At 46.5% G+C, this 130,415-nt stretch overlaps 2 protein-coding genes across 2 annotated transcripts in view; one reads left to right on the top strand and one right to left on the bottom strand.

Annotated features, from left to right (window-relative positions):
* The window catches only part of tmem178b (transmembrane protein 178B), a 198,820-nt gene extending 183,263 nt beyond the window's left edge, over nt 1-15,557 (top strand). The window contains exon 5 of the mRNA XM_045700178.1: nt 13,591-15,557. Coding sequence (XP_045556134.1) covers nt 13,591-13,841 — 251 coding nt within the window. The 3' untranslated portion in view covers nt 13,842-15,557. The remainder of the gene's footprint in view (nt 1-13,590) is intronic.
* A 27,835-nt stretch (nt 15,558-43,392) lies between these two features.
* Nucleotides 43,393-102,359, bottom strand: LOC106609840 (CCR4-NOT transcription complex subunit 4). Its single transcript, XM_045698662.1, has 14 exons — nt 102,301-102,359; nt 102,122-102,204; nt 91,259-91,479; nt 85,338-85,535; nt 79,112-79,198; nt 78,813-78,914; nt 76,959-77,084; nt 76,554-76,675; nt 75,411-75,626; nt 70,981-71,056; nt 70,074-70,344; nt 69,019-69,624; nt 55,258-55,533; nt 43,393-43,776 (listed from the first exon to the last, which is right to left on the bottom strand). Exons 1-14 carry the CDS (start codon nt 102,357-102,359, stop codon nt 43,439-43,441), a joined length of 2,781 nt encoding a protein of 926 aa, XP_045554618.1. The 3' UTR covers nt 43,393-43,438.
* Nucleotides 102,360-130,415: the final 28,056 nt, after the last annotated feature.

Below are 130,415 nucleotides of genomic sequence, written 5' to 3'. Positions count from 1 at the left end.
AGTTCAGGGTACTGGGGGAGACTAGTAACAGTGACTATAGTTCAGGGTACTGGGGGAGACTAGTAACAGTGACTATAGTTCAGGGTACTGGGGGAGACTAGTAACAGTGACTATAGTTCAGGGTACTGGGGGAGACTAGTAACAGTGACTATAGTTCAGGGTACTGGGGGAGACTAGTAACAGTGACTATAGTTCAGGGTACTGGGGGAGACTAGTAACAGTGACTATAGTTCAGGGTACTGGGGGAGACTAGTAACAGTGACTATAGTTCAGGGTACTGGGGGAGACTAGTAACAGTGACTATAGTTCAGGGTACTGGGGGAGACTAGTAACAGTGACTATAGTTCAGGGTACTGGGGGAGACTAGTAACAGTGACTATAGTTCAGGGGTACTGGGGGAGACTAGTAACAGTGACTATAGTTCAGGGTACTGGGGGAGACTAGTAACAGTGACTATAGTTCAGGGTACTGGGGGAGACTAGTAACAGTGACTATAGTTCAGGGGTACTGGGGGAGACTAGTAACAGTGACTATAGTTCAGGGTACTGGGGGAGACTAGTAACAGTGACTATAGTTCAGGGGTACTGGGGGAGACTAGTAACAGTGACTATAGTTCAGGGTACTGGGGGAGACTAGTAACAGTGACTATAGTTCAGGGTACTGGGGGAGACTAGTAACAGTGACTATAGTTCAGGGTACTGGGGGAGACTAGTAACAGTGACTATAGTTCAGGGTACTGGGGGAGACTAGTAACAGTGACTATAGTTCAGGGTACTGGGGGAGACTAGTAACAGTGACTATAGTTCAGGGTACTGGGGGGAGACTAGTAACAGTGACTATAGTTCAGGGTACTGGGGGAGACTAGTAACAGTGACTATAGTTCAGGGTACTGGGGGAGACTAGTAACAGTGACTATAGTTCAGGGTACTGGGGGAGACTAGTAACAGTGACTATAGTTCAGGGTACTGGGGGAGACTAGTAACAGTGACTATAGTTCAGGGTACTGGGGGAGACTAGTAACAGTGACTATAGTTCAGGGTACTGGGGGAGACTAGTAACAGTGACTATAGTTCAGGGCGTACTGGGGGGAGACTAGTAACAGTGACTATAGTTCAGGGTACTGGGGGAGACTAGTAACAGTGACTATAGTTCAGGGTACTGGGGGAGACTAGTAACAGTGACTATAGTTCAGGGTACTGGGGGAGACTAGTAACAGTGACTATAGTTCAGGGTACTGGGGGAGACTAGTAACAGTGACTATAGTTCAGGGTACTGGGGGAGACTAGTAACAGTGACTATAGTTCAGGGTACTGGGGGAGACTAGTAACAGTGACTATAGTTCAGGGTACTGGGGGAGACTAGTAACAGTGACTATAGTTCAGGGTACTGGGGGAGACTAGTAACAGTGACTATAGTTCAGGGTACTGGGGGAGACTAGTAACAGTGACTATAGTTCAGGGTACTGGGGGAGACTAGTAACAGTGACTATAGTTCAGGGTACTGGGGGAGACTAGTAACAGTGACTATAGTTCAGGGTACTGGGGGAGACTAGTAACAGTGACTATAGTTCAGGGGTACTGGGGGAGACTAGTAACAGTGACTATAGTTCAGGGTACTGGGGGAGACTAGTAACAGTGACTATAGTTCAGGGTACTGGGGGAGACTAGTAACAGTGACTATAGTTCAGGGTACTGGGGGAGACTAGTAACAGTGACTATAGTTCAGGGCGGTACTGGGGGAGACTAGTAACAGTGACTATAGTTCAGGGCAGGGTACTGGGGGAGACTAGTAACAGTGACTATAGTTCAGGGGTACTGGGGGAGACTAGTAACAGTGACTATAGTTCAGGGTACTGGGGGAGACTAGTAACAGTGACTATAGTTCAGGGTACTGGGGGAGACTAGTAACAGTGACTATAGTTCAGGGTACTGGGGGAGACTAGTAACAGTGACTATAGTTCAGGGTACTGGGGGAGACTAGTAACAGTGACTATAGTTCAGGGTACTGGGGGAGACTAGTAACAGTGACTATAGTTCAGGGTACTGGGGGAGACTAGTAACAGTGACTATAGTTCAGGGTACTGGGGGAGACTAGTAACAGTGACTATAGTTCAGGGTACTGGGGGAGACTAGTAACAGTGACTATAGTTCAGGGTACTGGGGGAGACTAGTAACAGTGACTATAGTTCAGGGTACTGGGGGAGACTAGTAACAGTGACTATAGTTCAGGGTACTGGGGGAGACTAGTAACAGTGACTATAGTTCAGGGTACTGGGGGAGACTAGTAACAGTGACTATAGTTCAGGGTACTGGGGGAGACTAGTAACAGTGACTATAGTTCAGGGTACTGGGGGGAGACTAGTAACAGTGACTATAGTTCAGGGTACTGGGGGAGACTAGTAACAGTGACTATAGTTCAGGGTACTGGGGGAGACTAGTAACAGTGACTATAGTTCAGGGTACTGGGGGAGACTAGTAACAGTGACTATAGTTCAGGGTACTGGGGGAGACTAGTAACAGTGACTATAGTTCAGGGTACTGGGGGAGACTAGTAACAGTGACTATAGTTCAGGGTACTGGGGGAGACTAGTAACAGTGACTATAGTTCAGGGTACTGGGGGAGACTAGTAACAGTGACTATAGTTCAGGGTACTGGGGGAGACTAGTAACAGTGACTATAGTTCAGGGTACTGGGGGGAGACTAGTAACAGTGACTATAGTTCAGGGTACTGGGGGAGACTAGTAACAGTGACTATAGTTCAGGGTACTGGGGGAGACTAGTAACAGTGACTATAGTTCAGGGTACTGGGGGAGACTAGTAACAGTGACTATAGTTCAGGGTACTGGGGGAGACTAGTAACAGTGACTATAGTTCAGGGTACTGGGGGAGACTAGTAACAGTGACTATAGTTCAGGGTACTGGGGGAGACTAGTAACAGTGACTATAGTTCAGGGTACTGGGGGAGACTAGTAACAGTGACTATAGTTCAGGGCAGTACTGGGGGAGACTAGTAACAGTGACTATAGTTCAGGGTACTGGGGGAGACTAGTAACAGTGACTATAGTTCAGGGTACTGGGGGAGACTAGTAACAGTGACTATAGTTCAGGGTACTGGGGGAGACTAGTAACAGTGACTATAGTTCAGGGTACTGGGGGAGACTAGTAACAGTGACTATAGTTCAGGGTACTGGGGGAGACTAGTAACAGTGACTATAGTTCAGGGTACTGGGGGAGACTAGTAACAGTGACTATAGTTCAGGGTACTGGGGGAGACTAGTAACAGTGACTATAGTTCAGGGTACTGGGGGAGACTAGTAACAGTGACTATAGTTCAGGGTACTGGGGGAGACTAGTAACAGTGACTATAGTTCAGGGTACTGGGGGAGACTAGTAACAGTGACTATAGTTCAGGGTACTGGGGGAGACTAGTAACAGTGACTATAGTTCAGGGTACTGGGGGAGACTAGTAACAGTGACTATAGTTCAGGGGTACTGGGGGAGACTAGTAACAGTGACTATAGTTCAGGGAGAGTACTGGGGGAGACTAGTAACAGTGACTATAGTTCAGGGTACTGGGGGAGACTAGTAACAGTGACTATAGTTCAGGGGTACTGGGGGAGACTAGTAACAGTGACTATAGTTCAGGGTACTGGGGGAGACTAGTAACAGTGACTATAGTTCAGGGCAGGGTACTGGGGGAGACTAGTAACAGTGACTATAGTTCAGGGTACTGGGGGAGACTAGTAACAGTGACTATAGTTCAGGGTACTGGGGAGAGACTAGTAACAGTGACTATAGTTCAGGGTACTGGGGGAGACTAGTAACAGTGACTATAGTTCAGGGTACTGGGGGAGACTAGTAACAGTGACTATAGTTCAGGGTACTGGGGGAGACTAGTAACAGTGACTATAGTTCAGGGTACTGGGGGAGACTAGTAACAGTGACTATAGTTCAGGGTACTGGGGGAGACTAGTAACAGTGACTATAGTTCAGGGTACTGGGGGAGACTAGTAACAGTGACTATAGTTCAGGGTACTGGGGGGAGACTAGTAACAGTGACTATAGTTCAGGGCAGGGTACTGGGGGAGACTAGTAACAGTGACTATAGTTCAGGGTACTGGGGGGAGACTAGTAACAGTGACTATAGTTCAGGGTACTGGGGAGAGACTAGTAACAGTGACTATAGTTCAGGGTACTGGGGGGAGACTAGTAACAGTGGCTATAGTTCGGGGTACTGGGTGGAGACTAGTAACAGTTACTATAGTTCAGGGTACTGGGGGGAGACTAGTAACAGTGACTATAGTTCAGGGTACTGGGGGAGACTAGTAACAGTGACTATAGTTCAGGGTACTGGGGGAGACTAGTAACAGTGACTATATTTCAGGGTACTGGGGGAGACTAGTAACAGTGACTATCGTTCAGGGTACTGGGGGAGGCTAGTAACAGTGACTATAGTTCAGGGTACTGGGGGAGACTAGTAACAGTGACTATAGTTCAGGGTACTGGGGGGAGACTAGTAACAGCGACTATAGTTCAGGGTACTGGGGGAGACTAGTAACAGTGACTATAGTTCAGGGTACTGGGTGGAGACTAGTAACAGTGACTATATTTCAGGGTACTGGGGGAGACTAGTAACAGTGACTATCGTTCAGGGTACTGGGGGAGGCTAGTAACAGTGACTATAGTTCAGGGTACTGGGGGGAGACTAGTAACAGTGACTATAGTTCAGGGTACTGGGGGAGACTAGTAACAGTGACTATAGTTCAGGGCAGGGTACTGGGGGAGACTAGTAACAGTGACTATAGTTCAGGGCAGGGTACTACGGGGAGACTAGTAACAGTGACTATAGTTCAGGGTACTGGGGGAGACTAGTAACAGTGACTATAGTTCAGGCAGGGTACTGGGGGAGACTAGTAACAGTGACTATAGTTCAGGGTACTGGGGGAGACTAGTAACAGTGACTATAGTTCAGGGTACTGGGGGAGACTAGTAACAGTGACTATAGTTCAGGGTACTGGGGGAGACTAGTAACAGTGACTATAGTTCAGGGTACTGGGGGAGAATAGTAACAGTGACTATAGTTCAGGGTACTGGGGGAGACTAGTAACAGTGACTATAGTTCAGGGTACTGGGGGAGACTAGTAACAGTGACTATAGTTCAGGGTACTGGGGGAGACTAGTAACAGTGACTATAGTTCAGGGAAGGGGACTGGGGGAGACTAGTAAGAGTGACTATAGTTCAGGGTACTGGGGGTAGACTAGTAACAGTGACTATAGTTCAGGGTACTGGGGGAGACTAGTAACAGTGACTATAGTTCAGGGCAGGGTACTGGGGGAGACTAGAAACAGTGACTAAAGTTCAGGGTACTGGGGGAGACTAGTAACAGTGACTATAGTTCAGGGTACTGGGGGAGACTAGTAACAGTGACTATAGTTCAGGGCAGGGTACTGGGGGAGACTAGCAACAGTGACTATAGTTCAGGGCAGGGTACTGGGGGAGGCTAGTAACAGTGACTATAGTTCAGGGTACTGGGGGAGACTGGTAACAGTGACTATAGTTCAGGGTACTGGGGGGAGACTAGTAACAGTGACTATAGTTCAGGGTACTGGGGGAGACTAGTAACAGTGACTATAGTTCAGGGTACTGGGGGGAGACTAGTAACAGTGACTATAGTTCAGGGTTCTGGGGGGAGGCTAGTAACAGTGACTATAGTTCAGGTTACTGGGGGAGACTAGTAACAGTGACTATAGTTCAGGGTACTGGGGGGAGACTAGTAACAGTTACTATAGTTCATGGTACTGGGGGGAGACTAGTAACAGTGACAATAGTTCAGGGCAGGGTACTGGGGGGAGACTAGTAACAGTGACTATAGTTCAGGGTACTGGGGGGAGACTAGTAACAGTGACTATAGTTCAGGGCAGGGTACTGGGGGAGACTAGTAACAGTGACTACAGTTCAGGGTACTGGGGGGAGACTAGTAGCAGTGACTATAGTTCAGGGTACTGGGGGAGACTAGTAACAGTGACTTTAGATCAGGGCAGGGTACTGGGGGAGACTAGTAACAGTGACTATAGTTCAGGGTACTGGGGGAGACTGGTAACAGTGACTATAGTTCAGGGTACTGGGGGAGACTAGTAACAGTGACTATAGTTCAGGGCAGGGTACTGGGGGGAGACTAGTAACAGTGACTATAGTTCAGGGTACTGGGGGAGACTAGTAACAGTGACTATAGTTCAGGGCATTGTACTGGGGGGAGACTAGTAACAGTGACTATAGTTCAGGGCAGGGTACTGGGGGAGACTAGTAACAGTGACTATAGTTCAGGGTACTGGGGGAGACTAGTAACAGTGACTATAGTTCAGGGTACTGGGGGAGACTAGTAACAGTGACTATAATTCAGGGTACTGGGGGAGACTAGTAACAGTGACTATAGTTCAGGGCAGGGTACTGGGGGAGACTAGTAACAGTGACTACAGTTCAGAGTACTGGGGGAGACTAGTAACAGTGACTATAGTTCAGGGTACTGGGGGAGACTAGTAACAGTGACTATAGTTCAGGGTACTGGGGGAGACTAGTAACAGTGACTATAGTTCAGGGTACTGGGGGAGACTAGTAACAGTGACTATAGTTCAGGGCAGGGTACTGGGGGAGACTAGTAACAGTGACTATAGTTCAGGGCAGGGTACTGGGGGAGACTAGTAACAGTGACTATAGTGCAGGGTACTGGGGGAGACTAGTAACAGTGACTACAGTTCAGGGTACTGGGGGAGACTAGTAACAGTGACTATAGTTCAGGGTACTGGGGGAGACTAGTAACAGTGACTATAGTTCAGGGTACTGGGGGAGACTAGTAACAGTGACTATAGTTCAGGGTACTGGGGAGACTAGTAACAGTGACTATAGTTCAGGGTACTGGGGGGAGACTAGTAACAGCGACTATAGTTCAGGGTACTGGGGGAGACTAGTAACAGTGACTATAGTTCAGGGTACTGGGTGGAGACTAGTAACAGTGACTATATTTCAGGGTACTGGGGGAGACTAGTAACAGTGACTATCGTTCAGGGTACTGGGGGAGGCTAGTAACAGTGACTATAGTTCAGGGTACTGGGGGAGACTAGTAACAGTGACTATAGTTCAGGGTACTGGGGGAGACTAGTAACAGTGACTATAGTTCAGGGCAGGGTACTGGGGGAGACTAGTAACAGTGACTATAGTTCAGGGCAGGGTACTACGGGGAGACTAGTAACAGTGACTATAGTTCAGGGTACTGGGGGAGACTAGTAACAGTGACTATAGTTCAGGCAGGGTACTGGGGGAGACTAGTAACAGTGACTATAGTTCAGGGTACTGGGGGGAGACTAGTAACAGTGACTTTAGATCAGGGCAGGGTACTGGGGGAGACTAGTAACAGTGACTATAGTTCAGGGTACTGGGGGAGACTGGTAACAGTGACTATAGTTCAGGGTACTGGGGGAGACTAGTAACAGTGACTATAGTTCAGGGTACTGGGGGAGACTAGTAACAGTGACTATAGTTCAGGGAAGGGGACTGGGGGAGACTAGTAAGAGTGACTATAGTTCAGGGTACTGGGGGTAGACTAGTAACAGTGACTATAGTTCAGGGTACTGGGGGAGACTAGTAACAGTGACTATAGTGCAGGGCAGGGTACTGGGGGAGACTAGAAACAGTGACTAAAGTTCAGGGTACTGGGGGAGACTAGTAACAGTGACTATAGTTCAGGGTACTGGGGGAGACTAGTAACAGTGACTATAGTTCAGGGGGTACTGGGGAGACTAGCAACAGTGACTATAGTTCAGGGCAGGGTACTGGGGGAGACTAGCAACAGTGACTATAGTTCAGGGGTACTGGGGGAGACTGGTAACAGTGACTATAGTTCAGGGTACTGGGGGAGACTAGTAACAGTGACTATAGTTCAGGGTACTGGGGGAGACTAGTAACAGTGACTATAGTTCAGGGTACTGGGGGAGACTAGTAACAGTGACTATAGTTCAGGGTTCTGGGGGAGGCTAGTAACAGTGACTATAGTTCAGGTTACTGGGGGAGACTAGTAACAGTGACTATAGTTCAGGGTACTGGGGGAGACTAGTAACAGTTACTATAGTTCATGGTACTGGGGGAGACTAGTAACAGTGACAATAGTTCAGGGCAGGGTACTGGGGGAGACTAGTAACAGTGACTATAGTTCAGGGTACTGGGGGAGACTAGTAACAGTGACTATAGTTCAGGGTACTGGGGGAGACTAGTAACAGTGACTATAGTTCAGGGTACTGGGGGAGACTAGTAACAGTGACTACAGTTCAGGGTACTGGGGGAGACTAGTAGCAGTGACTATAGTTCAGGGTACTGGGGGAGACTAGTAACAGTGACTTTAGATCAGGGCAGGGTACTGGGGGAGACTAGTAACAGTGACTATAGTTCAGGGTACTGGGGGAGACTGGTAACAGTGACTATAGTTCAGGGTACTGGGGGAGACTAGTAACAGTGACTATAGTTCAGGGCAGGGTACTGGGGGGAGACTAGTAACAGTGACTATAGTTCAGGGTACTGGGGAGACTAGTAACAGTGACTATAGTTCAGGGCATTGTACTGGGGGGAGACTAGTAACAGTGACTATAGTTCAGGGCAGGGTACTGGGGGAGACTAGTAACAGTGACTATAGTTCAGGGTACTGGGGGGAGACTAGTAACAGTGACTATAGTTCAGGGTACTGGGGGAGACTAGTAACAGTGACTATAATTCAGGGTACTGGGGGAGACTAGTAACAGTGACTATAGTTCAGGGCAGGGTACTGGGGGGAGACTAGTAACAGTGACTACAGTTCAGAGTACTGGGGGGAGACTAGTAACAGTGACTATAGTTCAGGGTACTGGGGGAGACTAGTAACAGTGACTATAGTTCAGGGTACTGGGGGAGACTAGTAACAGTGACTATAGTTCAGGGTACTGGGGAGACTAGTAACAGTGACTATAGTTCAGGGCAGGGTACTGGGGGAGACTAGTAACAGTGACTATAGTTCAGGGCAGGGTACTGGGGGAGACTAGTAACAGTGACTATAGTGCAGGGTACTGGGGGGAGACTAGTAACAGTGACTACAGTTCAGGGTACTGGGGGAGACTAGTAACAGTGACTATAGTTCAGGGTACTGGGGGAGACTAGTAACAGTGACTATAGTTCAGGGTACTGGGGGAGACTAGTAACAGTGACTATAGTTCAGGGTACTGGGGAGACTAGTAACAGTGACTATAGTTCAGGGTACTGGGGGAGACTAGTAACAGTGACTATAGTTCAGGGTACTGGGGGAGACTAGTAACAGTGACTATAGTTCAGGGTACTGCGGGGAGACTAGTAACAGTGACTATAGTTCAGGGTACTGGGGGAGACTTGTAACAGTGACTATAGTTCAGGGTACTGGGGGGAGACTAGTAACAGTGACTATAGTTCAGGGTACTGGGGGAGACTAGTAACAGTGACTATAGTTCAGGGTACTGGGGGGAGACTAGTAACAGTGACTATAGTTCAGGGTACTGGGGGAGACTAGTAACAGTGACTATAGTTCAGGGCAGGGTACTGGGGGAGACTAGTAACAGTGACTATAGTTCAGGGTACTGGGGGAGACTGGTAACAGTGACTATAGTTCAGGGTACTGGGGGGAGACTAGTAACAGTGACTATAGTTCAGGGTTTTGGGGGAGACTAGTAACAGTGACTATAGTTCAGGGTACTGGGGGAGACTAGTAACAGTGACTATAGTTCAGGGCAGGGTACTGGGGGAGACTAGTAACAGTGACTATAGTTCAGGGTACTGGGGGAGACTAGTAACAGTGACTATAGTTCAGGGTACTGGGGGAGACTAGTAACAGTGACTATAGTTCAGGGTACTGGGGGGAGACTAGTAACAGTGACTATAGTTCAGGGTACTGGGGGAGACTAGTAACAGTGACTATAGTTCAGGGCAGGGTACTGGGGGAGACGAGTAACAGTGACTATAGTTCAGGGTACTGGGGGAGACTAGTAACAGTGACTATAGTTCAGGGTACTGGGGGAGACTAGTAACAGTGACTATAGTTCAGGGAAGGGTACTGGGGGAGACTAGTAACAGTGACTATAGTTCAGGGCAGAGTACTGGGGGAGACTAGTTACAATGACTATAGTTCAGGGTACTGGGGGAGACTAGTAACAGTGACTATAGTTCAGGGGTACTGGGGGAGACTAGTAACAGTGACTATAGTTCAGGGCAGGGTACTGGGGGAGACTAGTAACAGTGACTATAGTTCAGGGTACTGGGGGAGACTAGTAACAGTGACTATAGTTCAGGGTACTGGGGAGAGACTAGTAACAGTGACTATAGTTCAGGGTACTGGGGGGAGACTAGTAACAGTGACTATAGTTCAGGGTACTGGGGGAGACTAGTAACAGTGACTATAGTTCAGGGTACTGGGGGAGGCTAGTTACAGTGACTATAGTTCAGGGTACTGAGGGAGACTAGTAACAGTGACTATAGTTCAGGGTACTGGGGGGAGACTAGTAACAGTGACTATAGTTCAGGGTACTGGGGGAGACTAGTAACAGTGACTATAGTTCAGGGTACTGGGGGGAGACTAGTAACAGTGACTATAGTTCAGGGCAGGGTACTGGGGGAGACTAGTAACAGTGACTATAGTTCAGGGTACTGGGGGGAGACTAGTAACAGTGACTATAGTTCAGGGTACTGGGGAGAGACTAGTAACAGTGACTATAGTTCAGGGTACTGGGGGGAGACTAGTAACAGTGACTATAGTTCGGGGTACTGGGGGGAGACTAGTAACAGTGACTATAGTTCAGGGTACTGGGGGAGACTAGTAACAGTGACTATAGTTCAGGGCAGGGTACTGGGGGAGACTAGTAACAGTGACTATAGTTCAGGGTACTGGGGAGACTGGTAACAGTGACTATAGTTCAGGGTACTGGGGGAGACTAGTAACAGTGACTATAGTTCAGGGTACTGGGGGGAGACTAGTAACAGTGACTATAGTTCAGGGTACTGGGGGAGACTAGTAACAGTGACTATAGTTCAGGGCAGGGTACTGGGGGGAGGCCGGCTAGTGGTGACTATTTAACAGTCTGATGGCCTGTTTTTCAGTCTCTCGGTCCCAGCTTTGATGGACATGTCTCAGGACACGCCGTTACTCGGGTGGCTGAGGTCCTTGATGATCTTCTTGGTCTTCCTGTAACACCTGTAGATATCCTGGAGGGCAGGCAGTGTGCCCCCAGTGATGCGTTGGGCTGACCGCACCACCCTCTGAAGCTCTGAGGTTGTTGATGGTGCAGTTGCCGTACCAGGCTGTGATACAGCCCGACAGGATGCTTTCAATGGTGCATCTGTCGATGTCCGTGAGGGTCATAGTCATAGGGGGCCAAGCCAAATTTCTTCTGCCTCCTGAGGTTGAAGAGGTGCTGTTGCTCCTTCTTCACCGTGCTGTCAGTGTGAAGAGACCATTTCAGGGTGTCAGTGATGTGCACGCCGAGGAACACAAAGCTTTTGACCCCCTCCCCTGTCGATGTGGACGGGGGCGGCCCTGTAGATGTGGACGGGGCGGCCCTGTAGATGTGGACGGGGGGCGGCCCTGTCGATGTGGACGGGGGGCGGCCCTGTAGATGTGGACGGGGGGCGGCCCTGTAGATGTGGACGGGGGGCGGCCCTGTCGATGTGGACGGGGGGCGGCCCTGTAGATGTGGACGGGGGGCGGCCCTGTAGATGTGGACGGGGCGGCCCTGTAGATGTGGGACGGGGCGGCCCTGTAGATGTGGACGGGGGCGGCCCTGTAGATGTGGACGGGGCGGCCCTGTCGATGTGGACGGGGCGGCCCTGTAGATGTGGACGGGGGCGGCCCTGTAGATGTGGACGGGGGGCGGCCCTGTAGATGTGGACGGGGGGCGGCCCTGTAGATGTGGACGGGGGCGGCCCTGTAGATGTGGACGGGGGGCGGCCCTGTAGATGTGGATGGGGGGCGGCCCTGTAGATGTGGACGGGGGGCGGCCCTGTAGATGTGGACGGGGGGCGGCCCTGTAGATGTGGACGGGGGGCGGCCCTGTAGATGTGGACGGGGGAGTGCTCTCTCTGCTGTCTCCTGTAGTCCACGATCAGCTCCTTCGTTTTGTTGACGTTGAGGTTATTTTTCTGGCACCACTCCGCCGGGGTTCTCACCTCGTCATTGCTGGTATTCAGGCCTATAACTGTTGTGTCTTCAGAAAACGTAATAATTGAGTTGGAGACGTACATGGCCGGTGCAGTCATGTGTGAACAGGGAGTACAGGAGGGGACTAAGCACACATCCCTGAGGGACTCCCCGTGTTGTGGATCAGCGTGGCGGAGGTGTTGTTGCCTACTCTCACCATCTGGGGGTAGTGGCCCGTCAGGACGTCCAGGATCCAGTTGCACAGGGAGGGGTTCAGACCCAGGGCCCAGAGCTTAGTAATGAGCTTGGAGGGTATTATGGTCTTGAAGGCTGAGCTGTAGTCGATGAACAGCATTCTCATTCTTGTCCAGGTGGTATATGGCAGGGTGAAGTGCGATGGTAATTGCGTCGTCTGTGGATCTATTGTGTGTCGGCTAAGGTAGAGGTGATATGATCCTTGACTAGTCTCTCAAAGCACTGATAACGGAAGTGAGTAAATGACTATCGCCCGTAGTACTCACTTCCGTTATCAGTGCTTTGAGAGACTAGTCAAGGATCATATCACCTCTACCTTAGCCGACACACAATAGATCCACAGACGACGCATCTTGAAGCAAGTGGGGACAGCAGACTGGGATCGGCAGAGATTGAATATGTCCAACCAGCTAGTCTGCACATACCCATTGGGTCCTGGTCAGAGGTAGTGTCCTATACAGGGTTGTTGGGTGCCATTGGGTCCTGGTCAGAAATAGTGTCCTGTACAGGGTTGTTGGGTGCCATTGGGGACGCAGCTAAACAGCCCAGAGGTGTCACACACCCAGCTCACAGAGTCAGGATGGAATTACACCCTCAATCTACACACACAAAAGAGAGGAACCTATGAAAAAAGTCCAAAGTAATGTATTTTAATGCTGTACAATGGACAGTTTTCTGTTTGTACAAAATGTTCACAGTCTGAATGTGTTAGAAATTGGTTCTCCAAAATAATGATGATAGCAATGCATTGGATGTTGTATTATATTACTGATAAACGGTTTCACACTCAAACACCAAATGAACACCATCGTTCTCATTGCATCAGTGTAACTGTCTCTCTCTCTCTCTCTCTCTCTCTCTGTCCCTACCTCTTCTCTCTCTCTCTCTCTCCCCCCACCTCTTCTCTCTCTCTCTTCCTCCCTCGGTCTCTACCTCTCTCTCTCCCTATCCCCACCTTCTCCCTCCCTCCTTCTCTCCCTCCCCCCCATCTCCCCTCTCTCTACCCCTCCCCTCTCCTTTATCTTCCCCTACTCTCTCCCTCTACACCTCCCCTCTCTCTCTCCCTCGCTACCCTTACCCTCTCCCCCCTCCCCCCTCTCTCTCCCTTTCCCCTACCTTCCCTCTCTCCCTCTCTCTCCTCTCTCTCTTTCCTCCCCAGGCACCTTCTGTATAATCTCTCTCTGTACCTGCGTGGCGGGGATCAACTTTGAGCTCTCCCGTTACCCTCGCTATCTGTACGGCCTGCCAGACGACATCGGCCATGGCTACGGCTGGTCCATGTTCTGCGCCTGGGGAGGTCTGGGGCTCACTCTCATCGCTGGTTTCTTCTGCACCCTGGCTCCCTCCGTCCAGCCCCTCCCTCGATCCACCTGCCCCAAGTCGAGGCAGGAGAACGGGACGGTCTGCTAGAGGGACTGGGATGGAGGATAGAGGACTGGAGGTCCAGTGTTAGATAGATAGCTAACTACACCTTTAACCACACAGGACAGCCATAAGAAAAGAGAATTTAACAAACAAAATGGGACAATGAGTTGACAAATCCATGCATTCGTTTAATTAATTCATCGACTATCTGTCTTTTCCTGGCCACTTAAAGACAATGTTTTGTTTGTTCTCTGTTTAAAGTATGTTTCTGTGTGTATAAATATGTTTAAAGTGTGTGTGTGTGTATAAACATGATCTGGTTTCTTGAAAAACAGATTAAAAAAACACAACGAACTGACAGAAAAATCGAATCAGCGGTCTGAAGTTGTGCTGGGGGGGGTTTGTAGTCGGGGAGTGGATGTTGTGATGCTTGAAATGGATGTACCATGAAACGGCCTTCTCTACTGGGGGGGAACGAGAGGAACCTTTCGGTAATGAACGATGACAGACAGATGGACAACAAGGGATGGGAGTTATAACAACGGGGGGGGGGGACGTATTGGACATTACACTTTTCAGCAGGAACATTAAGTCTGAACCTCAGAGGAACTCATCATGGTGACCAGCCTCTAACCCATCCACAACAAGGAGAAGAACTCAAACTATATTGTTACTAAGGGGCAGTGAAGGCTGCTGAGGGGAGGACGGCTCATCAGAATGGCTGGAACGGCGCAAATGGAACGGAAACCGTGTATTTGATACCATTTCACCTATTTCCTCTCAAGCCATTTCCCACGAGCCCGTCCTCCCCAATTAAGGTGCCACCAACCTCCTGTGTCGAAGGGGTTAATCAACACTAACTGAGAGGGGTCAAAGGTTGGAGTATTATAAACAGCACATCCTGTTCTAAAGAGACACCTCAGCTTGTTGGAGACTTCCGATTGGACTAGCTGTGTGTTCCTCAGATCTACTCTGGGTCATTGGACTAGCTGTGTGTTCCTCAGATCCACTCTGGGTCATTGGACTAGCTGTGTGTTCCTCAGATCCACTCTGGGTCATTGGACTAGCTGTGTGTTCCTCAGATCCACTCTGGGTCATTGGACTAGCTGTGTGTTCCTCAGATCCACTCTGGGTCATTGGACTAGCTGTGTGTTCCTCAGATCTACTCTGGGTCATTGGACTAGCTGTGTGTTCCTCAGATCCACTCTGGGTCATTGGACTAGCTGTGTGTTCCTCAGATCCACTCTGGGTCATTGGACTAGCTGTGTGTTCCTCAGATCCACTCTGGGTCATTGGACTAGCTGTGAGTTCCTCAGATCCACTCTGGGTCATTGGACTAGCTGTGTGTTCCTCAGATCCACTCTGGGTCATTGGACTAGCTGTGTGTTCCTCAGATCTACTCTGGGTCATTGGACTAGCTGTGTGTTCCTCAGATCTACTCTGGGTCATTGGACTAGCAGTGGGAGAAGGATAGCACATCACACGATACAGGCTCTCTACCATATCTCTACTATTGTACAAAACTACAGAATAATCATTCCAGAGAAATTACAGCCAGGAAATTCCATGTTGGAGCATCGTCATTCCCACCAGGGCGTCCTAGTTTGCATCCCAAATGGCTCCCGATTCCCTCTGGGCTCTAGTCAACAGTAGTACAGTCGTGGCCAACATTTTAGAGAATGACACAAATATTAATTTCCACAAAGTTTACCGCTTCAGTGTCTTTAAATATTTTTGTCAGATGTTACAATGGAATACTGAAGTATAATTACAACCATTTCATAAGTGTCAAAGGCTTTTATTGACAATTACATGAAGTTGATGCAAAGAGTCTTTTTCAAGACCTCTGCAATCCGCCCTGGCATGCTGTCAATTAACTTCTGGGCCACATCCTGACTGATGGCAGCCCATTCTTGCATAATCAATGCTTGGAGTTTGTCAGAATTTGTGGGTTTTTGTTTGTCCTCCCGCTTCTTGAGGATTGACCACAAGTTCTCAATGTGATTAATGTCTGGGGAGTTTCCTGGCCATGGACCCAAAAATCAATGTTTTGTTCCCCGAGCCACTTGATTATCACTTTTCCTTATGGCAAGGTGCTCCATTATGCTGGAAATGGCATTGTTTGTCACCAAACTGTTCCTGGATGGTTGGGAGAAGTTGCTTTCGGAGGATGTGTTGGTACCATTCTTTATTCATGGCTGTGTTCTTAGGCAAAATTGTGAGTGAGCCCACTCCCTTGGCTGAGAAGCAACCCCAGACATGAATGGTCTCATGCTACTGTTGGCATGACACAGGACTGATGGTAGCGCTCACCTTGTCTTCTCCGGACAAGCTTTTTTCCGGATGCCCCAAACAATCAGAAAGGGGATTCATCAGAGAAATTGAATTTACCCCAGTCCTCAGCAGTCCAATCCCTGTACCTTATGCAGAATATCAGTCTGTCTCTGATGTTTTTCCTGGAGAGAATTGGCTTCTTTGCTGCCCTTCTTGACACCAGGCCATCCTCCAAAAGTCTTCGCCTCACTGTGCGTGCAGATGCACTCACACCTGCCTGCTGCCATTCCTGAGCAAGCTCTGTACTGGTGGTGCCCCGATCCCACAGCTGAATCAACTTTAGGAGACGGTCCTGGCGCTCGCTGGACTTTCTTCACAACAATTGAACCGCTCTCCTTGAAGTTCTTGATGATCCGATAAATGGTTGATTTAGGTGCAATCTTACTGGCAGCAATATCCTTGCCTCTGAAGCCTTTTTTGTGCAAAGCAATGATGACGGCACGTGTTTTCTTGCAGGTAACTATGGTTGACAGAGGAAGAACAATGATTCCAAGCACCACCCTCCTTTTGAAGCTTCCAGTCTGTTATTCGAACTCAATCAGCATGACTGAGTGATCTCCAGCCTTGTCAACACTCACACCTGTGTTAATGAGATGTCAGCTGGTCCTTTTATGGCAGGGCTGAAATGCAGTGGAATTTTTGGGGGGGATTCAGTTCATTTGCATGGCAAAGAGAGCCTTTGCAATTATTTGCAATTCATCTGATCACTCTTCATAACATTCTGGAGTGTATGCAAATTGCCATCATACAAACTGAGGCAGCAGACTTTGTGAAAATTAATATTTGTGTCATTCTCAAAACTTTTCGCCACGACTGTACACTGGATAGGGAATAGGGTGCCAATCGTCCCAAACGGCTCCCTTTTCCCTCTGGTCTCTAGTCAACAGTAGTGCACTGGACAGGGAATAGGGTGCCAGTGGAGACACATACCTATTTCTTCAAGCCCTGTCTATCCTCTGTCATCTAACATTTTATACATTAATTCCTTTTTCTTTGTATTGTACTGAAACCCATCCTGAATGAAGGAACTGTGTGTTGTACTGAAACCCATTCTGAATGAAGGAACTGTGTTACTGAAACCCATTCTGAATGAAGGAACTGTGTGTGTGTGTGTGTGTGTGTGTGTGTGTGTGTGTGTGTGTGTGTGTGTGTGTGTGTGTGTGTGTGTGTGTGTGTGTGTGTGTGTGTGTGTGTGTGTGTGTGTTTTTTCAGTCTATAGAATTAAAAACATACAACAGTTGTAGAAATGATGAACAGAGACTAGTAGAAAGATGCACTCTCCTGTTTAAACAATATTACCCTGGTTCTGTCCTGTCATCTGTTTAAATAATATTACCCTGGTTCTGTCCTGTCATCTGTTTAAATAATATTACCCTAGTTCTGTCCTGTCATCTGTTTAAATAATATTACCCTGGTTCTGTCCTGTCATCTGTTTAAATAATATTACCCTAGTTCTGTCCTGTCATCTGTTTGGGAGGACAATATTACCCTGGTTCTGTCCTGTCATCTGTTTAAATAATATTACCCTGGTTCTGTCCTGTCATCTGTTTGGGAGGACAATATTACACTGGTTCTGTCCTGTCATCTGTTTGGGAGGACAATATTACCCTGGTTCTGTCCTGTCATCTGTTTGGGAGGACAATATTACCCTGGTTCTGTCCTGTCATCTGTTTGGGAGGACAATATTACCCTAGTTCTGTCCTGTCATCTGTTTGGGAGGACAATATTACCCTGGTTCTGTCCTGTCATTGGTTTGGGAGGACAATATTACCCTAGTTCTGTCCTGTCATCTGTTTGGGAGGACAATATTACCCTAGTTCTGTCCTGTCATCTGTTTGGGAGGACAATATTACCCTGGTTCTGTCCTGTCATCTTTTGAAACAATATTACCCTGGTTCTGTCCTGTCATCTTTTGAAACAATATTACCCTGGTTCTGTCCTGTCATCTTTTGAAACAATATTACCCTGGTTCTGTCCTGTCATCTTTTGAAACAATATTACCCTGGTTCTGTCCTGTCATCTTTTGAAACAATATTACCCTGGTTCTGTCCTGTCATCTTTTGAAACAATATTACCCTGGTTCTGTCCTGTCATCTTTTGAAACAATATTACCCTAGTTCTGTCCTGTCATCTCTTTTGGAAGGACGAGGACTTTCAAAATTCTATTGTGGCTCTCTGCCTTGGGGTTTTACTACGGAGCTGTCCAGATTATATTTACAGCTAGAGGACAACCAGTAAAGATGTAGTGAGGAGAGGTGTCACAGCTTCAGTTAAAACCACAAGCTTCTAAGATGGAGGACAAAGGCTCAGCGTATCAAAGGTTGGGAATCTCAGCAATTCCCTTTCTGTAAAGATTGCCAAAACATCATATCACTTTTGATCAGGAAGTACAGTATTATTCATAAACAATTACAGTACAGAAAACTTAAATGTAAAAAATGTCCAATCCCAGTGGTGTAAAGTACTTAAGTAAAAATACTTTCAAGTACGACTTAAGTATTTTTGGGGGGTATCTGTACTTTACTATTTATATTGTTTATAACTTTTACTTCACTACATTCCTAAAGAAAATAATGTGCTTTTTACTCCATATATTTTCCCTGACACCCAAAAGTACTCGTTACATTATGAATGCTTAGCAGCGCTTATCAAGACAACATCCCTGGTCATCCCTACTGCCTCTGATCTGGAGGACTCACTAAACAGAGAACATCCCTGGTCATCCCTACTGCCTCTGATCTGGAGGACTCATTAAACAGAGAACATCCCTGGTCATCCCTACTGCCTCTGATCTGGAGGACTCACTAAACAGAGAACATCCCTGGTCATCCCTACTGTCTCTGATCTGGAGGACTCACTAAACAGAGAACATCCCTGGTCATCCCTACTGCCTCTGATCTGGAGGACTCACTAAACAGAGAACATCCCTGGTCATCACTACTGCCTCTGATCTGGAGGACTCACTAAACAGAGAACATCCCTGGTCATCCCTACTGCCTCTGATCTGGAGGACTCACTAAACAGAGAACATCCCTGGTCATCCCTACTGCCTCTGATCTGGAGGACTCACTAAACAGAGAACATCCCAGGTCATCCCTACTGCCTCTGATCTGGAGGACTCACCAACCACAAATGCATTGTTGGTAAAGTGTTAGAGCGTGCCCCTGGCTATCCGTAAATGTAAAAAAGAGAAGAAAATGGTGCCGTCTTTACTTAATATAACAAATTTGAAATTATTTATACTTTTACTTTTACTGTTAAAACGTAAGTATATTTTAGCACGTATGTTTACTTTTAATACTTAAGTACATTTAAAACCAAATACTTTTAGACTTTTACTCATGTAGTATTTTACTGGGTGACTTTCACTTTTACTTGAGTCATTTTCTATTAAGGCATCTTTACTTTTACTACAGTATGACAATTGGGTACATTTTCCACCACTGTCATAGTACTCATTCAGTGCTGGAGTCAATCCATATCGTGGAAGTATCGTGGAATATCCGTGTTAAAAAATGTAAAGGTCATTTCCTGATTGAGCTGACATATGCGGCGTTTACCGTGAATGCCGTCTCTGCTAACGAGGGAACATTTCTTTTTAAATGTCAATCTGGCTATAACGCGGATCCTCCGTGATACTGTTGGGAACAGAATCCAGCCCTTAAAGCTACAATCAGCAGTTAAAACATTAAGTAACCTTCCCAGCCCCCTGTTTCAGTAAAAAAATGAAAATTACGACGGGGCTACAGAAATGTAACACTTTCAGATTCAAAGACAGAGCTATGGATGCAAGGACTGACCATCCATGATATCAACAGGATAGTTTGAACCATGTTTTGAGGCTATACAGTGTTTGTTTACATTTCCTTTGTTTACTAACATTGGCGTTAAAACAAGCTTATATTCGGGCTTCTGACGGGGTACGACAGTTGAACTAAGCTAAGGAGTGCGACTATGATTGACCTGCACCCTGCTCTTAAAAACAAAAATGAATTACCAGTTTAATATGCAAAATGGCAGCCAACATGTTTCTGAAGAAAATATAGAATATTCGATTTTGATGATCTGAGACCTCAGGGCCTACGCTTTAAATGGCAGCTTGTTCCCAATAGTGCACTACTCTGGTCAAAAGTAGTGCACTACTCTGGTCAAAAGTAGTGCACTACTCTGGTCAAAAGTAGTGCACTGCTCTGGTCAAAAGTAGTGCACTACTCTGGTCAAAAGTAGTGCACTACTCTGGTCAAAAGTAGTGCACTGCTCTGGTCAAAAGTAGTGCACTGCTCTGGTCAAAAGTAGTGCACTGCTCTGGTCAAAAGTAGTGCACTACTCTGGTCAAAAGTAGTGCACTACTCTGGTCAAAAGTAGTGCACTACTCTGGTCAAAAGTAGTGCACTACTCTGGTCAAAAGTAGTGCACTACTCTGGTCAAAAGTAGTGCACTACTCTGGTCAAAAGTAGTGCACTGCTCTGGTCAAAAGTAGTGCACTGCTCTGGTCAAAAGTAGTGCACTGCTCTGGTCAAAAGTAGTGCACTACTCTGGTCAAAAGTAGTGCACTACTCTGGTCAAAAGTAGTGCACTACTCTGGTCAAAAGTAGTGCACTACTCTGGTCAAAAGTAGTGCACTACTCTGGTCAAAAGTAGTGCACTACTCTGGTCAAAAGTAGTGCACTACTCTGGTCAAAAGTAGTGCACTACTCTGGTCAAAAGTAGTGCATTGTAAAGAGAATAGGGTTGGGACTTAACCAGAAAGTAGAGACCTTGTCTGACCCTTTACGAAGCACACTAGGATTGTTGTAGGAATGGCAGCTCACACACTGATCAATGAGGCCGTAATCTTGTATACCTTTTAAATGAGCTCTGAATCTATACGTCGATAATTAGGTTGGACCTATAGCTAATGAAGCTTGGCGTGAAAGGTCTCCTCGATCAATCAACATCCTCAGAGAAGATCACTCGGGGGCTCCCGAGTGGCGCAGCGCTCTAAGGCACTGCATCTCAGTGCAAGAGGCGTCACTACAGACACCCTGGTTCAGCGCTCTAAGGCACTGCATCTCAGTGCAAGAGGCGTCACTACAGACACCCTGGTTCAGCGTTCTAAGGCACTGCATCTCAGTGCAAGAGGCGTCACTACAGACACCCTGGTTCAGCGCTCTAAGGCACTGCATCTCAGTGCAAGAGGCGTCACTACAGACACCCTGGTTTGAATCCAGGCTGTGTCACAACCCGGCCGTGATTGGGAGTCCCATAGGGCGGCGCACAATTGGTCCAGCATCATCCGAGTTTGGCCGGTGTAGGCCGTCATTGTAAATAAGAATGTGTTCTTAACTGACTGACTGACCTACGTTCTACTGCACTGAGATGTAGTGCCTTAGACCGCTGCGCCACTCATGAGGTGCTCTACCTCAGGTGCTCTACCTCAGGCGAGCAATACCTCGAGACTTCTTTAATATTAGACATTGCGCGACCAGCTGTTATAGACACACCCCCCCAGCCCTCGTCTTCCCAGACGTAGCTGTTCTGTCCTGGCGATGCACGGAGAACCCAGCCAGCTCTATATTATCCATGTCGTCGTTCAGCCACGACGCAGTGAAACATAGGATATTACAGTTTTTAATGTCCCGTTGGTCGGATAGTCTCCAACGGAGATCATCCAGTTTATTTTCCAGCGATTGCACGTTGGCCAATAGAACTCATGGTAGACGCACGTTACCCACTCGCCGATGAATTCGCACAAGGCACGCCGATCTCTGCCCCTTGTACTTCCGTCTTTTCTTCAAGCAAATGACGGTGATTTGGGCCTGGTCTTGGCGGAAGCAGTATATCCTTCGGCATCAGACTCATTAAAGAAAAAAAATCTTTGTCCAGTTCGAGGTGAGTAATCGCTGTTCTGATATCCAGGGTGTTATTTTCGGTCATAAGAGATGGTAGCAGCAACATTATGTACAAAATTAGTTACAAACAATGTGAAAAAACAAAACAAAATAGCCCAGTTGGTTAAGAGCCGTTAAAACGGCAGCCATCCCCTCCGGCGCCATTATCCATTATGTTTTCCTGTGCTGCTAAATATTCTAAATGTAACAATGTACTTTTGGGTGTCAGGGAAAATGTATGGATTAAAAAGTACATTATTTTCTTTAGAAATGTAGTGAAGTCAAAGTAAAAGTTGTCAAAAATATAAATAGGAAAGTACAGATACTCCCAAAAAAGGAAAATACTTTAAAGAATTTTTACTTAAGTGCTTTACACCACTGTCTAGTTTAGCTTACACTGGCTCACTATACTGACCACAGAAGGCAAGGTATACTGTATTACAGTGTGTAGTTACCTGTCCATAAAAGCACACCTGAAAAGCAGTTCTACTTGATCCAGTATTGACAGAACTCTACTTTGTAAGGGCCCTTATATATATATATATATATCAGCTGTTGGCAGACTCAGGCTTGTAATACCTTACTGTAGGCTCCATAGAAATAGAACGAACGTCAGTGGTTCCAGGCCCTTCTACACATTGTGTTTCTACGGTAGGATCACACGTGAACATTCTATAGACTGTTGAACCCTAGTGAAACACACCAATCTCTTTACAGTAACAACTGACCAGACCAGGACAGATGCTTGAAATGCTTGACTAGTATGTAAGGGACTGTGGGAATGTGGGTTTGAGGTTTCAGACGGTTTGAATGGTGTAAAATAGTCAAAACAGAAATACTGCACATTTCCTTTTGGATGGATATTATTAAAAACAAAAGGATCGATCAACCTTTTACATCAGTAATGTGTCTGTTGAACAAAATAAAAAAATGAAATAAATAAAAAATGAACTCTGGAAAATGTTAAATTGTGGAATGTAAAATCATGATGAAATAAATCTCATTGGTGTGTTATCACGTTGGTAGTTCTGTTGTCATCCTGTACACTTGGAATGTCCCTCTCCTCTCCTGTGTACACTTGGAATGTCCCTCTCTCCCTCTCCTGTGTAAATGGAATGTCCCTCTCTCTCCCTCTCCTGTACACTTGGAATGTCCCTCTCCCTCTCCTGTACACTTGGAATGTCCCTCTCTCTCCCTCTCCTGTACACTTGGAATGTCCCTCTCCCTCTCCTGTGTACACTTGGAATGTCCCTCTCTCTCCCTCTCCTGTACACTTGGAATGTCCCTCTCCCTCTCCTGTACACTTGGAATGTCCTTCTCTCTGTCTCTCTCTCCCTCTCCCTCTCCTGTACACTTGGAATGTCTCTCTCCCTCTCCTGTGTACATGGAATGTCCCTCTCTCTCCCTCTCCTGTACACATGGAATGTCCCTCTCCCTCCCTCTCCTGTGTACACTTGGAATGTCCCTCTCCCTCTCCTGTGTACATGGAATGTCCCTCTCTCTCCCTCTCCTGTACACTTGGAATGTCCCTCTCCCTCTCCTGTGTACATGGAATGTCCCTCTCTCTCTCTCTCTCTCCCTCTCCTGTGTACATGGAATGTCCCTCTCTCTCCCTCCCTCTCCTGTGTACATGGAATGTCCCTCTCTCTCCCTCTCCTGTGTACATGGAATGTCCCTCTCTCTCCCTCTCCTGTGTACATGGAATGTCCCTCTCTCTCCCTCTCCTGTGTACATGGAATGTCCCTCTCTCTCCCTCTCCTGTGTACATGGAATGTCCCTCTCTCTCCCTCTCCTGTGTAAATGGAATGTCCCTCTCTCTCCCTCTCCTGTGTACATGTCATGTCCTTCTCTCTGTCTCTCTCTCCCTCTCCTGTACACTTGGAATGTCCCTCTCTCTCCCTCTCCTGTGTACATGGAATGTCCCTCTCTCTCTCTCTCTCTCCCCTCTCCTGTGTACATGGAATGTCCCTCTCTCTCCCTCTCTCTGTGTACATGTCATGTCCTTCTCTCTGTCTCTCTCTCCTCTCCCTCTCCTGTGTAAATGGAATGTCCCTCTCTCTCCCTCTCCTGTGTACATGGAATGTCACTCTCTCTGTCTCTCTCTCTCTCTCCCTCTCCTGTGTAAATGGAATGTCCCTCTCTCTCCCTCTCCTGTGTACATGGAATGTCCCTCTCTCTCCCTCTCCTGTGTACATGTCATGTCCTTCTCTCTGTCTCTCTCTCTCTCTCCCTCTCCTGTGTAAATGGAATGTCCCTCTCTCTCCCTCTCCTGTGTACTTGGAATGTCCCTCTCTCTCCCTCTCTTGTGTACATGGAATTAAGCTTTACCATTTTCTGTAGCATTAGTGTTTTCTGATCTTTCCTGTGTTGAATGATTTATTGAGTTCATTCCAAAATGTAAATGTTTTACACCAATGTGGGGTGTAGGTCTAATATTACAATGGAAAGATCAGAGCAAGAGAGCGAAGAGGAGGACAAGCAGCATGAAGAAGAGAGTGCATATTGAAACACAATGGAAACGTGTCCTGGTCTTTGTAGCTGTAAAGCCGTCCTCTGCTCCGTCTCTAGGATTAGCTGTCCGTATGAGTCAACTTCCCTCTGTGTATTTTTGGCTCCTCTTTTGTTTCCGTGTTGCCTTCGCCCCTGTTTCCGTGTTGCCTTCGCCCCTGCCAGCACTTCCACGTTCCCCTATTTTCCTCTAATCTAATACATTAGAAAGTGTTCTGAGCCTTCTTAGGCCCCGTGTCTAGCCTGTAACTGAAAAACATCAGGAGGTCTCTGCTCTACAGTAGTGCACTATATAGGGAATAGGGCTCTGGTCTATAGTAGTGCACTATATAGGGAATAGGGCTCTGGTCTATAGTAGTGCACTATATAGGGAATAGGGCTCTGGTCTATAGTAGTGCACTATATAGGGAATAGGGCTCTGGTCTATAGTAGTGCACTATATAGGGAATAGGGCTCTGGTCTATAGTAGTGCACTATATAGGGAATAGGGCTCTGGTCTATAGTAGTGCACTATATAGGGAATAGGGCTCTGGTCTATAGTAGTGCACTATATAGGGAATAGGGCTCTGGTCTATAGTAGTGCACTATATAGGGAATAGGGCTCTGGTCTATAGTAGTGCACTATATAGGGAATAGGGCTCTGGTCTATAGTAGTGTACTATATAGGGAATAGGGCTCTGGTCTATAGTAGTGCACTATATAGGGAATAGGGCTCTGGTCTATAGTAGTGCACTATATAGGGAATAGGGCTCTGGTCTATAGTAGTGCACTATATAGGGAATAGGGCTCTGGTCTATAGTAGTGTACTATATAGGGAATAGGGCTCTGGTCTATAGTAGTGCACTATATAGGGAATAGGGCTCTGGTCTATAGTAGTGCACTATATAGGGAATAGGGCTCTGGTCTATAGTAGTGCACTATATAGGGAATAGGGCTCTGGTCTATAGTAGTGCACTATATAGGGAATAGGGCTCTGGTCTATAGTAGTGCACTATATAGGGAATAGGGCTCTGGTCTATAGTAGTGTACTATATAGGGAATAGGGCTCTGGTCTATAGTAGTGCACTATATAGGGAATAGGGCTCTGGTCTATAGTAGTGCACTATATAGGGAATAGGGCTCTGGTCTATAGTAGTGTACTATATAGGGAATAGGGCTCTGGTCTATAGTAGTGCACTATATAGGGAATAGGGCTCTGGTCTATAGTAGTGCACTATATAGGGAATAGGGCTCTGGTCTATAGTAGTGCACTATATAGGGAATAGGGCTCTGGTCTATAGTAGTGCACTATATAGGGAATAGGGCTCTGGTCTATAGTAGTGTACTATATAGGGAATAGGGCTCTGGTCTATAGTAGTGCACTATATAGGGAATAGGGCTCTGGTCTATAGTAGTGCACTATATAGGGAATAGGGCTCTGGTCTATAGTAGTGCACTATATAGGGAATAGGGCTCTGGTCTATAGTAGTGCACTATATAGGGAATAGGGCTCTGGTCTATAGTAGTGCACTATATAGGGAATAGGGCTCTGGTCTATAGTAGTGCACTATATAGGGAATAGGGCTCTGGTCTATAGTAGTGCACTATATAGGGAATAGGGCTCTGGTCTATAGTAGTGCACTATATAGGGAATAGGGCTCTGGTCTATAGTAGTGCACTATATAGGGAATAGGGCTCTGGTCTATAGTAGTGCACTATATAGGGAATAGGGCTCTGGTCTATAGTAGTGCACTATATAGGGAATAGGGCTCTGGTCTATAGTAGTGCACTATATAGGGAATAGGGCTCTGGTCTATAGTAGTGCACTATATAGGGAATAGGGCTCTGGTCTATAGTAGTGCACTATATAGGGAATAGGGCTCTGGTCTATAGTAGTGCACTATATAGGGAATAGGGCTCTGGTCTATAGTAGTGCACTATATAGGGAATAGGGCTCTGGTCTATAGTAGTGCACTATATAGGGAATAGGGCTCTGGTCTATAGTAGTGCACTATATAGGGAATAGGGCTCTGGTCTATAGTAGTGCACTATATAGGGAATAGGGCTCTGGTCTATAGTAGTGCACTATATAGGGAATAGGGCTCTGGTCTATAGTAGTGCACTATATAGGGAATAGGGCTCTGGTCTATAGTAGTGTACTATATAGGGAATAGGGCTCTGGTCTATAGTAGTGCACTATATAGGGAATAGGGCTCTGGTCTATAGTAGTGCACTATATAGGGAATAGGGCTCTGGTCTATAGTAGTGCACTATATAGGGAATAGGGCTCTGGTCTATAGTAGTGCACTATATAGGGAATAGGGCTCTGGTCTATAGTAGTGCACTATATAGGGAATAGGGCTCTGGTCTATAGTAGTGCACTATATAGGGAATAGGGCTCTGGTCTATAGTAGTGCACTATATAGGGAATAGGGCTCTGGTCTATAGTAGTGCACTATATAGGGAATAGGGCTCTGGTCTATAGTAGTGCACTATATAGGGAATAGGGCTCTGGTCTATAGTAGTGCACTATATAGGGAATAGGGCTCTGGTCTATAGTAGTGCACTATATAGGGAATAGGGCTCTGGTCTATAGTAGTGCACTATATAGGGAATAGGGCTCTGGTCTATAGTAGTGCACTATATAGGGAATAGGGCTCTGGTCTATAGTAGTGCACTATATAGGGAATAGGGCTCTGGTCTAAAGTAGTGCACTATATAGGGAATAGGGCTCTGGTCTATAGTAGTGCACTATATAGGGAATAGGGCTCTGGTCTATAGTAGTGCACTATATAGGGAATAGGGCTCTGGTCTATAGTAGTGCACTATATAGGGAATAGGGCTCTGGTCTATAGTAGTGCACTATATAGGGAATAGGGCTCTGGTCTATAGTAGTGCACTATATAGGGAATAGGGCTCTGGTCTATAGTAGTGCACTATATAGGGAATAGGGCTCTGGTCTATAGTAGTGCACTATATAGGGAATAGGGCTCTGGTCTATAGTAGTGCACTATATAGGGAATAGGGCTCTGGTCTATAGTAGTGTACTATATAGGGAATAGGGCTCTGGTCTATAGTAGTGCACTATATAGGGAATAGGGCTCTGGTCTATAGTAGTGCACTATATAGGGAATAGGGCTCTGGTCTATAGTAGTGCACTATATAGGGAATAGGGCTCTGGTCTATAGTAGTGCACTATATAGGGAATAGGGCTCTGGTCTATAGTAGTGCACTATATAGGGAATAGGGCTCTGGTCTATAGTAGTGCACTATATAGGGAATAGGGCTCTGGTCTATAGTAGTGCACTATATAGGGAATAGGGCTCTGGTCTATAGTAGTGCACTATATAGGGAATAGGGCTCTGGTCTATAGTAGTGCACTATATAGGGAATAGGGCTCTGGTCTATAGTAGTGCACTATATAGGGAATAGGGCTCTGGTCTATAGTAGTGCACTATATAGGGAATAGGGCTCTGGTCTATAGTAGTGCACTATATAGGGAATAGGGCTCTGGTCTATAGTAGTGTACTATATAGGGAATAGGGCTCTGGTCTATAGTAGTGCACTATATAGGGAATAGGGCTCTGGTCTATAGTAGTGCACTATATAGGGAATAGGGCTCTGGTCTATAGTAGTGCACTATATAGGGAATAGGGCTCTGGTCTATAGTAGTGCACTATATAGGGAATAGGGCTCTGGTCTATAGTAGTGCACTATATAGGGAATAGGGCTCTGGTCTATAGTAGTGCACTATATAGGGAATAGGGCTCTGGTCTATAGTAGTGCACTATATAGGGAATAGGGCTCTGGTCTATAGTAGTGCACTATATAGGGAATAGGGCTCTGGTCTATAGTAGTGCACTATATAGGGAATAGGGCTCTGGTCTATAGTAGTGCACTATATAGGGAATAGGGCTCTGGTCTATAGTAGTGCACTATATAGGGAATAGGGCTCTGGTCTATAGTAGTGCACTATATAGGGAATAGGGCTCTGGTCTATAGTAGTGCACTATATAGGGAATAGGGCTCTGGTCTATAGTAGTGCACTATATAGGGAATAGGGCTCTGGTCTATAGTAGTGCACTATATAGGGAATAGGGCTCTGGTCTATAGTAGTGCACTATATAGGGAATAGGGCTCTGGTCTATAGTAGTGCACTATATAGGGAATAGGGCTCTGGTCTATAGTAGTGCACTATATAGGGAATAGGGCTCTGGTCTATAGTAGTGCACTATATAGGGAATAGGGCTCTGGTCTATAGTAGTGCACTATATAGGGAATAGGGCTCTGGTCTATAGTAGTGCACTATATAGGGAATAGGGCTCTGGTCTATAGTAGTGCACTATATAGGGAATAGGGCTCTGGTCTATAGTAGTGCACTATATAGGGAATAGGGCTCTGGTCTATAGTAGTGCACTATATAGGGAATAGGGCTCTGGTCTATAGTAGTGCACTATATAGGGAATAGGGCTCTGGTCTATAGTAGTGCACTATATAGGGAATAGGGCTCTGGTCTATAGTAGTGCACTATATAGGGAATAGGGCTCTGGTCTATAGTAGTGCACTATATAGGGAATAGGGCTCTGGTCTATAGTAGTGCACTATATAGGGAATAGGGCTCTGGTCTATAGTAGTGCACTATATAGGGAATAGGGCTCTGGTCTATAGTAGTGCACTATATAGGGAATAGGGCTCTGGTCTATAGTAGTGCACTATATAGGGAATAGGGCTCTGGTCTATAGTAGTGCACTATATAGGGAATAGGGCTCTGGTCTATAGTAGTGCACTATATAGGGAATAGGGCTCTGGTCTATAGTAGTGCACTATATAGGGAATAGGGCTCTGGTCTATAGTAGTGCACTATATAGGGAATAGGGCTCTGGTCTATAGTAGTGCACTATATAGGGAATAGGGCTCTGGTCTATAGTAGTGCACTATATAGGGAATAGGGCTCTGGTCTATAGTAGTGCACTATATAGGGAATAGGGCTCTGGTCTATAGTAGTGCACTATATAGGGAATAGGGCTCTGGTCTATAGTAGTGCACTATATAGGGAATAGGGCTCTGGTCTATAGTAGTGCACTATATAGGGAATAGGGCTCTGGTCTATAGTAGTGCACTATATAGGGAATAGGGCTCTGGTCTATAGTAGTGCACTATATAGGGAATAGGGCTCTGGTCTATAGTAGTGCACTATATAGGGAATAGGGCTCTGGTCTATAGTAGTGCACTATATAGGGAATAGGGCTCTGGTCTATAGTAGTGCACTATATAGGGAATAGGGCTCTGGTCTATAGTAGTGCACTATATAGGGAATAGGGCTCTGGTCTATAGTAGTGCACTATATAGGGAATAGGGCTCTGGTCTATAGTAGTGCACTATATAGGGAATAGGGCTCTGGTCTATAGTAGTGCACTATATAGGGAATAGGGCTCTGGTCTATAGTAGTGCACTATATAGGGAATAGGGCTCTGGTCTATAGTAGTGCACTATATAGGGAATAGGGCTCTGGTCTATAGTAGTGCACTATATAGGGAATAGGGCTCTGGTCTATAGTAGTGCACTATATAGGGAATAGGGCTCTGGTCTATAGTAGTGCACTATATAGGGAATAGGGCTCTGGTCTATAGTAGTGCACTATATAGGGAATAGGGCTCTGGTCTATAGTAGTGCACTATATAGGGAATAGGGCTCTGGTCTATAGTAGTGCACTATATAGGGAATAGGGCTCTGGTCTATAGTAGTGCACTATATAGGGAATAGGGCTCTGGTCTATAGTAGTGCACTATATAGGGAATAGGGCTCTGGTCTATAGTAGTGCACTATATAGGGAATAGGGCTCTGGTCTATAGTAGTGCACTATATAGGGAATAGGGCTCTGGTCTATAGTAGTGCACTATATAGGGAATAGGGCTCTGGTCTATAGTAGTGCACTATATAGGGAATAGGGCTCTGGTCTATAGTAGTGCACTATATAGGGAATAGGGCTCTGGTCTATAGTAGTGCACTATATAGGGAATAGGGCTCTGGTCTATAGTAGTGCACTATATAGGGAATAGGGCTCTGGTCTATAGTAGTGCACTATATAGGGAATAGGGCTCTGGTCTATAGTAGTGCACTATATAGGGAATAGGGCTCTGGTCTATAGTAGTGCACTATATAGGGAATAGGGCTCTGGTCTATAGTAGTGCACTATATAGGGAATAGGGCTCTGGTCTATAGTAGTGCACTATATAGGGAATAGGGCTCTGGTCTATAGTAGTGCACTATATAGGGAATAGGGCTCTGGTCTATAGTAGTGCACTATATAGGGAATAGGGCTCTGGTCTATAGTAGTGCACTATATAGGGAATAGGGCTCTGGTCTATAGTAGTGCACTATATAGGGAATAGGGCTCTGGTCTATAGTAGTGCACTATATAGGGAATAGGGCTCTGGTCTATAGTAGTGCACTATATAGGGAATAGGGCTCTGGTCTATAGTAGTGCACTATATAGGGAATAGGGCTCTGGTCTATAGTAGTGCACTATATAGGGAATAGGGCTCTGGTCTATAGTAGTGCACTATATAGGGAATAGGGCTCTGGTCTATAGTAGTGCACTATATAGGGAATAGGGCTCTGGTCTATAGTAGTGCACTATATAGGGAATAGGGCTCTGGTCTATAGTAGTGCACTATATAGGGAATAGGGCTCTGGTCTATAGTAGTGCACTATATAGGGAATAGGGCTCTGGTCTATAGTAGTGCACTATATAGGAATAGGGCTCTGGTCTATAGTAGTGCACTATATAGGGAATAGGGCTCTGGTCTATAGTAGTGCACTATATAGGGAATAGGGCTCTGGTCTATAGTAGTGCACTATATAGGGAATAGGGCTCTGGTCTATAGTAGTGCACTATATAGGGAATAGGGCTCTGGTCTATAGTAGTGCACTATATAGGGAATAGGGCTCTGGTCTATAGTAGTGCACTATATAGGGAATAGGGCTCTGGTCTATAGTAGTGCACTATATAGGGAATAGGGCTCTGGTCTATAGTAGTGCACTATATAGGGAATAGGGCTCTGGTCTATAGTAGTGCACTATATAGGGAATAGGGCTCTGGTCTATAGTAGTGCACTATATAGGAATAGGGCTCTGGTCTATAGTAGTGCACTATATAGGGAATAGGGCTCTGGTCTATAGTAGTGCACTATATAGGGAATAGGGCTCTGGTCTATAGTAGTGCACTATATAGGGAATAGGGCTCTGGTCTATAGTAGTGCACTATATAGGGAATAGGGCTCTGGTCTACAGTAGTGCACTATATAGGGAATAGGGCTCTGGTCTATAGTAGTGTACTATATAGGGAATAGGGCTCTGGTCTAAAGTAGTGCACTATATAGGGAATAGGGCCCTGGTCTACAGTAGTGTACTATATAGGGAATAGGGCTCTGGTCTACAGTAGTGCACTATATAGGGAATAGGGCTCTGGTCTAAAGTAGTACACTATATAGGGAATAGGGCTCTGGTCTAAAGTAGTGCACTATATAGGGAATAGGGCTCTGGTCTAAAGTAGTACACTATATAGGGAATATGGCTCTGGTCTATAGTAGTGCACTATATAGGGAATAGTGCTCTGGTCTATAGTAGTGTACTATATAGGGAATAGGGCTCTGGTCTAAAGTAGTGCACTATATAGGGAATAGTGCTCTGGTCTATAGTAGTGTACTATATAGGGAATAGGGCTCTGGTCTAAAGTAGTGCACTATATAGGGAATAGGGCCCTGGTCTAAAGTAGTGCACTATATAGGGAATAGGGCTCTGGTCTAAAGTAGTGCACTATATAGGGAATAGGGCTCTGGTCTATAGTAGTGCACTATATAGGGAATATGGCTCTGGTCTATAGTAGTGCACTATATAGGGAATAGGGCTCTGGTCTAAAGTAGTGTACTATATAGGGAATAGGGCTCTGGTCTATAGTAGTGCACTATATAGGGAATAGGGCTCTGGTCTATAGTAGTGTACTATATAGGGAATAGGGCTCTGGTCTATAGTAGTGCACTATATAGGGAATAGGGCTCTGGTCTATAGTAGTCACTATATAGGGAATAGGGCTCTGGTCTATAGTAGTGCACTATATAGGGAATAGGGCTCTGGTCTATAGTAGTGCACTATATAGGGAATAGGGCTCTGGTCTATAGTAGTGCACTATATAGGGAATAGGGCTCTGGTCTAAAGTAGTGCACTATATAGGGAATAGGGCCCTGGTCTATAGTAGTGTACTATATAGGGAATAGGGCTCTGGTCTAAAGTAGTGCACTATATAGGGAATAGGGCCCTGGTCTAAAGTAGTGCACTATATAGGGAATAGGGCTCTGGTCTAAAGTAGTGCACTATATAGGGAATAGGGCTCTGGTCTAAAGTAGTGAACTATACAGGGAATAGGGCTCTGGTCTAAAGTAGTGTACTATATAGGGGGTAGGGCTCTGGTCTAATGTAGTGTACTATATAGGGAATAGGGCTCTGGTCTAAAGTAGTGAACTATATAGTTGGAATAGGGCTCTGGTCTAAAGTAATGTACTATATAGGGAATAGGGCTCTGGTCTAAGGTAGTGTACTATATAGGGAATAGGGCTCTGGTCTATAGTAGTGCACTATATAGGGAATAGGGCTCTGGTCTATAGTAGTGCACTATATAGGGAATAGGGCTCTGTTCTATAGTAGTGTACTATATAGGGAATAGGGCTCTGGTCTATAGTAGTGTACTATATAGGGAATAGGACTCTGGTCTATAGTAGTACACTATATAGGGAATAGGGCTCTGGTCTATAGTAGTACACTATATAGGGAATAGGGCTCTGGTCTATAGTAGTGTACTATATGGGGAGCCATATGGTACATAAGGTCAGGATTCTAACAGGCTGACTTGTTCTATGAGGACATAGATATAACACACACACACACACACACACACACACCGAAATACAATTTTCCAAATGAGGACTGATGTAGACTATATAAAAATGTTACTTGATGTTTCCCAGCTTGGCTCAGCCAATTAGCTCGGCACAACAGTAATTTCACCCAACGAGAGCATGACAATATCCCAGAGGAGTAGAGTAGCTGCTAGATGCAAGGCATAGGGACACATCCCAAATGGCAACCTATTCCCTATTTAGTGCACTACTTTTGACCAGGGCCCTGTGAGGGCTAGTGGAACTACAAAGGGAATAGGGTACCATTTGGGATGTTAGTTCTCCAGCCAGCTAGGTTCATCAGAGTACGAGCAGCTTCGTTCTCTTGACATTATGGGATGTTAGTTCTCCAGCCAGCTAGGTTCATCAGAGTACGAGCAGCTTGGTTCTCTTGACATTATGGGATCTTAGTTCTCCAGCCAGCTAAGTTCATCAGAGTACGAGCAGCTTCGTTCTCTTGACATTATGGGATGTTAGTTCTCCACCCAGCTAGGTTCATCAGAGTACGAGCAGCTTGGTTCTCTTGACATTATGGGATGTTAGTTCTCCACCCAGCTAGGTTCATCAGAGTACGAGCAGCTTCGTTCTCTTGACATTATGGGATGTTAGTTCTCCACCCAGCTAGGTTCATCAGAGTACGAGCAGCTTGGTTCTCTTGACATTATGGGATGTTAGTTCTCCAGCCAGCTAGGTTCATCAGAGTACGAGCAGCTTCGTTCTCTTGACATTATGGGATGTTAGTTCTCCACCCAGCTAGGTTCATCAGAGTACGAGCAGCTTCGTTCTCTTGACATTATGGGATGTTAGTTCTCCAGCCAGCTAGGTTCATCAGAGTACGAGCAGCTTGGTTCTCTTGACATTATGGGATGTTAGTTCTCCAGCCAGCTAGGTTCATCAGAGTACGAGCAGCTTGGTTCTCTTGACATTATGGGATGTTAGTTCTCCAGCCAGCTAGGTTCATCAGAGTACGAGCAGCTTGGTTCTCTTGACATTATGGGATGTTAGTTCTCCAGCCAGCTAGGTTCATCAGAGTACGAGCAGCTTGGTTCTCTTGACATTATGGGATGTTAGTTCTCCAGCCAGCTAGGTTCATCAGAGTAAGAGCAGCTTAATTTTCTTGACATTATCTTAGAGGCGCTGCCTCTTCTCGCTAGATAAAGTTAATTGGCCCACATGAAAAGGCATTTGAAGTCCGTCCTTTCAAAGGAACACTTCTTCCTTAGGAGGTTGGTGGTGTAGTCGACAGCCACTATACTGCAGCGGGTTCACCAAATCATCTTCTGGAGGTAATGAGCTGTGGTGTGAACTGAACTCTCTTTCTCTCTCTCCTGAACTGAACTCTCTCTCTCTCTCTCTCTCTCCTGAACTGAACTCTCTCTCCTGAACTGAAATCTCTACCTCCTGATGAGATGTTGGTTTAGTTCTGACAGGGTGCATGAGAACATGTCTCGTCATATCAGGTTCTTATGCAAATGAAAGGAAGTGTTTGCAGAGAGAGAGATAGAGGGACAGAGAGGGACAGAGAGAGAGAGAGAGAGAGAGGGAGAGGGAGAGGGAGAGAGAGACAGACAGACAGAGAGAGAGACAGAGAGAGAGAGAAAAAGGGACAGAGAGAGAGACAGAGAGAGAGAGGGACAGAGAGAGAGAGGGAGAGAGAGAGAGACAGGGGAGAGAGACAGAGAGCGAGAGAGAGAGAGAGAGAGAGTTTCTCAAATGACACCTCTATGAACAGTTGCTTTGAGATAACTTGAGAACAGGAGGTGATGTTTGTAGTTCTAATGTATTATCATATCAAGACTGCACACCTTGCAGGTTACATCCTACACCTCAACACCTTGCAGGTTACATCCTACACCTCATCACCTGGCAGGTTACATCCTACACCTCCACACCTTGCAGGTTACATCCTACACCTCATCACCTGGCAGGTTACATCCTACACCTCATCACCTGGCAGGTTACATCCTACACCTCAACACCTGGCAGGTTACATCCTACACCTCAACACCTGGCAGGTTACATCCTACACCTCTACACCTGGCAGGTTACATCCTACACCTCTACACCTGGCAGGTTACATCCTACATCTCAACACCTGGCAGGTTACATCTCACAGCTCCACACCTGACAGGTTACATCCTACATCTCAACACCTGGCAGGTTACATCCTACACCTCTACACCTGGCAGGTTACATCCTACAGCTCAACACCTGGCAGGTTACATCCTACACCTCAACACCTGGCAGGTTACATCTCACAGCTCCACACCTGGCAGGTTACATCCTACACCTCAACACCTGGCAGGTTACATCTCACATCTCAACACCTGGCAGGTTACATCCTACACCTCAACACCTGGCAGGTTACATTTCACATCTCAACACCTGGCAGGTTACATCCTACACCTCAACACCTGGCAGGTTACATTTCACATCTCAACACCTGGCAGGTTACATCCTACACCTCAACACCTGGCAGGTTACATTTCACATCTCAACACCTGGCAGGTTCCATCCTACACCTCAACACCTGGCAGGTTCCATCCTACACCTCAACACCTGGCAGGTTCCATTCTACACCTCAACACCTGGCAGGTTACATTCTACACCACAACACCTGGCAGGTTACATCCTACACCACACACCTGGCAGGTTACATCCTACACCTTAACACCTGGCAGGTTACATCCTACACCTCAACACCTGGTTTGGTTACATCCTACACCTCAACACCTGGTTTGGTTACATCCTACACCTCAACACCTGGCAGGTTACATCCTACACCTTAACACCTGGCAGGTTACATCCTACACCTCCACACCTGGCAGGTTACATCCTACACCTCAACACCTGGCAGGTTACATCCTACACCTCTACACCTGGCAGGTTACATCCTACACCTCAACACCTGGCAGGTTACATCCTACACCTCAACACCTGGCAGGTTACATCCTACACCTCAACACCTGGCAGGTTACATCCTACACCTCTACACCTGGCAGGTTACATCCTACACCTCTACACCTGGCAGGTTACATCCTACATCTCAACACCTGGCAGGTTACATCTCACAGCTCCACACCTGGCAGGTTACATCCTACACCTCAACACCTGGCAGGTTACATCCTACACCTCAACACCTGGCAGGTTACATCCTACACCTCAACACCTGGCAGGTTACATCCTACACCTCAAAACCTGGCAGGTTACATCCTACACCTCAACACCTGGCAGGTTACATCCTACACCTCAACACCTGGCAGGTTACATCCTACACCTCAACACCTGGCAGGTTACATCCTACACCTCTACACCTGGCAGGTTACATCCTACACCTCAACACCTGGCAGGTTACATCCTACACCTCAACACCTGGCAGGTTACATCCTACACCTCTACACCTGGCAGGTTACATCCTACAGCTCTACACCTGGCAGGTTACATCCTACATCTCAACACCTGGCAGGTTACATCTCACAGCTCCCACCTGGCAGGTTATATCCTACATCTCAACACCTGGCAGGTTACATTTCACATCTCTTATTGTAAATACCTTGTAAATGTTTAGTTGTTGTAATTTTTGGGGGGAGCCAACATGGACAGATAACATGAGAACTGAGTGTCTGGTGTTGTTCTGCAGTACCTTCAGAAACTATTGACATCCCTTGACTTTCATCCACATGTTGTTGTGTTACAGCTGGAATTTAAAATGGATTAAAATGGAGAAACATTATCACTGGCCTACACACAATACCCCGTAATGTCAAAGTGGAATTAAAAATTAAAAGCTGAAATGTCTTGAGTTAATAAGTATTCAACCCCTTTGTTATGGCAAGGCTAAATTTGTTCAGGATTAAAAATGTGCTTAACAAGTCACATAATAAAGTTGCATGGACTCACTCTGTGTTCAATAATAGTGTTTAACGTGATTTATGAATGACTACCTCATCTCTGTACTCCACACATACAATTATCTGTAAGGTCCCTCAGTCGACGATTCAACCACAAAGACCAGGGAGGTTTTCCAATACCTCGCAAAGAAGGGCACCGAGTGGCAGATGTTTTTTTGTTTTTTGAAAGCAGACATTGAATATCCCTTTGAGCATGGTGAAGTTATTAATTACACTTTGGATGGAGTATCAATACACCCAGTCACTACAAAGATACAGGCTTCCTTCCTAACTCAGTTGCCAAAGAGAAAGGAAACCTCTCAGGGATTTCACTATGAGGCCAATGGTAACTTTAAAACAGTTACCATTGGGGGGCCAGTACGAAAAAAATAATAATTATGAAATGAAACGTATGCATTCACTACTGTAAGTCGCTCTGGATAAGAGCGTCTGCTAAGTGACTAAAATGTCAAATGTAATGGCTGTGATATGAAAACTGAGGATGGATCAACAACATTGTACTCAACAATACTATCCTAATTGACAGAGTGAAAAGAAGGAAGCCTGTACAGAATAAAAATATTCCAAAACATGCATCCTGTTTGCAACAAGGCACTAAAGTAATACTGTAAAAAACAAACACTGCTATCTCAGCACACTACGTCATTAATGAATCAAACAATTAACTTTTTCAATTCGTTTCCTGATTTCGAGTTTTAAAATCTAGACATGATACACTAAGAATACCACAGCAGCTAAGATACGATGCTTTCTCTCCCTGTGCTAGCATTAACAATCAGAGGGCAGAGTGTAAACTGGTCCCTATCCCTCCCTGGGTTAGCATTAACAATCAGAGGGCAGAGTGTAAACTGGTCCCTATCCCTCCCTGGGTTAGCATTAACAATCAGAGGGCAGAGTGTAAACTGGTCCCTATCCCTCCCTGGGTTAGCATTAACAATCAGAGGGCAGAGTGTAAACTGGTCCCTATCTCTCCCTGTGCTAGCATTAACAATCAGAGGGCAGAGTGTAAACTGGTCCCTATCCCTCCCTGGGTTAGCATTAACAATCAGAGGGCAGAGTGTAAACTGGTCCCTATCCCTCCCTGGGTTAGCATTAACAATCAGAGGGCAGAGTGTAAACTGGTCCCTATCCCTCCCTGGGTTAGCATTAACAATCAGAGGGCAGAGTGTAAACTGGTCCCTATCCCTCCCTGTGCTAGCATTCACAATCAAAGGGCAGAGTGTAAACTGGTCCCAATCTATTTCAGCTATTTTGCTAATTCTTTATTACACCAGATTAAACATGACAATTCCATCAGGAGTTGTCAAGAGATCAGAACCAGACTGGCACCAGGCTACATGTTGGGTCCAACAAGCTGAACTCCATCTGTTTCATAGGGTCAGTCATTCACCCTGTTCTGTTCTCAACTCTACCCGTCAGAGACTCCTCTTTTATGGCATTGGAACTGACTTGGATTATTTCCTGTATAATAGTACGCTTGCGTCCTTACCTTGTTTTTCCCCTAGTAATAAAATGCTATTGATTATTGCATTGCTGTGTTTTTGAGTTAGCAAGAAAGGCATTTCACTGTACTTGTGCATGTGACATTAAAAACGTCTCTCTAAATCAAGAGGACTCAAGTGGAGCGTGTCCTGATGGGTGAGTAAATTTGTGGTGCTGTGCCACGCTCCAGTTTTCCACTAGGGACCTGTAGTCTGTGTAACCGTTAAGACATGGCTACCAGGTGGAAACTGACAGAGGGAAGTTACAGTACAACAAGAACCACATAGTGACACCCAGTCTCCTTCCTGTCCCAACCTGTGCTGTTCTGAGAGGGTCACAGGTCCATGATAAAATCATTTATATGTTTAAAGAAAATGATTAAATAATGTACCATATTAGTAACTAGTTGTTTATGTAGCATGTATAATAAATAATTAAAGTATTAAACATAAGTCCAACTAGGTTGGACTGGGAGGGAGATAAACGTGTGTATGTGTGTTTCTAAGAAAATACCGAGAACAATTACCCGACCTGGCTAGAACTCTGAGAAACCTATGATAGGACAGGGAGTACTTCTCAAGGTTTCTCTAATCTCGGGGGAATGGAACAGACAGCGCTGGGTAGTGATAAACAGTGGTGACAACTCTGGAGAAGCACACAACTCACCTACTGTTTGTGTCGATGTATGTGCGTAGGATATCTACTGTTTGTGTGGATGTATGTGCGTAGGTAGGAAGTGAACTATAAAATGGATGTCTTTGTATAATGAACTTCAGAGTACCCTAGTGAATAAACATTGACTATTGTAAGCTGGGACTCTCGTCTGTTTCATTCAACCAGAATCTTACAAACTCTGGGTTGCAGACTGAGTAGATTAATTTAAGTTTATGAACATTGATAACGAAATTCACATTAACAGTCCATCTCCATGCTCCCTTCGAGGTAGAGGTGGTCGCCCCCTTCTGGTCTGGCATGGAGTTGCTCCATCCTCATTGACGGTCAGCTTGCAGCCAGGCCTGGCAAGGGTTGTCTCAAATGACACCCTATTCCCTATATAGTGCACTACTTTTGACCAGAGCCCTAGACTACTGCACTATAAAGGGGTTAGGGCGCTTTTTGGGAGGACTCTATTTGCGAGTCCTCCCAACCCCTATCCCTTTCACAGGGAGGCCTGAAACCAGAGACCTATTTATGGATGTGAGAAACTCTGAATGTTAGATTTAAATACACCTGCAGTGAGGCTTAGCTTTCACTACACCTGCAGAGTGAGAGGCTTAGCTTTCACTACACCTGCAGTGAGGCTTAGCTTTCACTACACCTGCAGAGTGAGAGGCTTAGCTTTCACTACACCTGCAGAGTGAGAGGCTTAGCTTTCACTACACCTGCAGAGTGAGAGGCTTAGCTTTCACTACACCTGCAGAGTGAGAGGCTTAGCTTTCACTACACCTGCAGAGTGAGCGGCTTAGCTTTCACTACACCTGCAGTGAGGCTTAGCTTTCACTACACCTGCAGAGTGAGAGGCTTAGCTTTCACTACACCTGCAGAGTGAGAGGCTTAGCTTTCACTACACCTGCAGAGTGAGAGGCTTAGCTTTCACTACACCTGCAGTGAGGCTTAGCTTTCACTACACCTGCAGAGTGAGAGGCTTAGCTTTCACTACACCTGCAGAGTGAGAGGCTTAGCTTTCACTACACCTGCAGAGTGAGAGGCTTAGCTTTCACTACACCTGCAGAGTGAGAGGCTTAGCTTTCACTACACCTGCAGAGTGAGAGGCTTAGCTTTCACTACACCTGCAGTGAGAGGCTTAGCTTTCACTACACCTGCAGGTGAGAGGCTTAGCTTTCACTACACCTGCAGAGTGAGAGGCTTAGCTTTCACTACACCTGCAGTAAGAGGCTTAGCTTTCACTACACCTGCAGAGTGAGAGGCTTAGCTTTCACTACACCTGCAGTAAGAGGCTTAGCTTTCACTACACCTGCAGTGAGAGGCTTAGCTTTCACTACACCTGCAGTAAGAGGCTTAGCTTTCACTACACCTGCAGAGTGAGGCTTAGCTTTCACTACACCTGCAGTGAGAGGCTTAGCTTTCACTACACCTGCAGAGTGAGCGGCTTAGCTTTCACTACACCTGCAGTAAGAGGCTTAGCTTTCACTACACCTGCAGTAAGAGGCTTAGCTTTCACTACGCCTGCAGAGTGAGGCTTAGCTTTCACTACACCTGCAGTAAGAGGCTTAGCTTTCACTACACCTGCAGAGTGAGAGGCTTAGCTTTCACTACACCTGCAGAGTAAGAGGCTTAGCGTTATTTAGTTTAATCTATCCATATACCTTTTTTAGCTTTGATCTGGACAACTTGATGCCAGGCACCACAGGCATAGTGACATTTTTGCATGTAATTATCAATTTTGATAGCTCACGAGTGGTCTAAGGCACTGCATCTCAGTACAAGAGGCATCACTACAGTACCTGGTTCGAATCCAGGCTGAATCCCATCCTGCCGTGATTGGGAGTCCTATAGGGAGGTTCACAATTGGTCCCAGCGTCGTCCGGGTTTGGCCTGGGGTAGGCCGTCATTGTAAATAAGAATTTGTTCTTAACTGGCTTGTCTTGTTAAATAATACCACTGTCATAAAAATGCCATGAATGGTAACCACTGTTAAATGGACATCCATCATTTAAAAACCAACTGAATAGAGAATGTAACAAACTGGACTATATTTAGTAACTTCATTTGAAGAGATTGTGATTGGGTCTAAATACAGTACCAGTCAAACGTTTAGACACACCTACTCATTCAAGGGTTGAGAGAACGCCAAGAGTGTGCAAAGCTGTCATCAAGACAAAACAAAAGTGGCTACTTTGAAGAATCTCAAATATAAAATATATTTTGATGTGTTTAACACTGTTTTGGTCACGACATGATTCCTCATATATGTTATTTCATAGTTTTAATGTCTTCACTATTATTTTACAATGTAGAAAACAGTAAAAAATAAATAAAAGAAAAACCCTTGAATGACAAGATGTGTCCAAACTTTTGACTGGTACTGTGTTTGGCAGTGTAAATGTTGTGTACTTGTCTAACTGCCATTTCCCGACAGTCAAACTTATTTTCCTCATCCTCAGAAGCATCAGCGTTCACCAAATTGTGTGTGGTTATCCTTAGACGTATTTTCCCGGACTTATACATATGGAATTGTTGACATGTCAAATTTTTATTCTAGATTACATTTTCTTCTGAAAGAAAAATGCATTTTAGTATTTTAAAGATAGAAAGATGTAAAAAGTATTCATTCACAATCTGCTATGTATAAATCCAGCCCTGGAGTGTCTTAACAAAATGAAATACAAATATTTAGGGCTGACTTAAACCGATGTCCACAAAAATGTATTTGCTTGATATGCAAATATGTGCATTTTTATCGAAATATCACCTAATTTGCATATGTCAATAGAATATTTCCAGGAGAAAATTATATTAAAAAGTATTATATTTGTGTCCACTTTCAACCGGTAAAAGTTGACTGTGATATGATTAAGGGTGTGGTGCCTGGCCTTCCATAGAGCAAAAGGAAGCACTACCCACTGGATCAAAGTAATCATTGTTCTGCCAAAACCAAGTGTGATGTACCCGATTTCTAGCGAATCAGAAGCGTACATCTCGGGGTCTGGCAGGAAGCTGCGTATAAACAGATGGAGGTGAAGGATGCATCCCAAACGGCACTCAAAACCTATGTAGGGCACTGCTTTAGACCAGAGCCCCATGGGTCTAGGAAGTAGTGAACTATATAGGTAACAGGGTCCCCGTTTGAGATAGATCTGATTTGTAGCTTTGAAGGAACTCATTTCAGTCAACCAAACAACTCACTACCGTAGCATCCATCCTGTCAAACATGGTTTTATTTCCCCTACGTTCAGTTATATTTGTGATATAACACAATATTTTAATATCTGGATCATTCACCAATATCTTGGTTTTGACATCTTCAAATGCCTCTTAACTTGCTGTCGTCAAATCCCGATGGTGCTGTCCCTGATGCTGCCATAGAAACAGACAGACAGACGGAGACAGACAGGAGGGAGACAGAAGGAGGGAGACAGAAGGAGGGAGACAGAAGGAGGGAGACAGAAGGAGGGAGACAGACAGGGCCAGGTAGACAGAAGGAGGGAGACAGAAGGAGGGAGACAGACATGGAGACAGAAGGAGGGAGACAGACATGGAGACAGACATGGAGACAGACATGGAGACAGACATGGAGACAGACAGGAGACAGACAGGAGACAGACAGGAGACAGACAGGAGACAGACAGACAGGGCCAGGTAGACAGACAGGAGACAGAAGGAGACAGACAGGAGACAGAAGGAGACAGACAGGAGACAGGGCCAGGTAGACAGTGTAGCTAGGATAGTAGTTTGCGTCTATAGACCAACTGAAACAACTCAACATAACCAAGAGGGAACACACAAGATCAGAAAACCAGCTCACCAGGAAGAAGAATATATCTTATTGTTTTCTTGTTAATTAGATCTGATTTGGTTTTTATTTGTGTTTCTGTGGGGGGTTTAAAGACGGGAATCAGAAGTCCACTTCACAGCATCGCTCCCTAGTGGCGGTCCACGCCGGCGCTCAGTAGCAGCTCTGTGGGTGTCTGAGCCGGGGATCTGAAAGCAGTCTGGAAGCCTGGAGGTGGAGAGTGGAATTGACTGGCTGGGTGGGGGTGGTGAGAGGCTGTGGATGGGGGTGGGTAGGGAGCCCAGCTGGGTCTGTGGTGAGGGCGGACCTGGCCGCTGTGTGAGTTGGGCTGCTGGGGGTTTGGGTTAGCAGTGGAGCTGGGGAGAGACGCAGCATCCATCTCTGTAAGGACCTGAAGGGACTTGAGCCAGTGGGGAGGGTTGTCATCCTGGAGGGAGTCCAAACTGTTGCCTGCTGACGATGGGAAACCTGGAGAGAGAGAGAGAGTGAGCGAGAGAGAGAGAGAGAGAGAGAGAGACAGAAGAGTTAATGAGAACCACAGTACAGAACAAGTCTGAAGTCCAACTGACAAAACTCAGGGAGGAAAATAACTCCTAGGCTAGGATGTCAACACTGACAGACCCAGGATCCTCTTCACTAACCAGGCTGCCTGCCTCCGACAGGACAGATACAGATAGGAGAGCTGGGCCTGGCTGGCTGACAAGAGAGCTTGCTATTAAAACCACACAGAGACAGACAGCCACAATGATTGGCCACCATTACATTATTAGCCGTTAGAGAGGAGAAATCCTCTGTGGAGAGGACCTGTCTGTCTGGAGCCATGACTTACTAATACGACAAAAACCCTTTAGGCCTAACAGCAAGCATTAGCCACTTCCTGTCTGGGAAGTTCTGCACTACTATAGACCGGGGCCCTATGTAGAACACTACTATAGACCAGGGCCCTATATACAACACTACTATAGACCAGGGCCCTATATAGAACACTACTATAGACCGGGGCCCTATATAGAACACTACTATAGACCGGGGCCCTATGTAGAACACTACTATAGACCAGGGCCCTATATAGAACACTACTATAGACCAGGGCCCTATATAGAACACTACTATAGACCAGGGCCCTATATAGAACACTACTATAGACCAGGGCCCTATATAGAACACTACTATAGACCAGGGCCCTATATAGAACACTACTATAGACCGGGGCCCTATATAGAACACTACTATAGACCAGGGCCCTATATAGAACACTACTATAGACCAGGGCCCTATATAGAACACTACTATAGACCAGGGCCCTATATAGAACACTACTATAGACCAGGGCCCTATATAGAACACTACTATAGACCAGGGCCCTATATAGAACACTACTATAGACCAGGGCCCTATATAGAACACTACTATAGACCGGGGCTCTATATAGAACTCTACTATAGACCAAGGCCCTATATAGAACACTACTATAGACCAGGGCCCTATATAGAACACTACTATAGACCAGGGCTCTATATAGAACTCTACCATAGACCAGGACCCTATATAGAACACTACTATAGACCAGGGCCCTATATAGAACACTACTATAGACCAGGGCCCTATATAGAACACTACTATAGACCAGGGCTCTATATAGAACTCTACCATAGACCAGGACCCTATATAGAACACTACTATAGACCAGGGCTCAGAGGGAAAAGGGTGCCATTTGGACCACGATAACCGTTTCTTATCGGATTGATGCTGTCTTCTGCCCGCTTGTGATTGGATGTTATCTTAGACGAAGCAAATTGATTGGATGGGACTCTAGATGAAGTGCATTGATTGGTCGATGTCCAATTGGCAATAACCCTGTTTTACTTCCATTGATTCAGCATTGTTTCCAGGCTGTTATGGACTACAGGGGTGAAGAGAACAGCCCTATTGGACAATCTAATTCCCATGGTCTTTTACTGAGACCATTGGTTTGACACCAGACCAGACATTATGGTAGTATAGAGAGAGCTTCAGTCAGGACACACTATCCACACAGTCAAAAAATACAGGTCTCTGATAATGTCTGTGCTTTTATGCACATCAGGAATAGACGTTCTAAACAGAACAGTATCTAACAGTGGATGGAAGGAGGGAAACAGTATCTAACAGTGGATGGAAGGAGGGAGGAAGGAGGGAACAGTATCTAACAGTGGATGGAAGGAGGGAGGAAGGAGGGAACAGTATCTAACAGTGGATGGAAGGAGGGAGGAAGGAGGGAACAGTATCTAACAGTGGATGGAAGGAGGGAGGAAGGAGGGAACAGTATCTAACAGTGGATGGAAGGAAGGAGGAAGGAGGGAACAGTATCTAACAGTGGATGGAAGGAGGGAGGAAGGAGGGAACAGTATCTAACAGTGGATGGAAGGTGGGAACAGTATCTAACAGTGGATGGAAGGAAGGAGGAAGGAGGGAACAGTATCTAACAGTGGATGGAAGGAGGGAGGAAGGAGGGAACAGTATCTAACAGTGGATGGAAGGAGGGAGGAAGGAGGGAACAGTATCTAACAGTGGATGGAAGGAGGGAGGAAGGAGGGAACAGTATCTAACAGTGGATGGAAGGAGGGAACAGTATCTAACAGTAGATGGAAGGAAGGAGGAAGGAGGGAACAGTATCTAACAGTGGATGGAAGGAGGGAGGAAGGAGGGAACAGTATCTAACAGTGGATGGAAGGAGGGAGGAAGGAGGGAAACAGTATCTAACAGTGGATGGAAGGAGGGAGGAAGGAGGGACGAACAGTATCTAACAGTGGATGGAAGGAGGGAGGAAGGAAGGAACAGTATCTAACAGTGGATGGAAGGAGGGAGGAAGGAAGGAGGGAACAGTATCTAACAGTGGATGGAAGGAGGGAGGAAGGAAGGAGGGAACAGTATCTAACAGTGGATGGAAGGAGGGAGGAAGGAAGGAGGGAACAGTATCTAACAGTGGATGGAAGGAGGGAGGAAGGAAGGAGGGAACAGTATCTAACAGTGGATGGAAGGAGGGAGGAAGGAAGGAGGGAACAGTATCTAACAGTGGATGGAAGGAGGGAGGAAGGAAGGAACAGTATCTAACAGTGGATGGAAGGAGGGAGGAAGGAAGGAGGGAACAGTATCTAACAGTGGATGGAAGGAGGGAGGAAGGAGGGAACAGTATCTAACAGTGGATGGAAGGAGGGAGGAAGGAGGGAACAGTATCTAACAGTGGATGGAAGGAGGGAGGAAGGAGGGAACAGTATCTAACAGTGGATGGAAGGAGGGAGGAAGGAGGAAACAGTATCTAACAGTGGATGGAAGGAGGGAGGAAGGAAGGAGGGAACAGTATCTAACAGTGGATGGAAGGAGGGAGGAAGGAGGGAACAGTATCTAACAGTGGATGGAAGGAAGGAGGAAGGAGGGAACAGTATCTAACAGTGGATGGAAGGAGGGAGGAAGGAGGGAACAGTATCTAACAGTGGATGGAAGGAGGGAGGAAGGAGGGAACAGTATCTAACAGTGGATGGAAGGAGGGAGGAAGGAGGGAACAGTATCTAACAGTGGATGGAAGGAGGGAGGAAGGAGGGAGGGAACAGTATCTAACAGTGGATGGAAGGAGGGAGGAAGGAGGGAACAGTATCTAACAGTGGATGGAAGGAGGGAGGAAGGAAGGAACAGTATCTAACAGTGGATGGAAGGAGGGAGGAAGGAAGGAGGGAACAGTATCTAACAGTGGATGGAAGAAGGGAGGAAGGAAGGAGGGAACAGTATCTAACAGTGGATGGAAGGAGGGAGGAAGGAAGGAGGTAACAGTATCTAACAGTGGATGGAAGGAGGGAGGAAGGAAGGAGGGAACAGTATCTAACAGTGGATGGAAGGAGGGAGGAAGGAGGGAACAGTATCTAACAGTGGATGGAAGGAGGGAGGAAGGAGGGAACAGTATCTAACAGTGGATGGAAGGAGGGAGGAAGGAGGGAACAGTATCTAACAGTGGATGGAAGGAGGGAGGAAGGAAAGGGAACAGTATCTAACAGTGGATGGAAGGAGGGAGGAAGGAGGGAACAGTATCTAACAGTGGATGGAAGGAGGGAGGAAGGAGGGAACAGTATCTAACAGTGGATGGAAGGAGGGAGGAAGGAGGGAACAGTATCTAACAGTGGATGGAAGGAGGGAACAGTATCTAACAGTGGATGGAAGGAAGGAGGAAGGAGGGAACAGTATCTAACAGTGGATGGAAGGAGGGAGGAAGGAGGGAACAGTATCTAACAGTGGATGGAAGGAGGGAGGAAGGAGGGAGACAGTATCTAACAGTGGATGGAAGGAGGGAGGAAGGAGGGAACAGTATCTAACAGTGGATGGAAGGAGGGAGGAAGGAGGGAACAGTATCTAACAGTGGATGGAAGGAGGGAGGAAGGAAGGAGGGAACAGTATCTAACAGTGGATGGAAGGAGGGAGGAAGGAAGGAGGGAACAGTATCTAACAGTGGATGGAAGGAGGAAGGAAGGAGGGAACAGTATCTAACAGTGGATGGAAGGAGGGAGGAAGGAAGGAGGGAACAGTATCTAACAGTGGATGGAAGGAGGGAGGAAGGAAGGAGGGAACAGTATCTAACAGTGGATGGAAGGAGGGAGGAAGGAGGGAACAGTATCTAACAGTGGATGGAAGGAGGGAGGAAGGAGGGAACAGTATCTAACAGTGGATGGAAGGAGGGAGGAAGGAGGGAACAGTATCTAACAGTGGATGGAAGGAGGGAGGAAGGAGGAAACAGTATCTAACAGTGGATGGAAGGAGGGAGGAAGGAAGGAGGGAACAGTATCTAACAGTGGATGGAAGGAGGGAGGAAGGAGGGAACAGTATCTAACAGTGGATGGAAGGAGGGAGGAAGGAGGGAACAGTATCTAACAGTGGATGGAAGGAGGGAGGAAGGAGGGAACAGTATCTAACAGTGGATGGAAGGAGGGAGGAAGGAGGGAACAGTATCTAACAGTGGATGGAAGGAGGGAGGAAGGAGGGAAACAGTATCTAACAGTGGATGGAAGGAGGGAGGAAGGAGGGAACAGTATCTAACAGTGGATGGAAGGAGGGAGGAAGGAAGGAACAGTATCTAACAGTGGATGGAAGGAGGGAGGAAGGAAGGAGGGAACAGTATCTAACAGTGGATGGAAGAAGGGAGGAAGGAAGGAGGGAACAGTATCTAACAGTGGATGGAAGGAGGGAGGAAGGAAGGAGGTAACAGTATCTAACAGTGGATGGAAGGAGGGAGGAAGGAAGGAGGAACAGTATCTAACAGTGGATGGAAGGAGGGAGGAAGGATGGAACAGTATCTAACAGTGGATGGAAGGAGGGAGGAAGGAGGGAACAGTATCTAACAGTGGATGGAAGGAGGGAGGAAGGAAGGAGGGAACAGTATCTAACAGTGGATGGAAGGAGGGAGGAAGGAGGGAACAGTATCTAACAGTGGATGGAAGGAGGGAGGAAGGAGGGAACAGTATCTAACAGTGGATGGAAGGAGGGAGGAAGGAGGGAACAGTATCTAACAGTGGATGGAAGGAGGGAGGAAGGAGGGAACAGTATCTAACAGTGGATGGAAGGAGGGAGGAAGGAGGGAACAGTATCTAACAGTGGATGGAATGAGGGAGGAAGGAAGGAGGGAACAGTATCTAACAGTGGATGGAAGGAGGGAGGAAGGAAGGAGGGAACAGTATCTAACAGTGGATGGAAGGAGGGAGGAAGGAGGGAACAGTATCTAACAGTGGATGGAAGGAGGGAAGGAAGGAGGGAACAGTATCTAACAGTGGATGGAAGGAGGGAGGAAGGAGGGAACAGTATCTAACAGTGGATGGAAGGAGGGAGGAAGGAGGGAACAGTATCTAACAGTGGATGGAAGGAGGGAGGAAGGAGGGAACAGTATCTAACAGTGGATGGAAGGAGGGAGGAAGGAGGGGACAGTATCTAACAGTGGATGGAAGGAGGGAGGAAGGAAGGAGGGAACAGTATCTAACAGTGGATGGAAGGAGGGAGGGAACAGTATCTAACAGTGGATGGAAGGAGGGAGGAAGTAGGGAGGGAACAGTATCTAACAGTGGATGGAAGGAGGGAGGAAGGAGGGAACAGTATCTAACAGTGGATGGAAGGAGGGAGGAAGGAAGGAGGGAACAGTATCTAACAGTGGATGGAAGGAGGGAGGAAGGAGGGAACAGTATCTAACAGTGGATGGAAGGAGGGAGGAAGGAGGGAACAGTATCTAACAGTGGATGGAAGGAGGGAGGGAGGAAGGAGGGAACAGTATCTAACAGTGGATGGAAGGAGGGAGGAAGGAGGGAACAGTATCTAACAGTGGATGGAAGGAGGGAGGCAGGAGGGAACAGTATCTAACAGTGGATGGAAGGAGGGAGGAAGGAGGGAACAGTATCTAACAGTGGATGGAAGGAGGGAGGAAGGAGGGAACAGTATCTAACAGTGGATGGAAGGAGGGAGGAAGGAGGGAACAGTATCTAACAGTGGATGGAAGGAGGGAGGAAGGAGGGAACAGTATCTAACAGTGGATGGAAGGAGGGAGGAAGGAGGGAACAGTATCTAACAGTGGATGGAAGGAGGGAGGAAGGAGGGAACAGTATCTAACAGTGGATGGAAGGAGGGAGGAAGGAGGGAACAGTATCTAACAGTGGATGGAAGGAGGAAGGAAGGAGGGAACAGTATCTAACAGTGGATGGAAGGAGGAAGGAAGGAGGGAACAGTATCTAACAGTGGATGGAAGGAGGGAGGAAGGAGGGAACAGTATCTAACAGTGGATGGAAGGAGGGAGGAAGGAGGGAACAGTATCTAACAGTGGATGGAAGGAGGGAGGAAGGAGGGAACAGTATCTAACAGTGGATGGAAGGAGGGAGGAAGGAAGGAGGGAACAGTATCTAACAGTGGATGGAAGGAGGGAGGAAGGAGGGAACAGTATCTAACAGTGGATGGAAGGAGGGAGGAAGGAGGGAACAGTATCTAACAGTGGATGGAAGGAGGGAGGAAGGAGGGAACAGTATCTAACAGTGGATGGAAGGAGGGAGGAAGGAGGGAACAGTATCTAACAGTGGATGGAAGGAGGGAGGAAGGAGGGAACAGTATCTAACAGTGGATGGAAGGAGGGAGGAAGGAGGGAACAGTATCTAACAGTGGATGGAAGGAGGGAGGAAGGAGGGAACAGTATCTAACAGTGGATGGAAGGAGGGAGGAAGGAAGGAGGGAACAGTATCTAACAGTGGATGGAAGGAGGGAGGAAGGAGGGAACAGTATCTAACAGTGGATGGAAGGAGGGAGGAAGGAGGGAACAGTATCTAACAGTGGATGGAAGGAGGGAGGAAGGAGGGAACAGTATCTAACAGTGGATGGAAGGAGGGAGGAAGGAGGGAACAGTATCTAACAGTGGATGGAAGGAGGGAGGAAGGAGGGAACAGTATCTAACAGTGGATGGAAGGAGGGAGGAAGGAAGGAGGGAACAGTATCTAACAGTGGATGGAAGGAGGGAGAGGAAGGAGGGAACAGTATCTAACAGTGGATGGAAGGAGGGAGGAAGGAAGGAGGAACAGTATCTAACAGTGGATGGAAGGAGGGAGGAAGGAAGGAGGGAACAGTATCTAACAGTGGATGGAAGGAGGGAGGAAGGAGGGAACAGTATCTAACAGTGGATGGAAGGAGGGAGGAAGGAGGGAACAGTATCTAACAGTGGATGGAAGGAGGGAGGAAGGAGGGAACAGTATCTAACAGTGGATGGAAGGAGGGAGGAAGGAGGGAACAGTATCTAACAGTGGATGGAAGGAGGGAGGAAGGAGGGAACAGTATCTAACAGTGGATGGAAGGAGGGAGGAAGGAGGGAACAGTATCTAACAGTGGATGGAAGGAGGGAGGAAGGAGGGAACAGTATCTAACAGTGGATGGAAGGAGGAAGGAAGGAGGGAACAGTATCTAACAGTGGATGGAAGGAGGGAGGAAGGAGGGAACAGTATCTAACAGTGGATGGAAGGAGGGAGGAAGGAGGGAACAGTATCTAACAGTGGATGGAAGGAGGGAGGAAGGAGGGAACAGTATCTAACAGTGGATGGAAGGAGGGAGGAAGGAGGGAACAGTATCTAACAGTGGATGGAAGGAGGGAGGAAGGAGGGAACAGTATCTAACAGTGGATGGAAGGAGGGAGGAAGGAGGGAACAGTATCTAACAGTGGATGGAAGGAGGGAGGAAGGAGGGAACAGTATCTAACAGTGGATGGAAGGAGGGAGGGAGGAAGGAGGGAGGGAACAGTATCTAACAGTGGATGGAAGGAGGGAGGAAGGAGGGAACAGTATCTAACAGTGGATGGAAGGAGGGAGGAAGGAGGGAATAGTATCTAACAGTGGATGGAATGAGGGAGGAAGGAGGGAACAGTATCTAACAGTGGATGGAAGGAGGAAGGAAGGAGGGAACAGTATCTAACAGTGGATGGAAGGAGGGAAAGGAAGGAGGGAACAGTATCTAACAGTGGATGGAAGGAGGGAGGAAGGAAGGAGGGAACAGTATCTAACAGTGGATGGAAGGAGGAAGGAAGGAGGGAACAGTATCTAACAGTGGATGGAAGGAGGAGGAAGGAGGGAGGAAACAGTATCTAACAGTGGATGGAAGGAGGGAGGAAGGAAGGAGGGAACAGTATCTAACAGTGGATGGAAGGAGGAAGGAAGGAAGGAGGACAGTATCTAACAGTGGATGGAAGGAGGGAGGAAGGAAGGAGGAACAGTATCTAACAGTGGATGGAAGGAGGGAGGAAGGAAGGAGGGAACAGTATCTAACAGTGGATGGAAGGAGGGAGGAAGGAGGGAACAGTATCTAACAGTGGATGGAAGGAAGGAGGAAGGAGGGAACAGTATCTAACAGTGGATGGAAGGAGGGAGGAAGGAGGGAACAGTATCTAACAGTGGATGGAAGGAGGAAGGAAGGAGGAAACAGTATCTAACAGTGGATGGAAGGAGGGAGGAAGGAAGGAGGGAACAGTATCTAACAGTGGATGGAAGGAGGGAGGAAGGAAGGGAACAGTATCTAACAGTGGATGGAAGGAGGGAGGAAGGAGGGAACAGTATCTAACAGTGGATGGAAGGAGGGAGGAAGGAGGGAACAGTATCTAACAGTGGATGGAAGGAGGGAGGAAGGAAGGAGGGAACAGTATCTAACAGTGGATGGAAGGAGGGAGGAAGGAGGGAACAGTATCTAACAGTGGATGGAAGGAGGAAGGAGGGAGGGAACAGTATCTAACAGTGGATGGAAGGAGGGAGGAAGGAGGGAACAGTATCTAACAGTGGATGGAAGGAGGGAGGAAGGAGGGAACAGTATCTAACAGTGGATGGAAGGAGGGAGGAAGGAGGGAACAGTATCTAACAGTGGATGGAAGGAGGGAGGAAGGAGGGAACAGTATCTAACAGTGGATGGAAGGAGGGAGGAAGGAGGGAACAGTATCTAACAGTGGATGGAAGGAGGGAGGAAGGAGGTTACAGTATCTAACAGTGGATGGAAGGAGGGAGGAAGGAGGGAACAGTATCTAACAGTGGATGGAAGGAGGGAGGAAGGAAGGAGAAAAAGACAGTCTCTTGGCATATTCACCCATTTAGAAGATAGAAAGACATCATTACATAAACTAACAGAGAGAGAGAGAGAAAGACAGAGAGAGAGCGGGCGATAGAGACAGAAATGAAATCCGTGGAAAGAGCTGAAGAAGAGACGTGTAGCTGTAAGGAGACGTGTGTTAGGACCACCATTGTCTCCCCTAGGGGATGTAGAATGCTCCATGCCAGGGAGGAGACCAGACGTTACACTCCCCTGATCTGAACCCCCAGACGATAGATGATGTCTGGGGTAGATGCTGAGCACACTCAGGGTGTGTCCCAAATTGGCACCATATTCCCCATGTAGCGCACTACTTTTGACCAGAGCTGGTGCACTACACAGGTAGCCATTTGGGACATACTTCCGATGCAAGGAGCAACACACCATGCAAGGCAGGCAGGGAGTCCAGCTGGATGTAGAGCATAACGTAATGCCATAAGGAAATGATCTTTTCTTTATGGCATTTGTGTTCTATCATTTGTACTAACTCTGCACTCTAAATAGAAATAACACCAGATGTAAAATGGTATATTTCCCTTCTTTTCCATTCCATACACAGCCTCTCATAATAACGGATACCAATTAAGAATAGACCTACATATTCTGACATGGCAATATGCTGGGATTACGTGTCAGAATACATTTAATCTCAGATTGGTGGTTGTTTCTGACAAAGCCAAATCCTGGACCTACATCTGCCAAGCAAGCCCTGGCTTGACTATCTCTGCCCTGCCCAAAACACTACATACAGTGCAATCGAAAAGTATTCAGACCCCTTGACTTTTTCCACATTTTGTTATGTTACAGCCTTATTCTAAAATGGATTAAATAATTTTTTCTCATCAATCTACACACAATACCCCATAACGACATCACAATACCCCATAACGACATCACAATACCCCATAACGACATCACAATACCCCATAACGACATCACAATACCCCATAACGACATCACAATACCCCATAATGACATCACAATACCCCATAATGACAAAGCGAACAGGATTTTTTTGCAAATTAATAAAAAAAAATAAAAAACATTTACATAAGGATTCAGACCCTTTGCTATGAGACTAAATTGAGTTCAGGTGCATCCTGTTTCCATTGATCATCCTTGAGATGTTTCTACAGCTTGATTGGAGTCCACCTGTGGTAAATTCAATTGACCGGCCAAACTGAGCAATCGGGGGGAGAAGGGCCTTCGTCAGGGAGGTGACCAAGAACCCGATGGTCACTCTGACAGAGCTCTAGAGTTCCTCTGTGGAGATGGGAGAACCTTCCAGAAGGACAACCATCTCTGCAGCACTCCACTAATCAGGCCTTAATGGTAGAGTGGCCCGACGGAAGCCATTCCTCAGTAAAAGGCAGTAAATGACAGCCCACTTGGAGTTTGCAAAAGGCACCTAAAGGACTCAGACCATGAGAAACAAGATTCTCTGGTCTGATGAAACCAAGATTGAACTCTTTGACCTGAATGCCAAACTTCACGCCTGGAGGAAACCTGGCACCATCCCTATGGTGAAGCATGGTGGTGGCAGCATCATGCTGTGGGGATGTTTTTCAGCGGGCAGTGACTGGGAGACTAGTCAGGATGGAGGCAAAGATGAATGTAGCAAAGTACACAGCTTGACCTCAGCTAACACACTAATAAAGACGTGTTTAGGACCGGTGCCACACAGCAGACAAAGCCAGAGTTTTATGTTAGTCCTGCCTGCGGTTAGTCTTTCCCACCAACATTAACACATTACATGAGCAATATGACGCTCAATCTGATCCTGCACTGTGTTAGTGGTAAAATTCCAACTGCCAATTAGTGAGCCACTTCCACCAACAGCAAACAACACAATTATTTAAAGAGCCATTGGAATTTGGAAGTAAAGGAATGCAAATGTCCCTCTACCCAATTAGCAAAGAGTTGACATCAATCCAACACTTCAAACCATAGACACACCACACCAAGTCCCAACTACACTTGAGCGACATTAGTGGTTAGTTTCTAGTGGTTACAGGCTACAGATCATACTACAGGCCTATTGGTTTCTAACTAGTGCCTGGCTACAATATACACAGGCCTATTGGTTTCTAACTGTGCCTGGCTACAGATCATACTACAGGCCTATTGGTTTCTAACTAGTGCCTGGCTACAGATCATACTACAGGCCTATTGGTTTCTAACTAGTGCCTGGCTACAGATCATACTACAGGCCTATTGGTTTCTAACTAGTGCCTGGCTACAGATCATACTACAGGCCTATTGGTTTCTAACTAGTGCCTGGCTACAGATCATACTACAGGCCTATTGGTTTCTAACTAGTGCCTGGCTACAGGCTCCAGTTACCTGTGATGATGGCTGGATCCATCCAGCTGGTCGTGCCCGTCCCATAGCTCCCGTCCCAGCTAAGGCTATGTGACATGCCCCCCGGACCACCAGACCTTGGTCCCGAAACTGACCTGGCCCCCGGCCCAAAGCCCAGCGGTGGCCCCATGTGGTGAACACTGGACGAAGAGGAGGAGGAGTTGATGTTTGGCAGTAGGGCTTTAAGGGCGTCCTGGCTCTCTTTAATGTTTCTATGCTGTTCTAGTGAATCCCTGACAACACCACTGCTGCTTTCTGCTGCACACAAACACACAGAACACAGAGATACAAGCAGCTCAGACCACAGCGGGCGGGAGAGTCAAAGATGACGCTTCTCAAAACTCTATCGAGGTCAATTCAATTCAACATGCACTCCTTGGACCCCAGGAAGAGTAGCTGCTGCTTTTGCAACAGCTAATGGGGATCCTAATAAAATAGAGACAGGAGACAGGGGTGAGGAGACAGGAGACAGGGGTGAGGAGACAGGAGACAGGGAGGGAGGAGACGTTGAACATATTTCACAAAAAGTTAATGAGGCTTTATCCTCATGCCAGAGGCCATCTCAGGGAAGCAGAGAGCCAGACAGACCATCAGACAGGCCATCAGACAGACCATCAGACAGACCATCAGACAGACCATCAGACAGACCATCAGACAGACCATCAGACAGACCATCAGACAGACCATCAGACAGGCCATCAGACAGGCCATCAGACAGACCATCAGACAGACCATCAGACAGGCCATCAGACAGGCCATCAGACAGACCATCAGACAGGCCATCAGACAGGCCATCAGACAGGCCATCAGACAGACCATCAGACAGACCATCAGACAGACCATCAGACAGGCCATCAGACAGACCATCAGACAGACCATCAGACAGACCATCAGACAGGCCATCAGACAGACCATCAGACAGGCCATCAGACAGGCCATCAGACAGGCCATCAGACAGACCATCAGACAGACCATCAGACAGACCATCAGACAGACCATCAGACAGACCATCAGACAGACCATCAGACAGACCATCAGACAGACCATCAGACAGGCCATCAGACAGGCCATCAGACAGACCATCAGACAGACCATCAGACAGGCCATCAGACAGACCATCAGACAGGCCATCAGACAGACCATCAGACAGGCCATCAGACAGACCATCAGACAGGCCATCAGACAGACCATCAGACAGGCCATCAGACAGGCCATCAGACAGACCATCAGACAGACCATCAGACAGACCATCAGACAGACCATCAGACAGACCATCAGACAGGCCATCAGACAGGCCATCAGACAGGCCATCAGACAGACCATCAGACAGACCATCAGACAGACCATCAGACAGGCCATCAGACAGGCCATCAGACAGACCATCAGACAGGCCATCAGACAGGCCATCAGACAGGCCATCAGACAGACCATCAGACAGACCATCAGACAGACCATCAGACAGACCATCAGACAGGCCATCAGACAGGCCATCAGACAGACCATCAGACAGACCATCAGACAGACCATCAGACAGACCATCAGACAGGCCATCAGACAGGCCATCAGACAGACCATCAGACAGACCATCAGACAGACCATCAGACAGACCATCAGACAGACCATCAGACAGACCATCAGACAGACCATCAGACAGGCCATCAGACAGGCCATCAGACAGGCCATCAGACAGACCATCAGACAGACCATCAGACAGGCCATCAGACAGACCATCAGACAGACCATCAGACAGACCATCAGACAGGCCATCTCAGGGAACACCTCAGAGTGGAGCGAGGCAGACAGCATCCAGGAGAAAGACGCCAAGAAGGTGTCATAGAACTCTCTGTCTGTAGCAAACACAACACAGAGGACAGAGAGAGAACTGACCCCTTATAAACATTCATCTACAATAATGCTGTTGTAAAATGGGCTGGGGGGATTTGGGGAGTTGGGAGGGAGGGTAGTAATGTCTGCCAAAAAGCTCAGTGGCTCGCTGTGAACTATGACTTGATAGTCAGAGCACACGCAACATACAACACTGCACACCAACTACCACAACAATGAGATACTGTCAATCCAAAAGCACCTGCCTTCAAAATGGAGACTGTTGGAGGGATGGAGGGATGGGCTGTACAGATGGAGGGATGGAGGATGGGCTGTACAGATGGAGGGATGGAGGATGGGCTGTACAGATGGAGGGATGGACGATGGGCAGTACAGATGGAGGGATGGACGATGGGCAGTACAGATGGAGGATGGGCAGTACAGATGGAGGGATGGAGGATGGGCAGTACAGATGGAGGGATGGAGGATGGGCAGTACAGATGGAGGATGGGAGATGGAGGGATGGAGTGTACAGATGGAGGGATGGAGAGTACAGATGGAGGGATGGAGAGTACAGATGGAGGGATGGAGAGTACAGATGGAGGGATGGGCAGTACAGATGGAGGGATGGAGGATGGGCTGTACAGATGGAGGGGTGGAGGATGGGCAGTACAGATGGAGGGATGGAGGATGGGCTGTACAGATGGAGGGATGGACAGTACAGATGGAGGGATGGAGGATGGGCTGTACAGATGGAGGGATAGAGGATGGGCTGTACAGATGGAGGGATGGAGGATGGGCTGTACAGATGGAGGGATGGAGGATGGGCTGTACAGATGGAGGGATGGAGGATGGGCTGTACAGATGGAGGGATGGAGGATAGGCAGTAAAGATGGAGGGATGGAGGATGGGCAGTACAGATGGAGGATGGGCAGTACAGATGGAGGGATGGAGGATGGGCTGTACAGATGGAGGAATGGGCAGTACAGATGGAGGATGGGCAGTACAGATGGAGGGATGGAGGATGGGCTGTACAGATGGAGGGATGGAGGATGGGCTGTACAGATGGAGGGATGGAGGATAGGCTGTACAGATGGAGGGATGGAGGATGGGCAGTACAGATGGAGGATGGGATGGAGGATGGGCAGTACAGATGGAGGGATGGAGGATGGGCTGTAGAGATGGACGATGGGCTGTACAGATGGAGGGATGGACGATGGGCTGTACAGATGGAGGATGGACGATGGGCTGTACAGATGGAGGGATGGACGATGGGCTGTACAGATGGAGGGATGGACGATGGGCTGTACAGATGGAGGGATGGACGATGGGCTGTACAGATGGAGGGATGGACGATGGGCTGTACAGATGTAGGGATGGACGATGGGCTGTACAGATGGAGGATGGGCTGTACAGATGGAGGGATGGAGGATGGGTTGTACAGATGGAGGGATGGAGGATGGGCTGTACAGATGGAGGGATGGAGGATGGGCTGTACAGATGGAGGGATGGAGAGTACAGATGGAGGGATGGAGATGGGTACAGATGGAGGATGGGCAGTACAGATGGAGGGATGGGGATGGGCTGTACAGATGGAGGGATGGAGGATGGGCTGTACAGATGGAAGGGTGGAGGATGGGCTGTACAGATGGAGGGATGGAGGATGGGCTGTACAGATGGAGGGATGGAGAGTACAGATGGAGGGATGGAGAGGATGGGCTGTACAGATGGAGGGATGGAGAGATGGGCAGTACAGATAGAGGGATGGAGGATGAGCTGTAGAGATGGAGGGATGGAGGATGAGCTGTAGAGATGGAGGATGTGCTGTACAGATGGAGGGATGGAGGATGGGCAGTACAGATGGAGGGATGGAGGATGGGCAGTACAGATGGAGGATGGGCAGTACAGATGGAGGGATGGAGGATGGGCTGTACAGATGGAGGGATGGAGGATGGGCTGTACAGATGGAGGGATGGAGAGTACAGATGGAGGGATGGGCAGTACAGATGGAGGGATGGAGAGATGGGCAGTACAGATGGAGGGATGGAGGATGAGCTGTAGAGATGGAGGGATGGAGGATGAGCTGTAGAGATGGAGGATGTGCTGTACAGATGGAGGGATGGAGGATGGGCTGTACAGATGGAAGGATGGACGATGGGCTGAACAGATGGAGGGATGGACGATGGGCTGTACAGATGTAGGGATGGAGGATGGGCTGTACAGATATGGATGGGCTGTACAGATGGAGGGATGGACGATGGGCTGTACAGATGGAGGAAATGGACGATGGGCTGTACAGATGGAGGGATGGACGATGGGCTGTACAGATGGAGGGATGGACGATGGGCTGTACAGATGGAGGGATGGACAATGGGCTGTACAGATGGAGGGATGGACGATGGGCTGTACAGATGGAGGGATGGAGGATGGGCTGTAGAGATGGAGGATGGGCTGTACAGATGGAGGGATGGACGATGGGCTGTACAGTTGGTATATTCACCTCAGTGTGGTATATTCACCTCAGTGTCTGGATGTGGTAGATTCACCTCAGTGTCTGGATGTGGTAGATTCACCTCAGTGTCTGGATGTGGTATATTCACCTCAGTGTCTGGATGTGGTATATTCACCTCAGTACATGGATGTGGTATATTCACCTCAGTGTGGTATATTCACCTCAGTGTCTGGATGTGGTATATTCACCTCAGTACATGGATGTGGTATATTCACCTCAGTGTGGTATATTCACCTCAGTGTCTGGATGTGGTATATTCACCTCAGTGTGGTATATTCACCTCAGTACCTGGATGTGGTATATTCACCTCAGTGTGGTATATTCACCTCAGTGTCTGGATGTGGTATATTCACCTCAGTGTGGTATATTCACCTCAGTGTCTGGATGTGGTATATTCACCTCAGTGTGGTATATTCACCTCAGTGTCTGGATGTGGTATATTCACCTCAGTGTCTGGATGTGGTATATTCACCTCAGTGTGGTATATTCTCCTCAGTGTGGTATATTCTCCTCAGTGTGGTATATTCTCCTCAGTGTGGTATATTCACCTCAGTGTGGTATATTCACCTCAGTGTGGTATATTCACCTCAGTGTCTGGATGTGGTATATTCACCTGAGTACATAAATATTGGCCAGTCATGTTTGACAAATATAATGAAGGATAACAATAATTTCTAAAGGCTTGATTCTGTTGACGTACTCCAGGCACCATTGGTTCAGATTAGACGGTCTCAAGACCAGAGAGTGAAGGCCAGTGCCTGGTCGCACAGAGCACGTTGCCCACCTTAAAACTGAGTAGAAGGGGTCAGCATTTTGACCATCAACTTAACTGTTTAAAACCTGGTTGACTTATAGTTTACAAAGCATGTCTTACCTTGTTTCAAAGTAGCCTAGCCAAAATATAACCATAGAAATCAGCATGATCATTACACAGGTGCACCTTATGCTGGGGACAATAAAAGGCCACTAAAATATGCAGTTTTGTCACAACGCTCCCTCAACAGAGGTCTCAAGTTGAGGGAGCGTGAAATTGGCATTCTGACTGTAGGAATGTCCACCAGAGCTGTTTCCAGAGAATTGAATGTTAATTTCTTTATCATAAGCCAACTCCAACGTTGTTTTAGAGAATTTGGCAGTACGTCCAACCGGCCTCACAACCGCAGACCACGTGTACGCCACATCCGGCTTCATGTGGGATTGTCAGAGACAAGCCACCAGGACAGCTGATGAAAGTGAGGAGTATTTCTGTCTATAATAAACCCCTTTTGTCGGGGGAAAACTGATTCTGATCAGCTAGGCCAATAAGTCCATCAACGACGTCGTCCCCACAGTGACCGTACGTACATATCCCAACCAGAAGCCATGGATTACAGGCAACATTCGCACTGAGCTAAAGGCTAGAGCTGCCGCTTGCAAGGAGTGGGACACTAATCCGGATGCTTATAAGAAATCCCGCTATGCCCTCAGACGAACCATCAAACAAGCAAAGAGTCAATAAAGGATTAAAATGGAATCCTACTACAATGGCTCTGATGCTTGTCGGATGTGGCAGGGCTTGAAAACTATTACGGACAACAAAAGGGAAACCCAGCCGCGAGCTGCCCATTGACGCAAGCCTACCAGACGAACTAAATGCCTTTTATGCTCGCTTCGAGGCAAGCAACACTGAAGCATGCATAACAGCACCAGCTGTTCTGGACGACTGTGTGATAATGCTCTCGGTAGCCGATGTGAGCAAGACCTTTAAACAGGTCAACATTCACAAAGCTGCAGGGCCAGACTGATTACCAGGACATGTACTCAAAGCATGCATGGACCAACTGGCAAGTGTCTTCACTGAAAATGTCAACCTCTCCCTGACTGAATCTGTAATACCTACATATTTCAAGCAGACCACCATAGTCCCTGTGCCCAAGGAAGTGAAGATATCCTGCCTAAATGATTACCGCCCGTAGCACTCACGTCAGTAGACCAGCCTTTCTAAGCACTTCATGGTCAAGGCTCACATCAACAGCATCCTCCCGGAAACTCTAGACCCACTCTAATTTGCATACCGTCCCAACAGATCCACAGATGATGCAATCTCAATCGCACTCCACACTGCCCTTTCCCACCTAGACAAAAGGAACACCTATGTGAGAATGCTGTTCATTGACTACAGCTCAGCGTTAAACACCATAGTGCCTATAAAGCTCATCACTAAGCTAAGGACCCTGGGACTAAACACCTCCCTCTGCAACTGGATCCTGGATTTCCTGACGGGCCACCCCCAGGTGGTAAGGGTAGGTAACAACACGTCTGCTACGCTGATTCTCAACACTGGGTCCCCTCAGGGGTGCGTGTTAGTCCCCTCCTGTTCTCCCGGGTTGAGAGTTTCAAGTTCTCTGGTGTCCACGTCACCAACAAACTATCATGGTTCAAACACATCAAGACAGTCGTGAAGAGGGCACGACGACACCTTTTCCCCCCTGAGGAGACTGAAAAGATTTGGCATGGGTCCTCAGATCCTCAAAAAGTTCTACAGCTACACCATCGAGAGCATCCTGACCGGTTGCATCACCGCCTGGTATGGCAACAGCTCAGCATCTGATCGTAAGGCTCTACATAGGGTAGTGCGTACGGCCCAGTACATCACTGGGGCCAAGCTTCCTGCCATCATGGACCTACACTACTGTTTAAAAGCTTGGGGTCACCTAGAAATGTCCTTGTTTTTGAAAGAAAAAAAATGTTGTCCATTAAAATAACATCAAACTGATCAGAAATACAGTGTAGACATTGTTAATGTAAATGACTATTGTAGCTGGAAACGGCAGATGTTTTATGGAATATCTACATAGGCGTACAAAGAAGCAATAAAACTGGCCTTCTTTATACCAGTTGAGTATCTGGCAGCTTCATTAAATAGTACCCACAAAACTGAGCAGGAGGACAAGTACATTAGTGTATAGTTTGAGAAAGCTTCATTAAATAGTACCCGCAAAACACCAGTCTCAACGTCAACAGTGAAGAGGCGACTCCGGGATGCTGGCCTTCTAGACAGAGTTGCAAAGAAAAAAGCCATATCTCAGACTGGCCAATAAAAATAAAAGATTAAGATGGGCAAAATAACACACTGGACAGAGGAACTCTGCCTAGAAGGCCAGCATCCCGGAGTCGCCTCTTCACTGTTGACGTTGAGATTGGTGTTTTGCGGTTACTATTTAATGAAGCTGCCAGTTGAGGACTTGTGAGTCGTCTGTTTCTCAAACTAGACACTCTAATGTACTTTGTCCTCTTGCTCAGTTGTCCCACTCCTCTTTCTATTCTGGTTAGAGCCAGTTTCTGCTGTTCTGTGAAGGGAGTAGTACACAGCATTGTACGAGATCTTCAGTTTCTAGGCAATTTCTCGCATGGAATAGCATTCATTTCTCAGAACAAGAATAGACTGATGAGTTTCAGAAGAAAGTTCTTTGTTTCTGGCCATTTTGAGCCTGTAATCGAACCCACAAATGCTGATGCTCCAGATATTCAACTAGTCTAAAGAAGGCCAGTTTAATTGCTTCTTTATTCAGGAAAACAGTTTTCAGCTGTGCTAACATAATTGCAAAAGGGTTTTCTAATGATCAATTAGCCTTTTAAAATGATACACTTGGATTAGCTAACAGAATGTGCCATTGGAACACAGGTGTGATGGTCGCTGATAATGGGCCTCTACGCCAAAATCTGCCGTTTCCAGCTACAATAGTCATTTACAACATTAACAATGTCTACACTGTATTTCTGATCAATTTGATGTCATTTTAAAAATGGACAAAAAAATTGATTTTCTTTCAAAAACAAGGACATTTCTAAGTGACCCCCAACTTTAGAAGGGCAGTGTATATATACTAGGCGGTGTCAAAAAATTGTCAAAGATTCCAGTCACCCAAATCATAGACTTTTCTCTGCTACCGCACGGCAAGCTGTACCGGAGCACCAAATCTAGGACCAAAAGGATCCTTAACAGCTTCTACCCCCATAACACTGCTGAACAATTAATCAAATGGCCACCGGAATATATACATTGATCTCCCTACACTGCTGCTACTCGCTGTTTATTATCTATGCAGTCACTTCACCCCTACCTACAGTTGAATTCGGACGTTTACATACACTGAGTCGCTGTAGGGAATAGCGTGCTATACGGGATACACTCTGGGTGTTTCTGAGTCGCTGTAGAGAATAGGGTGCTATATGGGATACACTCTGGGTGTTTCTGAGTCCCTGTAGGGAATAGGGTGCTATACGGGATACACTCTGGGTGTTTCTGAGTCCCTGTAGGGAATAGGGTGCTATACGGGATACACTCTGGGTGTTTCTGAGTCCCTGTAGGGAAAAGCGTGCTATATTATATGGGATACACTCTGGGTGTTTGAGTCGCTGTAGGGAATAGCGTGCTATATGGGGTACACTCAGTGTTTTTGAGGTGATGTGTCGTGTCCTGACCAAAAACATACTTTAAGATTTAGACCTCAATCTGGGCTCACATCTCTCCATCAGCGGAGGGCCAGAGAAGTCAGGGAAGGAGAGGGAGGGTGCTTGGCCTCAGTCTCCCTGACTGACGTATTTGGGAGGAGAGGAGAGGAGGGGAGAGTAGAGGAGAGATCAGAAGGGGAGGAGAGAGAGGAGAGAGTAGAAGGGAAGAGGAGCGGATCAGAAGGGAGGAGAGTGGAGAAGGGGAGAGGAGCAGAGGAGAGCAGCAGAGGAGAGCAGAGGAGCTGCAGAGGTAAACAGAAAAGCAAAGAGCAGCCACACTCACTTGTCAGCCTCACAGGATGAATGACCCAAAACCAGGGCTGACCCCAAACGACCTGGTCAGAAGTTGTTCTACACTATATAGGGAACAAGTGCTATTTGAGGCACAGCCCTAGGCTCAGTCCGGGGGGGGCGGGGTTAAGAGAGGAACTGGCCAATGACAGTTGATCATGTTTTCTGGGCAGCCATCCAGAGAGCAGAGGTGGGTCAGCAACAGCCGAATAAAGAGCTGTTGGACGAATGAGGAGCGAGAGGGGAGGTGCTCTGCTAAACGTGTTTGTTTCTGTTCTTCACACAGGAAGAGGTTGTTCAGGTCAGACAGATCTGACTGGTCCTGGGCGGATTTAGTTGTCTGTCAGTCAGAGAGAAAGATGGATTGTAAAATGGTTTGCAGTCAATGGTAGCAGCTCAACGACCTAACCATAGGCATTAGATTCTTTGATCAATTTGCGTTATTTCAAAGCTATGTACCCAAACAGTGATGCATAATCTGTACCTATGACCCTGGCAGTAACACCCTATGACGTCTTCTATACTGTTGGCTGACTGGGTCAGTCTGTTCTATTCTGATGGTAATTCCAGCCACTGCACTACACTCCACTAGGGTAACCATGTGCTGCCACCCAGTGGTTCTCTCGCTCATGTATTACCTATTACTTACCCACAATGCAATGCAATTCAATGACCTCATGGGATTGTTTGGACAAAAACAAAGAAAGAAAGAGCTGCAGGGTTGTGCTTTTTCCAGTCACAGCTACCACTGGCAGCGCTCCATGTCTCCATTATAAAATGGCTAGGTTGGATTCTGGATGCTTATTGACTAAAAGTATATATCATTACATGCATCTATACTACTGTATATTTCACACATTATCACCAAGTCCTCCTCGCTGACTATATTCTACACATTATCCCCAAGTCCTCCTCGCTGACTATATTCTACACATTATCCCCAAGTCCTCCTCGCTGACTATATTCTACACATTATCACCAAGTCCTCCTCGCTGACTATATTCCACACATTATCCCCAAGTCCTCCTCGCTGACTATATTCTACACATTATCACCAAGTCCTCCTCGCTGACTATATTTCACACATTATCCCCAAGTCCTCCTCGCTGACTATATTCTACACATTATCCCCAAGTCCTTCTCGCTGACTATATTTCACACATTATCCCCAAGTCCTTCTCGCTGACTATATTTCATACATTATCCCCAAGTCCTTCTCGCTGACTATATTTCATACATTATCCCCAAGTCCTTCTCGCTGACTATATTTCACACATTATCCCCAAGTCCTCCTCGCTGACGATATTTCACACATTATCCCCAAGTCCTTCTCGCTGACTATATTCCACACATTATCCCCAAGTCCTTCTCGCTGACTATATTCCACACATTATCCCCAAGTCCTTCTCACTTAGTCTGAACTGGGAGTCTGGACTGTATCATGTTAACTCTCCACTGGGAGTCTGGACTGTATCATGTTAGCTCTCCACTGGGAGTCTGGACTGTATCATGTTAGCTCTCCACTGGGAGTCTGGACTGTATCATGTTAACTCTCCACTGGGAGTCTGGACTGTATCATGTTAACTCTCCACTGGGAGTCTGGACTGTATCATGTTAACTCTCCACTGGGAGTCTGGACTGTATCATGTTAACTCTCCACTGGGAGTCTGGACTGTATCATGTTAGCTCTCCACTGGGAGTCTGGACTGTATCATGTTAGCTCTCCACTGGGAGTCTGGACTGTATCATGTTAACTCTCCACTGGGAGTCTGGACTGTATCATGTTAACTCTCCACTGGGAGTCTGGACTGTATCATGTTAACTCTCCACTGGGAGTCTGGACTGTATCATGTTAACTCTCCACTGGGAGTCTGGACTGTATCATGTTAGCTCTCCACTGGGAGTCTGGACTGTATCATGTTAGCTCTCCACTGGGAGTCTGGACTGTATCATGTTAGCTCTCCACTGGGAGTCTGGACTGTATCATGTTAACTCTCCACTGGGAGTCTGGACTGTATCATGTTAACTCTCCACTGGGAGTCTGGACTGTATCATGTTAACTCTCCACTGGGAGTCTGGACTGTATCATGTTAACTCTCCACTGGGAGTCTGGACTGTATCATGTTAGCTCTCCACTGGGAGTCTGGACTGTATCATGTTAACTCTCCACTGGGAGTCTGGACTGTATCATGTTAGCTCTCCACTGGGAGTCTGGACTGTATCATGTTAGCTCTCCACTGGGAGTCTGGACTGTATCATGTTAACTCTCCACTGGGAGTCTGGACTGTATCATGTTAGCTCTCCACTGGGAGTCTGGACTGTATCATGTTAGCTCTCCACTGGGAGTCTGGACTGTATCATGTTAACTCTCCACTGGGAGTCTGGACTGTATCATGTTAACTCTCCACTGGGAGTCTGGACTGTATCATGTTAACTCTCCACTGGGAGTCTGGACTGTATCATGTTAGCTCTCCACTGGGAGTCTGGACTGTATCATGTTAGCTCTCCACTGGGAGTCTGGACTGTATCATGTTAGCTCTCCACTGGGAGTCTGGACTGTATCATGTTAACTCTCCACTGGGAGTCTGGACTGTATCATGTTAGCTCTCCACTGGGAGTCTGGACTGTATCATGTTAACTCTCCACTGGGAGTCTGGACTGTATCATGTTAACTCTCCACTGGGAGTCTGGACTGTATCATGTTAACTCTCCACTGGGAGTCTGGACTGTATCATGTTAGCTCTCCACTGGGAGTCTGGACTGTATCATGTTAACTCTCCACTGGGAGTCTGGACTGTATCATGTTAGCTCTCCACTGGGAGTCTGGACTGTATCATGTTAACTCTCCACTGGGAGTCTGGACTGTATCATGTTAACTCTCCACTGGGAGTCTGGACTGTATCATGTTAACTCTCCACTGGGAGTCTGGACTGTATCATGTTAGCTCTCCACTGGGAGTCTGGACTGTATCATGTTAGCTCTCCACTGGGAGTCTGGACTGTATCATGTTAACTCTCCACTGGGAGTCTGGACTGTATCATGTTAGGTCTCCACTGGGAGTCTGGACTGTATCATGTTAACTCTCCACTGGGAGTCTGGACTGTATCATGTTAACTCTCCACTGGGAGTCTGAACTGGGAGTCTGGACTGTATCATGTTAACTCTCCACTGGGAGTCTGGACTGTATCATGTTAGGTCTCCACTGGGAGTCTGGACTGTATCATGTTAACTCTCCACTGGGAGTCTGGACTGTATCATGTTAGCTCTCCACTGGGAGTCTGGACTGTATCATGTTAACTCTCCACTGGGAGTCTGGACTGTATCATGTTAGGTCTCCACTGGGAGTCTGGACTGTATCATGTTAACTCTCCACTGGGAGTCTGGACTGTATCATGTTAACTCTCCACTGGGAGTCTGGACTGTATCATGTTAACTCTCCACTCATGATGCAATACACACACGTCTTCAGGAAGTAATCAGACCCCCTTGACTTTTTCCACATTTTGTTACGTTACAGCCTTATTCTGAAATTTATTAAATAAATACAAAATCATCAGCAATCTACACACAATACCCCATAATTACAAAGCAAAAACAGGACATTTTTGCGAATGTATTAAAAATCAAAAACAGAAATACCTTATTTACATAAGCATTAAGACCCTTGAAATTGAGGTCAGGTGCATCCTGTTTCCATTAATCATCCTTCAGATGTTTCTACAACTTGATTGGAGTCCACCTGTGGTAAATTCTATTGATTGAAGATGATTTGAATGCTCTGGCCTGAATGCCAAAGGAAACCTGGCACCATCCCTACGGTGAAGCATGGTGGTGGCAGCATTATGCTGTGGGGATGTTTTTCAGCGGCAGGGAGTGGGAGACTAGTCAGGATCGAGGGAAAGATGAACGGAGCAAAGTACAGAGAGATCCTTGATGAAAACCTGCTCCAGAGCGCTCAGGATCTCAGACTGGGGCGAAGGTTTACCTTCCAACAGGACAACGACCCTAAGCACACAGCCAAGACAATGCAGGAGTGGCTTTGGGACAAGTCTCCGAATGTCCTTGAGTGGCCCAGCCAGAGCCTAGACTTGAACCTGATCGAACATCTCTGGAGAGACCTGAAAATAGCTGTGCAGTGACGTTCCCCATCCAACCTGACAGAGCTTGAGAGGATCTGCAGAGAAGAATTGGAGAAACTCCCCAAATACAGGTGTGCCAAGATTGTAGCGTCATACCCAAGAAGACTCAAGGCTGAGTACTGAGTAAAGGGTCTGAATACTTATGGAAATGTGATACCAGTTCTCTTATTTTAAATAAATTAGATTTATTAAAAAGATTTAAGATTTCTAAAAACCTGTTTTTGCTTTATCATTATGGGGTAGTGTGATGTCATTATGGGGTATTGTGATGTCATTATGGGTTATTGTGATGTCATTATGGGGTATTGTGATGTCATTATGGGGTATTGTGATGTCATTATGGGGTATTGTGATGTCGATTGATGAGGAACATTTTTTTAAATCCATTTTAGAATAAGGCTGTAACGTAACAAAATGTGGAAAAAGTCAAGGGGTCTGAATCCTTTCTGAATGCACTGTATACATTATTATGGTATGTATTACCTGTCATGGCGATGCCTCCCAGCCCTGTACTGTGGTGATGCATACTGGGCAGCATCCGGTCCAGGAAGCTGCTGTGTTGTGACACCGTATGGTTGCCGCCGAAGTGCGTCGTGAAGTTACTGCGCGTCGGGACCAAGCCTACAGCCGTGGAGGACGTCATCCAGGGGTGACGGCTGGTCTGTGATGAAGACGAGGACGATGATGGCGGCAGCTGTCCGGGGAAGCTGAAGGAGTTATAGACAGCCCGTTGTTGAGGGTGTTGGTGGTGTTGATGCATCTGGGAGAAGCAGTGATTACTAGAGAGACCAGAGTTCAGCCCAGAGAAGAAGTGGTTATGGGGTATCAGCTCTCCAGGGGGACCAGAACCAGCTTTGGTGGGTACAGAGGAGAGGAGTGAGTGGTGGTGGGGGGGGAAGGGACCTGGGGAGATGGAGAGGGACGGGAGGCTGTCCTGAATGCTGAGCTCCTTCTCTATCAGGTCCTCCAGGGCTTTACGGGTGATGTCGAAGGGATCAAATCCCAGGTCATCTTCTGATGTCTGTTGTTTGGATGAGCCGAAGCCGAACGCTGCCTGCCAGTCTGTTGAGGACGATACTGGGATGGTATCTGGAGGAAACAGCAAGACATTAGTGATGACAAATTTAACAGAAAAAGCTTTTAAATGCCTATAATTAATACAAACAAACAAGGCCGCCTCGTCGCTGGCTGGCTAAGCTGGGCCGCCTCGTCGCTGGCTGGCTAAGCTGGGCCGCCTCGTCGCTGGCTGGCTAAGCTGGGCCGCCTCGTCGCTGGCTGGCTAAGCTGGGCCGCCTCGTCGCTGGCTGGCTAAGCTGGGCCGCCTCGTCGCTGGCTGGCTAGGCCGCCTCGTCGCTGGCTGGCTAGGCCGCCTCGTCGCTGGCTAGACATTTGGACTGTGTTGTCCACCCTGACTCTCAAACCCCCAGTAATTAAATGACATTACATGATCTAAAATAGTATAGATCTCCCATTTGTAACGTATGCAGATAAATAAACATATACTTGTCATTTATATGCAGGTAGAGTTCCCACTGTACCTGAAGTGAAGAGGCTGTGTGGTTGGGGTGCAGTGGGCCAGGTGTCGTGGTTGTTATGTGTCTCGGTGCTGGGGAACCCATGGAGGCTGCTGGGGATGGGGTTAGGATGGCGGAAGTTACTATTGTCTGAGAACAGAGACTGGGACTCGGCGGCAGCCCCCTGAAAGGGAGACCGGGTAGTCACACTGATGGGAACCACCTGGCTGGCTTTGGAGAAACCAGGAGGGCCGGAGAGGACAGGAGGGGGCGACGGAGAGTCACTGTCTGGGAGCTGGGGGAGAGAGAGAGGGAGAGAGATATGAGGGAGGAGAGAGAGAGAGATATGAGGGAGGGAGGAGAGAGAGATGAGGGAGGAGAGAGAGATGAGGGAGGAGAGAGAGAGAGATGAGGGAGGAGAGAGATGAGAGAGAGAGATGAGAGAGAGAGATGAGAGAGATGAGGGAGGAGAGAGAGAGATGAGGGAGGAGAGAGAGAGAGATGAGGGAGGAGAGAGAGAGAATGAGGGAGGAGAGAGAGAGATGAGGGAGGAGAGAGAGATATGAGGGAGGAGAGAGAGAGAGATGAGGGAGGAGAGAGAGAGAGATGAGGGAGGAGAGAAAGAGATGAGGGAGAGAGATGAGGGAGAGAGATGAGGGAGAGAGGGAGAGCAAGCGTGAGAGAGAGAGAGAGAGAGAGAGAATGGTCAGTCTTCTCAATCAAATTAGAATGAATAAACAATTAGTCAGCATCACTGATTAGTTAAAAAAGAAAAAAATGACCAATGTGTAACAGCTTTTCAATCAAGAAGTCTAGGAGTCTACAGATAGACTTGGTAGATGGGAATCTGCAGCTAAGGTCAAATAAAGACTGACCAACTTCACATAACATTTCCTAGCCCCTGAAAACTCTACAATGTTCTCCATCTTACCAGGTTGTGACGTTCTGAGGAGTCTCCATGTTGTGTGTCACTGCTCCTGATGACGTCTGGCAGAGCATCACTGGGGCTGAAAGACACAGCAGCTGGTTAGAACAGCCATGATGTGGCGAGGATGACCAGAGATAAAATGTCTCAATTACACTACATCACCAACAGTATGATGACACCTGCTCGTCCAATAATCTCATTCTAAAATCATGGGCATTAACATGGAGTTGGTTCCCCCCTTTGCTGCTATAACAGCCTCCACTATTCTGGGAAGGCTTTCCACTAGATGTTGGAACATTGCTGCTATAACAGCCTCCACTCTTCTGGGAAGGCTTTCCACTAGATGTTGGAACATTGCTGCTATAACAGCCTCCACTCTTCTGGGAAGGCTTTCCACTAGATGTTGGAACATTGCTGCTATAACAGCCTCCACTCTTCTGGGAAGGCTTTCCACTAGATGTTGGAACATTGCTGCTATAACAGCCTCCACTCTTCTGGGAAGGCTTTCCACTAGATGTTGGAACATTGCTGCTATAACAGCCTCCACTCTTCTGGGAAGGCTTTCCACTAGATGTTGGAACATTGCTGCTATAACAGCCTCCACTCTTCTGGGAAGGCTTTCCACTAGATGTTGGAACATTGCTGCTATAACAGCCTCCACTCTTCTGGGAAGGCTTTCCACTAGATGTTGGAACATTGCTGCTATAACAGCCTCCACTCTTCTGGGAAGGCTTTCCACTAGATGTTGGAACATTGCTGCTATAACAGCCTCCACTCTTCTGGGAAGGCTTTCCACTAGATGTTGGAACATTGCTGCGATAACAGCCTCCACTCTTCTGGGAAGGCTTTCCACTAGATGTTGGTACATTGCTGCTATAACAGCCTCCACTCTTCTGGGAAGGCTTTCCACTAGATGTTGGAACATTGCTGCTATAACAGCCTCCACTCTTCTGGGAAGGCTTTCCACTAGATGTTGGTACATTGCTGCTATAACAGCCTCCACTCTTCTGGGAAGGCTTTCCACTAGATGTTGGAACATTGCTGCTATAACAGCCTCCACTCTTCTGGGAAGCCTTTCCACTAGATGTTGGAACATTGCTGCAGGGGGACTTGCTTCCATTCAGCCACAAGAGCATTAGTGAGGTCGGGCACTGATGTTGGGCGAGGTTAGGGCTGGCTCGCAGTCGGTGTTCCAATTCATCCCAAAGGTGTTCGATTTGGTTGAGGTCAGGGCTCTGTGCAGGCCAGTCAAGTTCTTCCACAACGATCTCGACAAACCATTTCTGTATGGACCTCGCTTTGTGCACGGAGGCATTGTCATGCTGAAACAGGAAAGGACCTTCCTCAAACTTGCCACAAAGTTCCACAGAATTGTCTAGAATGTCATTGTATTCTGTAGCGTTAAGATTTCCCTTCACTGGAACTAAGGGGCCCAAACCATGAAAAACAGCCCCAGACCATTATTCCTCCACCAAACTTTACAGTTGGCACTATGCATTCGGTCAGGTAGTGTTCTCCTGGCATCCGGCAAACCCACATTTTCCGTCGGACTGCCAGATGGTGAAGTGTGATTCATCACTCCAGTGAACGTGTTTCCACTGCTCCAGAGTCCAATGGCAGCAAGCTTTACACCACTCCAGCTGACGCTTGGCATTGTACATGGTGATCTTAGGCTGGTGTGCGGCTGCTCGGCCATGGAAACCCATTTCATGAAGCTCCCAACGAACAGTTCTGGTGCTGATGTTACTTCCAGAGGCAGTTTGGAACTCGGTAGTGGAACTCAAGACGATTTTTTACGCGATTCAATACTCGGCGGTCCCATTTGTGAGCTCGGCAGTCCCACTCGCGGCTGAGCCGTTGTTGCTCCTAGATGTTTCCACTTCACAATAACAGCACTTACAGTAGACTGGAACAGCTTTAGCAGAGCAGAAATCTGACGAACTGACTTGTTGGAAAGTTGGCATCCTATGACGGTGCCACGTTGAAAGTCATTGAGCTCTTCAGTAAGGCCATTCTTGTTTATGTTCTTAATTGTTTTCACCCCTTTTTCCTCCCCAATATCATGAAATCCAACTTGTAGTTAATCTTCTCTTAACGCTGCAACTCCAACGGGCTCGGGAGAGGCGAAGGTCGAGCCGTGATGACCTCCGAAACTTTAACCGCCAAGCCGCGCTGCTCGCTTAATCCGGAAGCTAGCCGCACCAATGTGTCGGAGGAAACGCCGTTTAACTAACGGCCGAGGTCAGCTTGCAGGTGCCCGGCCAGCCACAAGGAGTCGCTAGAGCGCGATGAGCCAAGGAAATTTCCCCCGTCCAAACCCTGTCAACGCTGGGCCAATTGTGTGCCGCCCTATGGGGCTCCCGGTCACGTCCAGCTGTTACACAGCCTGGGATCGAACCAGAGGCTGAAGTGGAGCCTTAAACTGCTGGGAGGTCAAGTAAGGCCAATTATACTGCCAATGTTTGTCTATGGAGATTGCATGGCTGTGTACTTGATTTCATAAACCTGTCAGCAACGGGTGTGGCTGAAATAGCCAAATCCACTAATTTGAAGGGGTGTCCAGATATTATATAGCGTAGCTCGCAAACAGAGGATAACCAACACGTCTACACACAATGCAAGCAGAGGATAACCAACACAGTACACAAACAAATGGTGGTAGTGGTAGGCTATAAACACAGCAAAGCTAAACAAACAATACAGAAAAAAGCACAGCAACGCCAGTAGGCGAGAGATAACAGCAACGCCAGCAGGCGAGAGATAACAGCCACGCCAGTAGGCGAGAGATAACAGCCACGCCAGTAGAAGAGTGATAACAGCAACGCCAGTAGATGAGAGATAACAGCAACGCCAGCAGGCGAGAGATAACAGCCACGCCAGTAGAAGAGTGATAACAGCAACGCCAGTAGATGAGAGATAACAGCAACGCCAGCAGGCGAGAGATAACAGCAACGCCAGCAGGCGAGAGATAACAGCAACGCCAGCAGGCGAGAGATAACAGCAACGCCAGTAGATGAGAGATAACAGCAACACCAGCAGGCGAGAGATAACAGCAACGCCAGTAGATGAGAGATAACAGCAACACCAGCAGGCGAGAGATAACAGCAACGCCAGTAGGTGAGAGAGAACAGCGACGCCAGTCGGTGAGAGAGAACAGCGACGCCAGTCGGTGAGAGAGAACAGCGACGCCAGTAGATGAGAGATAACAGCAACGCCAGTAGATGAGAGATAACAGCAACGCCAGTAGATGAGAGATAACAGCAACGCCAGTAGATGAGAGATAACAGCAACGCCAGTAGGTGAGAGATAACAGCAACACCAGTAGGTGAGAGATAACAGCAACGCCAGTAGATGAGAGATAACAGCAACGCCAGTAGATGAGAGATAACAGCAACACCAGTAGATGAGAGATAACAGCAACGCCAGTAGATGAGAGATAACAGCAACGCCAGTAGGTGAGAGATAACAGCGACTCCAGCAGGCGAGAGATAACAGCAACACCAGTAGATGAGAGATAACAGCAACGCCAGTAGATGAGAGATAACAGCAACGCCAGTAGATGAGAGATAACAGCAACGCCAGCAGGCGACTGATAACAGCAACGCCAGTAGGTGAGAGATAACAGCAACGCCAGCAGGCGACTGATAACAGCAACGCCAGTAGGTGAGAGATAACAGCAACGCCAGCAGGCGACTGATAACAGCAACGCCAGTAGATGAGAGATAACAGCAACGCCAGTAGATGAGAGATAACAGCAACGCCAGTAGATGAGAGATAACAGCAACGCCAGCAGGCGACTGATAACAGCAACGCCAGTAGATGAGAGATAACAGCAACGCCAGTAGATGAGAGATAACAGCAACGCCAGCAGGCGACTGATAACAGCAACGCCAGTAGATGAGAGATAACAGCAACGCCAGCAGAAGTACAGCAACGCCAGTAGGTGAGAGATAACAGCAACGCCAGTAGATGAGAGATAACAGCAACGCCAGTAGATGAGAGATAACAGCAACGCCAGTAGATGAGAGATAACAGCAACGCCAGTAGATGAGAGATAACAGCAACGCCAGCAGGCGACTGATAACAGCGACGCCAGTAGATGAGAGATAACAGCAACGCCAGCAGGCGACTGATAACAGCAACGCCAGTAGAGCATCGAGGAGGTTTGAAGGAGTTGTTCTGGAACAGGATACATTTAATTCTACTTCTCTCTTGACATCTCATGTTAGTCATTTTTCTTTGTGTGAAAACATTTCAGTGGAGCCTTTAGAAAATAAGCTGTGTGTAAATGGGTTTGGGAGTTAACGTCCGTGGATGGTCGTTTAAGACTGATGCACACTTCACACAAACAGAGCGATGGATAGTATGTAGAAGCGACGTGTGAAAACAAGGCTCCGTCGCTGCGCTTGAGTGAAGTGCGTACGGCCCTTTACCTGGGGGGGTCACAGCTTGAGGAGAAGGCTGAGAGGCCAGTCACAGAGCCCAGACCAACGGCACATTCTGGCCCATCCGGTGTCATGTGTTCAGAGTCCGAGACGCCGCCGTTCGACGGAGGGCTCTTACGGTGATCCGATACGCCATTGGTTGTTTTCCCCGTGGGTTGTAACGTTGGCCACACGTCTTGTCCATGACTGTTGTTACTGTTGGATCTGGAGAGGAGAGGAGAGAGGGCGGGGGAAAGAGAGAGCGAGGGGGGGAAGAGAGAGCGAGGGGGGAAGAGAGAGCGAGGGGGGGAAGAGAGAGCGAGGGGGGGAAGAGAGAGCGAGGAAGAGAAGAGAGCGAGGGGGGAAGAGAGCGGGGGGGAAGAGAGCGGGGGGGAAGAGAGCGGGGAGAAAGAAAGAAGGAATAGTGAGTAATTGAGGGGCAGAGAAGGGAGACGAATGTACCACATGAGTGAATCTCAGCTTTTCAAAAGACATCAGTCAAGTGTCAGGTATCAAAATGGATCACAGGATAGTGTGTAACTCTAAAGAGCTTAACCTACCTCTGTAAAGAGCTGGGTTTAGAGCTCTACGCCCTACCTCTGTAAAGAGCTGGGTTTAGAGCTCTACGCCCTACCTCTGTAAAGAGCTGAGTTTAGAGCTCTTAGCCCTACCTCTGTAAAGAGCAGGGTTTAGAGCTCTTAGTCCTACCTCTGTAAAGAGCTGAGTTTAGAGCTCTTAGTCCTACCTCTGTAAAGAGCAGGGTTTAGAGCTCTTAGTCCTACCTCTGTAAAGAGCTGAGTTTAGAGCTCTTAGTCCTACCTCTGTAAAGAGCAGGGTTTAGAGCTCTTAGTCCTACCTCTGTAAAGAGCAGGGTTTAGAGCTCTTAGTCCTACCTCTGTAAAGAGCTGGGTATAGAGCTCTTAGTCCTACCTCTGTAAAGAGCAGGGTTTAGAGCTCTTAGTCCTACCTCTGTAAAGAGCTGAGTTTAGAGCTCTTAGTCCTACCTCTGTAAAGAGCAGGGTTTAGAGCTCTTAGTCCTACCTCTGTAAAGAGCTGAGTTTAGAGCTCTTAGTCCTACCTCTGTAAAGAGCAGGGTTTAGAGCTCTTAGTCCTACCTCTGTAAAGAGCAGGGTTTAGAGCTCTTAGTCCTACCTCTGTAAAGAGCAGGGTTTAGAGCTCCTGGTTGTCTCCCCTCCTGAGGTCTGGGTGGTAAAGCTGGGGTTCTGGTACAGATCCTGTAACAGCCTCTGCTCATACTCTTGATGCTTCCCTGCCTGACAGACAACACAGAGCAACACAAAGGACCAGGTTAGGAGGATAAAAACCTGCTGTGAAGTCTACACTACTACAATCTTGGGACTCCATTTCAATTCTCATAGTTCATCGCATCCCATCTATTCGTCTCCTTCTCAAGCATATTAGAGGAGGTCGTCCCAGGTCCCTCCCCTCAGACCTTCTACAATGTGTTTTGAGAAGGAGGTAGGCGATATCATGTGAGGATCGGAGGAAAGATGAATTGAGAAAGAGCCTTACTAAGTATTGAATTGGTCATCTTACCTGCATCTCCTCTTTAGTGAAGCTGGCCGCATCATCCCCCAGCTCGTGTAGATACATGCAGTCAGGTTTGGGACACCCCATGCTCTTCAGAAAGTAGCTGCAGTATTTCGTCGTCCCTAAAGAAGCCTGTTGAACACAACGACAGTTCGTTAGCTGCAGTATTTCATCGTCCCTAAAGAAGCCTGTAGAACACAACGACAGTTCGTTAGCTGCAGTATTTCATCGTCCCTAAAGAAGCCTGTAGAACACAACAACAGTTCGTTAGCTGCAGTATTTCATCGTCCCTAAAGAAGCCTGTAGAACACAACGACAGTTCGTTAGCTGCAGTATTTCATCGTCCCTAAAGAAGCCTGTAGAACACAACGACAGTTCGTTAGCTGCAGTATTTCGTCGTCCCTAAAGAAGCCTGTAGAACACAACGACAGTTCGTTAGCTGCAGTATTTCATCGTCCCTAAAGAAGCCTGTAGAACACAACGACAGTTCGTTAGCTGCAGTATTTCATCGTCCCTAAAGAAGCCTGTAGAACACAACGACAGTTCGTTAGCTGCAGTATTTCGTCGTCCCTAAAGAAGCCTGTAGAACACAACGACAGTTCGTTAGCTGCAGTATTTCGTCGTCCCTAAAGAAGCCTGTAGAACACAAACGACAGTTCGTTAGCTGCAGTATTTCATCGTCCCTAAAGAAGCCTGTAGAACACAACGACAGTTCGTTAGCTGCAGTATTTCGTCGTCCCTAAAGAAGCCTGTAGAACACAACGACAGTTCGTTAGCTGCAGTATTTCATCGTCCCTAAAGAAGCCTGTAGAACACAACGACAGTTCGTTAGCTGCAGTATTTCGTCGTCCCTAAAGAAGCCTGTAGAACACAACGACAGTTCGTTAGCTGCAGTATTTCATCGTCCCTAAAGAAGCCTGTAGAACACAACAGTTCGTTAGCTGCAGTATTTCATCGTCCCTAAAGAAGCCTGTAGAACACAACGACAGTTCGTTAGCTGCAGTATTTCATCGTCCCTAAAGAAGCCTGTAGAACACAACGACAGTTCGTTAGCTGCAGTATTTCATCGTCCCTAAAGAAGCCTGTAGAACACAACGACAGTTCGTTAGCTGCAGTATTTCGTCGTCCCTAAAGAAGCCTGTAGAACACGACAGTTCGTTAGCTGCAGTATTTCATCGTCCCTAAAGAAGCCTGTAGAACACAACGACAGTTCGTTAGCTGCAGTATTTCATCGTCCCTAAAGAAGCCTGTAGAACACAACGACAGTTCGTTAGCTGCAGTATTTCATCGTCCCTAAAGAAGCCTGTAGAACACAACGACAGTTCGTTAGCTGCAGTATTTCATCGTCCCTAAAGAAGCCTGTAGAACACAACGACAGTTCGTTAGCTGCAGTATTTCGTCGTCCCTAAAGAAGCCTGTAGAACACGACAGTTCGTTAGCTGCAGTATTTCATCGTCCCTAAAGAAGCCTGTAGAACACAACGACAGTTCGTTAGCTGCAGTATTTCGTCGTCCCTAAAGAAGCCTGTAGAACACAACGACAGTTCGTTAACTGCAGTATTTCATCGTCCCTAAAGAAGCCTGTAGAACACAACGACAGTTCGTTAGCTGCAGTATTTCAGCGTCCCTAAAGAAGCCTGTAGAACACAACGACAGTTCGTTAGCTGCAGTATTTCATCGTCCCTAAAGAAGCCTATAGAACACAACGACAGTTCGTTAGCTGCAGGTGTACCAATGTGTACAAATTCACATCAGAGAAGATGACATTTCAAATGTTAATCTGATACAGAGAGATGCTTATTGTTTTTTATCCTGTGCATAGACTAGACGTATATACCGTTGTAAATGTTCCCAAGCTTACCTTCAGTGTTCTGCCATCTACTACTAGGTTGTTGACACACTGTATTGCTCTGAGGGCGTCTTCTGACCGGATGTAAGTGACATAGGCACTGGCACTGGGACCCTTGGGGACAAGACCAAGACAATCAATGGATCAATCAATCAGTGTACTTTATGTATTTCCATTGTACTGGTGTTATGGCTTTATATGGTGTTAGTAATACATTTCTAATGCACTCCATCAACCAACCAAAATCCCATCAATTTAAACTACAACATTGCTGTCAATCATCCTCGCCCACAGGAAGTCCCCCCCCTCACCTGTGAGCCGGCGTATGAGGTGCTGTTGTTGATGACAACCTTATGGACCTTCCCAAACTTCACAAAATACTCCGGTCTCTTTAGAATCTGGGACGGACAGAGAAAACAGAGGTACTGTTAGGCAAAATATATATCCTATCTAAAACATGGTCAAACATGACCCTTATAATCATGTTACAACAGTCAATTACGCTCCAAAACAGTTACAATAAGAGGGATAAGAGGGGGGAAAAAGATACAGTAGCACTGTCAAAGCTGTACAAAAAAAGTCTGCAAACAAGCAAACACCGTCCACAAATTATGTGTTTACAACACCGCGTTGGTAGTAAAGAATCATTTGTTCGAGCGCAACTTCTGGGGTAGCTAGCTTTAGCTTGGTACCTAGCTAGCACCAATACAACCAGCCTGAAAACAATGACCAGTAGAAACTGCAGCCATTTTCATTATTCTTAGCAATGATTTAGGAATCCTTGTGAGTAAGTATTAGCTAGGAAGTCACTTGTTGTTCGCCAATTGAAATTGAACTTCAGTTCATGAAAATAAATAGCTAGCCAGCTACTTAACCCTGTTGCCCAAAGCTAACGTTATAAGCAGTCAGCTAACTTAATCTGGCTAGTGATGCTCGAACCGGACCGGGTCATGTGTTGTGAAGCTAGCCACAATAAGGATTAGCCACAATAGTGGACTTTGCGGTTAGCCTTCAAAATAAAAGTATGTAATTAACAGTGATGTAAATGAATACAAATAGTAGAATTATGCCATACTTTTATTTTTAAGGCTAACCGCAAAGTCCACTACTGTGGCAATTTTTTAAAACATTTTAGTCATTTTTAGCAGACGCTCTTATCCAGAGCAACTTACAGTAGTGAATGCATACATTTCATTTCATGCATTTTTTTTTTGTACTGCCCCCGTGGGAATCGAACCCACAACCCTGGCGTTGCACACACCATGCTGGCGTTGCAAACACCATGCTCTACCAACTGAGCCACAGGGAATCCTTATTGTGGCTAGCTTCACATAGATGGGTCCAACCAACATTAATCAAATAAGAACTGTCTTATAAATTAGGGTTATTTTAGATGATGACACCTAGCTATATAGTTAGCTGGCTAACGATAGCTACTGAAACAGATGATGTCGTTTTGCTACGTTTTTGGGGAAGAACATTGTCCGCATCCATGAGCTAGCTAGCTTTTTTTATGACCAGCACTGTAGGTGCGCTAGACAACTTTACCCGCATCATAGCAGACGTATCGATGAATCGTTGTGACATATGAAATACGAGTGGTAGTGTAATCAACGTGTAATAACTACGTTAAAAAAATGAATGAATGCATTAAATGATTATGTGACGTGCAGTCATATTCAGATCCTGATTGGTCAAAGTGTTACTCGACGTGGATCTTTTTTGACATGAAAAGACCCAAACGGCGTTCCATAGAAATCCTGGTTGAGAATGAAACGACTGAACAAATGAACAATGAAACAGCACAGCAAGTAAGTGAAAGAAATAGGTTTTGATGATGTTTTACCGGTAATGGGGACATACGTAAATGCCAACAAAATAACTTTTTGGTCAGTGGTGTGTGACCTTTATTTAACTAGACAAGTCAGTTAAGAACAAATTATTTTACAAATTCTTATTTACCCCGGCCAAACCCGGACGACGCTGGGCCACTTGTGTGCCGCTCTATGGTACTCCCAATCACGTCCGCATGTGATACAGCCTGGATTCGAACCAGGGACTGTAGTGACGCCTCTTGCACTGAGATGCAGTGCCTTAGACCGCTGCGTCCATGTGTGTGTGTGTGTGTTAACTATTTAACTGTACTAGAATGCTTAAAAAAGCTGCTAAAATTTTAAATATCGGTTATCAGTATTGTGTTTTTCTTTAAGCGAGGAAAATATTGGATACTTGGGCCTGTATTTAAACATTATTAAACCAGAATGAACATGAAACAAGTTACTGTACATCGAAGCATGTTGTTACTACTTCCTGTTGGGAGTAAATCACAGAAATACAGAACTTGAGGGGAAAAGGCAGATGCTACACATTTCAAGAAGAACTAAAAATCTGCCATGATCTGCATTGACGAGGTTTCTGATTGGTTGTGCTAGTGGTTTCTGTAGAAGGAGTCCAGGGTAGTGAGATGGGTAAATAGGGAAGTGGTTGTGTTGGTGGTTTCTGGGAGTCCATGTGAGATGGGTAAAGAGGAAGTGGTTGTGTTGGTGGTTTCTGTGGCCCGAGCCGCTGGGCGACGATGGTTTTGACATTCTGGTCACTCTCCGTCCACTTTGACCGGAGCGCAGACATTTCTTTGCAGCCTTTGTTTGACCAATGCTCCCTCCTCTCTCTCTCTCTCCCTAAAAGACTGAGTGAAACCATTGGCAGTAGCAGCTGTGTGATAATCAAACACCACTATATCAGGCCAGCCAGAATACAACCAGGACAGACATGGGGAAAATGTCGCTGGCCGTGTGCGTACAACAGCAGTACACGTGAGCAGACGAGGTTAAACCGTGAAAGAATGTGACAACAGAAAGGTATTGTCACGTCCTCTTCCAATTTCAACAGCATTGTAACTCAAGTCTCTTTCTGACACTCCATAGACACATCATTTCTTCTGTGAACAGATGAATATTGCGTCCTGTCTATTTGTGTGGAGGGGTGTTGCTATGACGACCATCCGGGACCACGGCAGAACACTCTGTTGTTGTTGTCCTGTACTTATGTTGTTGTTGTTGTTGTGGGGGAAATTAGCAAACAGAAAGGCTGATGCCTAGAAGCCAGATAGTACACCAGATTCCAGACAAACCAGTTTCCAGACAAACCAGATTCCAGACAAAACGGCCATTTTTTCCCCCTAGAGATTTTAGGTAAGGTCTGGTTTATTCTGGTGTTGGTGGGTTCACCAAAACCCTTCTGTTGTACGTCATACTACAGAGGAAATGGAAACTGTTCCAGCTTTCTGCTAATGAAGCTTTTCACACCACTGAATAAATCACCAACTAGTGTGTGTGTGTGTGTGTGTGTGTGTGTGTGTGTGTGTGTGTGTGTGTGTGTGTGTGTTTTGTATGTATGTATGTATGTATGTATGTATGTATGTATGTATATATATATATATATATATATATATATTTTACCCACAAGCTTTACTTTCAATCAAATTGTATTAGTCACATGCGCTGAATACAACAGGTGTAGACCTTACACTGAAATGTACAGAGTCAATGTGGAGGCTATATACAGGGGGTACCGGTACAGAGTCAATGTGGAGGCTATATACAGGGGGTACCGGTACCGAGTCAATGTGGAGGCTATATACAGGGTACCGGTACAGAGTCAATGTGGAGGCTATATACAGGGGGTACCGGTACAGAGTCAATGTGGAGGCTATATACAGGAGGTACCGGTACAGAGTCAATGTGGAGCCTATATACAGGGGGTACCGGTACAGAGTCAATGTGGAGGCTATATACAGGGGGTACCGGTACAGAGTCAATGTGGAGGCTATATACAGGGGGTACCGGTACAGAGTCAATGTGGAGGCTATATACAGGGGGTACCGGTACAGAGTCAATGTGGAGGCTATATACAGGGGTACCGGTACAGAGTCAATGTGGAGGCTATATACAGGGGGTACCGGTACAGAGTCAATGTGGAGGCTATATACAGGGGGTACCGGTACAGAGTCAATGTGGAGGCTATATACAGGGGGTACCGGTACAGAGTCAGTGTGGAGGCTATATACAGGGGGTACCGGTACAGAGTCAATGTGGAGGCTATATACAGGGGGTACCGGTACAGAGTCAATGTAGAGGCTATATACAGGGGGTACCGGTACAGAGTCAATGTGGAGGCTATATACAGGTACCGGTACAGTGTCAATGTGGAGGCTATATACAGGTGGTACCAGTACAGAGTCAATGTGGAGGCTATATACAGGGTGTTACGGTACAGAGTCAATGTGGAGGCTATATACAGGTGGTACCAGTACAGAGTCAATGTGGAGGCTATATACAGGGGGTACCGGTACAGAGTCAATGTGGAGGCTATATACAGGGGGTACCGGTACAGAGTCAATGTGGAGGCTATATACAGGGTGTTACGGTACAGAGTCAATGTGGAGGCTATATACAGGGGGTACCGGTACAGAGTCAATGTGGAGGCTATATACAGGTGGTACCGGTACAGAGTCAATGTGGAGGCTATATACAGGGTGTTACGGTACAGAGTCAATGTGGAGGCTATATACAGGGGTACCGGTACAGAGTCAATGTGGAGGCTATATACAGGGGGTACCGGTACAGAGTCAATGTGGAGGCTATATACAGGGGGTACCGGTACAGAGTCAATGTGGAGGCTATATACAGGTGGTACCGGTACAGAGTCAATGTGGAGGCTATATACAGGGGGTACCGGTACAGAGTCAATGTGGAGGCTATATACAGGTACCGGTACAGAGTCAATGTGGAGGCTATATACAGGTGGTACCAGTACAGAGTCAATGTGGAGGCTATATACAGGGGTTACCGGTACAGAGTCAATGTGGAGGCTATATACAGGGGGTACCGGTACAGAGTCAATGTGGAGGCTATATACAGGGGGTGCCGGTACAGAGTCAATATGGAGGCTATATACAGGGGGTACCAGTACAGAGTCAATGTAGAGGCTATATACAGGGGGTACCGGTACAGAGTCAATGTGGAGGCTATATACAGGGGGGTACCGGTACAGAGTCAATGTGGAGGCTATATACAGGGGGTACCGGTACAGAGTCAATGTGGAGGCTATATACAGGTACCGGTACAGAGTCAATGTGGAGGCTATATACAGGTGGTACCAGTACAGAGTCAATGTGGAGGCTATATACAGGGTGTTACGGTACAGAGTCAATGTGGAGGCTATATACAGGTGGTACCAGTACAGAGTCAATGTGGAGGCTATATACAGGGGGTACCGGTACAGAGTCAATGTGGAGGCTATATACAGGGTGTTACGGTACAGAGTCAATGTGGAGGCTATATACAGGTGGTACCGGTACAGAGTCAATGTGGAGGCTATATACAGGGGGTACCGGTACAGAGTCAATGTGGAGACTATATACAGGGTGTTACGGTACAGAGTCAATGTGGAGGTTATATACAGGTGGTACCGGTACAGAGTCAATGTGGAGGCTATATACAGGGGGTACCGGTACAGAGTCAATGTGGAGACTATATACAGGGTGTTACGGTACAGAGTCAATGTGGAGGCTATATACAGGGGGTACCTGTACAGAGTCAATGTGGAGGCTATATACAGGAGGTACCGGTACAGAGTCAATGTGGAGGCTATATACAGGGTGTTACGGTACAGAGTCAATGTGGAGGCTATATACAGGGTGTTACGGTACAGAGTCAATGTGGAGGCTATATACAGGGGTACCCGGTACAGAGTCAATGTGGAGGCTATATACAGGGGGTACCGGTACAGAGTCAATGTGGAGGCTATATACAGGGGGTACCGGTACAGAGTCAATGTGGAGGCTATATACAGGGTGTTACGGTACAGAGTCAATGTGGAGGCTATATACAGGAGGTACCGGTACAGAGTCAATGTGGAGGCTATATACAGGGGGTACCAGTACAGAGTCAATGTGGAGGCTATATACAGGGGGTACCTGTACAGAGTCAATGTGGAGGCTATATACAGGGGGTACCGGTACAGAGTCAATGTGGAGGCTATATACAGGGGGTACCGGTACAGAGTCAATGTGGAGGCTATATACAGGGGGTACCGGTACAGAGTCAATGTGTGGGGGCAACGGTTAGTTGAGGTAGTATGTACATGTAGGTAGAGTTATTAAAGTGACTATGCATAGATGACAACAACAGAGAGTAGCAGCGGTGTAAAGAGGGGGAGGGGCCATGTAAATAGTCTGGGTAGCCATTTAATTACTTTCCATTATAAACTAGCTTTGCCCTATAATCTCATCCTCTGCATATTATATCACACTCCACTGCCTCCCAGAGTTCCCTTCAGAGCTGACTGAGTCAACCCCTCCCTCCCTCTCCCTCTCCCTCCCTCCCTCCCTCCCTCATTAAGTGAATTTCTAGGAAGCGGGGAAGGAAAGGAAGGATAATCTCAGAGCAGTCATTGATGACGACGATAATGAACAAATATTCCCTATGATTCGTTTAGGAGTGTTATTCCCAGATCTCTGGGTGTCTGTGTTCCTACCTCAGGGTCGGCCAGTCTCTGTGACAGCCCCACTAGAAACACCAGGTTTCTCTGCACCACCCTGACGCTGGCCAGGTGCTTCCTGTTTTCTGTGGTCTTCTGTTTCTTCTCCACCTGTTTGGCCTTCTTCTCATTCTTTATCCTCTGCAGCTCCTCCGCCGACAGGGGGTTGTACACCGCTGGGTCCTCTGGGTAAGGCTGTTACAGAGACAGGAGAGAGAGAGGGGTGTGTTAGATAAAAGGACAGGGGGTTGTACACCGCTGGGTCCTCTGGTTAAGGCTGTTACAGAGACAGGAGAGAGAGAGGGGTGTGTTAGATAAAAGGACAGGGGGTGGTACACCGCTGGGTCCTCTGGGTAAGGCTGTTACAGAGACAGGAGAGAGAGAGGGGTGTGTTAGATAAAAGGACAGGGGGTTGTACACCGCTGGGTCCTCTGGGTAAGGCTGTTACAGAGACAGGAGAGAGAGAGGGGTGTGTTAGATAAAAGGACAGGGGGTTGTACACCGCTGGGTCCTCTGGGTAAGGCTGTTACAGAGACAGGAGAGAGAGAGGGGTGTGTTAGATAAAAGGACAGGGGGTTGTACACCGCTGGGTCCTCTGGGTAAGGCTGTTACAGAGACAGGAGAGAGAGAGGGGTGTGTTAGATAAAAGGACAGGGGGTTGTACACCGCTGGGTCCTCTGGGTAAGGCTGTTACAGAGACAGGAGAGAGAGAGGGGTGTGTTAGATAAAAGGACAGGGGTTGTACACCGCTGGGTCCTCTGGGTAAGGCTGTTACAGAGACAGGAGAGAGAGAGGGGTGTGTTAGATAAAAGGACAGGGGGTTGTACACCGCTGGGTCCTCTGGGTAAGGCTGTTACAGAGACAGGAGAGAGAGAGGGGTGTGTTAGATAAAAGGACAGGGGGGTTGTACACCGCTGGGTCCTCTGGGTAAGGCTGTTACAGAGACAGGAGAGAGAGAGGGGTGTGTTAGATAAAAGGACAGGGGGTTGTACACCGCTGGGTCCTCTGGGTAAGGCTGTTACAGAGACAGGAGAGAGAGAGGGGTGTGTTAGATAAAAGGACAGGGGGTTGTACACCGCTGGGTCCTCTGGGTAAGGCTGTTACAGAGACAGGAGAGAGAGAGGGGTGTGTTAGATAAAAGGACAGGGGGTTGTACACCGCTGGGTCCTCTGGGTAAGGCTGTTACAGAGACAGGAGAGAGAGAGGTGTGTTAGATAAAAGGACAGGGGGTTGTACACCGCTGGGTCCTCTGGGTAAGGCTGTTACAGAGACAGGAGAGAGAGAGGGGTGTGTTAGATAAAAGGACAGGGGGTTGTACACCGCTGGGTCCTCTGGGTAAGGCTGTTACAGAGACAGGAGAGAGAGAGGGGTGTGTTAGATAAAAGGACAGGGGGTTGTACACCGCTGGGTCCTCTGGGTAAGGCTGTTACAGAGACAGGAGAGAGAGAGGGGTGTGTTAGATAAAAGGACAGGGGGTTGTACACCGCTGGGTCCTCTGGGTAAGGCTGTTACAGAGACAGGAGAGAGAGAGGGGTGCGTTAGATAAAAGGACAGGGGGTTGTACACCGCTGGGTCCTCTGGGTAAGGCTGTTACAGAGACAGGAGAGAGAGAGGGGTGTGTTAGATAAAAGGACAGGGGGTTGTACACCTCTGGGTCCTCTGGGTAAGGCTGTTACAGAGACAGGAGAGAGAGAGGGGTGTGTTAGATAAAAGGACAGGGGGTTGTACACCGCTGGGTCCTCTGGGTAAGGCTGTTACAGAGACAGGAGAGAGAGAGGGGTGTGTTAGATAAAAGGACAGGGGGTTGTACACCGCTGGGTCCTCTGGGTAAGGCTGTTACAGAGACAGGAGAGAGAGGGGTGTGTTAGATAAAAGGACAGGGGGTTGTACACCGCTGGGTCCTCTGGGTAAGGCTGTTACAGAGACAGGAGAGAGAGAGGGGTGTGTTAGATAAAAGGACAGGGGGTTGTACACCGCTGGGTCCTCTGGGTAAGGCTGTTACAGAGACAGGAGAGAGAGAGGGGTGTGTTAGATAAAAGGACAGGGGGTTGTACACCGCTGGGTCCTCTGGGTAAGGCTGTTACAGAGACAGGAGAGAGAGGGGTGCGTTAGATAAAAGGACAGGGGGTTGTACACCGCTGGGTCCTCTGGGTAAGGCTGTTACAGAGACAGGAGAGAGAGAGGGGTGTGTTAGATAAAAGGACAGGGGGTTGTACACCGCTGGGTCCTCTGGGTAAGGCTGTTACAGAGACAGGAGAGAGAGAGGGGTGTGTTAGATAAAAGGACAGGGGGTTGTACACCGCTGGGACCTCTGGGTAAGGCTGTTACAGAGACAGGAGAGAGAGAGAGGAGGGGTGTGTTAGATTAAAGGACAGGGGTTGTACACCTCTGGGTCCTCTGGGTAAGGCTGTTACAGAGACAGGAGAGAGAGAGGGGTGTGTTAGATAAAAGGACAGGGGGTTGTACACCTCTGGGTCCTCTGGGTAAGGCTGTTACAGAGACAGGAGAGAGAGAGGGGTGTGTTAGATAAAAGGACAGGGGTTGTACACCGCTGGGACCTCTGGGTAAGGCTGTTACAGAGACAGGAGAGAGAGACAGGAGAGAGAGGGGTGTGTTAGATAAAAGGACAGGGGGTTGTACACCGCTGGGTCCTCTGGGTAAGGCTGTTACAGAGACAGGAGAGAGAGGGGTGTGTTAGATAAAAGGACAGGGGGTTGTACACCGCTGGGACCTCTGGGTAAGGCTGTTACAGAGACAGGAGAGAGAGACGGAGGGGTGTGTTAGATAAAAGGACAGGGGGTTGTACACCGCTGGGACCTCTGGGTAAGGCTGTTACAGAGACAGGAGAGAGAGAGGGGTGTGTTAGATAAAAGGACAGGGGGTTGTACACCGCTGGGTCCTCTGGGTAAGGCTGTTACAGAGACAGGAGAGAGAGACAGGAGAGAGAGGGGTGTGTTAGATTAAAGGACAGGGGGTTGTACACCTCTGGGTAAAGCTGTAGGCAGAGAGGCAGCACGTAAACACCAGTTCCCTGTTGTTACCAGAGCAGGCTATACCCCGACATCGCCTTTTTTTCTTTAAATGATTGTTTTATGTAGGATGCTACATTTTTGGCCAGTTGCAATTGTAAGTAGGCTTAATTTTCTTTTTTTTATCCCAATTCTATTTGTCTATATCTTTTTATTGTGAAAGATGCTGTGAAGTCTCATAGCCAGTTAAGTTATTTTATACAGGCCTAATATAACAAGTTAGCTTTATTTTCAGCACCAGGCGCTGTCCACCTATTGATTGCTCTGCGGTTGCAGCGTTACGTTTCAGCACCACTAAATGGTCCGCTGGCCTGCTTTATTAGCTGACTGTCTTCTGTATTCTCTCTCTCCTCATGAAGGAAGTTAAAATGTTACTTTTGCTTTATTTTAGGCAGGTTAACTTCCTTCTTAGAAAATTACATCTGTCTGAGATTTCGTTAGATTATTTTAAATTCTATATTTTTTTTTTATGAAACAAATATTAAATCATTTGGGGGCTTTGGGGGGCCAAATAATATTGCCTGCCGGTCAGATTTGGCCCGCGGGCTGCCAGGTGGGGAACCCTAGGGTAGGGGTTAGACTGGGGTTTAGGGTAGCATAGGATATGGGGTAGGGATAGACTAGGGTAGGATATGGGGTATGGTTAGACTAGGGTTTAGGGTAGGATATGGGTTCGGTGTTAGACTAGGGCAGGGTTTGGGGTAGGATATGGGGTAGGGGTTAGACTGGGGTAAGGTTTAAGGTAGGATATGGGGTAGGGGATGGACTGGGGTAAGGTTTAGGGTAGGATATGGGGTAGGGGTTAGACTGGGGTAAGGTTTAGGTTAGGATATGGGGTAGGAGTTAGACTGGGGTAAGGTTTAGGATAGGATAGGGGGTAGGGATTAGACTAGAGTAGGATAGGATATGAGGTAGGGGTTAGACTAGGGTAAGGTTTAGGGTAGGGTAGGATATGGGGTTAGACTGGGGTAAGGTTTAGGGTAGGATATGGGGTCGGGCTTAGACTAGGGTAAGGTTTAGGGTAGGATATGGGGTAGGGGTGGACTAGGGTTTAGGGTAGGGTTTAGACTAGGGTAAGATTTAGGGTAGGGTATATTATAGGGTCGGGGTTAAACTAGGGCCGGGTAAGATATGGGGGGGTAAGGGTAGGATTTAGACTAGGGCAGGGTTTGGGGTAGGGGTTAGACTAGGGTAGGGTTTAGGGTAGGATATGGGGTAGGGGTTAGACTAGGGCAGTGTTTGGGGTAGGGCTAGACTAGGGTAGGGTTTAGACTAAGGCAGGGTTTGGGGTAGGATATGGGGTCGGGGTTAGACTAGGGCAGGGTTTAGGGTATGATATGGGGTAGGTATAGACTAGGGCAGGGTTTGGAGTAGGGGTTAGACTAGGGTAAGGTGTAGGGTAGGATATGGGGTATTGGTTAGACTAGGGCAGGGTTTAGGGTAAGATATGAGGTAGGGGTAGACTAGGATTTAGGGTAGGATATGGGGTCAGGCTTAGACTAGGGCAGGGTTTAGGGTAGGATGTGAGGTAGGGAATAGACTAGGGTTGAGGGTAGGATATTGGGTAGGTTGGGGGCCGGGTTTAGGGTAAGATGAGAGTAGGGGTTAGACTAAGGTTTAGGGTAGGATATGGGGTAGGTATAGACTTGGGTAAGGTTTAGGGTAGGGTAGGAGTGGGGTATGGGTTGGACTAGGGCAGGGTTTAGGGTAGGATAGGGGGTAGTGGTTCGACTAGGGCAGGGTTTAGGGTAGGATATGGGGTAGTGGTTCGACTAGGGCAGGGTTTAGGGTAGGATATGGGGTAGTGGTTCGACCAGGGCAGAGTTTAGGGTAGGATAGGATATGAGGTAGTGGTTAGACTAGGCCAGGGTTTAGGGTAGGATATGGGGTCGGGGTTCGACTAGGGCAGGGTTTAGGGTAGAATATGGGGCAGGGTTTAGGGTAGGGTGAGATAATGGGGTAGTGGTTCGACTAGGGCAGGGTTTAGGGTAGGATATGGGGTAGTGGTTAGACTAGGGTTTAGGGTAGGATATGGGGTAGGTGTTAGACTAGGGCAGGGTTTAGGGTAGGATATGGGGTAGTGGTTAGACTAGGGCAGGGTTTAGGGTAGGATATTGGGTAGTGGTTAGACTAGGGCAGGGTTTAGGGTAGGAAATGGGGTAGTGGTTAGACTAGGGCCAGGGTTTAGGGTAGGATATGGGGTCGTGGTTAGACTAGGGCAGGGTTTAGGGTAGGATATGGGGTAGTGGTTCGACTAGGCCAGGTTTAGGGTAGGATATGGGGTAGGGGTTAGACTAGGGCAGGGTTTAGGGTAGGATATGGGGTCGTGGTTAGACTAGGCCAGGGGTTTAGGGTAGGATATGGGGTAGTGGTTAGACTAGGCCAGGGTTTAGGGTAGGATATGGGGTAGTGGTTAGACTAGGGCAGGGTTTAGGGTAGGATATGGGGTAGTGCTTAGACTAGGCCAGGGTTTAGGGTAGGATATGGGGTAGTGGTTAGACTAGACCAGGGTTTAGGGTAGGATATGGGGTAGTGGTTAGACTAGGGCAGGGTTTAGGGTAGGATATGGGGTAGTGGTTAGACTAGGCCAGGGTTTAGGGTAGGATATGGGGTAGTGGTTAGACTAGGCCAGGGTTTAGGGTAGAATATGGGGTAGGGGTTAGACTAGGCCAGGGTTTAGGGTAGGATATGGGGTAGTGGTTAGACTAGGCCAGGGTTTAGGGTAGGATAGGATATGAGGTAGTGGTTAGACTAGGGCAGGGTTTAGGGTAGGATATGGGGTAAGAGTTAGACTAGGGCAGGGTTTAGGGTAGGATATGGGGTAGTGGTTAGACTAGGCCAGGGTTTAGGGTAGGATATGGGGTAGGGGGTTAGACTACGGTAGCGTACCTTTCTGCAGGCAGGGCAGAGGCCGTTCTCGTCTGTGCGGATGCGGTGCCAACAGAAGCGGCAGATCTGGTAGCCGCAGGTGCAGGGGAAGAAGTTGGCATCGTCTATCTCCAGCGACTCCAAACACAGCGGACACTCCATAGGATCCATATCCTTCACCTCTGGACTGCAGGATGTCCAAGATGAGGAGCAGAGAGAGACGTGGCAGGGGGCAGTGCAGGCTGGAACGAGACGGTGGGGGGGAGAAAGAGATTACAATACCGAACAGAAAGTCTCACCAGTGGACAAAGCGTGTAGAATTACAGGAAATTAGCTTTGAAAGTGTCACATTTTCTTTCCGCCAAACAAGAGGGGTGTGAGTGTTAACAGGAGCTGGTTGAGTACCCCTGGTGTGAGTGTTAACAGTAGCTGGTTGAGTACCCCTGGTGTGAGTGTTAACAGTATCTGGTTGAGTACCCCTGGTGTGAGTGTTAACAGTATCTGGTTGAGTACCCCTGGTGTGAGTGTTAACAGTAGCTGGTTGAGTACCCCTGGTGTGAGTGTTAACAGTAGCTGGTTGAGTACCCCTGGTGTGAGCGTTAACAGTAGCTGGTTGAATACCCCTGGTGTGAGTGTTAACAGTATCTAGTTGAGTACCCCTGGTGTGAGTGTTAACAGTATCTGGTTGAGTGCCCCTGGTGTGAGTGTTAACAGTATCTAGTTGAGTACCCCTGGTGTGAGTATTAACAGTATCTGGTTGAGTACCCCTGGTGTGAGTGTTAACAGTATCTGGTTGAGTACCCCTGGTGTGAGTGTTAACAGTATCTGGTTGAGTACCCCTGGTGTGAGTGTTAACAGTATCTAGTTGAGTACCCCTGGTGTGAGTGTTAACAGTATCTAGTTGAGTACCCCTGGTGTGAGTGTTAACAGTATCTGGTTGAGTACCCCTGGTGTGAGTGTTAACAGTATCTGGTTGAGTACCCCTGGTGTGAGTGTTAACAGTATCTGGTTGAATACCCCTGGTGTGAGTGTTAACAGTATCTGGTTGAGTACCCCTGGTGTGAGTGTTAACAGTATCTGGTTGAGTACCCCTGGTGTGAGTGTTAACAGTATCTGGTTGAGTACCCCTGGTGTGAGTGTTAACAGTAGCTGGTTGAGTACCCCTGGTGTGAGTGTTAACAGTATCTGGTTGAGTACCCCTGGTGTGAGTGTTAACAGTATCTGGTTGAGTACCCCTGGTGTGAGTGTTAACAGTATCTGAACAGAGAACCAATGACCAACAAAACCACACTGACTCCACAGTACCGTACAGAGAAACAATGATTGGCTTAAAAGGTCTCTGGGTTGAACATGTGTCTGAGTGAGTCTTAACCAACCACTGAGAGATAGAAAGGCTTTTATGTTCAGCCGTGTGGCCTGTTTTCCCGCTCAGCCATTGGAGGAATGAAATTGATTTAGTGGTCTAGACCTCATTAGAAGTCTCATGTTCTTCCACCCAGAGAGAGATGAGAAGAGCCATTGGAGGAGAGGTTGAAACACAGGACTATGATTTAAGTCTTAAGTGGACACTACACATAATGAGTTGCCGTTTCCGGTTTTAACCGGTTAAAGCCTTCCGGCATGCTTTGGTTAGGTTGGCGCCGAGGACCTCATCTACGCCAACCGAACGAGCTCCATACTCCCTTAGAAAGACCTTCACTTGAAAAATGAGAGGGAGAAAAAACCCAGCGATAGTACTGTTTGTCCATCTTGAGACGCCGTAGCCAGTATGTTCTGACTATTCCTCAAAATAGTCAGAATTAAAACTAAGAATCTCAAGAACTCGGTCAATAATTTGGACGTGGAGATGTTAGTCGCCCCAATTTTACATCCAACACTAAGACGTGCATTATTTCTCAAGTGAAAAAAAGTTGCAAAACGGCGATTCCTCGTTGAAACAAACTTCACTTTGGCTACCGACTTAGACTTGCAGAGAGAAGAAAAAAATATGTACTGTGCACAAACAGCCGAAAGAACCCTTGCCAAAGCCCAAAAACACAATAAAATGTCCTGATATATGAAGGAATGGTTGTGAACTGTTTCAGATGGGAAGCGTACAAGAAGACATAACTGACCAGAGTCTTGTGAGGGTAGTAACAGCAGCCTAATTAAAAGTGCCATCAACAACATGCCCAATACTCTACACCCGTACTCATCAATATTCTCCGCTAAGACCAACAGATGACATCCTCTTTTATGTGATGACTGACGTCTGAATAGTTCATTATAAACTGACAGAGCAGACATCTGGTGTGACGTGAGGAGTGTTGTATGTCAGGGAAGGTGTCACTCATAACAACTATGAGCATTCAGACTACAGGTACAGTGCCTTGGGAAAGTATTCAGACCCCTTCCCTGTTTCCACCTTGTTACATTACAGCCTTATTCTAAAATGGATTAAATCATTTGTCCCTCAATCTACACACAATACCCCATAATGACATCACAGTACCCCATAATGACATCACAATACCTCATAATGACGCAACAATATCCCATAATGACATCACAATACCCTATAATGACAAAGCAAAAACAGGTTTTTAGAAATGTTAGCATAAGTATTCAGACCCTTTGCTATGAGACTCGGAATTAAGCTCGGGTGCATCCTGTTTCCATTAATCATCCTTGAGATGTTTCTACAACTTGATTGGAGTCCACCTGTGGTAAATTCTATTGATTGGACATGATTTAAAAAGGCACACACCTGTCTATGTAAGGTCCCACAGTTGACAGTGCATGTCAGACAATAACCAAGCCATGAGGTCGAAGGAATTGCCCGTAGAGCTCCGAGACAGGATTGTGGCGAGGCAAAGATCTGGGGAAGGGTACCAAAAAATGTCTGCAGCATTGAAGGTCCCAAGAACACAGTGGCCTCCATCATTCTTAAATTAAAGAAGTTTGGAACCACCAAGACTCTTCCTAGAGCTGGCTGCCCAGCCAAACTGAGCAATCAGGTGAGAAGGTCCTTGGTCAGGGAGGTGACCAAGAACCCGATGGTCACTCTGACAGAGCTCCAGAGTTCCTCTGTGGCGATGGAAGAACCTTCCAGAAAGACAACCGTCTCTGCAGCACTCCACCAATTAGGCCTCTATGGTAGACAGACAGAAGCCATTCCTCAGTAAAAAAGGCACATGACAAACACGACTTACAGTTCAATGTCCTCGAGTGGCCCAGCCAGAGCCTGGACTTGAACCCGATTGAACATCTCTGGAGAGACCTGAAAATAGCTGTCAGAGCTTGAGAGGATCTGCAGAGAACAACGGGAGAAACTTCCAAAATACAGGTGTGCCAGTCTTGTAGTGTCATACCCAAGAAGACTCGAGGCTGTAATCGCTGCCAAAGGTGCTTCAACAAAGTACTGAGTAAAAGGTCTGAATACTTGTGTAGATGTGATCTGTTTTTTTAAATAGATATATACATTTGCTAAATAACAGTTTTTGCTTTATGGGGTAGTGTGATGTCATTATGGGGTAGTGTGATGTCATTATGGGGTATTGTGATGTCATTATGGGGTAGTGTGATGTCATTATGGGGTAGTGTGATGTCATTATGGGGTAGTGTGATGTCATTATGGGGTAGTGTGATGTCATTATGGGGTAGTGTGATGTCATTATGGGCTAGTGTGTGTAGACACGTTAATCCATTTTAGAAAAAGACTAATGTAACAAAATGTGGAAAAAGTCAAGGGGTGTGAATACTTTCTGAATGCCAAGTCACTAACACACAGGGACACTGACACACACAAGAGGAAGAAGAAATGATCTCTCTCTCTCACACACACACACACACACACACACACACACACACACACACACACACACACACACACACACACACACACACTCTCTCTCTCTTCTTTTCTCTCTCTCTTTAAGAAGGATATAATGAGACCGGCTGAGTCAGAGGCACACTGGAAGACTCCCCCAGAGAGGATCATGGGTAAACAACACTCATCAAGCACTCATCAGGATGTCTCATCAGAGAGAGAGACACAGCACGCCTGTCTGTAAAAAGCTCTGAATGGATGTGCTGGACAATAACAAGGGCTTTTACAATCCATCCCCCAGATATCTGTCTTTTTAATTGGGAAAGGATCACCTAAGTGTTTTACTCTAACAGTAAGCAATACAGCACATGCACTACATCACCAACAGTATGAGGACACCTGCTCGTCCAACATCTAATTTCAAAATCATGGGTATTAATATGGAGTTGGTCCCCCTTTGCTGCTATAACAGCCTCCACTCTTCTGGGAAGGCTTTCCACTAGATGTTGGAACATTGCTGCTATAACAGCCTCCACTCTTCTGGGAAGGCTTTCCACTAGATGTTGGAACATTGCTGCTATAACAGCCTCCACTCTTCTGGGAAGGCTTTCCACTAGATGTTGGAACATTGCTGCTATAACAGCCTCCACTCTTCTGGGAAGGCTTTCCACTAGATGTTGGAACATTGCTGCAGGGGGACTTGCTTCCATTCAGCCACAAGAGCATTAGTGAGGTCGGGCACTGATGTTGGGCGATTAAGCCTGGCTCGCAGTCAGCGTTCTAATTCATCCCAAAGGTGTTCGATGGGGTTGAGGTCCGGGCTCTGTGCAGGCCAGTCAAGTTCTTCCACACCGATCTCGACAAACCATTTCTGTATGGACCTCGCTTTGTGCACGGGGGCCTTGTCATGTTGAAACAGGAAAAGGCCTTCCCCAAACTGTTGCCACAAAGGTGGAAGCACAGAATCGTCTAGAATGTCATTGTATGCTGTAGCGCTAAGATTTCCCTTCACTGGATCTAAGGGGTCCGAACCACGAAAAACAGCCCTGACCAAGGTTCTCTTCAGGCTCCATCTTATTCTGGTTCTCACAGAGAGAGAATGTCTCCTCAGGCTGCATCTTATTCTCGTTCTCACAGAGAGAGAATGTCTCTTCAGGCTGCATCTTATTCTGGTTCTCACAGAGAGAGAATGTCTCTTCAGGCTGCATTCTGTCCTGGTTCTCACAGAGAGAGAATGTCTCCTCAGGCTGCATTCTGTCCTGGTTCTCACAGAGAGAGAATGTCTCCTCAGGCTGCATCCTGTCCTGGTTCTCACAGAGAGAGAATGTCTCCTCAGGCTCCATTCTGTCCTGGTTCTCACAGAGAGAGAATGTCTCTTCAGGCTGCATCTTATTCTGGTTCTCACAGAGAGAGAATGTCTCTTCAGGCTCCATCTTATTCTGGTTCTCACAGAGAGAGAATGTCTCCTCAGGCTGCATTCTGTCCTGGTTCTCACAGAGAGAGAATGTCTCCTCAGGCTCCATCTTATTCTGGTTCTCACAGAGAGAGAATGTCTCCTCAGGCTCCATCCTATCCTGGTTCTCACAGAGAGAGAATGTCTCTTCAGGCTCCATCTTATTCTGGTTCTCACAGAGAGAGAATGTCTCCCTCAGGCTGCATCTTATTCTGGTTCTCACAGAGAGAGACTGGTCTGCTAAAACACATCCTTGTAGACATTACATACATATGCCTTTTCTCAATTGGGTTAGCACAACTCCTGCATCCTCTTCTCAGTCCTCACTTCCTTTTGACAAAGGTAGAAAATAATCAAGGAGAGGCGGCGAGGAGAGGGAAAACGGACAAAAATACCTGGGCTAGGGCCCACAGACCTGGGCTAGGGCCCACAGACCTGGGCTAGGGCCCACAGACCTGGGCTAGGGCCCACAGTCCTGGGGTTGGCAGCCAAGGACTGCTAGTATGTGAAACAACGGCATGGTATTCCTACTGTATCTCACATAGCCTGGTTGGCTTCATGTCTTTCTGTTGTTCCTTCACTATATACTGTCTATAGAATAGCCTGGTTGGCTTCATGTCTTTCTGTTGTTCCTTCACTATATACTGTCTATAGAATAGCCTGGTTGGCTTCATGTCTGTTGTTCCTTCACTATATACTGTCTATAGAATAGCCTGGTTGGCTTCATGTCTGTTGTTCCTTCACTATATACTGTCTATAGAATAGCCTGGTTGGCTTCATGTCTGTTGTTCCTTCACTATATACTGTCTATAGAATAGCCTGGTTGGCTTCATGTCTTTCTGTTGTTCCTTCACTATATACTGTCTATAGAATAGCCTGGTTGGCTTCATGTCTTTCTGTTGTTCCTTCACTATATACTGTCTATAGAATAGCCTGGTTGGCTTCATGTCTTTCTGTTGTTCCTTCACTATATACTGTCTATAGAATAGCCTGGTTGGCTTCATGTCTTTCTGTTGTTCCTTCACTATATACTGTCTATAGAATAGCCTGGTTGGCTTCATGTCTTTCTGTTGTTCCTTCACTATATACTGTCTATAGAATAGCCTGGTTGGCTTCATGTCTTTCTGTTGTTCCTTCACTATATACTGTCTATAGAATAGCCTGGTTGGCTTCATGTCTTTCTGTTGTTCCGTCACTATATACTGTCTATAGAATAGCCTGGTTGGCTTCATGTCTTTCTGTTGTTCCTTCACTATATACTGTCTATAGAATAGCCTGGTTGGCTTCATGTCTTTCTGTTGTTCCTTCACTATATACTGTCTATAGAATAGCCTGGTTGGCTTCATGTCTTTCTGTTGTTCCTTCACTATATACTGTCTATAGAATAGCCTGGTTGGCTTCATGTCTTTCTGTTGTTCCTTCACTATATACTGTCTATAGAATAGCCTGGTTGGCTTCATGTCTTTCTGTTGTTCCTTCACTATATACTGTCTATAGAATAGCCTGGTTGGCTTCATGTCTTTCTGTTCCTTGTCTATAGGAGGTAGGCCTGGGTAGTGTTCATTAGGCACCAAACTAAAGAAAACGGACCTGGGAGGGACTACCTGAAACTTATAAGAAATGCTTGTTGTCCTTTTTCCGTTGCAAAACGTTTTGCTACGGTGTGCACTAATGAATGTGACCCAGGGGTTCAGCCAGTGTAGGTGGCTGTAGTTCTGTCTCACTAGGGGCAGGGGAGAGGCCAGAGAAAGAGAGCGACACACACACACACACACACACACACACACACACACACACACACACACACACACACACTAGAGGAAGGGAGAGTCTAAAAATACCCTGTCCCATCCCTAGCATGGAGAGAGGAGGAGCCAGATCACTGGTCCTCTCTTTAAAGGGAAGTGGTGAAGGGAAGCATGGTGCTCTTCGACCCCTCTCCAGCCCCTCCCCTTCTTCTCCTGCCTGCTCTACATGTAAGGCCATCAGCCCTTCCTGGGGCCGGCCCCCGTGTTACAGCCCAAATGGAGCCCTATTCCCTTTATAGTGCACTACTTTTCACCAGGGTCCATAGGGCTCTGGTCTAAAGTAGTGCACTATATAGGGAATAGGCCTGTGGTCTAAAGTAGTGCACTATATAGGGAATAGGGCTCTGGTCTAAAGTAGTGTACTATATAGGGAATAGGGCTCTGGTCTAAAGTAGTGCACTATATAGGGAATAGGGCTCTGGTCTAAAGTAGTGCACTATATAGGGAATAGGGCTCTGGTCTAAAGTAGTGCACTATATAGGGAATAGGGCTCTGGTCTAAAGTAGTGCACTATATAGGGAATAGGGCTCTGGTCTAAAGTAGTGCACTATATAGGGAATAGGGCTCTGGTCTAAAGTAGTGCACTATATGGGAATAGGGCTCTGGTCTAAAGTAGTGCACTATATAGGGAATAGGGCTCTGGTCTAAAGTAGTGCACTATAAAAGGGAATAGGGTGCCATTTAGGGGACAGCCCCACTGGACACAGGCCAGAGGTGGGGTATCCGAGTGGGCCCTACCCTGACTGGATGGCTGACAGGCCTGTAGAGTGGAGCTCGTCTGACTCAACCTCCTGCATGTGTCTAGTATGAAATTAGAAACAGCCACGGATGTATTTTAGCCTCCCAGTTAAGTTACTGTCCAGTGTTGAGACTCGGGCTGAGGTTTCCCAGGATGCAGTCATGGTAGGATCTGTCTGTCTGGCTACGGAGGGAACCACCCACAGTGGTCGTTCCTACCAGGCGGCGTAGAGGGGAGCTGTGCCTGCACCATATACTCTCACTACTGGTGTCCCCCAGGGCTCGGTTCTAGGTCCTCTCCTCTCTATAGACCAAGTCACTCTGCTCCTCACATGGTCTCTCCGATCATTGCTGTGTTGACACTTCACTACTCTTCTATATTTAAATCAACATTTACATTTTTATAATTATTTCTCTCAAAGACTTTTGTATATTGTCCCATACAATAATCTGTACTCTTTACTTTTGTGCCAAAAAAAATAGAAAAATATTTTAGGGACCCCATTGCAGTTTCCCTGCGACAAAAGTAGGGGTCGCCACCCCACCTTTGAATACCACTGCTCTATACCATCAGTAGAGTGACATACCACTGCTCTATAACATCAGCAGAGTGACATACCACTGCTCTATAACATCAGTAGAGTGACATACCACTGCTCTATAACATCAGTAGAGTGACATACCACTGCTCTATAACATCAGTAGAGTGACATACCACTGCTCTATAACATCAGACTTTTCCTCACACAGGAAGTGGCGCAGGTCCTAACCCAGGTACTTGTCATCTCCAGTCTAGACTGCTGTAACTCTGTTGTCTGGGCTCCCCGATGAGCCATCCAAAAAAAACTTGCAACTTATCCAGAATTTTTATTTTACCTTTATTTAACTTGGCAAGTCAGTTAAGAACAAGTTCTTATTTACAATGAAGGCCTAGGAACAGTGGGTTAACTGCCTTTGTCCAGGGGCAGAACAACAGATTTTTACCTTGTCAGCTCAGGGATTCGATCCAGCAACCTTTCAGGTTACTGGCACAACACTCTAACCACTAGGCTACCTGCCACCCCACAACGAATGACACAGCCCGCCTGGTCGTTCAACATTCCTAAATTCTCCCACGTCACCTCACTCCTCAGCACACTCCACTGGCTTCCAGTCGAAATTCACATCATCTTCAAGACCATGGTGCTCGCCTACGGAGGAGCAAGGGGAACTGCCCCTCCCTACCGTCCGGCTATGCTCAAACCCTACACCCCAACCCGAGCACTCGGTCCTGCCACCCCTGGTCTCTTGAGGCCTCCCAACTAGGGCTGGGAAATATAGACTAAAAATCATATCTTGCTTCTTTCAAATTTATGGGCGATTGTGGGGGTATGCATGTCCGAGCTGTGTGCTAGTCGTTTAAAAACAGACAGCTCGGTGCTTTCAACATGTCAATAACTCTCACAAATACAAGTAGTGATGAAGTCAATCTCTCCTCTACTTTAAGCCTGGAGAGATTGACAAGCATATTATTAATGTTTGCTCTCTGTCTACATCCGAGTGCCAGCCGTGCATGCCCTGTTCTGAGCCAAATGCAATTTTCCAAACCATGGAGGATTAGGGCCTTGTAAAATACCGCCATGCAGAGAACATGGACAAAATCCAAACATGAAAACGGAATTGAACAATATTCAGTAAAGTTTATCATAAGACATGAACAGAATGCTTCAGTGATTCGTATTTCCTGCAACTTTCTAAACAGGCAACGAGATCCCCTGTGTGTGTATGTGCCTGTCTACCACTTTGTGTAGAATTTAGCAAAAATGCTAATAAAAACTGTCTCCTGGTAGATGGAAAGGCTTTCCCAAAAACTTTCTCAATTAAATGTTAACTACAAAGTAGCCTATGCTTACCTGACAATGATTATCTTTATTATTTACAAACTCTACCATCATGTGCGCTACAAAAACACTGCTAAACAACAGCCTCGCTAGGAGCACGTTAAAGGGTAACTACACCCCAAAATATCTAACTGTTTTAAAGTCACCATTGGCCTCATGGTGAATCCCTGAGCGGTTTCCTTCCTCTCCGGCAACTTAGTTAGTAAGGATGTCTGTATCTTTGTCGTGACTGGGTGTATTGATACACCATCCAAATTGAAATTAATAACTTCACCATGCTCAAAGGGATATTCAATGTCTTTTTTTTAACCATCTATCTAGCTTGCTGGTCTTTTTGGCTGAATCTGTGTTTGAAATTCACTGCTAGACTGCAGAACCTTAAAGATAATTGTATGTGTGGGGTACAGAGATGATGTAGTCGTTCAAAAATCATGTTAAACACTATTGCACACAGGGAGTTCATGCAATTTTTACTCCTTAACTCAATACCATTGTAATACATTTGGAAAGACTTCAAAAAACATATTTCCACTTTAACATTACTATACGGAGTATTGTGTGTAGGCCAGTGACAAACTCATTTTAAATTCAGGCTGTAACAACAAAATGTGATAAAACTAAAGTGGTGTGAAAAGTTTAAAGGCACTGTATTTGACAGATGCTTTACACTTTTTTTTAAAAAGCCGGTCAAAGTGACGCGAATGTAGCTAACTTGCTAGCGCTAGCGGATGAAGCTAGCAACTCTCGGTAGGCTAGCTAGACAGACAACCCAAGAATAATAAACAAAATTGAATACTTATGACATTATAAAAAAATATATATATTTTCATATTGTAAACAAGAACACTACACTACTTTCAGCGGTATAAACACGTTTCAAACGAGAAAGAAGTGTCAGGTTTGCTATCTGTTAGCTAACTTGGTTTAGCATTAGCAGAAAAGGAAAACCGTTCAACATTGACAGTGCGGCCTATCCCTTCCCGGCAAAGCCTGCGACTCTCCTACTCAGATTACCTCCAAGACCTGCAAGCATTTTTGGGCGAACCTTTTGACTTTTCCACTGCTCTTATAACATGAACTTCGAAGACAGGGGTAGGATATTTGTGAATGATGGGTTTGTACTCCATCCCCATTTACTTTTGTAATCATTTGCAAGCAATCTGGCGCTAGTTTCAGGCGAGAGTTTGAGTTACTCACCCTGTCTATTTTGCTGGGATTTCTCTCCAGGGGATATCCAGACCAAACTGGGGCAGGGATTGATTATATTTCTGAGCTGGCAACTTTATTTCAGTCAGCGTTAATATTCAATTGTAGTTGTATTTCTTGAGAAAACGCCTTTATTTTTCTTTTCAGCCTCTGTGTAATGAAAGCGGTACCTTCTCTTCTTCTTCGTGTGGTCTGACAGACTAGAGGCTTTGTTGCGTATTACTGCCATTCACAGGTCGGAGTGTGAATTGCACATTTTGTTCAAATCAAATCAAATTGTATTGGTAAACATATTTAGCAGATGTTATTGCATGTGTAGCGAAATGCTTGTGTTCCTAGCTCCAGAAGTGCAGTAGTATCCACTTCACAAAAAAGGGAAAAGGGGAATGGGATTTATTTATTTTTTAATTGCACCACAATATAACCCTACCACAGGAGGCTGGTGAGGGGAGGATGACTCATAATAATGGCTGGAACGGAGCGGACGCAGTGGCATCAAATACATGGAAACCATGGAAACCATTCCACATCAGCCGTTACCACGAGCTCGTCCTCCCCAATTAAGGTGCCACCAACCACCTGTCAACCCTACATATACTCCACTGTCCCCAACAAGCCCACCACCGCTTCCCACTACTTTGGCCCGACCAGATCCTACAACAGGGTTTCGGCCTGGGGGGCTGGAACCCCTTCTCTCAAAACCCCATGTAGTTCTTCTACACTTAAACCTCTTGACGCCCAATAACTTATCTGCTGCTGATACCACTAGATCAACCTTCTGGGATTTCCATTCCATCTGTGCGGTACAATTAATGACCATAGCAATAAAAACTCAAGAAATCATACCTTACTAAAACTCATCCACTCTGGCTCTCTCTCTCTCTTCAGGCTTACTCACTGACGGGCTCCCAGTGGAATCACTCACCCTTGGGCTATCCTCTAGTCCCTTCACTGCCTCAGCATAGGAAACTTTCTTCCCCACTCGAAACTGGCAATCTCAACCTGTTTGTCCCTCACAGGGCACTTCGCATCCCCAGCTGCAGTTAACACACAGTGCTTTTTTCTATCCCAACTCTATCCCAACTTTACACTCCCGCTGACCATGCCCTCCTGCACATCTCCCTTTTACACAGTGCTGCAACATGTCTGAATCCTTGGCACCTAAAGCACCGTAGCGGGTTCGGAACATGGGCCCTCACAGAATATCAAATATAACCTAACCTGACCTTCTCAGGTGGAAACTGAGTCAAAGCTAACAAAACAGACAGGGTATTGCCACCGGGGCTACATCTCATCAAACGGCGGGCGTCACAAATACCAGCAATATTATTTTTCCATTTGATCCACCCCACTGATCACTCCTTTGAGCCGCGCCTTGCTCCGGATTGCAAAGCACGACACAGGTTGAGCCCTGAGACGCGTGACAGAGAGCGCCTGCTGCCTCTGGGCGAAAGATGCAGAAAAACAATAAACACAATTACACTTCTCAAAACTTTGACAGATTTAACCGCAGCCAGTTTGTTTTTCAACCAGCTTGACACGACATACACTACATGACCAAAAGTATGTGGACACCTGTTCGTCCAGCATCTCATTTCAAAATCATGGGCATTAATATGGAGTTGGTCCCCACTTTACTGTTATAACAGCCTCCACTCTTCTGGGAAGGTTTTCCACTAGATGTTGGAACATTGCTGCGGGAGGACTTGCTTCCATTCAGCCACAAGAGCATTAGTGAGGTCGGGCACTGATGTTGGGCGATTAGGCCTGGCTCGCAGTCAGCGTTCCAATTCATCCTAAAGGTGTTTGATGGGGTTGAGGTCCGGGCTCTGTGCAGGCCTGTCAAGTTCTTTCACACCGATCTCGACAAACCATTTCTGTATGGACCTCACTTTGTGCATGGGGGCCTTTTCATGGTGAAACAGGAAAGGACCTTCCCCAAACTGTTTCCAGAAAGTTGGAAGCACAGAATTGTCTAGAATGTAAATGTATGCTGCTACAGCGTTAAGATTTCCCTTCACTGGAACTAAGGGGCCTAGACCGAACCATGAAAACAGCCCCAGAACTTTTTTCCTGATCCACCAAACTTTACAGTTGACACTATGCATTGGGGCAGGTAGCGTTCCAAAGCCAGATTTATCCGTCGGACTGCCAGATAGTGAAACGTGATTCATCACTCCAGAGAACACGTTTCCACTGCTCTAGAGTCCAATGGTAACGATCTTTACACCACTCCAGCTGACGCTTGGCATTGTGCATGGTGATCTTAGGCTTGTGTGCAGCTGCTTGGCCATGGAAACCCATTTCATAAAGCTCCCAAAGAATAGTTATTGTACTGACGTTGCCTCCAGAGGCAGTTTGGATCTCGGTAGTGAGTGTTGCAACCAAGGACAGATGATTTTTACGTGCTACGCGGTTCAGCACTCGGCAGTCCTGTTCTGTGGGCTTGTGTGGCCTACCACTTCGTGGCTGGGCCGTTGTTGCTCCTAGACATTTCCACTTCACAATAACAGCACTTACAGTTGACCTGAACAGCTCTAGCAGGGCAGATATTTGAAAAACTGACTTGTTGGAAAGATGGCATCCTTTAACGATGCCAAGTTGAAAGTCACTGAACTCATCAGTAAGGCCATTCTACTGCTAATGTTTGTCTATGGAGATTGCATGTCAGTGTGCTCGATTTTATACACCTGTCAGCAACGGGTGTGGCTGAAATAGCCGAATCCACTAATTTGAAGGGGTGTCCTCATACTGCTGTATATATACATTAGTGTATGTATGGGTCGGCCAAACGGCACGGATCCACTTTTCGCAAAATAAAAATCTCACTCCTAACTGTCCAAAATCATGTCTGATTTTCTCATCAGAGCAAGGCTTGGAAGTCTCCGCCACACCTGTCTCCACAGGTAGGCATACGTCATGCTGGGCAGGCTTAACTTCAGAGCAAACCACTAGTGCCATTTAGACATTCTCAAGGTTCTCAAGTACATCTAAAAGAATGTTCACTTGGATTGTACTCAGGAGATGTTTGTACTCAGGAGATGTTTGTTTGTACTCAGGAGATGTTTGTTTGTACTCAGGAGATGTTTGTTTGTACTCAGGAGATGTTTGTTTGTACTCAGGAGATGTTTGTTTGTCCTCAGGAGATGTTTGTTTGTACTCAGGAGATGTTTGTTTGTCCTCAGGAGATGTTTGTTTGTACTCAGGAGATGTTTGTTTGTACTCAGGAGATGTTTGTTTGTACTCAGGAGATGTTTGTTTGCCCTGGTCTATCATCAGAGGTAATGTATCAGCTATATCTGCAGCCAGGTCCTTTAGCACCATGCTCAGCCCTGGTCTATCATCAGAGGTAATGTATCAGCTATATCTGCAGCCAGGAACCTTTAGCACCATGCTCAGCCCTGGTCTATCATCAGAGGTAATGTATCAGCTATATCTGCAGCCAGGTCCTTTAGCACCATGCTCAGCCCTGGTCTATCATCAGAGGTAATGTATCAGCTATATCTGCAGCCAGGTCCTTTAGCACCATGCTCTTGTCTGCTGTCCTCAGCATAGCTTTCAGACTGCTCCAGAACACCTGTCTCTTCCTCTCCAAACCAGCCCCGGGCCACTCAAGGTAGCTCTGCTGCCTCAGCATTGTCCGCAGGTTCAGGAACTTCCTAGGCAGAGAGTTTGGAGGGAGATGGTTTCAAGCACAGGGCACAGCAGGTGTTTATTGTAAAGGACCACAGGAGGAGGCAGGTAGCTGGGTCCAGGGGCAGGCAGAAGGTCATACACAGGAGGAGGCAGGTAGCTGGGTCCATGGGCAGGCAGAAGGTCATACACAGGAGGAGGCAGGTAGCTGGGTCCAGGGACAGGCAGAAGGTCATACACAGGAGGAGGCAGGTAGCTGGGTCCAGGGGCAGGCAGGTGGTCATACACAGGGGGTCCACAAAGGGCAACAGTACAGACAGGGAAAAGGCTGGTAACGTAGTCCGGGAGATCAGGCTATAGGTAGATAACAGGAAATCCGATAGGCTAAAGTACAGGCAGGGAATAGGTAAAAACTATCATACACGGGAGGAATCACTCACTGTAAACCCAGCACTCTGAAAGATGTGTGTTACAAAACAAACAATAACTCACAGTGATGGGGTGCAGAGAACTGAACTAAATAATGTGTGATAATGACATACAGGTGTGTGAACAGGTGATAAGAATTCAGGTGATTGGGAGCTGGAGAGTGAGCTGCGTTCAGGGAATCTACGTGTTTGAGAGTGTGAGCTGGAAAGTGGGCTGGAGAGTGAGCTGCGTTCAGGGGATCTACGTGTTTGAGAGTGTGAGCTGGAAAGTGGGCTGGAGAGTGAGCTGCGTTCAGGGGATCTACGTGTTTGAGAGTGTGAGCTGGAAAGTGGGCTGGAGAGTGAGCTGCGTTCAGGGGATCTACGTGTTTGAGGGTGTGAGTTGGAAGCAGACGTTACAGAGATGTTCATGCCAGTCCCTGTGAACTTTAGATATGTCATCTGAGAAAGCGATAGAGAGTCAACGCTGATGTTTATCTGTGGGGTAAAAAAACAAAAAAACATGGGCTCCTTCAGCTACTTTGTTCACAATGACTGATCGACCGTTGACCAAGTGGTTCTGACTAGGGAACTGAAAACCGTCCAGAGTGTCTTCATTATAAAGTGATGTTGACAAACGGGACTTCCTGAAGTGGTGATGGTCATACATTGTTTATTTGCTTCACTGACACAGAACTGTTAATCCGAGTGTTTTTTTTTTTTAAAGGATAGAGATTTTTAACCAGACGCATCGCTTCCAAATGTCTCAAAAGGATCACATTGCAGTTATTGGGGAATAACCTAACCAACCGTTCAGTATTGTTGTCTGTGTTTCATTCAAGTCCAACAGGAAGTCCTTGAAAATGGTACGTTAAAGGGGTCATTTCCTGAAGAAACTTGAGCTTGGCGAGAGAACCAGATTCATATCTCTGCCACTCACTTCCTGTCACCCAAACCAAGTTGTTTTAAAGATATACGTTTCTCAACGGGTCAAAGTCAGTGTTGTTCACTGAAATAAGCAGTTGTGCTCCCAAGCACAAGGAATTCAAGATCGGTTAGGTTTTCAAACGTACTTGGCAGTCGATAGATGTCGTACAGGGTGGCTTGATAAAGTCCAGGATCTGGAGTTGAGGAAACGAGAGATCCAGGATGGTTGACAAGCAGTTGTTAGTTACGTTCAGAACCTTTAGCTTTGTGGTGTGAACAAATGCATTCGGGGATATATGAACCTCAGAACACAATGAGTTGTCTTCAAGAGACAAATGTGGTTTTAATCCAGTGAGCTCCTCATTCTCTAGTCTATCGATGGTGTTGTGGGAAAATGTCTAGGTATTGGGGTGTCGTCGGGCAGATTTGTTGGCACCCTGCTGAGATTTCTGATAGGATTAATTCTTTATTCTCTTGTCTTGAAGTGACACAGACAGGTCCAATCCTCTCTCTCCTCCCTCTGGAAGCATGCAGTGTCAGGAGGGATGGCAACGGGCCAAAAGAGTAAAGACATACTGGAAGAAAAGAAAAATAGTTAAATTTAATAAACTTGTCAAATAAAAATAAAAAAATGTTTTGAATGTAGCTTTAACACATGAATAGATACAGCTATCTGAGGAGAAACCAGAACACTGCTCTTGATAGTATCACTGCTCTTTAATAAGCTTTACGTATCGGCCTCAAGGACTTCGTCGGAGTACAAAAGCTTGAGGTCGATACGTAAAGCTTATTAAAGAGCAGTGATACCATCAAGAGCAGTGTGCTGGTTTCTCCTTTTTTCTCATCTTAATCAACTGTTATCATGCACCTGCAACAGAGATAGATTAGATATGCGAGTGCCTTCTTGAATTGATTAAAAATGTCATGAAAATGTGAAAAACACCAAATAAATGTAATATTAAAACTGTAAATAAAGTGTAAAAATCTAAGTGAGAATCTTAACATTTACATTTGCCTGGCCACAGCTTCTTCTGTAACGAGGTAACTAGACTGTTTCACATAGTACTTTGTCAGCTTTAAAGTTTGCTGTTCAACAGTTTACCAGTTCTACCAGTTGAGTGTGATTCTGCAGATATTTCCCATCTGTAAATATCCTCACTGTCAATCAGCTTTACTCCAGAGTTTTATGTGTTGACTTTGTGTCTGTATTCTGTTTGTACATTGTCTATTGCTGGCAGCAGCTATTCATTAAGTTACATTACAGGTAGGCCTATGTGCAAATGTACTTGTCAAATAAAGTGATTCTGATACCAGTATTTATGTGTTTCCTGATGTGGAAGAGCCTGGGGGTCATTGTTAAGATCCTCTTTTTCAACAATGATTCTTAGATTTTTACTTTGGTTGCCATTTTGTTCAAATTCCTTTTTCATGTTACACTTCTTCAATGTTGGAAAGATACATTGTCTTACGTGACGTCAGATAGTGTGACATCCGTCTGCGCTGATCAGTCTATTCTGTCGAGATACGAACTAGAAATGTTGAGATACTCTAAGTCAAAATTCGGAGTTACATAAGTAAACATTTTTAGTTTCATAAATCCGAATTTTAAGTTACATAAGTAAACAATTTGAGCTACAGAAGTATAAATTACCAGACACGTAAGTGGTACTATATTGTCAACTCTTCCCTGGTCCTTAGTGTCCAAGAGAAAGTAGTGCACTATATTGTCAACTCTTCCCCTGGTCCTTAGTGTCCAAGAGAAAGTAGTGTACTATATTGTCAACTCTTCCCCTGGTCCTTAGTGTACAAGAGAAAGTAGTGCACTATATTGTCAACTCTTCCCCTGGTCCTTAGTGTCCAAGAGAAAGTAGTGTACTATATTGTCAACTCTTCCCCTGGTCCTTAGTGTCCAAGAGAAAGTAGTGCACTATATTGTCAACTCTTCCCCTGGTCCTTAGTGTCCAAGAGAAAGTAGTGCACTATATTGTCAACTCTTCCCCTGGTCCTTAGTGTCCAAGAGAAAGTAGTGTACTATATTGTCAACTCTTCCCCTGGTCCTTAGTGTCCAAGAGAAAGTAGTGTACTATATTGTCAACTCTTCCCCTGGTCCTTAGTGTCCAAGAGAAAGTAGTGTACTATATTGTCAACTCTTCCCCTGGTCCTTAGTGTCCAAGAGAAAGTAGTGTACTATATTGTCAACTCTTCCCCTGGTCCTTAGTGTACAAGAGAAAGTAGTGCACTATATTGTCAACTCTTCCCCTGGTCCTTAGTGTACAAGAGAAAGTAGTGTACTATGTTGTCAACTCTTCCCCTGGTCCTTAGTGTCCAAGAGAAAGTAGTGCACTATATTGTCAACTCTCAAAATTACAACTGTAGAGAAACAACTAAATGGGATGTTCTGAGTCCATGTCAATGCTTAAATCACATCAGAAGACCATTTTGTGGTGTGTGTGTGTGTGTGTGTGTGTGTGTGTGTGTGTGTGTGTGTGTGTGTGTGTGTGTGTGTGTGTGTGTGTGTGTGTGTGTGTGTGTGTGTGTGTGTGTGTGTGTGTGTGTGTGTAATTCCCCTTTAAAATTGCGCATCTGGCCCTTTAATTGCTCATCTAGCGAGTGAGGAATGTGCTGTCTCATGTGTTGGTCTAGCGATGGTTCTGCGCTGCTGCGGCTCATTTCATGGCCAAGTTTATGCAAACAACAAATAATAGATACAAATTATATATAGTACTTACTCCTGATATACACTGAGTGTACAAAACATTTCCATGACATAGACTGACCAGGTGAACCCAGGTGAAAGCTATGATCCCTTATTGATGTCACTTGTTAAATCCACTTCAATCAGTGTAGAGGAAGGGGAGGAGACACAGGTGGTTAAAAAAGTAATTTTTAAGCCTTGAGACTATTGAGACATGGATTGTGTATGTGTCCCATTCAGAGGGTGAATGGAAAAGACAAATTATTTAAGTGCCTTTGAACTGGGGTATGTTAGTAGGCACCAGGCGCACTGGTTTGTGTGTCATGAACTGCAACGCTGCTGGGTTTTTCACGCTCAACAGTTTCCCGTGTGTATCAAGAATGATCCTCCACCCAAAGGACATCCAGCCAACTTGACACAACTGTGGGAAGCATTGGAGTCAACATGGACCAGCATCCCTGTGGAACGATTTCCACACCTTGTAGAGTCCATGACCCGACTAATCGAGGCTGTTCTGAGGGCTAAAGGGGGGGTGTACTCAGCGTACCTGTACCAGGTAAGTCTACTCTGAGGTTAACATTTAATTGAGAAGGTTTTGGTGAAAGCTTTTCTGTTAACCCCAGAAGAATGTTATCAACTGGTTACACACAGAGTGATAGACACACACACACCACACAGAGTGATAGACACACACACACACAGAGTGATAGACACACACACACACAGAGTGATAGACACACACACACACACACACAGAGTGATAGAAACACACACTACACAGAGTGATAGACACACACACACCACACAGAGTGATAGACACACACACACACACAGAGTGATAGAAACACACACCACACAGAGTGATAGACACACACACACACACAGAGTGATAGACACACACACACCACACAGAGTGATAGACACACACACACACACAGAGTGATAGAAACACACACCACACAGAGTGATAGACACACACACAGAGTGATAGACACACACACACACACACACACAGAGTGATAGAAACACACACCACACAGAGTGATAGACACACACACAGAGTGATAGACACACACACACACACACACACAGAGTGATAGACACACACACAGAGTGATAGACACACACACACACACACACACAGAGTGATAGAAACACACACCACACAGAGTGATAGACACACACAGCACACAGAGTGATAGACACACACACACACACACACACACAGACACACACACACAGAGTGATAGACACACACACCACACAGAGTGATAGACACACACACACACACACACCACACAGAGTGATAGACACACACACACACACACACCACACAGAGTGATAGACACACACACACACACACACACACCACACAGAGTGATAGACACACACACACACCACACACCACACAGAGTGATAGACACACACACACAGACAGGGACCAATATTGCTGTAGATCATCTATCCAAATAAAGTGACCCTCCTTTTCTTTCAAAAACACTCTGAGCGTGCTGTCTCTGACCAACGTTTTCACTGTCTCCCTAAGAACTATCTTCTTGACCCAACCTGTCATGCTTCAAAACGGGTCACTCAACCAAGACTGCTCTTTTCTGTGTCCTGGAGGCGCTCCCACTGCCAAAGCTGACTCTCTCTCTCTGCTCTGTTCTCATCGTCCGACATCTATCCGCAGCCTTTGACACTGTGAACCATCAGATCGTCTTCTCCACCCTCTCAGGGCTGGGCGTCTCAGGCTCTGAAACACTCTTGGATTGCATCCTACCTGTCAGGCTGCTCTGACCAGGTGATGTGGAGAGGATCTGTGTCTGCACCCCATACTCTCCCTCCAGGCTCTTGTCATCTCCCATCTGGACTACTGCAACTCTCTGTTAGCTGGTCTCCCTGCTTGTGCCATCAAACCCCTACAATTTATACAGAACGCAGCAGCCCGCCTGGTTTTCAACCTTCCCAACTTCTCTCATGTCTCGCCGCTCCTCCACACACTCCACTGGTTTCCATTCAAAGCTCGCATCCACTACAAGACTCTGGTACTTCCCTACGGCGCAGCAAGAGAGAACCAGATCCATATCTCTGTCGCTCACTGAAATAGCATTTACGCTTCCGAGTGCAAAGACTTGAAGGTGTGTTAGGTTTTCAATGGTACTTGGCAATAGATGACTGTCATCCAGGTAGCTTGATAAAGTCCAGGATATGGAGTTGAGGCAACGACAGATCCAGGATGGTTGACAAGTCCAGGATATGGAGTTGGGGCATTGACAGATCCAGGATGGTTGACAAGTCCAGGATATGGAGTTGAGGCATTGACAGATCCAGGATGGTTGATAAAGTCCAGGATATGGAGTTGAGGCATTGACAGATCCAGGATGGTTGATAAAGTCCAGGATATGGAGTTGAGGCATTGACAGATCCAGCATGGTTGATAAAGAGTTGTGAGATACATTTAGGACCTCGAGCCTGACAGTGTGAGCCAACGCATGGGGTTAGTCCAGTAAGGTCCTCATAATCTAATCTATCGATGTTGTTGTGTGAGAAGTCTACAAATTGGGTGTCGTCGGGCAGATTTGGTGGAACGCTGCTGGTACAGTAACATATAAGGTTGAATAAGACAGGTAGGTACAGTAAAATATAAGGTTGATTAAGACAGGTAGGTACAGTAAAATATAAGGTTGATTAAGACAGGTAGGTACAGTAAAATATAAGGTTGAATAAGACAGGTAGGTACAGTAAAATATAAGGTTGAATAAGACAGGTAGGTACAGTAAAATATAAGGTTGATTAAGACAGGTAGGTACAGTAAAATATAAGGTTGAATAAGACAGGTAGGTACAGTAAAATATAAGGTTGATTAAGACAGATAGGTACAGTAAAATATAAGGTTGATTAAGACAGGTAGGTACAGTAAAATATAAGGTTGATTAAGACAGGTAGGTACAGTAAAATATAAGGTTGATTAAGACAGGTAGGTACAGTAAAATATAAGGTTGAATAAGACAGGTAGGTACAGTAAAATATAAGGTTGAATAAGACAGGTAGGTACAGTAAAATATAAGGTTGATTAAGACAGGTAGGTACAGTAAAATATAAGGTTGATTAAGACAGGTAGGTAGGGTAAAATATAAGGTTGATACAGCAAATGAAAGGATTTAAATATATACAGTTATCAATATATATGTATTTATCAAACTATTGTTGACATTAATTCATAAGTGGAATGAAAACTAAACAATAATCACACTGTAGAGATCTAAAACCAATGGGGGAAATCCAAATATTCCCCTTTACCTGGTCGTAGTTTCTTTAGGATCTACCTAGACTGGTTCACGTTGTGAGTCCTCAGCTCCAATGGGGGAAATCAAAATATTCCCCTTTACCTGGTCATAGTTTCTTTAGGATCTACCTAGACTGGTTCACGTTGTGAGTCCTCAGCTCCAATGGGGGAAATCCAAACATTCCCCTTTACCTGGTCGTAGTTTCTTTAGGATCTACCTAGACTGGTTCACGTTGTGAGTCCTCAGCTCCAATAGTCTGTGAGTGGGACGTTTCTGAACTATACGTGTGTATTGTGTTAACTAAAAGAAGAGCCTAGACGTTCAGTTATCTTATTACATAACACTTCTCCAATCTTGCCAAGACAAGAGGATACTTCCTGTTGCCAGCTACAACACAAATCGTTGAGTTTGGTGGTCCTGACATATTATCTGCTTTTATCAAGGATTTAGTCAATTATCTTTGAAATCTTTGTCAGTGTTGAGTTGACACCATTTTATAATGCATGTATTTACAGAATATAATATATATAACAAAGTTGCTTTTGCAGTAAAACCCCAATAAATTATTCAAAGTAGAATCAAGGTCATTTTCTTTTTTTAAATTTAATTTTATTGATAAAATGTGAACATTTTTGATCTTCTGGGGAAATTCCACTTATATTTTGCCCAAAACAAGATAATATCTTAAGGTATCCAGAGATGTTTATCGAATTTTCTGACCACTAAGCCCATAACGAAGTAATATCCTAAGAGGAACTGACCCCTAAGAAGATTTAATACAAAACAGCATCACACATTATATTAACAATTCATATTTTAACATCAACGTTTTAGTACATTTGAGTTCACTCTAGTACAGTAAACCATTGACCATGAAAATAATTTCATTTTATTAGAAAATTCAAATGAGAAAATGTGCATTTCCTGCACATCAGTAAAATGCGCAATAACAATAACAACAACAGAATCAGTAGAAAAGGTCAAGGTTCATGATCGGTTGTGTTGGTTTAGGGTGTCATCTCCGTCTGCTATCACTCAGGGTCTGGAAGAACTTGCTTTCTGCAAACGACAAGACAAAACACATCGTCTGGTTTATTTCATTTTTAATAAACAACACATTTGTCATAAAAACCTATGAATGACACGTCCAAATCGACAACATTATGGAGGAGTTGTAGCCTGGTTACCTGTCCTCTGTGAGATCCCCTTGAGGTTACACTTTCCAAGGTCCACGTCACAGGTGTACAGTCCCAGGCATCCTGCACAGTTACCATGAGCACTGCAGCTTCTTGCCTGAATACCACTGCAGCCGTGCTACAAAGACATTACAGGTCAATTGGTCACTCACTTAAGTAAGATATTATTCCAACATTTCTGCTGAATGTGACGTCCTTGGTGGGATAGACGTCACATTATGCAGTGATGTTGATGACGAGTTCATGTTGTGTTTACAATATGAAGGTAGAAAAAAAAAAATGTCGCTTAAAGATCATTGATGACGTGAAACGTTTTTATGAGTTATTGAAATCAACAACACTCACCGTGTCAGAGTTGAATTGACCAGAGTTGAATTGGCCAAAGCGTGTCTGGTCTCTGTCCCTGCGATTTCTGTTCAACTGTTTTGGCTGAGAAAACGAACCAAATCCCACAAAACCTCGGTTCAGGCGGTCCTCATCGATTCGATCGATTACCCTGCCATGGAACGTGGAATATTGGTCACGGTGTCTCTCTTCGGGGAGAACGGAGGCTTGCTGTCGTCTCGGTGAAATCAAGCCAGTACTCTCCCCGTTACCGATATTACCTGACCAACTCAACTGACCACCTCTCTTTCCCCGTCTTGGGTTGGACAAACCTGTCTCTGCTAAACTCAACGCTTGTGTTAAAATCAACAGGAGAAGACACACATACTTCTCAAGAGAAAACATGTTGTCCATTAGAACTCTGACAACAACCTAGAAGCTTAGCCTGGTTAAAACATTCTGTATCTATCTCAGGCCTGGGTTCCATTTATAAAGGCCATCCTAGCCCTAGAACCCCTCCTCTTTAACACATCTATGACGTCTCTACACCTCATAGATGCCCACTTAACGTTTGAAAAGAAAAGTAACGGCCCCGGGGGCTACAAATGTTTAACTAACCGTTTAGTAAGCTTGATGAGCAAATTGTAGTGACGTGATGATTAGTCTACTATTATGAGCTGTCTGCCAATCGCCTACTGCTTTGTCTGAAAGATAATAAGGTGAACTTTTAATGAGTATTTACCTAGTGCTCTGTGTCCTGAAGAGCCATGCTTTTTGGGACATATTAGAGAGACATAGAATCTCTCTCTCTCTAGTTATTCAACGATGGTGCTTTTGATTCTGTTTTTTGTTTTGTATCTCAAATGGCACCCTATTCCCTGTATAGTGCACTACACTCTTAGAAAAAAAAGTGGTAAGTAGAACCATAGAGGGTTCTTTGGTTTGTCCCCACAGGTTGAACCCTATTTTGGTGCTAGGTAGAATCGTTTGCAGAGGGTCCTGCCTAGAACTCTTCGTGTAAGGTTCTTCATAGAACTCTCTGTATATGGTTCAACCTAGAACCCTCTATGAAGGGTTCTAACAATAACCATTTTATAATATAAACGTTCTTTCTAGAAGCCTCTATGAACGGTTCCACCAGCCTTATTAGCCTTTAAACTGTAATTATTTATGAGAATACATTATATATATCATAAGGTCTTTCTTTGAGGGTCTAATTATACCCTAACACAATGGTGTATGGAAACTCCTGGTTTACAGGCCACATCAGGCCTGCAAGTCACATTAATCTGGCTTGCAAAGGGATGTTTAATTCCTATTGGAATCTAGTCAGAGTTAGGATATCCAACAAGTGGAATTGTTTACCACCCGCAACCTGCATTCAGAATAACTGCCAGGGTAGGGGAGATTGAATACTGAGACTACCTCAACCTTTAAACTGGAACATCCATCTCAGTAACGGGTCCAACTACTAACAGATTGGATTAGTTTAGAAAAATGTATGCTATTTATCTTTGTGTAGCATTAAATGAATCAATGAATCAATGTACATTCAAAAACACAGATATTAAAACAAAATAAATCATAAAATCACCATGCAACACAGCATGCTGGGAAATATGATATATGGTTCTATGTAGAACCCTTCCTGCGTTCCAATGAACCCTTATTGCATACCAAAGAATCATCAAAGAACCATTTGTCTTCCAAAAAGGGTTCTTAAGATCAAAACGGTTCCTGGTAGAACCCTCATCCCTTCGCAAAGAACCCTTTTGGAACCCTTTTTTCTGTACTTTTAACCTGAGTCCTATGGGTCCTGGTCAAAAGTAGTGCAGTACAAAAGGTAGTAGGGTGCCAGTTAGGACTCAGGCTTTTTTTACTGGGCCTCCAGGCAACTCCTAGCCAAAACACGTCTGCAAAACAGACTCGGTGACGACTGTTGCTGACGTCCAAATTAGTGAGCCATCACTCAGAGAGTAATGAAGCTTTGCATCTCTTTTGGAGGGAACCCAGAGTTATTCTGCCACACAGTAAGATGGTATTTGGTCACCGTGTCAAAGCAATTCCTCCATAGGATTCTCATTTGATCTTATATGTACAACTGTATAATGGTATTCTGTCTGAAAGAAATTCCTCCATAGATTTTGGGTCAGAAGCCATTGAATGTCCATTCCAGGTCTGATATTGGAACCACACCTGTGGCACTTACACCTGTGATTATCCAGTTTCCAGGGGTGGCAGTGTGTGTTTGGTCTCCAAGCAATGCTCTGTGGAGTCTAATCTCTCCTCTTATTAACGGGCCAATTCAGGTGAGGGTGATGACAGGTGATGGACAGGGAGTGCCACAGGGATCAATGTTGGGGTCAATTCTGTTCTCGGTTCAGTCAAGAACTTATTTTGACTGAATTATAAAACTGAAGTGACTCAGACTCAGTGATAGCAAGTTGTTTGCTTCTCCAAAATGGTCCTGTTGGTGTTTATAATGGGGCTTGTTTATAGACCTCTTTCTGAAACACTACAGGTGAGAGAGTATTTTCCTTCTCTCTCTCTCTCTCTTTGTCTTTTGTTTTCTGTTCTGTTCTGCACTGAGACCTTATAATGAAGACAAATCAACCATCCATTTAAACCTAATGAACCACTCCTGTCCCTGGCAGGATAAAGCTGTTTATAAAACATATTTGGGTTGCTGTCTGCTGCACTGCACAGGCTGTCTCCACCAACACGCCTCTTCTTCTGTCCTTGTTTGCTGCTCAAAAGCAGTACAACATATAGGGAATAGGGTGCCATTTGGGACACAACTTCTGACCTTTTGCCAGGATTCTCATTCCTTTACGATGCAGGATTGTCATTCCTTTACGATGCAGGATTCTCATTCCTTTACAATGCAGGATTCTCATTCCTTTACGATGCAGGATTCTTGTTCCTTTACGATGTAGGATTCTCATTCCTTTACGATGCAGGATTCTCATTCCTTTACGATGTAGGATTCTCATTCCTTTACGATGCAGGATTCTCATTCCTTTACGATGCAGGATTCTTGTTCCTTTACGATGCAGGATTCTCATTCCTTTACGATGCAGGATTCTCATTCCTTTACGATGCAGGATTCTTGTTCCTTTACGATGTAGGATTCTCATTCCTTTACGAAGCACATATTCAGAAGCACTGCACTGTGGGATGAATCACAAAGCAACTGAGATGAGTGTGACAAACACTCCAAAATGTTTTCCTAAACATCAACTATGTTTCTGTTACCCCTCCTGCTATCAGTAGAGGTGCGTGGGTAAAATCCCTGGGGAAGCCAAGCCAGTAAAAAAGCCATATTTCAACCAATGTTGTTGTGATAATTGCGTTGTTTGCTCTATAACCCATTAGTTGATATGCCACCGTGATATACAATAAGGCCCGTGACAACAAAAAGACAACAGTCACACAGTGGAGGAATACATTCAACTACACATACGTTTGTTTCATCACAAAACCGGAGAGCAACATCTGTCCAGTGAAGTCCACAAAGCAAATATTGCATGTAACAAACAGTTATATGACCTGCAGCATGGTCAAATGTTTTATTTTATTTAACTAGGCAAATTAGTTTAGATCAAATTATTATTTACAATGACGGCCTACACCGGCCAAACCCGGATGACGCTGGGCCAATTGAGCCCTATGGAACTCCCAATCACGGCCGGTTGTGATACAGCCTGGATTCAAACCAGGGTGTCTGTAGTGACACCTCTAGCACTGAGATGCAGTGTCTTAGACCGCTGCGCCACTCTGGAGCCCCTCAAGCAAGTTAATGTTTTCAACAGTTTACTAAACAACTAGTGATTTGGAACCACAAGTTACCACAAGTCAGCACAAAGACAACAGGAGCCCTGCCTCTGTTATCCCAGCACCCTTTAAAAATCATCCAATCCACAAGGCTATATACGCTTAGTTTAATACGCTTAAAACAAACGTAAAGATACCAAAAAAAAACAATTTAGTCTAATCGGTGTTGTTAATTATCATGTGTCTGTCCATGGTACGTGCGCATGCTAGTAATACAAATGAAGTTGACTCACCCTAATAGCAGACTAGTTGATTCACCAATGCCATCCTCCTCTCTTTCATGTTGGCAAAACCGTCTATGTCTCTGTCATACAGTACACTTTTAGTTTTTGTTTTATAGGCTAACTAGCTAAAATGCTTGCTAGACTGACTTCCTCACATGGGCAACAATGAACCAGCTAAGTTAGCTAGCTAGTTAACGTCAGCCTACTAGGCTACAACTAGGCTACATATTAAACTTCAATCTTCTCAGGCCAGTGGCACGACATAATCATTTATGATCAGAATCACTGTCATAAACATTGGTTTGTACATAGAATTAAGTCAAAACCACAAGTCTCCATCCATGGCTTAGGAAAGGGCTGATTTAGCAAGTTAGCTACAGCAGGACATCAACACAAGCAGACCACAATCAAACACGTTTTTCTGACAATGATGACGTTTTGCTTAGGATGTGATTTGATTGGTTTGAAGCCAAATCCAAACTGGCTTCCCTTGGGGGGGAGTTTTGCTGCGCCAGGATAACCCACAGTTGAGCTTAATTCAACGCTGATTGGCTAATTCTTTTTTACATTTCTTTATCAAGGGAGGCCAAATGCTTCCTGGCGTCAACCAATCAAACGCTACGGTGTCAACACGTCATACTCCTTTGTTTCAGACTGTCACGTCCTGACCCTTGTAAGATGTCATTTTCTATAGTAGAGTGGTCAGGGTGTGACAGGGGGTGTTTTTGGGTGGTTTTCTTGTTATCTGTTTCTATGTGGGTTTTCTAGGTTTCTATTTCTATGTTTCGGGTTGTTGGGATGATCTCCAATTAGAGGCAGCCGGTCCTCGTTGTCTCTAAATGGAGATCATATTTAAGTAGGGGGTTTTTCCACTTGTGTTTGTGTTTGTGGGAACTACAACCATTCTGCGCTTTGGTCCGATCCTTTAAACAGCCGTGACACAGACAGCATCAGATACATGGTCTACACGTTTCCTTAGTTTCAGACAGCATCAGATACATGGTCTACACGTTTCCTTAGTTTCAGACAGCATCAGATACATGGGCTACACGTTTCCTTAGTTTCAGACAGCATCAGATACATGGTCTACACGTTTCCTTAGTTTCAGACAGCATCATATACATGGGCTACACGTTTCCTTAGTTTCAGACAGCATCAGATACATGGTCTACACGTTTCCTTAGTTTCAGACAGCATCAGATACATGGTCTACACGTTTCCTTAGTTTCAGACAGCATCAGATACATGGTCTACACGTTTCCTTAGTTTCAGACAGCATCAGATACATGGGCTACACGTTTCCCTCGCACGGATGATTTCTCCTGGGAGATTCAGCCACTTGCGAATTTACCAAAAATGATGAAAACACTGAGAGACGAAGAGAACTTTATTTCATAATTGTTCTTTTTTTTTTATTGGTCCAAATTTGGGGGAAGCCTGGCTTCCTTTAACCTCCACTGCTTGCTATTCCCCATCCGTTTCCATCAATAACACTGTCGTAAGTCTACACAGTTACCTTTGATTGGTTGATGTCCGTTGCTTAGATCCCCTAGAGTCAATAAATACAGAAATAGCTAAACAGTAAAGGATTAAAGGGTTTTAAGCGGAGTAAAGAGGAACAGAAACGCTGCCTCTTGTGATCTCCACAAATCTTCCATCTATAACACTCTCTATCTCCTCCAGTGATGTCATATCAAGCGGGTTTGTTTGAACGCTTCAATACGTTTCCATTTTGTAAAATGAGCCTGTGTTTTGAGTGGGTGACATCAAAAACATTGTGTGTAGTATTGTACACGCTTTCATCACTTCCCTCTCCTCAAACACTAGCTGTTCCGTGTTCCAGCCCGGTATCCATAGCGACAGCACATCCTTGTTTACCATGTGTTTCTCACAGAGGAGTTTGCATAAATGTGCTCATGTCACAAAGACATCTGCTACACAACCACACACACAACCACACACACACACACACACACACACACACACACACACACACACACACACACACACACACACACACACACACACACACACACACACACACACACACACACTGAACATGGAAACACATGGTTTACAGTATAGGATGTCTCTCCAAGGTGAGTGAGCCTTCAGGATCAGTGGTCTTGTATGAGGGTGACTAGAGTTGCTGACAGACGTGTCAATGTACAGAGGTCTGTGAGAATGTCTCAAAGCTGTAAGCGTTACAGAATCATGTTTGCCACGACCTTCATCAAAGGACTGTTAAGGGGTGCAGCTGATTGGGGATTTATAAAGCCTTTGCTTTAGCTAATGATCTGTTCGTCTCCGGAGGTCTGCTTATGTCGCTATTCAACAACATCCAATCAACACCTGTCGACGCGCTGAGGCGTTAGAGTTCAGAAAGTGTAGATCGTGGAAAATGTCAAGACAATTCCCAGCACCCACGAGCAGAAAGCATCGCCGTGATCTCCTGTGTCGTCTACCTCCTACCTACCTGACCTCTCACCTGTACCCCGAAGGACAGCTTTGTCGTGGTAACCAAAACGCTAAACAACAGCAAAGTGTTGAAAACTGAAGATCACTGCTGTGACAAAGGACTTTCCTCTAACTAATTCTCCCTAACTTATTTTTCTGTCATGCTCATAGTTTCTACTTGTGTCTGGGGCCTTTTTCATTCCAACCATAATCATCAGAGGAGGCTGCTGAGGGGAGGACAGCTCATAATAATGGCTGGAACGGAGCGCAAGGGATTTGCATCAAACACATGGAAACCATGGAAACCATGTGTTTGATGTATTTGATACCATTCCACTGATTCCGCTCCAGCCGTTACCACGAGCCCATCTTCCCCACCTGAGATACCTGTATCATATAGATATATACAATTAAACAGAATGGTGAAGCAGTTACTGTTTCCATTGTGTCATCATAACAACTGCATGGGTCAGCCAATCATGATGCTAAGCTCATCCTCTGTTCTCCTGTCTATCTCCATAGCAACCCAACTGGTGTTCCCTGCCTGGCCTGGACACAGAATACAGTTCTGCCACACTCCTGACTTCCCAGAATACAGTTCTGCCATACTCCTGACTTCCCAGAATACAGTTCTGCCATACTCCTGACTTCCCAGAATACAGTTCTGCCATACTCCTGACTTCCCAGAATACAGTTCTGCCATACTCCTGACATCCCAGAATACAGTTCTGCCATACTCCTGACATCCCAGAATACGAGACAGACCTAACTGAGGAGAACTTAACCCAGTGTCGCAAAAAGGAGAAGACACATTCTTTGCTACAGCTGTTTGAGGACAAAATTAGGTCCCAAAAAAATATTGATCTCAAACCACACAGTCATTACGCCTGGGTGGATTCGCAGAAACCTCAACAGTGAAATGGAAGAATTTCCCAGCAGCGTAACAGTGACGCTTTACAGTATTACTACGGGCCGTTCTGTCTCGGACTAGGCTTACTACCTGACACACACTAACTAACTATTACAGCGGCTCACACAGTTCTGAAGTGGATAGCAGGATTATTGTTCATCATGATCATAATAAACACATTTCAATCAATCCACCATCCTGATTGATCTCTGGTTGCCTCCTGATAAACTATTCCATGAGGCTGGCTGTATGAGTAGGAGAGACAGGGCTGGCTGTATGAGTAGGAGAGACAGGGCTGGCTGTATGAGTAGGAGAGACAGGGCTGGCTGTATGAGTAGCAGAGACAGGGCTGGCTGTATGAGTAGCAGAGACAGGGCTGGCTGTATGAGTAGCAGAGACAGGGCTGGCTGTATGAGTAGGAGAGGCAGGGCTGGCTGTATGAGTAGGAGAGACAGGGCTGGCTGTATGAGTAGGAGAGGCAGGGCTGGCTGTATGAGTAGGAGAGACAGGGCTGGCTGTATGAGTAGGAGAGACAGGGCTGGCTGTATGAGTAGGAGAGACAGGGCTGGCTGTATGAGTAGGAGAGACAGGGCTGGCTGTATGAGTAGGAGAGGCAGGGCTGGCTGTATGAGTAGGAGAGGCAGGGCTGGCTGTATGAGTAGGAGAGACAGGGCTGGCTGTATGAGTAGGAGAGACAGGGCTGGCTGTATGAGTAGGGAGAGACAGGGCTGGCTGTATGAGTAGGAGAGACAGGGCTGGCTGTATGAGTAGGAGAGACAGGGCTGGCTGTATGAGTAGGAGAGACAGGGCTGGCTGTATGAGTAGGAGAGACAGGGCTGGCTGTATGAGTAGGAGAGACAGGGCTGGCTGTATGAGTAGGAGAGACAGGGCTGGCTGTATGAGTAGGAGAGGCAGGGCTGGCTGTATGAGTAGGAGAGGCAGGGCTGGCTGTATGAGTAGGAGAGACAGGGCTGGCTGTATGAGTAGGAGAGACAGGGATGGCTGTATGAGTAGGAGAGATGGCTGTATGAGTAGGAGAGATGGCTGTATGAGTAGGAGAGACAGGGCTGGCTGTATGAGTAGGAGAGACAGGGCTGGCTGTATGAGTAGGAGAGACAGGGCTGGCTGTATGAGTAGGAGAGACAGGGCTGGCTGTATGAGTAGGAAAGACAGGGCTGCTGTATGAGTAGGAGAGACAGGGCTGGCTGTATGAGTAGGAGAGACAGGGCTGGCTGTATGAGTAGGAGAGACAGGGCTGGCTGTATGAGTAGGAGAGATGGCTGTATGAGTAGGAGAGATGGCTGTATGAGTAGGAGAGACAGGGCTGGCTGTATGAGTAGGAGAGACAGGGCTGGCTGTATGAGTAGGAGAGACAGGGCTGGCTGTATGAGTAGGAGAGACAGGGCTGGCTGTATGAGTAGGAGAGACAGGGCTGGCTGTATGAGTAGGAGAGACAGGGCTGGCTGTATGAGTAGCAGAGACAGGGCTGGCTGTATGAGTAGGAGAGACAGGGCTGGCTGTATGAGTAGGAGAGACAGGGCTGGCTGTATGAGTAGGAGAGACAGGGCTGGCTGTATGAGTAGGAGAGACAGGGCTGGCTGTATGAGTAGGAGAGACAGGGCTGGCTGTATGAGTAGGAGAGACAGGGCTGGCTGTATGAGTAGGAGAGACAGGGCTGGCTGTATGAGTAGCAGAGACAGGGCTGGCTGTATGAGTAGGAGAGGCAGGGCTGGCTGTATGAGTAGGAGAGGCAGGGCTGGCTGTATGAGTAGGAGAGGCAGGGCTGGCTGTATGAGTAGGAGAGACAGGGCTGGCTGTATGAGTAGGAGAGACAGGGATGGCTGTATGAGTAGGAGAGATGGCTGTATGAGTAGGAGAGATGGCTGTATGAGTAGGAGAGATGGCTGTATGAGTAGGAGAGATGGCTGTATGAGTAGGAGAGACAGGGCTGGCTGTATGAGTAGGAGAGACAGGGCTGGCTGTATGAGTAGGAGAGACAGGGCTGGCTGTATGAGTAGGAGAGACAGGGCTGGCTGTATGAGTAGGAGAGACAGGGCTGGCTGTATGAGTAGGAGAGACAGGGCTGGCTGTATGAGTAGGAGAGACAGGGCTGGCTGTATGAGTAGGAGAGATGGCTGTATGAGTAGGAGAGATGGCTGTATGAGTAGGAGAGACAGGGCTGGCTGTATGAGTAGGAGAGACAGGGCTGGCTGTATGAGTAGGAGAGACAGGGCTGGCTGTATGAGTAGGAGAGACAGGGCTGGCTGTATGAGTAGGAGAGACAGGGCTGGCTGTATGAGTAGGAGAGACAGGGCTGGCTGTATGAGTAGGAGAGACAGGGCTGGCTGTATGAGTAGGAGAGACAGGGCTGGCTGTATGAGTAGGAGAGACAGGACTGGCTGTATGAGTAGGAGAGACAGGGCTGGCTGTATGAGTAGGAGAGACAGGGCTGGCTGTATGAGTAGGAGAGACAGGGCTGGCTGTATGAGTAGGAGAGACAGGGCTGGCTGTATGAGTAGGAGAGGCAGGGCTGGCTGTATGAGTAGGAGAGGCAGGGCTGGCTGTATGAGTAGGAGAGGCAGGGCTGGCTGTATGAGTAGGAGAGACAGGGCTGGCTGTATGAGTAGGAGAGACAGGGATGGCTGTATGAGTAGGAGAGATGGCTGTATGAGTAGGAGAGATGGCTGTATGAGTAGGAGAGACAGGGCTGGCTGTATGAGTAGGAGAGACAGGGCTGGCTGTATGAGTAGGAGAGACAGGGCTGGCTGTATGAGTAGGAGAGACAGGGCTGGCTGTATGAGTAGGAGAGACAGGGCTGGCTGTATGAGTAGGAGAGATGGCTGTATGAGTAGGAGAGATGGCTGTATGAGTAGGAGAGACAGGGCTGGCTGTATGAGTAGGAGAGACAGGGCTGGCTGTATGAGTAGGAGAGACAGGGCTGGCTGTATGAGTAGGAGAGACAGGGCTGGCTGTATGAGTAGGAGAGACAGGGCTGGCTGTATGAGTAGGAGAGACAGGGCTGGCTGTATGAGTAGGAGAGACAGGGCTGGCTGTATGAGTAGGAGAGACAGGGCTGGCTGTATGAGTAGCAGAGACAGGGCTGGCTGTATGAGTAGGAGAGACAGGGCTGGCTGTATGAGTAGGAGAGACAGGGCTGGCTGTATGAGTAGGAGAGACAGGGCTGGCTGTCAATCTGGCATAGTCATTAACAGCTAAGTGCTGCCTGCCTTGGGTTTGTTGTGTGTGTGTGTGTGTGTGTGTGTGTGTGTGTGTGTGTGTGTGTGTGTGTGTGTGTGTGTGTGTGTGTGTGTGTGTGTGTGTGTGTGTGTGTGTGTGTGTGTGTGTGTGTGTTGGTTGGTGGCTCAGGCTCAGCTTGTTATCATGCCAATCATAGCCAATCAAGAAGCGGTGATAGCCCCTCGCGGGGAGAGCTGCGGCGGTTGTAATTGGCTGTGGTACACTAACGAGGTGTCTGTGTTATAACGAGGCATCGGTAAGTGGCACAGAGAGAGAGTCATACAGGCACAAGTAGGCATGAGTGGGAACACACACACACACACACACACAAACACACACACGCACATTCACCTATAAAGACAAAATAAAAACACAGGGTTTTAGTGCCCTCTAGTGGTGAAATATAAGTTTTACTCCCACCCACACAACAAGTGCAAATTCTCTCTCTCTCTCTCTCTCTCTCTCTCTCTCTCTCTCTCACTCTGTTTCTCTCTCTTTCTCATTCTATCTCTCACTGTTTCTCATCTCTCTCTCTCTTTCCCTGTTTTCTCACTTCTGCCACCCCAACCCTCTTTTCCTAGTCCTCTCTCTTTCAATTAACAAAGAGCAAAATAGGAATCTTAGGTCCCTCTCACTGAATATGCATGTCGTTCTGTCCCTCTCACTGAATATGAATGTTGTTCTTATATACAGTGCATTTGGGAAAGTATTCAGACTGCTTGACTTTTTCCACATTTTGTTATGTACAGCCTTATTCTAAAATGGATTAAATCATTTCCCCCCTCATCAAGCTATAACACATGACATCACAATACCCCATAATGACATCACAATACCCCATAATGACATCACAATACCCAATAATGACATCACAATACCCCATAATGGCAAAGCAAATAATCTAGCAAATGTATTTAAAAAAAACCGGAAATATTAGATTTACATAAGTATTCAGACCCTTTACTCAATACTCAAGTATTCTTGGGTATGACGCTACAAGCTTGGCACACCTGTACTTGGGGAGTTCTTCCCATTCTTCTCTGCAGATCCTCTCAAGCTCTGTCAGGTTGGATGGGGAGTGTCGCTGCACAGCTATTTTCAGATCTCTCCAGAGATGTTCGATCGGGTTCAAGTCCGGGCTCTGGCTGGGCCACTCGAGGACATTCAGAGACACTCTGCATTGTCTTGACTGTGTGCTTAGGGTCATTGTCCTGTTGGAAGGTGAACCTTTGCCCCAGTCTGAGGTCCTGAGCGCTCTGGAGCAGGTTTTCATCATGGATCTTTCTGTACTTTGCTCCGTTCATCTTTCCCTCGATCCTGACTAGTCTCCCAGTCCTTGCGGCTGAAACACATCCTCACAGTATAATGCTGCCACCCCCATGCTTCACCGTAGGGATGGTGCCAGGTTTCCTCCAGACGTGATGCTTGGCATTCAGGCCAGAGAGTTTAATTTTGGTTTAATCAGACCAGAGAATCTTGTTTCTCAAGGTCTGAGAGTTCTTTAGGTGCCTTTTTTTGGCAAACTCCAAGCAGGCTGTCATGTGTTTTTTACTGAGGAATGGCTTCCATCGGGCCACTCTACCATTAAGGCCTGATTGTTAGAGTGCTGCAGAGATGTTTGTCCTTCTGGAAGGTTCTCCCATCTCCACAGAGGAACTCTGGAGCTCTGTCAGAGTGACCATCGGATTCTTGCTCACCTCCCTGACCAAGGCCCTTCTCCCCCGATTGCTCAGTTTGGCTGGGCGGCCAGCTCTTGGAAGAGTCTTGGTGGTTCCACACTTCTTCCATTTAAGAATGATGGAGGCCACTGTGTTCTTGGGGACCTTCAATGCTGCAGACATGTTTTGGTACCCTTCCCCAAATCTGTGCCTCGACACAATCCTGTCTCGGAGGTCTACGGACAATTCCTTTAACCTCATTGCTTGGTTTTTGCACTGACATGCACTGTCAACTGTGGGACCTTATATAGACAGGTGTGTGCCTTTCCAAATCATGTCCAATCAATTACATTTTTCACAGGTGGAGAAACAGCTCAAGGATCATCAATGGAAACAGGATGCAAATGAGTTCAATTTCGAGTCTCGTAGCAAAGTGTCTGAACACTTTTTTCTCCCAAATTTTCGATCTTGTTTCATCGCTGCAAATCCCCAACGGGCTTGGGAGAGGCAAAGGTCGAGTCATGCGTCCTCGAAACATGACCCGCCAATCCGCGCTTCTTAACACTCGCCCATTTAACTCGGAAGCCAGCTGCACCAATGTGTCGGAAGTCTGACGACCGAAGTCAGCTTGCAGGCGCCCGGCCAAACCCTCCCCTAACCCGGATGACACTGGGCCAATTGTGCGCCGCCCTTTGGGACTCCCGGTTACAGCGGTTTGTTACACAGCCTGGGAGCAAACTTCAGGCTGTAGTGTCTTAGACTGCTGTGCCACTCGGGAGGACCACTGTTTTTATCTTTCATTCATTTGCAAAAATATCTAAAAAAACATTATGGGGTATTGTGATGTCATTATGAAGTATTGTGATGTCATTATGGGGTATTGTGATGTCATTATGGGGTATTGTGATGTCATTATGAAGTATTGTGATGTCATTATGGGGTATTGTGATGTCATTATGGGGTATTGTGTGTAGATTGATGAGGGAAATGTTTTATTTCATCCATTTTAGAATAAGGCTGGAATTTAACAAAATGTGGAAAAAGGGAAGGGGTCTGAATACATTCCAAATGCACTGTACATATATGTTAATATTCAGGACTCTTGACAGCTCATTAACTTTTGGATGACGTGTGTATTGTTATCGTGCTGCTAGATATTACTGCACTGCTGCATTTCACCTGCGATAATATCTGCAAATCAGCGCAAATCAGCGACCCATAAACTTTGATTTGATTGACTACATACTATGAAGTTCACATGGGTTGAAGTGTTGATGTAGCAGAGGATTGGAAAGTGATAGAAATGGAATGATCTGCCCCCAGCAGCGCCACACACAGACCTGTAAAAATCAATAACTCCTTTGGGAGGAAGTCAATAGGATTTCCAGTTTAGGATGTCTAGACCGACCCAGCAGGAATACTATCAACAGATTGTAACAGCAGGTAAAATGTGTTAGCAACAACAACAAAAAGGTTTTGGTAACAATTTTCGATACAGGGGTCTGTCATCATGACATGTGACACTTTGGGGTGGAAACCCCCCTGTCTGAATCAATGAGAGAAGACTTGAAATAGACAAGATGACGTACACATTGTTCCATTACTTCATGGAGCAAAACAGATATTTATTTTAATTAACTGAGCTCTTTTATTTCAGAATTCAAACGGACCTCCTGCAACTGGACATGTACATTTTATGAGACTCTTGTTTCCACAAATCAAGGACAACGACGGTATCGCTAGGTTGGTTGACAATTATTTGTGCTACATCAAACATCACCTACCCTATAACGCCCAGTATAACCACTAGGTAGCCTAGTGGCAGGTAGTCTAGTGGCAGGTAGAAGGTAGCCTAGTGGCAGGTAGAAGGTAGCCTAGTGGCAGGGTAGCCTAGTGGCAGGTAGACTTGTGGCAGGTAGCAGGTAGCCTAGTGGCAGGGTAGCCTAGTGGCAGGTAGCCTAGTGGCAGGTAGTCTAGTGGCAGGTAGACTAGTGGCAGGTAGCAAATAGCCTAGTGGCAGGGTAGCCTAGTGGCAGGTAGCAGTAGCCTAGTGGCAGGGTAGCCTAGTGGCAGGTAGACTTGTGGCAGGTAGCAGGTAGCCTAGTGGCAGGTAGTCTAGTGGCAGGTAGCAGGTAGCCTAGTGGCAGGTAGTCTAGTGGCAGGTAGCAGGTAGCCTAGTGGCAGGTAGACTAGTGTCAGGTAGCAGGTAGCCTAGTGGCAGATAGACTAGTGGCAGGTAGACCAGTGGCAGGTAGCAGGTAGCCTAGTGGCAGGGTAGCCTAGTGGCAGGTAGTCTAGTGGCAGGTAGCCTAGCGGCAGGTAGCCTGACGGCAGGTAGCCTGGCGGCAGGTAGCCTGGCGGCAGGTAGGGCAGGTAGCCTAGCGGCAGGTAGCCTAGCGGCAGGTAGCCTGGCGGCAGGTAGGGCGGGTAGCCTTGCGGCAGGTAGCCTTGCGGCAAGTAGCCTGGTGGCAGGTAGGGCAGGTAGCCTGGCGGCAGGTAGCCTGGCGGCAGGTAGCCTGGCGGCAGGTAGCCTGGCGGCAGGTAGCCTGGCGGTTAGAGCGTCGGACTAGTAACCGAAAGGTTGCAAGATCGAATCCCCTGAGCTGACAAGGTAAAAATCTGTCGTTCTGCCCCTGAACAAGGCAGTTAACCCACTGTTCCCTGGTAGGCCGTCATTGAAAATAATAATTTGTTCTTAACTGACTTGCCTCGTTAAATAAAGGTAAATAATAATGGATACCAAAGAAATGTGGTTAACTCACATTATCTGGTGTTGGAATCTGTAGCTATGAGAATCTATGCATTTGTGCCTGTTCTTTCATTCAGAGTAGTTGATTTGAGCTCCGTTTAATTCTCTGAACACATAGATAGTGTTACAACTACATCATAATGAATTGTCTACTTCTTAAATGACTTTGTATAAATTCTCATAACGATGGGTGATTACGCAATTGATGTAAAAAAAAATGTTTTTATTTAACTAGACAAGTCAGTTAAGAACAAATTCTTATTTACAATGACGGCCTACCCCGGCCAAACCCTCCACTTACCCGGACGACGCTAGGCCAATTGGCGTTACCCTCTGGGACTCACGATCACAGCTGGTTGTGATACAGCCCGGAATCGAACCAAGGTCTGTAGTGGCGCCTCTAGCACTGCGATGCAGTGCCTTAGACCGCTGCACACCTCAGGATGTGATGTTGCATTTGCATAACAGCATATCTGTTCTGTCAGTTTATTATGACCTCATAATGTGAATCAAAGATTTTTACAACTGACCCAAGATATACCAGACTGTCGTTTCCGATGGGAATAAATTAGTCATAGTGCGCGGAACAAGCAAGCAGGGAGCAGATCCAAGCAAGCTCGATCCTATTGGTGCATTTTAACATTATTTGCATATTTCCGTTAGGGACCGCCTACTCTGTGAAGCGCGCTCCTAAACAACAACATTTTTTACAACTTTGGCAAAGGGTAAAATCAACAAAATTTGGTC

This window comes from Salmo salar, chromosome ssa17 (assembly GCF_905237065.1).
Source record: "Salmo salar chromosome ssa17, Ssal_v3.1, whole genome shotgun sequence".
In the NCBI taxonomy this organism is placed as follows: domain Eukaryota; kingdom Metazoa; phylum Chordata; class Actinopteri; order Salmoniformes; family Salmonidae; genus Salmo; species Salmo salar.
This window is presented reverse-complemented; position numbering and strand designations above follow the sequence as displayed.

What these genes read in the sequence shown, in the direction of transcription:
- LOC106609840 (XM_045698662.1), bottom strand. Translation starts at nt 102,359, where the DNA reads ATGGCAGTAATACGCAACAAAGCCTCTAGTCTGTCAGACCACACGAAG. An exon ending in TAGATGGCAGAACACTGAAG is followed by an intron (nt 77,085 to 78,812) that starts GTAAGCTTGGGA and finishes TGTGTTCAACAG; the next exon opens with GCTTCTTTAGGGACGACGAA. An exon ending in GGGAGGCATCGCCATGACAG is followed by an intron (nt 55,534 to 69,018) that starts GTAATACATACC and finishes GTTTGTGTGCAG; the next exon opens with CAGAAAGCAGCAGTGGTGTT.